Source organism: Ischnura elegans, chromosome 8 (genome assembly GCF_921293095.1).
Source record: "Ischnura elegans chromosome 8, ioIscEleg1.1, whole genome shotgun sequence".
Classification (NCBI taxonomy): Eukaryota; Metazoa; Arthropoda; class Insecta; order Odonata; family Coenagrionidae; genus Ischnura; species Ischnura elegans.
Window position 1 is genome coordinate 17,053,670 of NC_060253.1, and position 144,179 is coordinate 17,197,848.

Consider the following 144,179-nt stretch of genomic DNA (forward strand, 5'->3'; position numbering starts at 1 on the left):
GGGGTCACTCCCCTAAGGCAGTCCGTCTTTTTAAACTACAAAAATGGTCGGTAAGAATATTATGGAAAGCTAAAAAACAAGCTAGCTGCCGTAATCTTTTCAAAAGGTTACAGATCCTTCCTCTTCCTTGTACATATATATATTTATTATGCTGTGATATTAATTAGAGAATTTAAATAAAAGTTGTGCCTTACCATGAATAACGATATTCATGATTATCATACAAGAAGTAGAAATGAGCTCGCAGTGAGGCAACAAAATCTTTCTCTCTTCAGTAGAGGGCCTATCAATATGAGTATTAAAATTTATAATAAATTACCTAAATCAATCAAAGACGAAATCAGACCTGGCCTTTTTAAAGCAAAATTAAAAAAAATATCTTTTAGATCATTGCTACTATTCAATTGATGAATTCTTTGAGGATGCCTCACAGTTAATGTAATATATATATATATGTACTATAATATATTCTGAGTTTCTTTGTACTTTTGATTTGCTTTTTATGTTTTCCTGACGGGTCCTATATATGTATATTCATATCTTTTCTGTGACCAATAAAATATTATTATTATTATTATTATTAAACAAAACTCAGTACAGTGGAACCTCGTTAAAGCGAGTACGGGCTATAGCGACACCCCCGCTATAACGAGAGATGGCCGATGCACCGTCAATTGACCCTATAAGAAGCGTGTTAAAAAATTCGTTTTTACGAGACCCTTTTGGTGTTGGCTCTCGCCATAGCGAGGGTTTCACCGCCGGAAGACTTTCATCAAGACTCCTTAACCTCTGTAATTGCTAGCGATCCGTTAGAAATGAAGTTAATGGAGTGTTCAGTCTCAAATTTATGTGGTAAACTGTCGTTCGATAAATAAGAAGTTAATTTTGGTGAAAATATTGTTGCATTAGCATTCGCGAATGCTTCATCTTCTTTTGTTCCTCGGGCGGCAGAAAGCAGTCGGCAGCATACCCGCACGTCCGTGAGTTGCGTGAATAGAAAGCATTTGATGGCAGTCACCATGGCCAAAAAAACACCAAACACGTCTAAGCGAGAAAATAAAAATAAAGGAGTAATATTAGAGTGTCTAAATTAATTTATCTTCCTATTCCCTCTGCAAAATAAAAAAAAACAAAACCGCCCAAGGAATGCAGACGATGAAGAGTTATAAGGAGCCTTGTTCGGGTGGTTTTGCCTACTCAAATCTGCGGGAACTTCTGAGAAAGGGGCTACGCCTAAGCCTAAAGCGGAGTATTTCAGGGATAGATTGCGAATTGAGAATTTTAAGAGTGCGGAAGGTTGATTATACTAATGCGAAGCACCAAAGCGTTATCTCCCCTCATAATTGCTGGTGATGCCTGCGGTGTAAACCCGAAGTCGTGGAAGAAAGGACTCCGGTCATACGTGCCTTTAGAAGTATTCCCCGCGTCATATAACATAGGCGAAACGGAACTTTTTTACATATAACTCCCCGACAAAACCCTTGCAGTATGAGGTATTTCTTACAATGATGCCTCTAAAGGTAGGTAGTGCGCCTTAGCGATGATGTAGGATGTACGAAGCAATGATACTCAGCGTGAATTGTCCGGATGGACGTATTTATTCTCCGTTGCGGATTTACAAGGGTGAACTATTCGCGTCAGTGGTCGGAGTCGTACTGGCGCTCTCTTTTGTCACGTGGGTAGCCGAGCATCTCCTGGTGGCCGCTGGAAGAACTCACAGAACAACTAACTCTCGTTTGCAGTGCCGTGGTAAACTCGGTGTATTATTTAAAATGCGTCGCGAGCGTAACACTGAAAAAGAAACTTTTTTTTCAACAACGGCAATTTTAATCACATCATTTTTCAAGCTTAGCAAACTTTTTACCGTTGATGATGAAGATATTACATTATCTGATAGAAAAAGTCTTCCAAGGAGGGAACGTTATACAACCTTCGACCGTTTTCGACTGTAGAAACAAATGTAATGCGTTATTTCACTTCACTGCCGCTTAACGTACAGAAACAATAAACATACACCAATGGAAACATTTGAGGCATTAAATAACCGCGATACTGTTTTATCAGTTATTTTTTGAATCTTCTGTGGAAAATACCAAAATAATAGAATGATCACGTAAATGAACAAATTAAGTGCATACAAAAATGGCTTCGTCGGTTGTGCATTGGCATAATGATTGACGAAACAATGCTTTGCATGATTTTTATTCAGTGCGGCGTTTATAAATTGTTTGAATAGTTAGTCGTTGTTTGAGTAAGGAAGTTTAGTGATGGAAAAAAATTGCCTTTCGTTTGGATTTATGCTTACGTTTATCGGATAGATGTTTATCTGTCGCCGCACCACTCTTGTTCCTGTATATCTGTTCGCAACAGGTATATTGGCTATTATTTGCTCCACCTCCGGTAAAGCGACAATTCGCTATAGCGAGTGTTTAGTAGTGCACCGTGGGGTGTCGTTATATCGAGGTTGCACTGTACTATTCCACAAACTTTTATTTTAACAGTGTACTAGTTTCGACGTTTATACCGTCATTATCGAGACTAACAGCAATAGTGTACAACGTCCATACTTATATACCCAACAATAGAGTGAGGAATGGAGGGGGGGGGGAACTAAAAGGGGAGGAGTGGGGGGTTGGGCATTGTTGGTTGAATTGGAGGGTCAAAACACAAAGTATAAAAGCTGGGGGGGGGGGGGGGGGAGGAGCAGATAGAAGGTCAGGTGGTAACGAGGTTAATTGGAAGGGGAGGAAGAGGATTGTCAAGGAAGAAGACAGATTTTAAAATAGTAGATAAAAAATTAGAACATTTGAATACAGTAATATCATTTAAAATTTTGGTGTTACGTGCAAGAGTGCATTTGGTGATTTCTAAAATATCCAGTTTTACACTTTTGTCATGTACATGTAAAATTTTAATATTGAAATCACTGTAGTGGCCGGATTCGGACAGGTGCTTAGAAGAATGGGATTTGGAGTCATTCAAACGAGCACTTCTTTTGTGTTCATCAACACATTCATTGCATGAGTTTTAAATTTGCGGCCCGTTTGACCGACGTACTCACCATTGCACTCGTCACATGTCAGGGCATAGACACCACTTTTTCTTCATCTTTTCTTCACAGTGCATCAAAGTGCACGTAACACCAAAATTTTAAATGATATGACTGTGTTCAAATGTTCTAATTTTTTATCTACTGTTTTAAAATCTGACTTCTTCCTTGACAATCCTCTTCCTCCCCTTCCAATTAACCTCGTTACCACCTGACCTTCTATCTGCCTCCCCCCACCCCCCAGCTTTTATACTTTGTGTTTTGACCTTCCAATTCAACCAACAATGCCCAACTTCTCCCCTTCCCTAGTAGTACCAATAGGATTTTATCTGTATATTTTTAAGATTTCGAAATACATCGGTATACAGATTTGCAAATCTGTATAATATATAGTATAATATACAGATTTACAAAGAGTTATACATATTTAATCCATATAAAATCCATATTATGGCAGCAGATTTAATATGTATAATACCTAGATATTATCTGCGCGGTAGAGGACATTCGCATGTATTTTATACAGATATAATATGTATACAGTGTATACTATGATACATATTAAATCGAGATATAATCCTTTTGGTGCCACTAGGGTTTTAGTACCCCCCTCCTTCCCTCACTCTATTGTTGGGTATATAAGGATGGACGTTGTACGCTATTGCTGTTATAGTCTCGATGATGACGGTATAAACCTCTAAACTAGTACACTGTCAAAATAAAAGTTTGTGGAATAGTACTGAGTTTTGTTTCACCATGAATATTTCATCGTTCCACCAAGTTAATGCCCGAATCAGTTGATTTTATTTTGCTTTGGGTAACTTCCCTTTTGGGTAACCTTGCTGTGATGGAAAGGCTTGCGCATTCCTATGTCCTTTGGAGCTGCACTGGCAGGATTAATTCTCAATTATTTCTGGTAAGGCCGACCATGCCTGATAGGTTGAAGGGTAGGAGCTAGCAAAAAGTTAGTCCTTGTGATGGTGCCTCATGGAAAAAACTCTTGAAACAGAAATGGGAAACCCTACCAAGTGTGCCTTCCCTGATAACATAGAGGGAAATCTAATGAGCCGTGGAAACTCATCTAATGGGGCCCACAAAGGGCAGATGTAGTTCACGGCAGGTAGGTTTGCAAGGTCCTTGAGGTCGTCATCATGTGAAATCCTTATAGAGACTTATCATCATCAGCAGCATCCAAGAAATGAGAAAAGAAGACCAAGAAGATTGTGTGTACCATGTGATTGTGTATGTACTATAATTGTAATTCAATGAGAATTAAAATATTTATCTGAATAAAATGAATACTTTATCATTTTTCATGCACATTTTTGAAATTTTCTCGATTGCTTCAATAGTCTTATTATAATATGTTTCTTTGGAGAGAGTGTCTAATGATTGTATCGCAATGCCAAATACCTGTGTATGAAAAATGAATTGTGAATGAATGTATTCAAATATCGATCACACGTTTTTATAGAATAGTAGAACTTGGCCTAAAGTATACCATATTCTTTGTATCGTTTCTGGAATCATAAGAATCAATTACTGACATTAATTTCATGTTCTATTTGCATGTTCCGCAATGATTCAATATGTGATAATAAATATAGCATTGCTATGCATTTTGCACTAATCACTGCCAAAGGCTGTGTAGCATTCTTAAGATAGAAAACTGGAGCAATGCATGAACATTTTGAATATCTTATCATTCTATAGCTTTCACTGTCAGCTTTTCATATTGAAGCATATTCTGCAAATCATGTTTATAATGGAATGACTTGGATTCCCTTCTGGAATCGCCCAATCGTACCAGGATTTCTGAGAATCCTCGTGATCACTGAAGATTCTTGGTGATTCTATGCAAATTCTTGTGAATAGGAATATGACTTGGTGATCCCTGAGGATTCCTCAGGAGTCCGATAATTCTGTAAGGGTAGTTCTCATGAAATCCAGCGTAAGATTCAAAAGACTTAGGAAAGTTAGAAAGCTGAGAAAATAGAACTTTGAATCTTGGAAAGAGAATATGAGGAGAAAATAGATGGCACTAGCAAAAAATATTACTCAGGACTTGAAGATATGCAAACTTTAAAGGAAGGGTGGGACAATATTAACAATAGAAAAGTGAATGCAGCTAAGAAGTCAATTGGCTATGTTTGCAGTAGAAGGATGAAGAAGCCGTGGATAATGGAGGAAATGATGAATGGAAGATATAAGGGTAAAAGCATGCATAGTCAAATAAGTAATCAGATCTGAACTGAAATTCCCATGAAATGCTTGCGGGTAGTTCATTAAGGTATGTACATGTATTCCCGAGAAAAATATTTATTGCCATTGCATACCTATGTTAGCTACTTTCTAGTAATGATTTTTAAAAATTAATTTAAGTTTCTGAACCGAAAAACAACTTCATACATTCACTATTATCATCCAAAATAGAGGCTGAGTAGTGATATCATCGTATATATTTTTATAATTTTATCTAATTATACGTCACCAATTGATTGTGAAATGAAAATGGTGGTGTTTTGACTGCCGCTATGAACATTTCAGGCAAATATTTGATACAATTTATGCAAACCCTAAGCATGGCTGTATCAAATACCCCCATGACAAAAAATTGAATGAAAGGTCTAGTGTCCAATTTTAGTGAATGTGTATTTTGTTCATGTAATTTTTTCAACCAATAATTTTTGACTCGTGACAGCCATGGGAAAATAGCCCTAGTATTGAATTACTATGTATTAATTTTTACAAGTTCTGAATTTCTGAAAAAGATGTTATGACATAAGTAAGCTACCAATGCTGCATTTTATGAGAAATGAATGATAAACATTATAAACTAAATTTGTAAAAGTAACTTTAATCTGTGATGAATTATCTCATGCTGTACAAGTGCAGTTTCACTTTCCCTGAAATATTACATCCTCCAAGAATCCTTGGAGGGCTGACAAAGCAGATTATGCTACTAATAGGTATGTAACATCCTTGGCACAGCAGGGGGGGAGGGGTTTGGGGGATAAAATCCCCCCAGAGCTCAGAGAATTTTTTTAAGTTTAATCCATCTTCTATATTATTTCTACTGTATAAATACCTTTTTCTCAACTTATACGCAACCAAACTCTACAAATGATGTTCCAAAATGCACAGAATTTATCAGAGAACATGCGACGGCATATCTTACTTCCTAAATATTGCTATTGTTTCCTAAAATTGGTTTTCAAATAATAAAAAAAAACCAAAACCGGTAAATATTCCTCATGTTAACGGCGCACAAACTGATGCATTTGCTCATTTGCAACAATACCTTGCATTCTTTAAATAAATTTTATCAAAATGCGGCTGATTCCACATTCAAGTCTCCTGTTGATACGTAAGTATGAGTCGTCATGTGCGTTTAACAGAGGATAGTGTAATTACATCCAATGTTGTGTTTAAAGAGGTCCTCTGACCTCAATTTGTACATGAACATTCCAATTGAATTTGTACATAAGACCCTGCCTTTTTTTCTACATTTTAAAATTAAAAAAGCGCCTATTCCTCCTTTGGACCTGCATTGAAAAGAGCGGGGGAAGTTCGCTGGGAGCGGGCGCATCACGCTTGTTGTACTTAATTGGATTAATATTACTTACAAAATAATGTAAGGATTAATAAAATATCCCTCAGATAGCCATAAAACTCACTATTTTGAACCATTTATCTTAAAAGTTTTCCGGGGCAGGGCCCCCGCACCTCCCACCATAGTGGGTGAATACCCTCCAGACCTCTCAGTTTTAGTTGCGCCTAACCCCCTTCTAGCCTTAATTCCTAGCTGTGCCCCTGTGTAGCATACCTCATCTTTCTCTTGTGAAGGCCAGTGGAAAGATTTTGCTGGGCCATTGTGATGGTTTCGCTTCCACAGGCAAGCTTGGGCCTTGGGTATTGCTTGGAGAAGGTGAAGTGGACAAAGGAGGCGGAATGGCAAAGTGCTGGTCGTGTTGGGTGAGAAGAGGTATCTATCTTCCAGATTAAATAGGGAGGAGACAAAAGATATGAATTCTATCGCCGAGGAATTTTACTTTGATATCTCTGAAATGCAAATTATTCTGTTAAGCTGAGGAGACGTTAGGTACAGGGTTGATAAAAATCATGATTTTTTTCAAAAAAATCATTTTTGTTGATTTAAATCGGATTTTATTGATTTAAATGAGATTTTTATGATTCTCCATTCATCAAAAATTCAGTTATTTGCAAAACTAACTATTTGGGCAGCATATTGGAGAATGATCGTTTGCAAAAACAATAAGAGGCAACATACTCCAAATTTAATACTACAACATTTAGTCAATCAGGGGAGAGAACTATGGAAATGCCAATGGTATCAAATTAAAAATTACGCCAGCATAATATAAAATTGCCATTGGAAGTATCAAATGTGCTATATTATGCGGTTTTAAAGCATATGAAGTTTAGAAAAATTCTGTAATTCTGTAATAATAGAAGTTAAATCAGAAAACAATTTTTTTCAACGGATACACTAGTATTTTAACCAAAGCCATTTTTTAAAATTTTCATGTTACATGCATTCCTACAGTACCATTTCTATTTAAGAGCCACCATTGTGCTGATAACTGTCGATTCATTATATTAATTAAGAAAGAAAAATCAAAATTATACACGTTTACAGCTTCCTTTTCTTGACTCTTTAAAAATCAAACATCTGATTTAAATCAAAGTGATTTAAATCAATCAACCCTGGTTAGGTATGAATGGATAAAATATTATTGATGCTCATTTTCTGTGGACATAAAAGATCTCCATTTTTTAATATGGGCATTACATTGGCAATATTTTCCAGTCATTAGGTAATTTTGTGTTGCTTGATGGGTTTTCGGGATATTTGCTGCTGGTAGAGGGGAAAAATGAAAAGGAATATTGGGCAAGGGGGGGAGGGGAGGATCCTTTCGCTTGCGCACGAAAGTTGAGGAAAAGGTAAATTGGGATTAATGGAAGTGATTCCCTCAGAAAACTTGGCATCAATAATGCCCATGTTGTAAGTTTCGCCCTTTCATCAGCAGGAATCGGGAGATAAAAGTGGAGGAATTTTAATGAATAAGGATGGGGAGCAGCAAGTTGTACAGGAAGGGAACAAACGGAAAAGGAAAAGAAATACAGAACGGACTTGCTTTGGGACAACCAAATTGGAGTTGAGAACACTTCCAGCCAAGTAGCTGCTACTGGCCGACCTCTCGTGTCTAACACACTGCCCGGAGCTGAGCCTTTGCATAAGCTGCCCAGTTCAATAAAAACAAGACCTATTCGGTGGCCGCTGCTGATTTGTCACACCATAAAGGTGCATAGTTGGGGAGAGAGAAAAGGTGAGACTTAAAATAAAAGTGGGTGGTGAAAAACTTGAGCAGGTTGAGCGGTTCAACTATTTAGGCAGCACGTTAGAGGAAAATGGATACAGTGGTAAGGACATTAGGAAGAGAATTGCATTAGAAAAGGAGGCGTTCATGAACAGGAAGGAGCTTCTGAGAGGATCGTCATGTAAGAGTTTAAAGAAAAGGTTAGTGAAGAGTTTGATCTGGAGTATATTGCTCTATGGTGCGGAAACGTGGACACTGAGGAAAGAAGACGAGAGAAGATTGGAGGCATTTGAGATGTGGATATGGAGAAGAATGGAGAGGATGAAATGGACGGAGAGGAAAAGGAACGACGAAGTGCTGGATATGGTTGGCGAGGAGAGGCAGCTTTTAGATGAGGTACGGAGGAGACAAAATGTATGGATGGAGTGAATCCTTAGCAGTGAGGGGATTTTGAAAACAGTTATAAAAGTAAGAATGTTAGGTAAACGAGGGAGGGGAAGGAAAAGAATAGGATTTTTGGATAGATTGAAAAGGAGTAGGCATTACAGTGAATTGGAAATGGAAGTGCTTGAAGGAAAGGGAGGCTCCCAAATCACTTCTTTAGTACTCCATGGAAACCTACCTTAATCGGTAGAATACTGTAATAATAATACTGTTTTTAACTTATACATTTCTACCAACAGTATGTCATGTGTGTAGTATGGTATGGTATGTAATAGACTCTCGTTAATACGAAAAATGTTGTTGCGAAGTTCTCGTTATTTCTAAGTAAATTGGTGGTCCCGAAGAAAAGGCCTACCCAAACTATAGAGAAAGAAATGTTATTACGGAATTAGGAACCTCAGTCCCGGTCCCGGCGGTTACAAAATGAACGTCATTACGAAGTTTCCTGAATAAGCAATGGCATGTTGGTGGATATAGACTACGCTACATTATCATCATTGTGCTGCATATAAGTTCTCCTTGTGTACTGTCCACAATTATGGTTCTTTCTTCAGCAGGAGACACTTCAGTATGCACGCAAAATCATATAAGCTTAATTCCTGTGTAATCATGGTGACCCTCTGATTACCGCTCGTAAATTGGATGCACAGTTATTCCTCTTCCTATGCACATGCGATTAAAGGTCTTCAAAGCAGAAAATAAACTATGAAAGTGTGTACTTAACTACAAGGTTAAGAGAATACTGCAAACTGATTTTTTAAAGTCATCCCGACAGAATGACAGCCGTATGAACCATTGACAAGGGAAATGGCATGCGGGGTGTATATCATCCCATGGTTCTTCTTTATTAATAAGAATAATTGTTTGTATCAGTTTAATTAGGTGGGCCTATTAAAAAAAGAACATAGGATAACTACATATATCATTTCAAGGAAAGAGAAAAAAAATATTTTCTTTGATGTGTCACTGACACCCCACGCACCATCTAGTGTTGCATTTTGCCACGCGCCCTCTCTTCGGTTAACCCTTTGGTGCCGAATGCCGCACCTGTGCAGCGAGGATTTTCTTCCATATACAACCAATGCCAAACCTGTGAGGCATGAATTTTCCTTCCCTAACCAATGAATGCCTGTGCGGCATAGATCAAAAAAAGTGACCGTGGCGGACACAATAGACCCACGGTTGCGGTCGCCCTTCGAGATCCACCTTAGCGCGAGCCCAGTCCCTTCTTCGGCCGCTCAGTTAGACCCTTTCCTATCCTCTCCACTCGGTCAACTACTGTTATTTGCAGTGTTTTCCAAAAAAATATTTGTTGCTTACTTTTGAAATCCAATGCTATATATAAATGAATTCTCCTTTTTTTTGCTGACCACATCGAAATTTCAAACAAAATTCTAACGTTAATATCAACGGAGTTATAGATCTACTTGTAAATATACTAAAACTGTCTATATCAATTTTAGAACTTTGTTTAAATTTCTGCACGCTCAGAAAAAAACACGAAATTCATTTTGAATGTAAAAAAAATCGATGCGAGCAACAAATATTTGCATATATGTTGCATTTATATTTTAGCCAGTTGACCGCGGACTCGTGCTAGGAAGGGGCTTTTAATCCTTCTAGGGTATAGGACAGAGGCCAAGGAAAGGGATTGGCGCCCCGCTGAGTTGGGTCCAAAAATGGTTAGGGAGGGAACCACAGCCTTCAGTCGATGCGAAAAAGCTTCGTACTGTGGAGTAAAGAAAGCTTTCAAGAGACTCGTATTGAGGAAGAATTTCCCTCAACGAAGGTCCGGCGCGAAAGGGTTAAGAAGCATCCTCCTAGTACATTTGGCTTCCAACATCATCCAAAAAAGGAAACCTTGTTTATTCTATACAAATAAATCACTGATGACAGTACGTGATGGCTACAGCAGCATGCTTTATCTTATTCTACAAACTGAAGCCATCGTTCAGCGGAAAGACTGGGGGTGGGGGTAAGTTACAATATGTATGCAGCATATGCTGATCCTAACTGAATCGCATTGTATTCCAAGGGTGGTTTGACTGATTCCATATTTCATCATTTAAACATTAATTATACCTATGAATAAGATTAATAACCCATTTTATGCTTCCTAGAGAGCTGCAAAAATGGCATTTTCCCTAAATGTCCTGTGCAGTGTTGAGTGTCCTGGGTACTAGAGACTGTGGCTGTGAGTAGACTTCCGAATAACCAGATGGTGTACATACCAGTGCCCATCTTCCCAAGTGCACTCACTTCCAACTCAACAGATATTCTTGAGCAGCAAGAGAGACTAATCTACCTCATTTAACGATAAATTTAAACTTTTCCAAGTCATAGGGAATGACTTAGATTTCATGGGACTGAGGATAGAATCTAATACGGGCTGGTTCAATACTTAAGAAAAATATATGTCACTGTTGGTAAAATGATTAAAGAGATTATATATTCTCACTGTTACAAAACCATTATTTTTACTACTACCTATTGTTTCTAGGGGCCAATGAGGTAGAATACTCACCTAGATTTTTTTAGCATTGCTATTGACATCTAGTAACCTTAAGTAAAAACACAAATATTTATGAAATCATTGACATTTTATTTACATGTACATATTAAAATAACATTCAGAAGTCCACACATACCTTATATATTTCATCAACTTAGAGTGATATATAATAACCTGATTTATTCAATGAGAACTGAGGTCATTTCTCTATTCTCATTGGAAAACTTATGCTAGTGAATTCAACAGAACAGAGACAGTATTTTACAAAATTTCATTAGATATCTATTTAGGCTTTTCATGGTGTTGATATCATATTTAAGGGATAGAATTATATAAATTATTACACACTTAGTGCTGAATAACAAGTGTTCAATCAATGCCAGTTCCATAAAATTTTTATTCTGAATGCAGATAAAATATTTCATAAATGTATGTATATATATTAATATATGTATATATCTCATATACTAAAACTTCTCATTTCTACAAGTTATTGGTCACATTAAATTCGACCATAATGGCATCAATGTTTCTTATATCACACCAAAAGAAACATTACACATAGGTAAATTATACAACAAAATCTATCTTAACCATTTTACACTTTACTTATTGTTCTTCTCATACATGATTATTAACTTTTTATTAAATATATATTGAGAGATAAGCTTGTTTAATTGCATTATTGTGATAAATCATAAAAATTTCTTTTCATACTCTTGGGACCGAAAATTTTTAATGTGTTCAAAAATTTACTGCTTTGACCAGCAGATCTCTTTTATAGCTGACAAATGTAAATAGGAGATAAGTAATACATATAAAGAATATGAGTCACCCATGGCAAACTTTCATTTTTGATACTATTTATTTATCTTTATAGCATTTCACTGCGTGATTTTTCTGATAATGAAAGGAAAGATTTTCAGGGACACAAAAAAGCCCTAATGCAATGGATGGAGGTTGAAAACGTTTCAATGGTGGGGAGAGGCTGGTCCAAAAAATCAGAAATGAGAAAGTGCAATGGGGTCTTTCTTTCTTTGACTTTGACAATGAATTGCAGATTAACTCATTAGCTTAGAAGATGGATGGAAAAGTAATTCACTACTTCAAAAAAATCCCTGCTCAACAGCCATTCACTTTTGCATTAAAGAAAGGAAAAAGAATGAATTTTGTGGACATCATTCCTCATTGAGACTATCGTCAAAGGTCAGCTATTATGAATGAGTATCTAGGGACCATTCCCTGTTATTCGCATTTGTCAATACCTTAATCTATGAGAAATCAGATCTCAGTCTCAGTATCCAATTTGCTGGAAAGGCTGCCGGGTAGAGGAATTCCGCTCATTATCATAGTTCAATGGACAGAATTAGGCTGTAACATAAATCATTTTCTGAAACCTCTTCAGTTGGAAGTTTTGGGAAGCTCATCAGTTATTACTCGAAAAGTAAGATATTGTGCAAATAATGGAAAAGATATGGGCCTTTCAATGCTGTCAACTGCATAAAATTTGACTATAAAATGTATATGATCTGTTATTTTTATTTTCTGTATTCAAGTTATCCAAATTTGAAATTTTCTGCAAAGTTGAATTTCCTTTCCCTGATTCATGCTGTGATGAGACCCACCGTTGGGTCATTGCGTGCACTTCATTCGGTGCGATGTGACCCATGGGAGGGTCACAGTGTGCAGAATGGTCCTGACACCAATCCCATATTTTTTAACCTCTGTTTATATACTCCATTCTGAGCTCATGCCAAGGAATATGAAGTCCTGCAACGCACTGAACGCGTGAGTTTTGCTCGAAATATCATGCTGACGGGTTGTATCCGATCGTAAGTGGTGGTCTAAGTTGCGTATGGTTGGCCATTTAGCATGGTGGCATTCAGTTTGGTGAGAATGTGGGTGGGTCACGATTCTCCCTTGTGGTTTATGAGTTTTGTCCTGGGCAGCATGACCCTTCAGTGAGTCACTCATTACTTCCAGACGCACAACACAGAGGTAACAGTGCATAGTATGGACTCACCAAGTTTTACCCCTATTAACTTCTCATTTTGTGAAATAGCAGCAGCCACAAAATGAAAGATAATACAGTGAAACTCGCTTATAAAGAATGTCATAGGACCATCGTTCTATTTTGTTATTAATGGCATTTCATTATATCCATGATAAAGGATTTTGCCCTATGCATCCCAGGATTGCCAGCTAATATTCCGTAAATCATCTTTATTTACCTAACAGATGCTTAACAATTAACGATCATCCCACCCAGTGGCTTAACTAGGAATATACTTCGGGAGAGGATGCAAGGGGCATGGGGAGGCGACCCCCCCCCCCCCCACAGGAAACCGGGATTCCGGGAAATTAAAAATAAATTAATCATCTCAATGACTCAAATGAATTACTGCCATGATATTAATGAATGATCAGATAATAGTTTGAAATATTTTTAAATTTCTCAAAGGCTTTGGGGGGAGTGGATCTATCCCCTCATCCCCTATCCCTCGCTCAGTTATGCCACTGGTCCCACCCTTTCCAAAAAAACTGCTGTAAAAGGGAGAATTCTTAAGATAAACAGTAGAACTATGAGGTGAAGGCCACAGGTGAGAGCAGCTGATGATAGGCTTGGAATGGTTAAGTGGCGAAGATGGCTGTATTTCTTTATAAAAGGGGAAATAATTCCCCAAGGGTCCAAAGAATAGTTCATAACAGGGAAGATTCCGCATCATCTGAACTCGTTATATGTGGGGAAGTTAAGATTAGTGATCATAAGAAAGTCCAAGGGACCGGGAACTCACCTTGCTATAGGCGGAATTATACTTTGACACCTCCACAGCAGAAACGCTTTACAATCACCCACCGAATGAAATCTGCTCATCTAGCAGACCAACAATATGAACCTGCTCAGCTGGCAGCAGCCGGAGCATAACTGCTCACCTCCAATTCTCCATGCTTCAGAACTGATCGATTATGCTCTGGCTACTACCAGCTGAACGGATTTGTATTGTTGGGCTACTAGATGAGCGGATTTAATTCGATGGGCGATTGTTGAGCATTTTTGCAGTGGAGGTATCGATTTCATACTTGAATGTTATAAGCGAGTTTCTCTACAGTAAATTTGCCGTCACTCAGGGAGGAAGTACGATGTGACCCACCAGTGGGTCATGATGCAGTGAGCATGAAAAGGAAACATTTTGCCAACTTTGTTTGACATTTTGCTAATAGTAAACCAAATGCAAAATGCATTTGTGCTAGTAAAGTGACATACTATTTGTATTCCCATATTCCCCAAAGTTTCCATGGCACTCAAACATTTATATAGGCTAGAGAACCAAAGGACCAGCCAAGCATAAATATTGTTATAAGCAGTTTTCTTGCTCCTCATTGATCATGTTTCTGAATTTCAGGTCATTATTTTAAAAAAGAGGGAAGGATTGAATTACCTGCATTAATTTTGGTCTTTCTCATTAAGTAATATCTTGTAAATGTAATTCAAAAGCATGTGGCTTTATCTGGTATGAAGCACATCTTAAATTCCTTTTTATTACCCTTTGGAACTCACAAGTGACTGTTACTTAAAGATGGCTCAGTTACTGAGAGGCAAATGGCAATTAAAATGATGCCAAAATTCCCTGGATCATTGAAAAATCACCACATTGGTTGAAACTGTGGGATCAATGAATGATGACTAACTAAGATGAATGTATAATACAAAAATACTCAAAAAAGGCACTTTGATATCCTAACTACCAGACACATTTTACTTTCAACATCTCTGAATTATAAACCCATAACATTTCAATAAAAGCTAGTTTGGTGAAAATTGGTGTTTGAGCTAAACTGTTAAGAAATATATTTGCAATTTTCAATCACATTTTTTCCCCTCTGGTAAACTTATGTAGATAAAATGAAGGTTGCAAATTATAGTACTCAGTTGCCAGGGACATATGTTCATCTGTTTTATTCAATGTTAGAGCTATCAATTAAAAGATGCCCTTTATTTATTTCATTTGAGGGTCGTTTGGCTGATTATTACTCGCTGTCCACATTTAATGTGTATTTGATGAAAATGAAATTCATACAATGGAAAAATTTACATGAAAATCATTTGAGCAGTCAATCACCTTAGGATAGATTCCATCAGGTACCACAAATTCTCTAATAGCATGGCACAAAATAAAAAGCTTCTCATAGTTACTTGGATTCACTTGTAAGTATTTATATTTCTTAAAGAACCATTTACTTAACAAGCGCACTTTCTAACATTGATCCCCAAATTTCTCAGCTCAGCAATAACTGAATCACTTTATTAGGCTCATATGTTTAATAAATAAGTGCCTCTTTAAGTGTGCTTTAAGTTTTTTTATCATTTCTTCAGTAGGTAGCGCCATAACTTCACAAGACCAAGACTACATTATGTTTTTCTACACTTCAGTACATGAGTTTTCTCATGAAATCATTCCGTCTAAAAAACTACAATATTTCAGTATTGTCCTCAATATTTACATGCCAAGCGATGATAATAAATCATATTACATATATATCATTTAAAGTAAATATTATTTGTATTATTGACATTGGAAGAAAACAGAATTTCCTAGTCCTTTCATGATTGAACTGAAATCCCTTTAAGATATTGCTACAAAACTGTGCAGACAGTGCTGATATTATTTAACTTTGAATAAATCTTAAGATAGAACTATTCTTGGTGATTTATAAGTATGGCCGAGGCTAAATTATTGTAAAAAATTAATACAGTAGACCCCTGCGTTAAGATGGATTCAGCATACAATCTGACCTGATTCGGTACATGCTTTCTAAAATTTCAAATTTTGGCGATTTTGAATCCATTCACAAAATGTGTCATCAATTATGTGCATGTATACACCATAGTTGCTATGGAAACACATTTATAATATATGTAACTGTATTTACATGCACTGATGCTCTTTAATCCTTGCAGATAAAACAAACAATTGAATTCACTATATGGCGGATTTTCTGGAATGGATTAACATTGTAAAGCAAGGGTCTACTGTAGTTGAATTATCGTATCAACACCAAAATCATATCATATGCATGTAGGACTTTCATTTGCACACACTTTTCCTCCAGGTTTAGCACATTTTAGCTGAATTAAAAGTGTGGGTCAAAACTTAAAGTGACATTCTTTCAACATCCCTGATATGTGCACCTATTGGAATACTCATGCTTGTAAATGGGCATCAAGTAAGAAAAACTACCCTCCTCTCTAAGCTGCATCATGTCACAACATGATGCTCTGCAAGCTATGCATTTTCCTATTGGCAGAATATAATTGGGTGTAAAGAGAGCAGGTAGAATTCGTATGTGGTTAAATTAAAATAGGTACCCATTCTTTTATTTAAAAAGAAAGCCATGGGCACTGACTCAGTCTGTGCCATGGGTATATTGGTGTCCACTGTCTCATTATATTTTCACAAATGAAAATCAATATGTAGCAATATAAGTCAAGGCCACAGTCAGAAATAATTTTCCAAAGGTTAATTCGTGAGGGGGAAAGCATTTTGGGGAGTCTCATTTAGATGGGGTAAACCTAAGATTGTCTGAAACACTGAAGGGGGTTTGGACCCCTTGAACTTCCCCCTAACTCATTATGGCCTTGATATAAGTTACTTGGGCATTAGAAGTCTGGTCTATTCGAATGTCACTGTTGCTGCAGAATTGTTATCTGCAAAAATAAAAATGTAATGGCTGTCAGTATATTTCCAAAATGAAATACATATAGCTAAAATCCTTGTGTCCCATGTATGACTGATCAAAAATAAGATCAGTGCTTAATACATATTGTCTGTGATACTGTCGTATAAAATTCACTCACCGTTATCCATTGCACTGAAAAGCTACCTAGTCAAAACAACAATATATGTTGCTGGGGAAGTTACTTTTATAAAAAAAATATACATTCCATTCAAGGAGAATATATTCCATCATTTGGCATGTAATTGGCGTGATATGATTTGCAAGGGAAGAACAGCTTAAGACCCAAAGGAGTCAAGATTCACAAACTTTACATATCACGAATCTTATGTGTTGTCTGATTTCTAATTTCTCTATATTCATACATGATTTTTAGTGGCCACTTCGACAATGGGCACCGCCATCACTTACTCACTCTTTTCATTAGAGTACGTGGAGGTTTTCACAGTTTTTGAATTTCGAGTCCTCCTTGCCGAAGAGCCAAGTGAAAACTTGCCGTGCTTTCATACTTGCCCTGACCACACCCCTGCTCTTGTACCAGTGCGACCCTCCGCCGTCCCCTGCGCCCTTGTTCTTGAACTGCTCATTCTTGAGGCGTATCTGGCTCAGGATTCCAACTAGTAACTCGTCCACATTGTGATTGATCCCAACGGAAATTTCAATGAACTTGGCACGATACGTGCAGGCAAGGCATTTTCCATCTGTGAATGATCAAAAATGTTTTAGAGACATAGAAAAATAAATTAGAGACACTCACGATTGGGCAGACACATGCCTCCCTCTTGACTATTAGTTTTTTGGGTTCTTATTATACTCATTTACTTATGCTATCATAAATACACAAAGGATAAAGTTTGCCTTGAAAAATGCTTTATTTAGCCAGGATTTGAAACTGGATCTCCCAATCAGGTGCGTTAGCCAGTTACACCACTAAGCCATTTTCTCATAGCAAACTTTGAGATTGTTTCATGCTGTGGTTATGCTATCATCTTGAAATTCTTAAGGTATAAAGAGTAGATCTTTGTTAACAATGCCACAGAGTAGGGATATACAGAGAGGACAAAACGGCTGAAGGCGGTAATCAGCTCATTGCGCATTTCACCATGTTCTAAATAAGGAAACTTGGCTTGAGTTGCTATTTGGTTGCTTTCGTTGCTATCATTTGCGCTTGGCGTGGAGTGTTGTCGCACAAATTTTTTTTAATTCCTCCACTCTTCAATGCTTTCACGTAGTGTGCTAGTGTTTTAAAGAAACGTGGAAAATGAAGGAAGTGGAAAATAAGACGAGAAGAAAAGGTTTTGCTTGGTGTTCAGCCATTAACTGCAAAAACAATGCGGGCATGACGGAAGCAAAGTTCAGTTTCTTCAGTTTCCCTAAAGACCCTGTGAGGTAAGTAATTTCATATTTTTTCTGAGTTACATTGCTGATCGAAGAAACTAAACTTATATTCGAGTATTATTTTGCATTCGAAATGAAATTGTTGAAAAAGTTTAATAAGAACTTGTGGTGTTGGCGCAGGTCCAAGGAATGGGTGATTCGATGTTGTCGGTCGGATTTAGAAAACAAGACTCAGTTATTTACATAATGCCAGATTTGTGCGTGCGATTTGGCGTTCCTTGCTCTACCTTTATTAGTAAAGAAATAATTAGGCTACTTTGATTTTTAAACCCTCTTTTTTTCGGTGGATGGTAAGTCGTTAGCACTATTTGGTTTGAATTTACCGCATAATTTTACTTATTTTCAATATGGCCGCCGTGTGCATTTTTCATTACAGAGAAACCTATGGTACAGCCACCTAATGTCCCCTCTGTATATATCTACTCTGTGACGATGCCCTGTTTATCAAATACAAATAATTTGGAAAAAGAAGTACCCACAGTACAAATATGTCATATGGCTCTATAATTATTAAAGAAACAGTCGTTGTTTTCAGTGGGTTTAAATGAAATACAGCTAGCACAGATTTGGCCTCATCCTTGGAGAAATCTAATATTTTGGAGATAAGCTTATGCTTAATGTTGGTAAATTTACTGAGAAAAAGTGACTGGTCTCACAACTGGGGTAACAAGGAGGTAATTTCATGTTAATTCGGCTTTTAAAAGTCAAAATCTGAAGTGTTATCACATGCAGCCAGACAATTTGAGTGGTGTGCGGGTTGCCTAAACAACCATTATCAATCATTGAAAAACAATAGAATTCCTTAGATAAACTTTCAACACCACATACACAATGCTGAATGTTATGGTCATTATTATATTATTTACAAAATGTGCTTAGTTGCATTGTTTTATTCTCGATAGGTTTTTTCTCCAAAATCAGCCTGAATTTTTGCAAAATTTCGAACTTTAGGTCTCGGGTGGCAGTCGTTAATATACATACTCCGATTTTGAAAAAAATCGAATCTGAGACCCTGATAAGAGCACACAACCTTCGTGCACAGGAAGAAAAAGCCACTTTTTGGCCCACCTTTCCGTGCATGGTAATATTGGTATCATTGGCTACAAATAATTGATAGAATAATTGATGAGAGGGCCTTGCATAAGTCTGCATGGAAACACTTAAATCATGAAGCCATCCATGTCTGTGATGAATAGGTGGTCGGTAGCTATGGTTAATCCTTCAAGGGAAAAGCATTTGAATTTTTCAAGATCTATAGTTTGTAGTTGAATGTTTGCACTGCAGTGTTAATATTTAGGCTGAAGGTGCATACTTGACTTATATTATGATTGAATAATGCTGAAGCCTTTAAGTCTCAGCTTCTTTTAACTGGTACCCACAAAGGCTGTCAGGTTTTTTTTATTATATAATTTTATACAATTGTACAAAAATTGTAATATGAATGAATCAAAGCTAATGCTTTTGCTCACACTTCTAATACCTTGTACCTTCGACTTAATTGATGCAATCAACAGTGTAAACCATTTAACTGCAATCCTCAGCTCTTGAAACAATGAACACGGCTCATAGATTAATTCACAAATTTTGTAAAAGTGCTGGCATTATCCTGAGATTCTTTTCTGAAATCTTTGTTATTCTAAAATAATTTTATATCAATGTATTCTTTTCACTTTGTTTCTCAAACAAAGACTTCTAAATGGAAAAGGACAGAATATTTTCTATAACGATTAAAAATTTTAGAGGATCGTTAGGAATATTAAAATATTTGTGTCATAGAGATTATCTTGAGGACTGGTTTTCACTGTAAAACAGTCGGGTAATCTTTGCATGAAATTATGATATTTTGCATGGCACTCTTATACTTACTCATTTAATGAACTTTTTTGTTGTTTACCTTGAGTTGAAACAGCTCTACTCCGCACTAGGTCTACTTTGTTTCCCACTAGGATGGCAGGGCGTGAGCGTAGAAGATCCCAGTCTTGTAGTCGCTCAAGTTCATCTTCTGCCCTTTGGAAGCTGGCCTTATCAATCACTGAGTACATCACAACAAATGCATCCGGAGGATCCGTGGGGTCTATTTCTGTCTATAGTAATAGAAACATACATTTGTTAAAATATATCTCAATTGAAAAAATCACAATTTTAACATAACTATGATTTGTGCAGCACACACAAATGATTGTAATGACATATGGTGCACTAAAAAGTTCAAAATATAGAGAGAAGAACTCTCTTGCAAAATGAGCTACATACATTAATGGTGAAGCAAACCTGGAAAATGAAAGTATGTTCAAAGGAACAAAGATGGTATTAACGCAGAGGTTCACAATGGGCAAATTTTTTCATAGTACACACTGAACATGGGAATGCAATCATGATCATTGCGATGGCAACTTGGAGGTCAACTAAAGAAGTTTTCATCAGTTGCTGTTACAAATTCGTTAATCTCATGATAGTTTTTATAAATTTTTTATTTCATTAGAGAATTTTTTGGCAATATTAAAAAATTTGAAAAAAATTAGTCCCATGATTTTCTTCTCCCATTAATGGCATTTTTGGTATTAATTTTCAGTCAGTAACTATTATATACACATTTTTATTTTCTTCTACATGATGTAAAAAAAAGTAAATGAAACATCGATGAGCCTCACGAAAACTTCCAGTAAATTAGCTCAGCAAATGTTTGCTATACACTTTATGGCATTTTTTTAATACCAGAAATGGACAAGACTGTAGGCAAAAATCATTTTGAGGTGTTCATTCAGAAGGCATAAACCTAAAAATATATCTTTCAAAAATATCTGAGGAGGTGTTTTAAGAGCTAAACCTTCATATCCATTACGGCCCCAAATGTTTCAAGGCCTTGGAAAATAATGAAATGAATAATTGAGGGCCATGTGGTTTTTTTTAACAATAATGTGTTTCAAAGGAGAGGAAAGATAATATTAAAATAGGTAGATTTTCCTGGTAGATATGTTCAAATTAGTTCAATTGTAGATTTTTTAATGCTAAGAGCCTTCATACCTTGGAATTATTTATATTGATGAACCATAGCTCTGACTCCTCACCATTCAGCATTATAGATACGGACTGTTCAGCGGGCTCATCTGAAACAATTACAAATTAAAAACCGCTATAGTATGGACATATAAAAGATTATTAGTACGCATAAAAATTGCTAAAATCTGATGCGAGGTCATCATGATATTTTTGTTTTATTAATTATCATTGGATGCCTCAGGAAAAAATGATGGAATGACTGAAATAGCAAATACCGTATTTGTCTGAATATAGTCCCCCCTTTTTTCCAAAAATGCCCATTGTAAAAGTAAAGGGGGGATTATATTCAAACCCATTTTTTAAATTTTTTCCTGAAACTCAAGTCTGAAAATTAGGGGGGGGGGCTATATTCAGAGGGGGACTTTATTCGGAGAAATACGGTAACCATAAATGTCTACAAGAGATTTTTAAAGATGTAGTTAGTCCCACATAAGAATTACGTGCATCATATTTGATAAATATTCAAGTATCACTATTTCAATTTTCTGATTGCCAAAATATTTCCATTCCATCTACAATGATTTTAATAAAACAACAATTACATAAAAAGTATGCAACTGTTGCGTTTCTATATATATATTTTGAGGGTGCTACAAAAAGTGGGATACAATTGTATAGTGAGTGAACGACTACTCTTATAGCAAACAAAAGAACACACTCTGAAGTAGGTACTAGGTGCAAACTAGGAGGTGGAACATCCCCCTGTGGAAAATGTGAACATTTTAATCTTTAGAAATCACATTTTATGTTATTTTGCCATTTAAAATTACGCAATTGATGTATAGTGGGGAAGCTGTGTTGCTAAACATACTATGATATAAAATACATTTTACTAATATTATTCTGCTAATTAATACTAATTAATGTAATGTAACCTGTTAATCTGCTAATAATACATTTTAATATTATTCTGCTAAAATTAATTGGTTTGGGAGGTATATGCTACACCACTGGACATGAAACTCATAAGTATTGTTTACCAAATTGGTGAAGTTACAAACTTGCATTGTAACATCAGATGTATGATTACTATACTTCTATTTTCTCTGGAATTTCAGAATTAGTAGTGTCCTCTTTCTCTTTACTGACGTTCGATGTAAAGGGTGGTACGATGGTTAATAGTTACGGATCTGTTAGGTAAATAAAGACGATTTAGGGAATATTAGCCGGCAATCCTGTGATGCAAGTGACAAAATCCTTTATTATGGATATAACGAAAACCCGGTTATAACAAAATTAAACGAAGGTCCCCAGAAATTCGCTATTACGGAATTTTATCTGTGGTTTCATACGATATAAAGTACACAAGGTCAGAGAATAACTTGTTAAAGGCATCACATTCGAAAGTTTGAGCCGGGAGATATTTTGCTGGCTGACGAGACATGGGGTTCCAGGACCATCGGCGCCGAGAGCTTAAAAATAGGCGCATGGGATCGTACGTTGGAATCTAATATCGGGTGAACTACGAGACAAGAGCTTCAAACACAGAAGTAGCCCAGTCGTCCTATCGTGAACCAAAGCATCGCACGCGGGAGCATTAATTTTCTCCGCACTGGGGCCGCAGAATGCATATCGTCGCCTCAATCAATCGAGGCGAACTATTCCTGGACAGCGTGCCAGAAGAAGATGTTCAGAGGGCGTTCGGAACGGAGAGACAGACTCTTATAGCACACGGGAAAGTTCCTCGCGGGAAGTAAAAAAAATCCCTTGTTAACACTTACCATGCTGACATAAGTGCTGTAGATCTGTAACCTAGTGCTTGCCATTTGCAATCTTCTATATCATGTCTACTGTATAGATACCTTTTTCTCAACTTATACGCAACCAAACTCTACAAATGAGGTACCAAAATGCACAGAATTTATCAGAGATCATGCGACGGCATATCTTACTTCCTAAGTATTGCTATTGTTTCCTAAAATTGGTTTTTAAATACTTAAAAAAAACAAAAAAAAACCGTAAATGTTCCTGACGTTAACGGCGCACAAACTGATACATTTGTTCATTTGCAACAATATCTCGCATTCTGTAAATAACTTTTATCAAAATGGGGTTGATTCCACATTCAAGTCTCCTGTTGATACGTAAGTATGAGTCATCATGTGCGTTTAACAGAGGATAGTGTAATTACTTCCAATGTTGTGTTTAAAGAGGTCCTCTGACCTCATCACGCTCGTATTTTAGTGTTATTTCTTAACCTTCCGTCAGGCACAATATTTGAACTGCTGATTTCAAGAGATAATGTGCCTGTTAGAGACACATGCGAAAAACATAGTTAGCTCTTGGTATGGCTAAGTGGTACAACTTAAAAGTTTAAAGCACTATTATCAGTGTAGTATAACACTTCAATGATGTCTTACGTACTATGCATAGATCCCTTAACAGGCCATCATACGGCCCCGAACCGATCCAGCGAGGTTTTTGATGTAACGCGCTCTTTATGCTATTAAGTATTATTACATGTAATGCGTATTTGCATGCGAATTCCATAAGATCAGTATTCTTTATCACACTAAGTCATTTAGATGAGTATGCTTTAATTTGGCTTTATTATGCTAAATAATCCGCCTCTGATCTTACGGCAAAAATGCGAATAGCGGAAATACTGCGTAGAGTGTGTCCAAATAAACAGTTTCCATGAGCGTCAAGGATCTAATAGTGGCGCGGAGAAAAAAAAAACACTCGCGCAGTGTCTGTCAAATCCATTTCGCCCGACGTAAGAGCAACAACCAACATTTGATTCAAGAAATAGGTGTTTGGTATCATTTTAAAGAATGAATTTTGCTTTTTTTATTTGCTTATTTAGAGGTTAGAGTTTGAGGTTTACCACTTTATTAAAAAAATAGCAAACTACGATTTTTCAAAAGATGGATAGCGCCCATGGCAAAAATCGAAGGACTTCACGTGTCATTATATTACGTCGATAGCTTAAAAAGTGTTAAAATAGAGAAAAAATAACTGGAAGAAAAGAATAACTGACGATGGAAGATGAAAGAAAAAATTATCAGTACCATAGCCCAGGCGAAGAAATCATTCTACTAAAAAAACGATCTATCCACAGCGGGATATTCATGAATAGAAGTATGGAAAAAATAATCAGAATCTAAAATTCGGAGTCTACTTCTCAACAGAAGTGAGGCATGGAAATCTCATGGATAAACGCATTCGAAATGTGGTGTTACAGAAGACAGTTGATCATAAAATAGATCGGCCGTGTAAGTAATGAGGAAGTCCTAACAAGAGTCGGATGGAAGAAAAGCCCAGTGAAAACCTTAATAAGAATATGGGAAAACCAAATCGGGCATGGCTTGAGGGAGTATGGCCTGATGAAGACAATCGTCAAGGGGCAAGTGAATGGCAAGGAAAGAAAAGGAAGACCTCGAATAAAATACATGGAGCAGGACAATAAAAAGTTATGGTACTTTTTCACACGATTTATTCAAGACGATCGGTTTCGTCGCAGAGGCGACATCATCAGGAACAGAAATCGTTACATTAACAGTTATTTTGTAGTTGTTTATCTGGTTGCTATTACGCGTTGGTAGGGGAGGGTTGCGTTGGGGTTGGAGCGTTACTCAGCTTCAGGGGAATAGCAACCAGATAAACAACAACAAAATAACTGTTAATATAACGATTTCTGTACCTGAAGATGTCGCCTCTGCGACGAAACCGGTCGTCTTGAATAAATCGTGTGAAAAAGTACCATACCTTTTTATGGTTTACAATGGATTTTCACAAAGTAAAGCCAGAAACAATCGAGTTTACATGGAGCAGGTTATGAAAAAAGAGTTATATGAGTCAAAAGATTAGCTGATAGTATAAATGAGTGGGGAGCTGCACCAAAACAGTCTTATAATTGTTGACCAGTGATGATGATGATAAGAGAGCAAAAAGTATTCATCGGTTGAAAGAAATTTAATACGCGCCTGTAACTCGGCAAAAGTGTTTTACTCGAGAATGTTTATGTAGCCTAACGTTCAGGATGAATTGTATTCTGTTGGGATGTGTCAAATAATACTAACGAGCGTGCTGCGCCCGCTCCCAGCGGGCTTCCCCCGCTCTTTTCAATGCAGGTCCACAGAGGGATAGGCGCGTTTCTAATTTTAAAATGTAGAAAAAAAGGCAGGGTCTTATGTACAAATTTAATTGGAATTTTCATGTACAAATCGAGGTCAGAGGACCTCTTTAAACACAATATTGGAAGTAATTACACTATCCTCTGTTAAACGCACATGATGACTCATACTTACGTATCAACAGGAGACTTGAATGTGGAATCAGCCGCATTTTGATAAAAGTTATTCAAAGAATGCGAGATATTGTTGCAAATGAACAAATGTATCATTTTGTGCGCCGTTAACGTCAGGAATATTTACCGGTTTTTTAAAATTATTTAAAAACCAATTTTAGGAAAGAATAGCAATATTTAGGAAGTAAGATATGCCGTCGCATGTTCTTTGATAAATACTGTGCATTTTGGTACCTCATTTGTAGAGTTTGGTTGCGTATAAGTTGAGAAAAAGGTATCTCTACAGTAGAAATAATATATAAGATTATACTTTCTTTGATTAAAATGCAACTTCAACCTGAAAAGCCATCATTCATGAGTAAAAATAGTTAAATCAAAATGTAACATAAATATTAAGCCTCTCATCGGAGCAAATATAGACCAAACTTTCGCGGAAATCCTCGACAGTTGTCCATCACATTAAGGCAATAAAATATTTGCGAAACTAGAAGTAATATCACAATAACAAACGAATGGTAGTGGCAGTTAAATGGTGGAAACAAATTGGACCTCAATACTTGTGGAATCTGAATTAACACATGGGGTTAAATTTTGAAGACCTTTTACTATCAGGTAACACCAAATTAAATGAAGCTCTCACATCAAAGAAAAATAATTTAAAAATATGAGAAGAACCAGAGAAAAGCACTTATTTTTATCAGTTCTCATTTCTTCCTTTCCCGGCGCCGACTCTATGCTGTTTACTATTCCATTATTCTGCCAAATGCTAGTTTTTGAGAGGCAGGTGCTTAGGAAAATATGTATGGTCCAGTTAAGGACAAATTAAGAGGTGGAGAAAACGACACAATCTGGAACTATAAAATCTTTATGGGGACAATGCGATAGTAGGATTATTAAAAAGCAAGAGTTTGATTTGGATGGAGCAAGTGGAACGTATGAATAAGGAAGCACGTTTTATATTAGCAAATTGTATGGTTCCGGAGGGGAGAAGACCAAAAGGGAGAACGAAGAAAAGGTGGATGGATAACATAATGAAAGATCTGCAATGAATGGAAGCCCGGGAAGATAATTGAAGAGAAGTGTTTGGTCAGAAAAAGAGAAGAGTGGAGAGCCTTTGTTTTGACGTCGCACGGTCCACTGGGAATGATCGCGTAAATCAAACCAACTCTTCCATGAATCCTTCTTGATATATCAAAAGTGAACTTGGTCTTCCGGCGGAGAATTTTCCATTGCTGGCAGTGCTGCGATTGTTACGCACAATTAACCCTTTTCAACCCAGAGCTATTTCTGGGAGAAATATAATTTCAAGATTTCTCGTTTTGAAAACTTAAACATTTAGCACTGAAACATAATTACCGTGGCGGATAAATATTTCGCCATTAAAATTTACACCACAAAATAATACGTAGTTTAGATATTTCCAGATTAGAGCTGAAAATTTCTACATTTTTGATGTTGCCTAGAAAAATTTGTTTATAATGGATTAAGAATTATCTGTGTTTACCCTAGTAGCACCAAAAGGATTATATCTGTATATTTTTAAGATTTCGAAATACATCGGTATACAGATTTGCAAATCTGTATATTGTAAACATTTTATACATGTCTGATGATCCATTGTCCTTGATGTATACCAGAATCTTTAAAATATACAAATAATATCCTTAGGACGTAATCAGGGATCATCAGACATGTATAAGATATATATAATATACAGATTTACGACGAGTTATACATATTTAATCTATATAAAATACATATAATGCCAGCAGATATAATACGTATAATATCTAGATATTATCTTCGTGGTAGAAAACATTTGCATGTATTTTATACAGATATAATATGTATACAGTGTATACTATGATACGTATTAAATCTAGATATTATTAAAAAGCAAGAGATGCTGATTGATGATCCGTTTTACATTTACCACCTAAATGCTTCAATATAAGGCCAATCCACCAAGTTTTTTTAGTTATACAGATCCAGTGTCATCTGCAAAACGCATTCAGATGGTGCTTATTATCTCTGGAGGAAAAACATGAATGCCAATTTTTATCGAAATCTGAGAAGTCAAGGGTCAACCTCAGTCTGAGGTGGGTCCGATGATCCATAAGGAAGTGGCAAAACAGAATTCAGACATATCGGAAATTCTCCTCATTTTGGAGAGAAAATGTTTTGAGCCCATTTTCCGTGAGGAAAGGGATGGAGACGCAGACTTCGTGGGAAACGGGCCGATGGGGAATGAGAAAGTTCCGTGGCAACCGAACCGCATGGGAATTCTTCGATTCTAGGGAAACGGGCAATGGTCCGCTGTGGCTGGGAGTGTTGCGGAGGAAGCTGGTCTGAAAGAAAGAGTTTTTTTTTTAATATCCATATAGACTCTAGCTTCTATGGGGAACTTGAAACAGAAGCGAATCTAAAAGGAAAAAAATCCTTCCCTCGCAGAAGAAAAATGAAAATTTCATAATTCTTTTGCCTGGGAAAAAAGACGTAAATTTGGTAAAAACGTTTAAGGTTCGCCTTTTTAGAAACTCTAGTTCAGGAATGCCTTCACTTCAGAGTTGTTCGACAGTAAAAAGTAACTAGCAGGCTACCCAGAGTTGTACGGGAAGGATAGTATCCAAAGAAGTAGGAAACTTGGAACTTGGAATTCCTATTCACACAGTAGGATTTTTTAGGTGATGGAACAGAGTAGGCATGGTGGCGGTATGTATGTATGAATGTATGTATACGTATACATATTCAGAGGTAAGAAAAGAAAGGGATAGGAACATATAACAGAAAAAGGACGAGGACAACGGTGCTGTGGTAGATGGAAAAAGCCAGAAATCAGAGGGTAAAAATTTAAAATCTGAATTTATTTGAATTGAAAGAAAATTAATTCCCCAGGGCCGTACTCTTTGGTGGGCAGATGGGGGTGAGAAGTTATAATGCTAACAAGGGGAGTAATGAACGAAAACAAGATAAAACACAATTGTAAGAGATTATACAAACGTGAAACTCACTCACGCACCTCGCGGATTTGCTCCAAGGAAAAAATGTCCGCGTAGGACACACGCACTCGCTCACTCAGGTTTGTGAAGCTCTCGCTCACGACAGTGACCCTCTCACACAAAAGAAAAAGACAAAATAATAAAATTAAGAAAAACACGCTCTCACTCACGCACCTCGCGGATTTGCTCCAAGGAACAAATGTCCGCGTAGGACACACGCACTCGCTCACTCAGGTTTGTGAAGCTCTCGCTCACGACAATTCACGACACGACAGCGTCCTTTTCTTAAAAATGTAATTTTGTCTTTTTCTTTTGTGTGAGTGGGTCACTGTCGTGAGCGAGAACTTCACAGACCTGAGTGAGTGAGTGCGTGTGCCCTACGCCATCATTTGTTCCTTGGAGCAAATCCGCGAGGTGCGTGTGTGAGTTTCACGTTTATATAATCTCTTAGTGTTTTTATCTTGTCTTCGTTCATTACTCCCCTTGTTCGCATTATAACTTCTCACCCCCATCTGCCCACCAAAGAGTAAAGGGGGTTTCACACTGTCAAATTCTCGTCAAATTACGTTCGAGACTCGTTGAACAATCTTTATCGAATCTATATGACGTCATGTCAATCGTCATGACTCGTAGCCACCGAGAGACAAGGCCTACGCAAGCGAGCAGAGAAGGTCGGTGACGTCAGGACGAGTGGGGTTACAAATGTTGTTAGGGAGTTGTTGATGGAAGGATAGTGGCATTGTCGAAGTGGTAAACAGAAGTCGCTTCAATGCGTGAGACGTGAAAATAAAACTATAATTTGAAGAAATTAAAGAGGTTTTTAGCAGTGGTTCGTTCTACGGTAGCAGTGGATGTTACTGAAGTTCTACTAAAGTGTAAAAAGTTGTGCAATTAGTATTAACTACCGCAGTGTTTCTGACTGCCGAGGAAATTACAAGACGGGGCCCAAGGTGTCTGTTTTCAATTTCCCGAGCGATCCAGAAGGTTGAGAAAAATCCATTCGTGCCATTATGAGAGAAGAACTTGAGCCAACAAAGAACAATAAGGTACGTATCGTATAATTATAGAGGTATTGATGAAAGTGTGTTCAAAATAATTTTTGGTTTTGTTAAAGATGCCTACTTATTATTTCGATGAAATTGCCGAGTTTAAATTTGAAGGGCATGAATCGATGGATACTTTTAAAGTCTCCTGAGTGATTAAACATTTATTAAACGTTCCTGCCTTAGTTATTGGAAGTCTTTTGGCAATGATTGCAGTGGTGGAAAAGTTATTCATTGTTAAATAGGTAATTCGGCATGTTTAATTTAGTCATGAATCCCATTCGGTGGATCGAAGTATATCATTTAATTCAGATTGATATTGCTTTAAGCTATTACTGAAAGGTTCTTAATATGGTAATAAGTAAAGGTAGCACAGTGAAATTACTCAAGTGCATAAAAGATCTTTGTTTTTATGTCACCGTTTGATGTGAATGAAATATTTTCATGATTTAATATAAATATTTACAATTAATCTTGTGGGTTATAATTAAAGAGATGAGGAGTTGAATAGCGGCATTCACTTACTACTTAAAAAAAATAGAATTTCTTTTAATTTAATTGACAGCAGTCCATGATTTCCTGTACTTGGAAGTGTGTAAATTATTTTAATTTTATTGTTTGGTGGAGTCAAAGAGTGTAAATTTAGTCTAGCTGGCCAAATATTCAAGTAAGTACTTACTTAATTAATTATAAATAAAAGAAGCACGGCCGTGGTATAAAAAATCCAACCGGCTAGAGTAGCATTTATTAATAGCTTTTTTTATTGGAAGGCTTATTGTATTGATCGCAGCGATAGAAAAGTTATTGCTTTCTAGTTAAAAATTTGGGCAATTCGTCAAATTTTATTTATTCATGACTCCTATTTGGTGAATCAATTCTTATTAATTCCTGTAAGCCATAATTCTCGATTATTCATAGTTAAACAAATCTTGTTGTCGGTGATTGTTTTTCGGGTTCATTCCGCGTGGTCTCATATTTTGAGGACGGCAGTTTCGGGCGTGTTCCAGCTCCCGTCTTCGGTTCCAAATGATTGGACATTATCATTGATTATCATTTGTACCCGAAGACGGGAGCTAGAACGCGCCCGAAACTGTCGTCCGCAAAATATGAGTCAATGCTGAATGAACCCGAAAACCAATCACCAAATAACTCACCGCGGAAGCCTCAGTAATAAATATTGTAGTCATTGGTATCCCTATACAGGGGCGGATCCAGGATTTTTTTCTGGAAGGGGCACAAGCAAGGCCGTATCCAGGATTTTGTTCTGGGTGGGGCACAAGGATACCTCGTAATACAAAACGAACGCAATGATAATGGGACCATATTAAAAATCATGCATATTTTTGAGGATCTGGGGGGGGCACGTGCCCCCGTGCCCCCCCCCCCCTGGATCCGCCTATGTCCCTATACACGCCTCAGTTTTCTCAAGGTTAAAAATTAAAGGCATGAGGGGTAGAATAGAAAAATAGAGTAGTCTAAAGAATTGAAAATGCTTTAAAATAAATTAATAGTCATTCAAAATATCATGTAATGGGAAGTAAGGGATTACTTTTTATGTGAGCGTAAATATGTAAAATATTTAATTTGATTGTTGTACTGAGACCTAAATAGTGAATTGCATTACTTTTACAGGTGTGTGTGAAGAGAATTTTGCTCCTCATGGCATAATTCGTGAATTAGGGAAGTATGATGAGAGGACAGCGAGATTACTTTCCGCACCATTGAAATGGTCACGACTTCCTAACTTCCCTATTACCCCATCTACCTGTCTTCTCAGGCAAGCATACGGGAGAGCCCAGGCAAACGAAGAAAGTTGAAGGAATTTTCTGCATTGGAAGAGGCGGTGGAGGAGAGCATTACGGTGAAGGAGACATACGACCGACAGAATATTATTTCAAGCTTAGTGAATCTTGGAGAAAAGTTCAGTTTCTTGATTTGTGAAATGTTTGGACAGTGGTTCATAAGCATGACTGCATACTTGTTCCGAACACATTATCCTCAACCCCATACCTTGAATTTAGCTCTCTGTTGTGGTAAACTAGGCACGCAATGTTAGTGTTAATTTTGAAAAAGTTCCAATTTTAAAACTAGGGAAGTTTAGCTTACGCAAGAATGTTTATAATGTTGGAATCTGAGGTGAGACTTTCTCCCAAATGTTTTGATCTGCCTCTTGTGGTAGATATAGCAGTGACTCCTTAGTCATTGCCTCTGATTACTGAAAATCTGTCATGCCAGACAGTGATCCCTGTTATTACTTTATTGGCGAACACCTGTCCTTGAAATCTGTTAACAAGCCTGACTATTCCACAGATATGTAGATATTTAGTGCAATTCTTCTCTCTCTCTCTATCTCTCAACTTCTGCTTAAAAGTCAAAGTACCAGGGAAATGTGTGCAGCCGCATTTGAGAATGTCCGCTGCGATGTGTACAATTACACTTGAGTTTTGATGATAATAATAAACATGTTAATACGCAACTGTTGACATCCTTATTTATGCATCACCTCCACTCCCCTATGACTTTTATTTTTAAACAGGTCCATGGTATCCAGATAATCAATTTCGGAGAGGAGCTCGTCAAGTAAGTGAGATGTCTAAAGCTACCGGAGTGATATACTAAGAATTTTGGTTAAAGCCTTTGCCAGCTACTTCATTCCGATCAGATTTTAAAACGTATTAATTAACGTCTCGTGGAATAATTTATCATATAATTGGAGAAAACTAATGAGCTGTTGCTTTTCAAAGGATTCCCCGCAGCAAAAATGTGTTACTGAACAAGAAGTTCGAGCATTGCGTTTGCTTACTTTCGGTGGTTTAGTTTGCAATCGTAAATATATAAGGACGTTAAGAGCTGAATAAAGTAAACCTGAAATATTTGTGGTAAATATTTTAACGTTGTAAAGTAAATGCGATAATTAGAAAGAATTATGTTCACTCCAGTTGCGATCGTTCAAGCGAACGACGAGTGGCAATAATCTAACCCTTCTCGTCGTGACGTCACGGCTGGTTGCTCAGGCCTTGTCTCTCGGTGGCTACGCATGACTGCGGACATTTGGTCTTGAAAGCTCTTGAATCACTTCGTTTCCATCAAATTCGTCTTGTCTTGAACGGTTCTAATTTCTATTGAATCTCGAATGGTATTGAAGCGTTTCGACCAATCAGTGAACGATACACTTGCCAACGCGACCTTGGAGATAACTATTGACATCATGGCCGTTTGGGAGAGGAACGCTGTGGAAGCCCTCATTAGTTTTTACGAGGAAAAAAGGTGTTTGTACGAAGTAAGCTCCCCAGATTACCACTTGAAGCAGAAGAGAAGTTCGGCGCTGCAAGACATAGCCACTAATTTGTTGCCTGTAAGTAAAATTATAATTATAATTGTTTTGGTTAACCTTGACCTATACCTACCTCGTGAAGATATTAACTAATGCAATATTTATATAAATATATATTACGTATATATTATATGTGATATCGGAATGCTTCGATAATTGTCGTGATAATATTTTGTACGTTTATTTCCTTAAAATTATAATTTCATTCACAAATATACATTTCTGGAGCTAGGGCTTGTTTCGTTCAAATGGTGTTGGATATGTTTTTATTTAGATAAGTGGTGGTCCCGTAGTGGCCTTTATATTGAGTTTTTTGTAATACGAGGTTTCAATGAATCCTACAAAGAATTATTTTGTGGTTACCGCCGATATGGTCTTTTAAAATATATGTGTACTCGATACTCCCAACAGTTTCGACCTGGTACCACATCGGAGGACGTGAAAACGAAGATAAATGGCCTCCGCACACAATACATGGCTGAAAAAAACAAATTAATCAGGTCGAAGAAGAGTGGAGCAGGAGTGGAAGAGGTTGTAAGGCCAAAATTGTGGTGCTACAACATTTTAAGTTTCCTTGAAAGGCATACGGCACCCAGGAAGAGCGTATCAAACTTGGATCCCGTGGAGCTTAACAAGGTATGCCGATGACACTTGCAAATAAATTCGTCTTTATTACGAATAATTTGTTTTGCTGGAATGTGCATTGTTTGCTTCTGGCATGAAGTAATAACATGAAAAGTCAAATTCAAGGGGCATGTTTGGAACGAGTCTATTGTTTGAGATCGTCCATTGACTCCGTTATTTACGATTGTTGATCATCTATTTTGGTTTACTGTTTACGGAAATTTGTGATCTTACGTTGAGTGCCCACTTTCACGCAGTTACTTCTGCGATATTTATGTTTTAGCTACACTTGAATTCACGAAGGGACTTCTTTGCACTTCTGAACATTACATTAATTTTTTTGTCTGTAGGAAACGCCCATTGAAATACAATCAGGAGAGTTATCAGATGTCACGGCAGAAGAGCAGCATGAAATTGGTACCATCCCAGTCCCCTTACTCAGTGAAGAGTCCACCTCTGCCAGCGCTGACCACTGCAACATCTCCTCAAGAAGCGGGTCATCAAGAGGAGTACCGACCCCCAAGAGGAGAAGGACTGAGGAAGCAGACATAACTACCTTCCTCTCAAAGGCTTCGTCAGCCCTTGAGCAAGGGACACTGCGGAAAAACACAAAATTTGAAAATTTCGGCCTATTTGTAGGGCAAGAAATTGCCGATATTAGTGACGAAAAAAAACAGAAAGCTGCAATGCAGAAAATTTTTGATATAGTAATGAAAGCTAAAGATGATGAGAATGAAAGTTAACTATTTTTGTATGTTTTTTATTTTATAATTTTAATTTACATTTTGTTACATTGAATTTGATTGTAAAATAATTGTTAATTATATAATTTGCTTGGTGGAATCACTGTTGTATGGTCATTTCTTCAACCCTCAATGGCTATTAGTTAAAAAATCTTGAGTATATTGCATGATTTAAGAATTTGTTTCTACTATCATACCAAGTAATCGTATAAAATCAGGTAGTACGTAAGCTATATTAGTTGTTCGATTATTATTATTATTATTCAATTTCTGACAAGTTTGCAAACTAACTTAATTTGAAGAAGTTCTGGAATAAACTTTGGTTTCTGAATCTTAACTTATAGCATTTTAGCCAATAGTCCTTCTATTTCCATGCGATGCAAGGACGCAAATGAGTGCTCTCCTTCTTAACACGATTCATTCCAGCAATTTCCTATTTATTAACCATAGGTAGATAAACCATCATCATAGATTTTTTAATATTGGTTCATTATGGCACAGTAGGCCACTATCACACAAAAAAGTCTTGATTTGGTTCAAATATAAAAAGCTTTATAGCGCAAGAAGGTTGTGAGTCATCAATAAAGCCAATAACACAAATAAAAAGTGGAATAATTTTTCATAGAGCTGCAGAAATATTACAATCTTTACTACCACAAAAATCACCAATAACAAAAGGGGGAATGAAATAGAGGAATTCATTAGCACTACCACAACCTACATGCCATTCCCCAATGGTAGTATTCCATCAGTCACAAAATATTCGCAAAATTCATCCCTAATAGCTCTCGCATCGTTATTGTGCCTATTTCCGCCCTGTCTTACCAATTGACCGTCAAGTATTGGGCCCTCCCTCCACACTCCAGGAATTACCCTTCCATCACTCATCACTCTATCTACCAGACCTTGAGGCAAGTAATTAGCGTCCTTCTTTGATCTCAAAAAGTTGTGTAGTACTATACAGGCTAGTGTCACAATTTCCACTTTTTCAACAGAGAGATTGATACAGTTTAATAGTATTCTGAAGCGGTTTGCTAAAATACCGAAAGCATTCTCTGATGTCCGCCTTGCCCGGCTAAGGCGATAATTAAAATTTCTCTTCTGCAAACTCAGTCCCCTATCTGGATATGGTTTCATTATGTTATGTTGCAGAGGAAAAGCATCATCTGCCACAATCACATGAGGGACACCGAGTACACGGCCAGGCAAAGCTATGTTCGGGGGTATATGCAAAGAATTTTGGCGCAATGCCTCAGCAAGGGTGCTCTCACGAAAAACACCGCCATCACTCACTCTACCATTCACCCCGACATCGATGTATAAAAATTTATATCTGGCATCTACTAATGCTAAGAGCACAATACTGTGTGAGCCTTTATAATTGAAATAGAAAGACCCGTCTGCTCTTGAGGATCTAAAATGTATATGCTTCCCATCAAGAGCACCAATGCAATTGGGAAAATTCCATTTTTCCTGAAATTCCCTAGCTATTTCCTCCCATTCATCAACACTTCTCGGCATCTGAAATGAAAGATAATACATTAAAAATTCAAATCGAGGAATGCTATACTTATGTTCATATTAAATGGAGTATATTGTACAAATTTTATCTAATTAGCTCGTTTCAAACAACTTACCTTCAAGAAATTCTCTTTCAGAACTTCATAAATAGCTCTGCATACTTGAGGTACAAAGAGAGAAATAGTATTGTGAGCAATCCTCGTGGAGTACTGTAGACTTTTGTAAGACTCCCCAGTGGCTAAAAATCTCAGAGTCACCGCCAACCTATGTTTTGCCGAGATACATTCCCGTAAAATTGTGTCTCTTTTAGATATGAGAGGCGACACCAACTCCAGTAACTCTCTAAAATTGTTGTTATCCATCCGGAGGAAGTTGGTGAAAGATTCCGGATCCTCCGTTTCCAATTCCCGGTACAGCAAGCTCATGCTACCAGCGGCATACCTCCGGCTTAGCCATTCTCTTGACCAAAGCCTTCGACGATTTCTCCTCCGACCTTGCAGTACTGCTGCCACCACTCCTACGCAAAATGCCACTCTTGCTATATTTGCGTTGTCATTATCCATCGTCGGACGCAAAACCAGATTTAATAATTGTAATGATGTATCAAATGATGATATCAAAACGTTGTTATGAGTACGGGTTTCTACGCGCTTTATCAGAGAATAGAACGCTATACGTTTTTCCTTTGTCGATCATGTTGACTATCGGTATTCAAGTCAATTCAAGCTTTCTGGAACAGTCTGAAAGAACGTTCAACTCGATTCAATGTGTGTTGAACAATCACTCTTGAAAGACCGTCTCGAATGGTCTTGAATCTTCATTTAGCGTTCAAGACGACTTGTTCAACGTTCCTTGTTCATGACATCTCGAATAGTGTGAAAGAGGCTTAAGGCCCTGGGGAATTAATTTTCTTTCAACTGTTTAACGGCCGTAGTTCGATCAATCACTTATATTTATTTGAATGTTTACGCTTAAGGCGTCGTGTGAATGAATGAACTAGTGTATATAGTGTGTATACATATATCACCCGCAATTGCACAAAGGCGAATGATTTTTTCCCTGTGGAAACTTCGTAGAAATTTTGCAGCTCCAGTCCAGATATGTCTAAAACGTACGCCTGAACGTCGGCAACACTTATGCACACAGAAACATTTATATAGCATGTGCTACAGGATGACAATCAAGGGTCGTAATTCGTTGTCGAAAGAATTCGTTTCACCCCAATGACGTTTTCGTTTCAGAAGGCCAATTTCGGAGATTAATGGCACCCTTAAAAATGGTTGTCGCTCACCACCGGAGGAATTTCGTGGCCATCAATCATAGTCCCGCACTGATTGCTGGATCGTGGACGAACTGACGGCTGGCAGATCTGCTGGCGCATAATGATCGCCTTCTTTGGGGAGAGTGCGAAAATTTTCCCGACTCATCCTCAGCTAATTTTATTTCAACGGATAGAGTCTTAAACATCATTTCCAACGAAAGTGAAACCCCTCCGAATTCCCAAAAGGCGATGGATAGCTCTACATGAATGATGCATGGGTCAACAAACTTTCAAAACGAACCGAGTGGCGCCACTTACACTCGTGGATAAAATTCGACTTTATTGTTATTTAGGGCCGCCTGATTGGGAATAGAAATAACTTTTTTGCTGCTTGTCTTCTAGTATGATGTTTCCCTCATGGAATTTTTGATCGAATTTAATGAAAAAAGAAGGGGAACGAGAAATTTTACGTAATCAGAGTCATCAGTGGTAAAAAATCCTAAGATTGGCTTGACGCAGCACTCCCATCAAATTATCCTGTCTGCTAATATTTTCACATTTGCATATTTCTTCTCTTTCTTGTCCTTCTTTACCCGATTAATATATGTTTTATTCGCGCTCTTCCATTCTCATCCTTGCTATCTCCTTTTCCCTAGACATTGGCGTTCATCATTCAATTAGCCGACGTTTCGAACATATTGTAATTTTCGAACGTTTCGTGATATTCTCCCTCAGAACATAACACATTTTCGTGGGATTGTGGAAAATGCGGACAGTCAGTACGAGCGATGTGAAAAAAATAGAATTACATACATATGATAAGCGATATGAAAAACACATTTGAGCAGTACTAAATTACACGTACCTTAATTAATGAAAAATCGTGGATTAATTTGCCTTTTCACTCCTATGTTACACTTTTAAAATTAATTTTTGCATAGGAATTACGCACCAATGCACTTTCGTATTAAAACATAAAGGGCCGATTGCAATACCAGGTTTAAGATTAGTCCTTACTTAAAAAATAAGACGAAATCGCGGAATTGAATTAACGCAGTTTAGGACTGGTGCGAGTCTGAAAGAAGGAAGTATAATGGACCAAAAGGCAGCCTAGCGGAAGAAGTTATTAAAGAGAATTTTCTTTGTGAAAATTAATACAAAGAGTGACATCACCTTCGCCGGCGCGGTTGCCAAATAAATTCGGCCGTGTCCGCTCTCAAGCAGCCGACATCATTTTGGGTTGGCCCACCTGCACGCCGCCTGGTGGTCGAGAAGTTCGTAATTAATTTAAATCCATCGGTGGAACTTTATGACGCCCGAATGGCTCTTTAACGTAAGTTTATACATTCTCCCGCCAAACTTGTAGCCAAGTTCCCGAGAAACATTTTGGCAACTTCTCCCAGTCATAGCGGCCGCAGGGACGTACCCACAGCTGTTAAAAGGCCTCGTCTATGCTTTCCTAGAAATTATGGTTAATGCATAACTCTACTACCATATGTTAGATAAAAAAAACACGGCGCTCATTTCATTTTAGCTTAAAATACTCGTTAAAGGCAGAAATAATTCTTGGTAACTACAGCCGTACACATAAATGGGAAACTATTTAATGCGAAAAACATCTTTTTTTGGTTGATAACGATGTACTATCAATATTAGTGATGAAAAATATCGGCCGAACTCGATTATCCGAGAAATCGATTTTTATTTGGAATAAAAATCTCGACTTTTTCACAAAAATAGAAATTTGAACAAAAAGGTTTACAAATAGAAAAAATCGAGGGTTCTATTAAAAAATGCTTGTGTGTATCGCGATGTATGGTAGGCAAAACATTCGGTGTCATTAGTTGTCCAGAGCAACCGGCAACAGGGTAAACTCGCGGCCAATCGGAGCGTTAAGCCTGAATCACACGATCATTTTTTTTCGTCGCGAAAGTGATCACTATCGCGATCACTAAGCGAAATGATCGTCGCAGGCAATTGTTTTCCGCATTCGCGATCGCGATGAGGGTTCCCATCGCTATTTTTCATCACTAGTCCGGTCGCTAAAACCGTCACTAAAACCCCATATCAGCCAATCGGAACGCATACCCGTATGGAGCGATTGCAGCGCAACGTTTGTCAATCGTCGGAATGACATAGAAAAACATATTGTAATAATAATGTATATTTTCGTTATGCGGGTCCTATGAAAATGAGCTGTGATATCGGAAATGATGCGAAAAGCGACGGCGGGAGTGACCGTGTGATTCAGAAAAATGATCACTAGAGCGATCGCTTTTCGCGACGGGAAGAGTGATCGCGATAGTGAGTACTTTCGCGACGAAAAAAATGATCGTGTGATTCAGGCTTTAGACTCAATATTTCCGTGGTTTAAAAATGGTGCGATTACGACCTAAACATAAAAAATAATTTCGGTTCATACTGGCTTTTACGAAAATTTCGAGACAATTTTTCTTCACCCTGTATATATACTCAGGAAATTGCCAAAAAAATTATCTTGGATCTTAAGGCAATGCTAGATCAATATGGTAATATAATAGGGTGGTTCCCTATTATTTTTTTATTGCCTAAATCGAAAGATTATTACTTCTGGAGTACGTATTTCACGCTTTTAGATTTTTAAACGACGATATCTATTTTTCGCGATTAAATGAAAAGTGAAAATTTTCAAGCGCGCGAAAACGCGACGGGTAAGTATGAATGCCAGGAAATCTCCCGTGTGACGTCGTTTCTGATTCCCGCTGCCGCAACTGAGGTGACCTTGGGATGAGGCTCTGAGCGCTGATACGACGAGGGTGCTAGCAGGTAGCAGAATACCATGCTAGCTGGTAGCGCTTGGCTTAAATAAGGATTATTAATACCTCATCAAACGAGGAAAACTTTCCAACCTTAGCCAGTTTTAATATGTGATTATTAAGACATGTTTCCCTGAGCTCTGTGTGAGGTAATCTCAGACGATGTAAAACTCCTATCTACTCGTATAGAAACTAGGTCCCTGTGACGTCACGTGGAGTGGCATCGCATGGAAACCAATCTGGCCTTTTTCAAATGGAGTTAAAATTAACCATTACCATTCGTCTAAACCGGTATTTCTAAAACCAAATAATATGAATATTATGAATACACTAATGGTGGGTAACGAATCACTATCAATGCCTTTCGTTTTCTTTCATGAAGGAAATTACCCAATTGGTCACAATCACAGCTAGAATATGAATGTCTTTGGACAGTAAAATAGGTATATGAATGGTGCGAAAAATCCACAGAGAAAAAATCATTCGCTCTGACTAGGATTTGAACCCGGATCCCCCAATTTCCGGTAGAGTGCTTTAGCCAATTAAGCTACGTAGGCCCTGATGTGTCTGGTAAAGTCCTCAAATTTCCAGGAAGAAGAATGACGACTCGGCAGCTGAACTGGCTAAAGCATTCGACTGAAGGTCGGGGAATCCGGGTTCGAATCCTGGTAAAGGCAAATATTTCAAAATTATGATAATAAATACTATAGTCGTGTAGTGTAGAATCGATAGAAGTTTTCTTCTTTAAAGGTGAATATGAAAACTGCGCCTTATGCATTCAACCATCAGTAATGAAAATTTTCACATTTATTTTTAATAGAAAAAGACATGTATATCCCAGAATTCCACACCGGTTAATAAAACTTGCGAAGCGTAGAAAAATCTTCGTGAGGTCAAAATTGACCATAATGCCATCAAGTCTTTAAGGATACTGCTTTTCAAGTCGGTTTGAAACGCTCCTTCAAAGAAATCGAAGCCAAAAATCATCCCTGGGGGAATTAAAAAGGTCTGCCACATTTATGTAACGCAGGATATCTATCTCTTTTCATCCGTTTTCGATTCGAAAATCTCACTCGATGGGGTTTACATCGGATTCATCCCATTTCCAATAATCCCAACGGAGAGGATATCCTCTGCAATCCGGGCTTCGAGAGATTGAATATCGATTAACGGGGTAAGCCTTCACTTTCTGTGGCTACGGCGTAGAGTGCAACTAACTTGTTTTTACTTATGATCTAGATAGTATAAACATAAAAAGATATACCTTTTTGTATACTTCACTACAATGGCAACTTATCCTCGCATTAAACTTTTATTGTCCAATGTATATCGTTCAACTTGATTTGCATTAAGGATCACCATTATTTCTTTGAATTTCGGGTATCTCTTGGAGTTTTCATGATCTACTTTGATGCTTCACGATTTTTAACATGGCAATGAGCAGATGAATCATTGGTAGTTTTATGTATTTCATTGTTTATGGACATGCGGACGCCCTCAACATTCTGTCTTATGTTTATTATGAAGTCTCTTTTGTATTTCTTTCTCGAGAATAGTAATCAATTAATTAGCCAAAATAGGTTGTTTCTCGGAAGATAAATTGCATTATTTAATAATTGTTCAACATTTTACAAATATACTAACATGTACTGTCCTTAATTTTATAATTACTATGTTCAAACTAATATGCACTGTCCTTTATGTAGTTATGATTATGCTTAAATATTAAGTAAATTTTTACCCTCAAATTTTGAATTATTGACCGATCGAGGGTTACATTCAAGAGCCATTTTACATAAAGCTTATTTTTTATATTTTATGCCCAGAGTTACTATTCAGCGTGACGCAAGAATTTACAATTACTATAGACAAATTCGATCGTGGACTCTGTGGAAGTCTGTGAAAATTATTTTAATATTTTTCTTAATCACTTGCTTATATTATTGAGTAAGTTCTCCCTGGAGTTTTGCCAATATTTGAATTGTGTATAGTTTACGTTCCGATAGAATTTTCTACCTCGGAGCTCAGTTTATAATTTATGACTCCTTCAGTCAATTACAATTTTTCACTTCGACTCAGTGAAAGATGCTTTTTTTATTTTTTTCTGACGACGCTGTCAACTATCACGAAATTAGTGATCATTATAACTTTAAAATTCTATCATTGGAGTGAAACAACGTTCATGCGTGGAGGAAAGAGTGGGGAACAGAACTTAAAATGAGCAAATGTGCGGCGGTACATTTCTTACGAAAGTCGTCCGACTTTCCCCATGTTTACATTGTGGGTGATGCCAACATGAAGGCCACAGGCGAAAGGAAGTAACTTGGAGTTACGTTAACCTAGAACCTAACGTGGGGCACATGTAAAACATGTTTGCGGCAGAGAACTGAAGAAGCTAGGATTCGTCAAGCGTATTGTGGGAAGATTTTCGAATGAGAAAGTAAAAGAAAGGTGCCATTTCGAACTCGTCCGACCGCACCTTGAATATCCATCGAGCATATGGGATGCGGCGCAGAAAGACATAATTCTTCAACTGTTGAAGTTTAAGTGCACTGCACACTAACCACACCACGGAGTGGTAGTGAACTAATGAGAGTTGCTTTTTTTGATACTCTTTTGTTTTCTTTTTAGTACCGCATGTACTATTCAAGACGGGGGCAGTCCTTTTTGTGTTTTGAAGCGATGTACTCGTGTTCAGTAGCGAGTCCCTTTTGGGGATTTATTTTGCCTAAACTTTAACATCAACTTAATTAAATACAACCAAGGATGGCAACGTTTCGTTTCGTTTCACTTGCAATCGGCTAAGCCAAAAAATAAAATTCGTCATCGCCGAATAGCGACAAAGCAGGGCTTATTTCTCCGACAGCGGCTTAGTAAGCACGACCTCCGTTCCATTTGCCATAGCGTGGAGTTTTGTCTTCAAAACCTTGGTCGGTAAAACCCACCATGAAGTTTACTCTACTAAGAAGAAGACTTGGTGGTATAATTGCCAGAACGGTAATTGGAAGATCCAGTATCCCGGCTGAGCCAAATATGTTTTCATGGCGAAATTCAACCTTATTTTTATCTTTGCACACGTGTGTAGGTTTATTTAACTTTGCACGCGTGCTCGTGTCTGCTTACAAAGTTACTTTTTTACATGCAGTGTTTTAAGATTTCTAATAGTTATCATAGGATAGAACTAAACTTTTCCTTTAATCCTTACCAGCGATGGTAAATATATTAGGCTCACGCTTTTCCATTTTCGCCTCCTCTCAATTTTCACTCAATAAATCCTCAGCCGATGATAGAGGTATATTATTGAATTCCAGAAAGCGAAATTCGCTCGTTATTTCCCCTGGGATACCATCCAATTTCTTCTCCAAACCACCTCTACATCTTGGAAGGTAGTGGAGTAAAGTGAGAAAATCTATCTGGAGGAAACGCGTCTTATGTCGACCTTCTCGTTATTACTCACTGTCGTCCCCCTGAGAAGAAGTCATATTTCTGACTAATGACATTCACAATAATTGCTCTAAGTGAACGAGGATTGGCCAAACTCATTTGAAGACCATAGCTGAATCATTTCATTTTTTGATCTTATTTAAGCACAATGAATAGTTTTAGCGGTCCTTTCTAGTTTCGGCATTTGGACGGCATCAAGTGCCGCCATACCTACACGTGGTGCCGAGAGGCATTTACCATTAAAATTTGAAGGAATTATTGGTTGTAATGTGTCGTATTGTAGCGATAGAATTAACTAACGTATCACTACTTACTCTTTTTCTTTAACTTATTTATTCTTCCTCTTTATCTTTCGTACAAAAGATTATATCAATCTCCGTGTCCCTTCTTCCTCTCCCCAACATAAACAACCACCCATTCTTGGTTATTTTTCCATGACAACTTGGAAGAGGGTTTTCAACAGCATTTATAACATACACGTCAAGTGTTATAATTTTAGGTAGCCAATTCTTGGTGAAAAAATCGTAGCAGGACATGTAAAACGGCCCCGAATGAGTTGAATAGGATTAGGAGGAGTTAAATAGTTTATAAAGGATGTAAAAGAAAAGAAATACGTCTCTATGAACAGGCTAGTGGATAGGAGAGCGGAATGGAGAGCTGCGTTAAACCAATCTTATGATTGTTAGCCTATGGCGACGATGAGTGTTATAAGGTACTCATGTACGGTGACTTTCTACGTCCTTGCTCTCAAAATTTTTTCAAACACATTCAAGATGTTGAACGAGAGATGTATGAAGTTTTACGAAAACATTTACATTTGTCGCAAAAAACCAGCGTGTCATTATTGATTCGAAGCAAATGCTAGAAGAAATTCTGAATTAATCGATGTAGATTTCTTTGTTTTTACATTCCAATATTTTCTAGAATAAAATATACAACTTTTTAATCTTGTCGAGTGCAGCACAAAAATGATGTATTCTTTTTGTAGTGTTGTCTATACAAGCAGGTGTTAAAAGCAGGGAAAATATCCCCGGATCATATTGGCAAAAGCATTTAAAGTAGATTTACAAATACAATAGAACCAATTGCAACCAAATGCAACACAATCGTTCTTTCGTTACTATTGGTGACCAAATTTGGAAATATCCGTACAAATCACCTTAAGAAATAGAAAAAGAGATCGCATCGAGTTGAGTTTTCTTTAAATCCCCTTTGAATAGGAAGCGATGGGCCAAAAACTTATTAGCTAGAAAAAAGCCGAACTAACCGGATGTAACATCATCGTATTTGACCAGCAGCTTAAAGAATAATTGAAGTGGTAGTATGGGGATGACGGTATCATGTGTCTGGAAATTGTTTTAATCGATGATCATTTAGACAACTGTCTTATCCTGCAAAGAAACTTGTTTCACGGACCATCATTACCAGCTTCTTCATCTTTCTTTTGGTTCAATCGAACTTTTTTCATTATTTTCAGGAGACACACCTCAGATGCCTCCGCTATTGTCTCATCTTATCTTCTCGATGACAGGAGAACAGACACTGTCGACACTTTCTCCTTCGTATAACTTCTCAAAATCGATTATAGAGCAGAAAGAAATGATAGTTCTTGGAAATTTCTTACATAAGATTGGCTTCACTGACGAATACTTCGCGTCAGTTAAGGAACATATGATGGGCTCAATGAGACTTGAATGAGCTGCATATATACAGCAATGCTTTGTGAATATAATTTTGCTGATGTGCCTAAAATACAGTGACTTACACAGAAACTTATTTCATCGCGAGTAGTACAAAAACGCCGTATTTATGGAAAAACTTTTCTCTCCGGACATATTTAAGTCAAAATCTGTACCGTCCATTTCTATTCGCAACATTTATTGGGAATAAACAACTAAAATGATACCACACATTATATGGAGAGCTTAGAAACATATTGGAGTAATGAAGTTGATGGTTGGTGCATTAACTTTGTGGAAATTATACATGATAAAATAAAATAAAGTAACCTAATATAAAATAGAAAAGAATAAAATAAAATAAAATAAAATCACTTTGTAGTTTCCACACAATTTTTAATGTTTTGCGACCTTTTTCGCGGTGTTCTACATCATTTTCAAGTTAGACTGCCATCTCCAAACAAGCCAAAGTTCATTTTATATTGCAACTTTGTGCTACTAAATTGCTCAATGACATTGTGCCTCCCCAATTGTCACCCTTCCTCTGTGTTAACCTCCCCCCCCCCCATCAATACCTCCTAATTTCACACCCGAATCCCAATAGTACGTGACCTTCACCACTCAAACCACCAACCTTCACTCGACCTCCTTTCCTCTCCTTCACCTTGCAGTATAAAAACGAACTTTGACTTGTTTGGAGATGGCAGTCTGGTTTGAAAATGACGTAGAACCAGCCGAAAAAGGTCGCCAAACATTAAAAATTTTGTGGAAAGTACAAAGTGATTTTATTTTATCATATTGGTGACATTAAGAAATCAAATGCTTTCACCAATTAAATAATAATTGGCAAAGAGGTTGGAAGTGAGCTTAGGGCTGCCAGTATATTGTCTGCTTCTGGCGATTATAATTTGTGGAATTTGCCTTAAGGTTGGAGGAAGAGTTCTCGGGTTTTCAGCCGGGTCCAAGGGTTTTTCTGCACCGAAGTTTCGAGGGCGAAGTCTGCCATCGTCTTCATGGTGAATGCCTTAAGGTTTTGAATGAATAACTTAAACTTTTTATTTTTACACAGAATTTTAATTAAATCACGAACATGGGTTCAACAGTAAACATCGTCTTCTGACGTCACGAATATGACGTTAACCGTGGAAACCATGGCCGTGATTTAATAAGAAATCTGTGGAAAACAGAGTTTAAGTTGTTCCGTATATATATAAAGTTTTCTGGCTTCACTTGATGGAAAATAAACCACATCAGCAATGTTCCACAAAACTTAGTGCCAAATAAATCACTTCGTATTATTCCACAAAACTTAACTATTCCAACCCTGGGTTTCAAGTACAATATAATCATTATCAAGGTGACCAAATGGTTCACCCCGAGGCCCTTCTGCACGCTGTATACAGTCGTATACAATCGCATTTTCAGTTATTAATTCAAACATCTCCCAGTATGTGCTGCTAACTGGCGGTCCCAATTGTAACTATGAATTTCATCAGCGTATTTATAGATGGACTATTTTGGACTCGGTTGCCATGGATATCTCAAAATCAACAAAAATTGACTTACTACGATATGTTTTTCAGCCCTCCATATTGCAACCCCGCTGCTTCCTCTCCAAGATGGATGCGTAACTTCAGCATTGAATATTTTACTTTCCCCTCCCATATTCTCCTCCATTTACCCGTTTTCCGCTTCCACGTCAGCAAAGAGGCGAGAATTTTTCATTAATCTGCTGACAACCGGGAACCGCTCCCTCGTCTCCAGAATAGAATTGCAAACGCTACCTCGTGCCATCGCTCATCTGCCTTCCCATCTCATCCGAGGGTAAGAGGGAAAAAGAGTTTTTACGCCGCAAAAGAAGAATAGCATTCTGAAGTGTCCTAGGCATGAGGAGGCTTGTCTTTATTTATGAAATGCATATTGATATTGAAAGGTGAAAATCAGTCAGAAGAGAGCTCAAAGGTATAACGCAGAAGCTGCTATATATACCTACTATAAGGCAGAAGAGTTGAATCTGACAGAAGCAAATACTCCTAGAATGGATGCATTAGAAACGTGGTGAAGAGCGATGAAAATAAAATATGTAATGACGTTACGTAAATTATATCCATAAAAAATATCGAGTGTAGGTTGTCAGTTTGGGTTATTTAAAAATCATTCCTTGCCAATATTTCGGGATTTGATGAATACCATCTTCAGGGCCATATGGAAAGAATCATACACGGGTACAACACCTACATTTCGCAGCTAATTAAACAAAACCAAGTGAATTTTAAGAGATATTGTAATTACGTTAGATTAACTATACGAGTAATAATAAGAAATAATAATTATTTTAGAATTTTTATATGGGTAAATAATTATTGCTAGTTCATTTTTGGAGAAGTCCTCCAATACTTACAGTAAGTGGAATAAATATAATAATAGAGCTACAAAAAGCATTAGCATTAAATCAAGAGGTTGCGAAGGAAGATAGGGTATGCTACACCACTGAAATTTTTATCGCCAGACATCAAACAGTTACTAAAAATACTCATTTTTCCGTTTAAATACTCCGTCAAGGAAATGAAGTTTGCACGAAAAGAAATTTCAATTTTTACCATTACAGCACAGTTTCATGTTGTGTTGGTAAATATTACGAATGGCCACATTTAACAAATGCTGTGCATTATATTTTTTAGTGATTAATTTTAGTGAAAAATCCAATGGGAAACAGTCATATATTTGGTATTTCTTACCTCGGAGCGTGTAGAAAATTAGACGAACTTACCACTGAAACCTGTTTACGTATCTCTAAAGTGATTCAGCGTGGGTAAAAAAATATGCCCGATGAAAATAAACAAAAGAACAAAGAAGCGTTGCGGCATGAGAACAAAGGCATTTTGGCAATTGCGTTGCTAGGTCTCGGGCGGTTTACTATATGGAGGAAGAGCGTCGTTAAAGAGAATTGGAGGAAGCTTCGAGTAAATAAACGGGTGAACTGTAAATAGAATGGGAGGGAAGGTCGCGGTCTCTTCTTAAGAGCTGGAAAAGGGGGCGTGGTCGGTTGCGAGGGGCAACGGCGGAAGTTTTCGGCGCGGATTATTATTTTCGGCTCCCGCCGCATGGCGCGGCGGTAAGTAGTGACTGATAAAAGTGGCCAGGTTCGCTCTGAAGGAAAGGAGCTTGTTTATTTGAAAAGGATCTCCCTTTCTCCTTGGGAGACGGACTTAGAAAAAAAATGGTACGAAGAGAAACGGGTACGAATCACTTGACAAGGGAGATTTTAAAATAAGTCATTCATAACCATTATACGTTTCTTTGTATGTTTAAAGAGGAAAGTCTGCAGGAAGATGTATTTCTGGCCTCAAAAATAGTAAAAATTAGAATTTAAGTACATCAATACACTTCATTATTCTTAATATTACTTAATTAAAAATGTTTAATACGTTTACACCGTGTATCAATCAGTTACCACTAATTGTAATGTCTTCTGAAACTCGAAGCCTATTTTTTTTTAAATATGTGCACCGAAAAGAAGGACTTTAAAATTCGATACCTCAACTCGTATAGTTTAAATTATTTACAAATGCTGCGCGCGGCAGTAAATATGTTTATTCGTCCATTATTAAATGTAGAAGAGTGTAGTGATTTATCTTGTACCAGTTATTTTTACCCCCCGAGAAAACTAATATTTTGCATTCACAGGGAAATGGTGGAATATAACTCACTCCGTCCAACACTTATTACTTCCGGTCATTTCATACGAGTATAACTAATGGTTTCTTAAATCCACTTTAGTCAACATTTTGCTTTGTTTTTAGAGTTTCAAGTATTCTCAGTAAAAATAGATGTATCTTCGTTCCCCAAAATCCTCCCGGGGATTTATAGTATTCCACGAAAGAGCAGCGATACAGACTAGATATTTCATAATGTTCAGGAAACATGATTTAACGAACGTTTTTCATGATAATCCCTTTAACTTTAATTTAAATTACCTGGTCACGTATGAAAGAGCTGACTTTTTGCCAAACTTATACGCAGTTTAGCTTTCTTAAATGGTACAGGCGATTCTTTTCTCGATAAAATTACATTACCATATTTAACTGCATACGTAATCTTTTTAACCGAAGTCCTATGAAGAAACTATGTCCTTACGTCTTAACACACTCTTAAAATACAGAAAATTTTATATCATTTTGCTTATAATTCTCATTAGAAAATTCCTTCCATACTATTTTTTTTAAGAGATTGAATTAAGACTTTCTTAGACAGGGAAGTAGGAAAATAAGTATCCTTTAACAATATTAAAATTTAAAAGAAGGATATGTACACTATGAACACTTGAAATACTAAAATGAGTGATTATGGGTATCGTTTCTCAGCTAGTCATACTTACTCAGTGTCTTTCTTCAGAAACGGAAGATTCTTATATTTAAAAATATTTATTTAGAGAATCTTTAGAAAACATTTTTTTGAGATTCATAAAAAAACCTTGATTTTTGGCTTGGAATTTCAACGCATTTCATCTATATTTATTCTAGCAATAGTAAATGATTATGCATATTTCTATAAATACATGTGTTTTTGTTATACGTACCATTTAATAGCATTAAAATGATGCTTTACATTGTTGAATGCACTGTAGAAATCAAACCACGGTTCGTCCACTAAAGAAACTGATCATTTTTCATCAATGCTGCTCCAAATTAACTTAAACTGATCATTGCAAAATTATTCAAAGCTCTTTCCAATGATAATCCATTCAAACGGAATTCAATCTCCTTTCGTTTTCAATGGACCATCCTTTTCACCATTTACCTCTTGTTAATTCTCAATTCTCTCTCCATCAAGGCAACCCATTATTCCAGTTAAATTTTTTGCTTCGGCACCTGTTGACCCCTTTCACTTTTATCGACGACATTTTTATTATTCTTCCACGTATTTCCACTCTTCAACGAAAACTCCCATTTATTTAATTTAAGACTTTTTCCGAAGATATGGCAATGACCTCAAAATTAATGTGGGGTGAATGGAATTATACGAATAGTGGACGAACTATATGGTTTAAAATTGCGGATCAAAATTATATTTTTAAAATTCGTGTTCCCCACCCTTGAAAAGTTTTCACGTACAATAAAAAGTTTAAACTATTTTCGAAATGATCTCTGCATTTCTTCAGGGTTTTCTTCCGCGTTAGCTTGTTTGTGGACAACAGTTTCGCTGGCTATCCTGCCAGCGTCTTCAGGTCGAAGGCTGTTGGTTTCTGCCTCGCTTATATACACACAGTTGGGTATGGTGCTTGCATCTCGGCAGCGTAAAAGGAAGGATATAGATGACAGGAGCCGAAACTGTTGTCCACAAACAAGCTGACGCGGAAGAAAACCCTGAAGAAATGCAGAGATCAAACCATCGCCGCGGAAACCTACGTTCTATTTTCGAAATATTTCAAATGATAAAGGAAAGGTTTGGTCATAAATTTGGCTGGCTGGCATAACTTTCGATATGAGTTTTGACAAAGATTCTCATTCCGAGTTAACATCGGATATATTTTGATAACTGTCATTGTTACATACGATATTTGAAAGCAATGGTAGATGTTTATATAGTTTATTTCAAATAGTAGTAAATATGTAGTAGTGAGTAAATTCAGTTATGATGACAAATATCGAAATTAAAACCCGTTTTCAAGGTATCTGGGTTATGTACTTGTAATCTACCTCTTTATCGTAGAAACTTATACAAATATATACCCTGCAGAATAATCCTTAATAACAGAATATGGCGAATTATGACCAAAACCTTTTAAGAGGCATCAATACCACGCATTTAATCACCATATATAGAATTTATAATGACATCAAGTTACACCATAAATGGCCTTCCTAGTGGCAGCACGACAATTTAGTTGGCATGAATAGCTGTTCAGTGCAAAAATTCAAACTCGGGCATAAAAAAACAATTCGCTGTGGCCATGTTGAAAATACAATCTATGGTGAAAGCATATCCTCTGATAACTTGTTGGACACACATGAAATATATAGATTTTTTATTTTTAACATCTCTATTTTATTTCATGATTTCGACATGAAAAGTTTCAGATATACCTTTATGAATGGCCGGTAATATTATTTTAGACAGAGTGAATACATACGTCCCGCCATTAGGTGGAATTGCGCATGAGCGTTACAAATCTTACAGCACGCAAAGGTGGACAAAAGCTTAGAAGATAGATAAAGTCAACTATTTGGGCAGCACATTAGAGGAAAACGGATACAGCAGTGATGACATCAGGAATAGTATTGCGTTAGCAAAGAAGGTGCCCAAAAATAGGACAGAGTTTATGAGAGGATCATTAAGTAAGGGTTTAAAAAAATTCTATTGAATTGTCTGATCTGGAGTGTAGCGCTTTGCGGACCGGAAACATGGACACTTAGGAAGGAGCACGAGAGAGGACTGGAGGCATTCAAGATGATAGACTGGAGAGGTTTGAAGAAGGTGAAGTGGACGGAGAGGAGGAGGAACGACAAAGTGCTGAACATGGTGGGAGAGGAGAGGTAGCTTCTAGATGAGATACAGAGGAGACAGAAGGTATTAAAGTATGCAGGATGCTGAAAATAGTGTTAGAGGGTAGATTGTATGGTAAACGAGGGAGAGGAAGGAAGAGAATAGAATTTTTAGATAAAATGAAAGTAAGTGAGCCTTATTGTGAAGAGAAGTTCATTAAGGGAAAGGAGCCTGCCTAAATAATTCTTTAATTCTCCATAGAAACCAACCTCAATCGGTAGAAAGCTTTAATATAATCTTTAATTTAAGTTTTGAGTTTTAAGTCTTCAATAAGATAAAATAATAGTTCAAGAATTCAGAACACCCTATAGGTAGCTGTTTCCTAGCACCTAAAAGTTTTCCCTAGGAGGCATGTGAGTAAACTACTACCGAATAGTTTCCGCGGTTTATCTTGTACCAGTTATTTTTACCCCCCGAGAAAACTAATATTTTGCCTTCACAGGGAAATGGTGGAATATAACTCACTACGTCCAACACTTATTGCTTCCGGTCATTTCATGCAGCCCCGGCTATTCCCAGCGCTCACTTCCGCGTGCTAGTTTTCAAACTTGTCCAGCTAATTTAAACATGCACAACTACGCTATTTATCTGCATAATTCATTTCTTTCAAAGCCAAGTTGCGTCGCTAGTAAAGGCAGTAAAGGCGGTCAGGTAGACGGCGCCTTCAAATTCGATCCACGGTAACTACAAAGATAATTCGGAAAATAACCTCCGAATCACTGTAAAAAACCTACCAGCACAAATTAATGTGCATTTTATTTATTTCATTCTTGACGCTTTAAAAGATGAATTATTTAATGTGTTAACTTTTTGATGCAATGAAATGTGAAAAATTCTATTGTGGAAAAAATAATATAAAAAATATACACGCACTGATGAAATTTCTACTTGAAATTAAAAAAAAAACAAAAAAATGAAAACAACTAAAAAAGTATTAAAATTATCAAAAATACAAAAAATAAAAATGATAACTTATGTATTCTGTTAAATATTTTCTTTATTTTGAATGTGAAAATTTACTCTATTTCTCAATTCCTGTCAAAATTTGTTAATTTTCAGTTTCGGCTAACGCAAACCGATACCTCCACTGCATAGACGTTCAACAATCGCCCACCGAATCAAATCCGCTCATCTAGTATACTATAAGGGCTTTCTAGATGAGCGGATTTGACTCGGTGGGCGATTGTTGAGCGATTGTACAGTGATGGTATCGAAAAGTAACACTACACCCACAACATAGACAAATGCGAACAGTATTAATCAAATTAACTGGCTGGTAAGGTTGAATTTGGCTTTACGGAACAGCTTATACGCGCTCACGCGAGAACGACTAATAATGCGATGTGAAGAGGAAAAAAATCTATTCACCCATCAAAGGTACAACTATCGTCTATTTTTCAACATAGTCTCTCTCATAATTCAAGTACTTGTCGGACCGTTTTACCAATTTACCAGCGATCCTTCGGCATAAAAAGCGGACCCCAGCGATTTAAAGCAATGTGTCAAGAGCGTTTTTAGGCTCCTAATTGTCAGAAAAATGATGTCCCCCAAGCCATTTCTTCATTGCAGTAAACAGATGATGATCAGATTTAGCCAAGTACCGACAGGCTGTAGAGAGGATGTAGAAATAAATCTGCATTTGAATTTGCATAAAACCTTTCTTGATCTTACAGATGTGTGAGCCCATTGGTTAAAATCGCTGTGACACGTTGGTTTAAAACGCAGGCGGCCACTTTTTATGTAGAAGGAATTGTTGAATTGAAAAAAAATACACGACAGGTGCTTGAATAATGGAGGTGACTACGTTGAAAAATGTAGTAGAGTTGTACCTTTTGATACGTAAATAATTGTTTTTCTCCATGCTGGTTTGTTTTTTTACAGCGATTCGTAGGTTACATTCCTAATTGCTCTCAAATATGCAGCCATGGGTCACAAACAATACCAATTAGTACTGAAAAAAATTGAGACCCACATTGTCTTGGCTGGGAAGCGTGGTAGCCGAGTAAGTAGAGCATTTGGCTGATGATCCGAGGTTGAAACTCACGGGTGAAGACTTCGGACACCCCAAACAATTATCCTCGAAGTGCGAGTTTATCCAGGATATGGAGTTGGCCATTCTACTCTGAATGTGTGTAATTCTCACGCCTGTGGTCTAGTCCGAGTTGAACTCTTCCTCACCTTAAAAAACCAACCTCCGGGTTGAATCACAGAGTGAGTGATTTAAAATCGTCTTGGGCATTTCAATTGCCTCTCCGAGTCAGAAATTTTATGGATATTCTGTTAATAGGTTGAAAAAATATTTATAGACGATATCTCTGTGATGGATTCGATATGAAATCTCAAAGGTGAGGCGTTTTCCTAACGATCAGTACGAAATCATTCAGGATTTTTATTAATAAAATTATCTTTGGCTGGCAAAATTTAGAATACCGTAATATGCATGTAAAGCGTAAAAATCGTCCGAAGAACGTCTTCAAACAAGTTGTACATTCTCGCAAGTTTTTCGAATCCCGCAAACTTAAAGAGTGATGTCCTTGAATTCATGCCTGCGCACACAAATATTCGCCTGCAAAATGCGCCCGTAGAATTAGATTGCTGCGCCATCCGGAGGTCATTTTGGGGCGGAGGGCCGACTTTCACGCTGATTGTCTCTGTGGCGAACTGACTACTGAGTTCCTTTCGTTGCGTAGCCTACAATAGGGATGAAGCAATTCGTGCGCACTCCGGAACTGATTGAAATGTGGAAAATTCACGATATTACAATGAGCAGACTCAGCTTTGGCTTCTCGACACATAACAGCTGTCGTTGTCTCTCTGCTCAGAGGCCTAATTGAATCCGACGATGGCCAGTAGTCGAAATGTTTTAGAAATCTTGATGGAAATTAATACGCATTGGACATAATCCACTTCCCTCCACCGTATCCATATGGCTTCAAACTTCCATTCTAAGCACATGAGGCTCTGGAAGAAAACCCACGCTCATCTTTGCTGTCAAACTGTGAAAAATATGTTGTAAAAGCTTGCAATAACTTAATTCACACTATAGTTTATTTTTGAAGCCGGACGAAATGAGAGGAAAAAGACAGGCCCGAAATGAAAATTCAATACGGACGCCAACTGTCAATAAATTACTTGCATGTATCAATTAAGTAAACAGGAAATGACATTTTATAGACTATAATAACTTTCCTTCATCCAAAAACAAGCTTACCCTGGAGATTCATCTTTTTCTATTATGGCCACTCGTAGAAATTTAACAGCACCTCGCTCCCATTTAGTGTAGTCATATGGCTACGTGTCATTCAGAATAAAAGACCGATGTATTACCGAAATGTTTCACTGGATTACTGAAGGCGGCCGTAGGAGTAACGTACCTAAATATCTTCACAATCGCAAAGAGAAAGTTTTCTGGGCGGGAATGGGTTAATAACTTGGACAGACACATGACGCTTTTTATCTGCGTAATCAATTTATCGTGAAGCCTAGTTACGTCGCCAGTGATGGCATGGAGCGCTACAGATGAGTGGCTTTTTCAAATTTGAACCGCGATGGATAGATGCAACCATTGAATGATAAAGTGAAGCTGGCCCTTCGGAGGCTGGGAGCAAATCTGGAGCCGACTGAGGAGAGGCATCGGTGGAGGAAAATTGTTGGCTAGGCCAAAACACACTTTGGATTCCCTAAATTCAAACCTTTGGTTCACGGGATTCGAAAATCTTGTGGGAATGCACATTTTGTTTGTAGGATAAAGTTAGTAAATAAATTCAAGCAAACAAACATATTCGTTTTAACGGGAATTCTAAAAGTAATCGAAACTGTCTAAATATGAAATTATTTTCCCAAAATCTTAGGTGATGGCTACAGTTTTTGTCCGACGCTATACATTGAACGGGCCATAATAATTCTTTTTATAAGTTATTATTATTCTGCAATAACAATTAAGTTTCATTCATTACTCTATGTATGAATTTTTAAAAATATTTTACCTTTCATCAATACAGCAATAAAATGTAGCTACATTAATTCCTCGAAGTTCAATGGTTTACACCAATGTAGCATAACGAAATAGTGATAGATAAAATAAATTTTTATTTATTTCCCTAGAAACTGAAAGTATCACTTAATAAAGTACATTTATGAAACGTTTTACGGGAGTAGATGAAGATTTTATGTTGCCTTTGCTACAATAATGAAAGTCCATACGGTTTGATTGAAGGCAGTAAAATTTTACGCCATATCGTTGCGTGGCGTTTGAATAGCGGTAATAAAATGATACGAATTCAATTTGATGGGGCTATTTGCTTGAATAGCCCCTAGGAAATTTTCTTGGCTTATTTCCGAGGCAAAGTCTAGTGTCTGGCTTTAATTGAGCAATAAATAGCTTGGAGAACATGGGTTGCATTTAAGAAAAAACGCCTTGAATTATGGCCGTCATCGATGGATCTTTGGAATCTTGATGATCGAATTCTAGAAGAAAAATATCATAATTTTCAACAGAAATGCTTTAAGTTCGCAATTTTTTATGACTCTATGACTAAAATCGATACATTTTTGGCGGTTATCGGCAATTTAAAGATATTGGAGCCTCGATAGTGATTTGGTCATCATGAAAAGTAAGGATATTTCATTTTACTTGATGCACTATGTATCGTAAAAAAATGATCAAATAGTCATGCATGCCTCGTAGCTTTTCCAGATTTATATTCTAGGGAATCATATGCGTATCAAGCATAAAAACTTTGGAGAGCAGTGATAGCGGAATGACAGTACGAAATAGATGCGTTTTGGTTTCATCCTCATTGCTGTTGCCCAACAAACGAAGCTAATACTCTTGAAAAAACCTCTTCCTAGCATTTGGATTATTATCATGAACTTGTATTACATTGAAACTTTAGGAAGAATACTGGACTTCTCAATCGGCCACGTATCGAGGCCTGATGAAGACAAACGTCGACGCTACAGTAGATGAGAACGGGAAAGGAAGACCCACGGTGGAATTAATAGAAAAGATAATGACGGATTTCAAAGAGAAGAAATAGTTGGGCGTGAAAATATTAGGCTACAGGGGATTTGAGTTGAGAGATGCGTAAAACCGATTTTTCGATGTTCGATCCAGTCATTACGACTATGATGATCCATTCAACGGGTAGAAAGAAGATCCAGATAAATTTGGAAAGTAAAATAGTTAGAAACCAGCTGAAAACCTATTGAAAAGATTACTCAGATATTAGCAGACTGAAATTTGAGGGGAGATTGGAACAAAAATTACACCGAGAAAATTAAAGCTTGAAGAGGTGCAAGAGTTATGTTAACTAAGATGCCGAGTCGCCAGCAAAGGATGAAGATTTGTGAGGGCTATGGAAGAGATGCATTTTTACATAGAAAATTTAAGAAGAATACTGGACTACGTAATCGGCCATACCTTGAGTCATGAAGGCCTGTTGATAATGATTTGAAAAGGTCGAAACCAGTTGAGTTTTTAATAAAAACTTTGAGGAACACAACAAAGTTTACTTTTTAATCTATCATGAATAGATCAGCAGATTGGAGCTGCGGCTTGCCAATCAAACTTGACTGCTGAAAAATGATCACGATGAGCAAAGTAAATACTAGAAGAATGTCGTTCTCATGGCAACAATTGATTTGATCAGCCGGGTAATATTTTGATTACCCGGGAGATAATCGCATTCAGCACACTTTCGCTCAAGTCTTGCAGGCGAGAATTTGACACGATAACCCACATTCCGCCGGGATTGCGGAGATCTGGTGCTCCCTGTTGCGTGTCGAGCAGCGTGCAACAGGGAGTTTTTATTTTCCTCTCTCGCCGGAGAGAGGACACGCTTCCAGACAAATATCGATTTCCTCCGCTACGGAGCACGACTAAGGGACAGATATCATTTTAAAGGAATGCTTTGGACTCCGTTAACATCTTGGCAGGCAGATCCGTAGCCAAGTATGACAGAAATCGTGATGTGAAAAAAAACTCCCCACATCACGAAGGATCACGCTGGATTTACGGAATCCCAGTCCGAGAATTCTACCGTGAAAGCAGTTGCATAAAAATACGTGACGGTCAACACAACGGCATTTTTTTTAGCAGATGCTCCATATTAAATCCAAAAGAAATGAATAAAAGGGACAAAAGAATGTGGTAATTTTCATGCATTAGTTTTTAAACAACTTATATATGAAACGATATAAACGGTTAATTTTACATCTTATTGTGTTTTATAATTAAGATCGTTGAAAGAAATCAAAGTCTCTCTTTTAACTGATTGTATAGTATTGCTGGCAGTTGATTGCAAATGAAAAAAGGTATGCTTTAAACAACTTATTTTATCTTAATATAATAATGATAAACAAACAATAATAGCATATTTTTATTGCTCCTTAAACATTTAAAATATCATAGACACAGAAGCATGTTGGAGCTTTAGGTGATCCCAGAGGCTTTCGCCTCTTGGTGGGATCACCTTAGGAAAAAAAGTAATACTTCGTGTATTTGTAATACTTTTTCATACTAATTACTTTGTATATGAACTCTTGCGGCTTATGTAATTTATGAAAAAATATTCGGCGACGTTTTAGATATTTATTTTCATTTTCAGGGCTAATTATACGAAAATAAGAGAGTAAGCTCTTGCGTTTATTACACGTCTCATATTTTCCCGTAATAGACTTTGTAAATCTTCGAAAAGTTTTCAAATATGTTTTTTTGTAAATAAATTACCTTAACCTCAAGAGTTATTACTTAAATATCATAAACAAGAGACCAAGAAGAAAAGAAGTATATCAACTTCTTTCATCCATCCGCGTTGAATGGTTGCCTTGAAGTGAATGCGTACTAAATTATTCGCTACGCCCGATAGACTAAAGGTGATCAATCGTCAATGGTCGGACTGTTCCTGGGCTACTTTCGATTACTACTATTACTACCGATTCGATCGATGGATTTTTCTTCCTCAGAGGAAAATCTACCAGGATTGGTAGAATATTAATTGCGTATGCTTGGTCTCGCTTATAGTAGGGCCCGCCCGCCTTTGTGACGGTGCGGGACTCCTCGTCCCCTCCCTTCCTCCCCCGTCTTTCCCCTGGAGGTGTCGTCGGGTTCTCATCGCGGAGATGCCTCCCATCCTTATCCTTCCTCTGTCCTCGCCCTCTCGAGGTGGCACGGGCGTATAAGTCTCGGACTTGGTTCCCGGCCCTCGAGAGCGTATCCTTTGCGGGGCCCGCCCTGGGACCCCCGAATCCACTGTTCCTGGGCTACTATGTATTTAGCGATTTCATCGATGGATTTTTCTTCCTCATAGGAAAACCCACTAAAATCGCTGGCACATTAATTGCGTATGCTTGGTTTCGCTAATAGTAGGGCCCCCTTCGCTTCTATAGCGTTGGGGTGTTTTTCCCTCGTCCCGTCCCTTCCGTCCCTTTCCCTTCCCAGAGGCGTCGACGGGCTCCTATCGCGGCGGCGCCTCTTTCCTTTTTCCTTCCTCTCCTCCCCCTCCCCGGGTGATCGGGCGTATAAGCCACTGGCTTGGTTCCCGGCCCCGGTGCGTTGTATCCTTCGAAGGGTTCGCCCAGAACCCTCATATCCTCTGTTCCTGGGCTACTATCCAACGATTTGATTGATGGATAGTAGCCCAGGAAAATCAATATTTAATAGGAAAATCAACCAAATTCGTTGGCACATTAACGGCTGATGCCAGGTTTCGCCATTTAGTGGGCCCTTTCCGTTTCTATAGCGGTGAGGTGTTCATCCCGTCTCTCCCTTCCAACTCTATCCCTATCTCAGAGGCGTCGTCGGGCTCCTATCGCGGCGGCGGCGCCTCATTCCTTTTTCCTTCCCATCCAAACCCCTCCCCGGGAGCGCGGGCGTATAAGTCTCTGACTTGGTTCCCGGCCCCGGTGCGTTGTAACCCTCAGAGGACCCCCCCCCTTGGGTCCTGATCTCTGTTCCTGGGCTACTACTTAATACTTATTGATTAAAATAATCAAAATATTTTTCGTTCAACTGCTGGTTGGGTTTCCACAACTTACGATATTTAATATCTTTTTTGGCATAAATTATTGTATATTTGGTATACATAAAATAATAATATTTATGAGATAGATAATATTTGCCCACGGGTGACTGCAATTCTTGCAAAAATGTACCTATAGACAAAAGCCATGGGAGTTTGGTTCAAGTAAAGGCTACGGATTAAAGGCCAGAAACAGTTTATTTTGGCCATAAAGCTTCGCGTTTCGCGGTCGTAAACCCGATAACATGTGGTGCTAGCACCATCTTATCCAGAAAAAGAATTTTTACTTTCATGCTTTTTGAGGAAAACTCAAGCGAAAAAAAATTGAAAAAAAATTGAAATAGGGTCCACTTTTAGTCGGTTATTTATTGGAAGAGGGAGGCGCATATTCAGTGTCGGATGAAGGCTGTTAAAATCTTAAGAGCCACTATGAAGCCCCTCTCCCCATCTAATGGCATCCCGTGTAAAAGCGTAGTCGCAGATTTCTTTCGACGAGCTTCTTTTTTGATGAAAATTCTCCTTCCTAAAATTTGGGCAACAAATTAATGAGGAAAAACTAAGATTATGAAGATAAATATAAGGCCCGATAATCAACCACACTTGGGGGAGTCCTAAAATTTAAATTCCAAGAAATAACACTGTTAAATATCATAATGTCACGGTAACCAAAGAAAACAAGCAAGAGGAAGGAATATAATGTAGACTGACGTCACCTCGACCATGCTGGTGGAGATTATCAGAACTTATTGGAAGAAAATACTGACCACAAGAACTTAAGAACATAAAGTGATAATTATACAAATAATTATATTTAAAAATGCATGAAGCGTAACGCAGAGAACAGAAATGATCGGTAAAAAACAGTAAAAACAATTCATTCTAGTGATAGTCATAGAAATGATAAAGAACCAAGTTTGCAATGGCATTGGGGAATTGAGAAAACGGACCCACGATTACGTGGATGCTGGACGACATTGCTTCCACATCAAACTGTAGTATTCTTTCAAACGAGTTTTGGGAAAATTTCCAGTTAAAACAGGACAGAGTGCGTTCTGAAAGTAATAAAATTGAATTTCTTGCATCACACCTATTGGCCGGGATCAAACAACTTGGAGTAGATGGGTTGCACGCTAATCTTTTCCTCGAAACAAGACTCGATGTTCTCCAAGCTGTAGAAGCGGTAGGAATTCATTATTGCAAACATCCCCTCGTCGTCGGTGACACGTGGAAAAAATGGTTTAAGCTTTGTGTTAAACTGAAAAAATCACTCGAAGAGACTTACATAATGATTCGTGAGGCTTACGGGGACTCTGTTTTGTCCTACTCACAAGTTTTGAGGTGTTTAAAGGCTTTTAAGGAGGGACGGGAAGAAGTTCACGCCCAAAAAGGCAAGAATGAGCGAATTAAAAGTGAAATAAGTGTCCGTTACCCTTTTCTACAAAAAAGGAGTGGTCTATAAGGAATAGTGTGGTTTCCTATTATTTTTTTATTGCCTTAATCGAAAGATTATTACTCCTGGAGTACGTATTTCACGCTTTTAGATTTTTAAATGACGATATCTATTTTTCACAATTAAATGAAAAGTGAAAATTTTCAAGCGCGCGAAAACGCGACGGGTAAGTATGAATCCAGGAAAACTCCGCCTGACGTCGTTCTGGTTCCCGCTGTCGCAAGTGAGGTGACCTTGGGGAGAGGCTCTGAGCGCTGATACGACGCAGGATGCTTGCAGGTAGCAGAGTACCATGCTGGCTGGTTGCGCCTGGATCAAATAAGGATTATTAATACCTTATCAAACGAAGAAAACTTTCCGACCTTAGGCAGTTTTAATAAGTGATTATTAATAGATGTTTCCCTGAGCTCTGTGCCTCATGCATGCATTGGTAATCTCAGACGATGTAAAACTCCTATCTACTCGTATAGAAACTAGGTCCCTGTGACGTCACGTGGAGTGGCATCGCATGGGCGCCAATATAGCCTTTTTCAAATGAGGTTAAAATTGACCGTTGCCATTTGTCTTAACTGGGAATTCAAAAACCAAATATTTTGTATATTATGAATACTCTAATGGTGGGTAACGAATCGCAATCAATGCCTTTCGTTTTCTTTGATGAAGGAAACTACCCTATTATTCCTCAAGGACAGACAGTTAAAGCAGCCTATTACATGAACGGCAGGAAAGAAAGGGTCGAAACTCCGAAAAAGGGTCATCCGCACGAGAGAAGACGTCTTCGGTAGTGGACCTGGATACTCCATCTCAACAATGCTCTCCACGGGTTCCTGGCCAACCACACGGTTCAAACGCTGACCCACCCACCTTTAGTCCTTAAGTCACCCCTAGCAGTCTTCTTTCTGTTCCCTGGGATCGTTGCAGCCCTGAAATGAACCCATTTTTTGTCCATAGAAGAGATCTAATCAATCATCCGTGAGGAAGACCTTGCGATAGGTCCCCGAAGAAGCCTTCCAGGGGGCAAACTGGTCATGGCAGAGATGTAGCAAAAAAATGTGTGGAGGATCAAGGACGGTAATTTGAAGAATTTAAAATGTTTGTGCTAATAAGTCCAATAAATTACTTAAAAAAATAATAGTATTACTTTCGGAACGCATCCTGAACATGGGAGTCGGCTATATTTAGAGGGCTGGAACGGGCTTCAACCTAGCTTCAACTGCTCCTTTTCGCGGTGCGTAGAAACCGATATTTCATTGTTGTCAATACACTGTTGGCACCGGGTAAGATTGTTAAATGACACCATTCGAGTACTCGCTCCCTCCCTCCCCCACTTGTCATCTAATTTATTACCGATTTCGGACCATGTCAGTTGTTTGTTTTTTCGAATTCCTGCCTTGATGACGATAAGGGAGTTAAACGTCGAAACGTTGACCTTATATGGCCCTATCCGGTGCCAAACCCAAAGAAAATTTTATAAATATAAATCACCGGGTGAGCCAATCATGTTTTTTTTCGCAGTAAATATATTCTCGAATCGCATCAATTGATAATTTAACTTAAATTAATTGCAATTCCAACTGTAGTTCATTGCAATTCGAAATAGAAACTTGTGACACTGTATACTGCGATATTCTGAAAAACGGCAAAATTATGGCTTCTTTGTAAACAAAATATTGAATGTTTTATTTATTGGAATAGAGTACGATAATTGTACTTGTGCGTGAATGGTACTTGTTTTTTTAAAGTATGAATATGTTTTTCTGCATATATTGCATACTTTTTTGTTTTGATATATTGTTTCCTCTCTATTTCATTTATGCTATCGTAATTAAAATATATTCTTTGTTTAATTATCTGGACCCGTTAGAATTATACAGAATTCATTTGTTGGGATGTACCTATGTAAAATGTAAATGTGAGGAATAAGTTTGCTTCTATTATCATCATATGATGACAAGCCCAAAAACAGACAATGTATACACAGGGGTATGTACAGGGGTATGTACTTATTTCCATAGTTCCCTTGGAAATTATAGTAGTGTTTCACTTGTGTCACAAATGGTGGAGTGAAGTATTTATTACTATCATAATTATTTTAACTCAATAAAACAATCGATTGAATTGAGCCTTGCATATTTACTTTGAATGCCTGTGATTATGTCTCCCTATCCTTAATAAGTGTCAATGACCAATAGTGGCCAACTTCTAAGGGTCAGCTGAATCTGGTTAATCTGTAATGATAGCCCATCCGGCCGGGAATATATTTTTATTTCGGAACTGGGACTGGTGGTAATTCAATTCCAGAGCATTCACAGACGTAGACCAAATCGAATTTTTCTCTGCCAACTCGCCTCGCGTTCCAACCTTTGATATTTCGACGTCTTACCCGGCTTGAAACGTAAAACCTCGCCGCCTCACTGTCGTCGGAGCATCAAACAGGAAAAGGCAAGGGTCTTATTTTGGAGTCTTCGTCTGTGTTCGCAAACGCGATGCCGGCGGAAAGAAAGAAAATCTCTTCCGTTTCACCTTCAAAAGAACATCTGCGAATCGCTGAGCGCGTGGCGCACGTGGTTTTGTACGCACATCCAACAATGGATTTGGACGGTCTGGCGCGATAAAACAAGAGAAAATCGATAATGGGGTTCAAATTAGCGGCGGAAGAAGGAGAAGATGATTGTTAAACAATCCTCGAAATCAAATTCGCTGCGAAACTCACTTTATGGAGCGCGTCGTCCATTTCTTTTTTTTCGGCCCGTTCTCTGACGCGGTCGTCATTAGCCGCACAGAGCGAAGACAAAAGAAAATTTTTCATAAATCCCTTGCAAATAACACGAAAGGTACATGGTATTCATGTGTCATTCATTCAATATCTGTCGGCCTCATATAATATAACACATAACATACGTAACATATAACGTATTTTATATGCCAGCCTTAGTGGCGGGGGGATAGTCTTCACATTCCACAGAAGAGGTCGCTGGTTCGAGCCCCGCTTGTTTAGATTTCTCCCATCCAAGGTATGGTAGTACGTACTCGAATACTTGTTAACATGTTGAAAATCCCGATGTAAAAGGTCAATATGAGCTGTTTTCCATGGAATGGGAATAAATTAATAAAATAAAATATTTAGAATTCCCGTTTTGTAACAGATGAGCAGTTCATAAAGTTCTGCACCCGGTAAGCAGGATAAAACACTAGAAACCAATAGAATTACATTCAATTCCGTACCGGGCTAGCAAGCAATAATTAGCTCAGCATAAGTTTTACGAACAGTTATCAAGAAATTGAAAGAAAACTAGAGCTTTAAAGACTTTCAGAATAAAAATATTTGCTAAATATTGCGCTTCTATCATAATAAAATGAGTTTATGCCCCCTTAGATGTGTGATGCAGACACTTATTTACAATTTGCAGGATCATATCCAAGAAAAAAGGTATTATTGCTGCACAATACTCATTTTCCCGTCTACATAATTACAAATGGGTAAAAAATAGAAATAAATTGCATTGGGTAAAATTGCAACATGTCAATAGTTTTCTCAACATATCTAATACTTAATTATACAGGCAAATTTATAATAATTTATTATACACTTTATTATACCTGTATTCCAGTTGGCATTGAATTCCGCTTTTATGTAGCTCAATAAAAAAAAATCTATGGTAACATTGCAAATGCAAAATATACTTTCACCACTGCTTTATGTCTAAGACACACCAAAATTTACAAGAATAACACATTAGCCAAAAAGAATTATTTTGAGGTATATTGAATGGGCAAGAAAATGTCAAAATTTTAATACCATAAAATTAATTTTAAAGTTGAACTATTGGCATTACCCATTGGGTGAAAAAAGATTATGACGCAAAATAAAAATTTAATTTAATATCTATTCATTAAGAATTCCATTGAATACACGAGGCTATTTATCAAAACCTCGTTTCGCCAAGGCTTTTTACGATTGATTTGCATTTTGACGCTATAGGTAGTACGATTAGATATTGGCGTTCAACCACTACCTTTTCGTGGGAATTCCCATTAATGCATATTTCAGAGTGGCAATTATTCTCGAAGAATCACGTCAATCAAGCTCTCTTTTCGTCGACCATTTCTGATGATGGAGAGAATTATGCAATTGGATTTTGAATTATTTTTAGCCATTACAAGGCTCAAGTTGATCCTTCAACTCTTGCTACCGACAGTGATTATTCATGCCGATTTTGATCTTTTTTTGGCTTGAGAGCGTGGTCCTTGAATTTCAAAAGATCTCTCAGGCAAAATGAAAGTCCTGCAACCATTCTCCTTCCTTTAACAAACAAAATAAGCTTTTTCTCTTCTTTTTTGCGATCGTGACAAGGCATTCATTTGTTTGAATCGTTGACCGGTCCTCCAATTGAGATTCCAATTAAATCATCCCCGAATAGCGTTCATTTCTTTGAAATCATCTCAGACCCCTAGAGGTCTCCTTTAATCGCGTTTATTCGTTTCCATCGAGAACGAATATTTCTTTTAACCTTCATGGGTTGCATTTTTCTTTCTACCTCTTATCCAAATTCATTGTTCTGATTTCTATATTTTTTGGGCACTCAAAATCCTTGGAAAATCCTATCGCACCATTGCGTCACATGTAAAAGGGTCTACGTTTCAAGCAAATGATCTTGTTACTTCTACTGGATCTTTTTGGAAGAAATTAACTATTTACTTGATTGGAATCATCAATATAAATAGCTAAGAAAAATAAGCTTTGCAAACATATTAAAATTGTTTATGAAATAAACGCAGGAATAGAAGGATCAACGACTTTGCTATTTCCATATAGTAATTTATTGACACCGACCATGGTTTCGTTACAGAGTAACATGTTAATCCTTCTATTCCTGCGATTATGGATTTCCACCAAGCTACGCCCGCTGCGATTAATTATGAAATAAAGCCTGGTATGTTCCGAGAAAATCTTCTATTTATCCAGATGTAAAGATGGATTTACAATGTCAATATTTAATTTAATTATGAACTCTTAAGGATTAGGTCAACTATAGGACATTATTAAGACATTATATTAGGATAACTCTATATATTTGCTGACGTTTCGGATTTTTTTTTCATTTTCAAGGCATAAAATATGAAGAGATAGGAGGTAAAAAAATAAAAAATAAAAAAGTAATCACGTATTGAAAAATAATTTTTCATGACAAATAATTTTCAATGAAGCATTTAAAAAGATAGATTTATAATTAAAAATTCAAATTAAGAAACTTTACTTGGCATACTTTTTATCAAGTTGTTAATTTTTTTTACATTGCGATTTTACAATATTATATTTTTTATTTTACACAAATTTTATACGAAAACACTTTTAACATATGATACAATTTTGTGCACTTTTTAACCATGACAATAAAAAATCACACTTTCTATTTTGACAACACTGAAGTTTTAGATGCAGTATGTAATTTATCAAAAAATTACTTAAAGAGACGGTTTGTACATGAAAACTCACAGAGTTTTAATATAAGAACTCAATTAGGTGATTTAAGCTAAATATATTGCTATGTAGTTAATCAAAACTTATGTAAGTAATTATAAAAAAAATAATTATAAATGTGAAATAGCAACTACGAAACAAGATAAATAATTTCATAAATTTATATCACATCAAGTTTCTTGACTTTTTTCTAAAAATGTACTTCTATTTAAAACAATTTTATTTGATATTATTTGCACCGTAAAATTTATTTTTAATACTTTACCACCTTTATATTTATTATGCCTCTCATTTTTTCACACGATTGGTCTTAAAAATGAAAAACCAATTTTCAAAACGACAGAAATATGCTTTTATAAACGACCTATACATCATGAGCTCATATTTAAAAGTAAGGAGTGTTTTAAATCACAGCTTTTTTGCACGCACAATCAACTACCAGCAATAATATTCAACCAATTGAATGCGAGACTCTGATTTCTATCAGCAATCTTAGTTTACAATGAGGCCTAAAATCAATCGTATATATCGTTTCATTTACGTTTCCATTATCGTTATTAATTTTTCATTAAAAATGGAAAACAAATTTCCGAAACGTAGACAAATGCGTTTTTTATGTTGACGTACATACGAAACGTAGAGAAATACTTTTTTTTAAAACAACTCTAACCTCAAGAGTTCATACATAAATATGAAGAAGATGAAAAGAACAAGAAATATTTTGAGTAAGCAACTTTGTATAAGAAACAGCAATCGCTCAACTTTTCATTATTTTGGAAGACGCTTACGAAAACGCATTTTTCTCACACATTACGAAAACGCATTTCACAAAAAAAATCAACCACTACATTTGTTTGGATAGCAAAACTTTCCGTTAAACAACATTATTCCACTAGCTGTTGTGGCAGCGATTCGCAAAAACAGTCCCGGCGTAAATTCAGCCCGAGCGTTTGTATTCACTGGGGCGAGGAGGCATCAGGAAGAGATAGAGTAGGTGCGACCGTACGCCTGAGGTAACTGTAAAACCTTCCGTTCCCCATCCATCAAACCTCCTCAGCGATCTTACGCGTGGGTCCACGCTGCAGCCTCCTAAGCCATTCGGTGAAGATCTTTCCGCGCTTCGCCAAAAGGCCCGTCCGGAATGGCAGGACGGAGGTTGGTGGGTGCTCTGGATGCTCCAACAGATGGCGCGACGTGAGGTAGATGACTGAGGAGGCTGTGAAAAAGCCAAGAAAGGGCGAGGCGAGAAGAAATATGGGCGTGGTTTATGCGAGGAAAGCTAAGAGCCATATGGTGCCCAAGGTCGGAGCGATTTCCACATCGGAGACAGTGGAGCCCCTGCCATGCCAGTCGCAGAGGTAATATCACAAGCAGGGCCTGTGCCGTTACAGTGTCTCACTCTTCGGACCACAAATTGAATATGCAGCAACCATATGACATACGGCGCGGAAAGGATTTATCCGCGAACTTAATAAAATACACAGGAAAGCTGCGAGATTCATCAAAAACTGCAACTGGTGTACAGAAAGAGTTACAAAGATGTTAAACAAATTAGTTTGGGAGTCGCTAGGGACTCGGAGGCTGCGCGCTAGGCTTAGAATGCTTGAGCAATTGAGAATAGAGCCCTTTCAGCGGGACACGGAGAATATCATTTGAAAACCGCATTATATTTCCAGGGCCAACAGAAACAATAAATTAAGAGAGATATTTTTCTGAAAGGATAGGCATGATTATTATTTTTACCCTCGAACGAATAAGAACTTTAATAAATGCCTATAGAAATATCGTTACAGCATTTCATTTCCATTTTTTAACGGCTACTGTCCTAACACCCACCGCCACACGCCTATTGGGGTGGCTTACGGGTATGAAAAGATTTCAAAACACACCCACAGTGCGATAGGCTCCCACTAACGTCAAAGGCACTTAAACGCTTCGTCACTGAAATATTCAGTTGAATGATCGAGTCTCACAAGGTTCCGAACTGGAACCAATTATTTTCTCATCACCATTTCCCATTGTTTTAACAAATACTTCACTTTTGTGGGTATATTTCACAGGATATTCAATTTATATTTCCCGGATAATTTTACTAGAGATTTTTTTTAAGGTAGGAATATTTTTTTCTGATGGTAAGTAATATTTGGCAGAGAAACCAGGGAACAACTTCGTCTTGATACTGCAACAGGCTCTACAGTTTAGAATTTTGGAATTATTGGGTGGAATATTATATTCTTCAGAATCACCAAGTCTTAAACTTGGTCAAATTTAAATAGGTAATTTTAAACATTTTCTTCAAAATAAAGAACATCATATGTAAGGTACGCTGTATGCTCTAATCTATTTTACTCCTTATCGTGGGTATGAATACCCAGGACAGATAGGGTGTTTCAACTACTCAACATTGCTATTGAGCGAAGCAATAAAAGGTGACCTTTACCTTCACGCCCGGCTGAAAATAAAAAAAAATCCATTCCCGCCCAAGTTACCTATATAAAAATGGAAAAGCAGTATAATTTTACGTGCCGATACCACATTCTAGGGGAAAACGAGACAGTGTGCATAATTTACCTCTCCCTAGAGATCAGAAAAATGGTTGTGAAAGCGTCGAGAAATTGAAAACAATTAAAACTTAGTTTCAACTAATCAGTTTTCGTGGAAGACGTAACTTTATAATTCCTGCTGGGTGCCTTATCTTTTGTTCTCTCCTCCGGAATACCTGATCAGGAGGATAGGGATTACCGAGATGGAAAATAGCGTAACAATTTACACCCTTAAATAACCCTTACTTGAAGTACATTTAGAAGCACCCCCTGGATGATGAGGATATGCTGGAGCCACGACACGCTATTTGCATATGAAGTGACACATGTTTTGAGCACAGAGGCACGTCTCTATTGCCCTAAAAGTTTTATGGATTCACAGAAATACTAAAAACCTTGTAACTCAATATGTTTTTAAGAACACAGAGGGAAGTATTTAAGAGCGAAAAATATTTACTCTGGGGAGACATAAAAACGTCCATTTTTTAAGTGAGAGTACTCACATATATTAACGGAGGTAGCTTGAAACACGTTAATTTAAAATTGACGGCTCTAGTCACGGGACAATGGTAGAAATTTGTGCAAAAAGAGAGGAAGTGAAACAGAAAGAAATATCCACTCCGATTTTTATATTATTTTAAATATTTGAGAGAAACAAGGATGAAAATTATTTTTTTCATTATTAAGAGTCAATACGGATACATTATAAGGATTATTTTTTCATTAGTAAGAGTTACGGATCATAATACGACGTAATAACTTTGAAATAAATTGAAACCATAATCAGCGCACGTAAATTAATTTCTTCAAACTTTCGATAAAAAAATGCAATATTTCACCATATTAATCATAAATAATTCCTCTTTAGAAGCATTATATACAAAAAATTAATGTTAATGTGCTATTATTAGTCTCCAGATCATATTTGTACAGATAATATTGAAACGGTAGAACAAAATAAAAGCGAATTATATTTCAGACGACTCCATTTCCTGCCTCACTGACGAAAAATGCGAATTTTACTCCAGTTTAATCTCTCGAGTTTCAAATTGGGTGAAATCTATTTCAATTTATCCCGTCACCCCTTTGCTGCGGCACAATATTTATCTTCCCCTGCGTGCGGGGTGGGAGGGACCCCTCGTGGATAGCCATCCTGAGTCTCCTCCGCCAAATCAGCGAAAGTATACGAGCGAGAGGAATACAAATTAAGGCGCCGAGGTGAAATCATCCGGGCGATGTGATCCTCGGTCACGTAGCTATGGAAACGAGCTACGTGTGGAACGAGACGTCTTCATTTTTTTAAACCAATCTCTTTTTATCGTCCGTGACGACGAAGCCGGTTTACGCCGTCGTTATAGAAACAGGAAAGTTTTAAAAAACAAGCAGAAAAAACAAAGAGAATGGTTATGCATCTCACTTCTTGAATTACCTCAGTGAAATTAATGTAACCCTTAACCGGTGACGTGCGGTCTGAGAGACCGCTGCGTTTCTAAAATTACGAATATTTTCAAAATTAATATTTCAAAATATCTATAATTCTCGTTAGCTTCATATTTTTGCATAACAAGGAAATCCCACTCTTAAAAATTAATGTTCCTTTTATTAAATTTTGTAAATTTGCAATTCAATTCGATTAGCGGCCTGTGAGACCGTACGTCACTTGTATAAGAAAGCATCAAGAAAGGAATAAGCTTGATAAATTTCATAGCTACTTACTACTTAGCCTTCCAACTTTAACATTTAAGGCTTTTTTTAATTTGGCGACATATTGATGCATAAATAGAATAATTATAACTCAAGTGTTTTGGGCATCAGTTTTTTGAGCCTGCTTTAAATCACAATTTTTAATGACAAATTGGTTCGTATTGGGAGTGTAAAAATTTTAATATAAGTTTAAGAATAGTTAAGCATTCAAACAAAAATTAAACAACAATTACAATGGCGTTGCAACATTTTATGAATTTTTGATTTATTGCGGTCTCCAAGACCGCACGTCACTGGTAGTGGAACAAATATTTCACGTCACTGGTTAAGGGTTAAGATAATAAAAAAATATTATCCAGTTAGAGCAGAAAAACAAAACATAGAAGAGTTCTTAGCTGGGAGGCAAAATGGTCCAAAAATTTGAAAGACTTAGATAACCTACATACTTGAAACTAAACAATCCATCAAAACTAGTGGCTTTTTATTCGTTTTCTTTCAAGCCAGTTTGAGTAAAAAACTATGGTTAATGTATGTGAGGTGTTTATTAATTGTTTTAGCGGAAAAACACATTTGGATGTCCTTTTATTTGGTTTCTATATGCGTTAAATTTCCATGAATTCATAGAAAAAAATTGAGGTCCTTTATATAGATGTTAAAGATGGTATAATTTTCAGCATTGGTATCGCAATATTCAATTCGAAGGTTACTTTGAGGAGGTGTAGGTTGAGATCGTCCCAGATTAATCTAAAGGTATATCTTTAGTGATTTTTACCCTTTGTGGAAGTCATGATGGATGTCTGATTTGATACTGGGCGAAATAAAAGCTAAAGGTAAATTTCTGTACCGGTATCTTTAAGATGAGGGAAGAATTTTGGAAGAAATGATCCTCCAGATTTAATGTTGCTGGAAAAGTTTCTCTAAAACCATTTTTCATTCAATGAATTCGCTCCCTGAGTCAAGATTAATATATTTTGTGTCAAGCGAGAAAACTTCCATTCCCATTTAATAAGAGTTTTAGACAATGATGAGAGAGTTCTCTCCTTCAGTTTTCTTACTTTTACAAGAAATTTATGTTCAAATTATCATTTAAATATTTCTTTAGTACTAATTTCTTCCACAATTATGCCAGGAAAAATCAGCTAGTTAAAAAAATGGCCTAAAAACTGTAAACATTGAATAACAAGACAATGTTTTGATTTTGACAGAGTTTTGATTTTTACAAAATTTTCAAATTGACGCCTGATTCTCCACGCTTCACTCCGTAAATTTCGTATAAAGTTGAACACCAAGATGTAAAAAAACACCAGTAATGATACAGAGGGAGAGATTCTTATTATTATCTGAAAATTTTTGACAAGGAGACGGAACTTTTCTCACGCGACACAAAATATATTAACCGTATTAATCTTGACATAGAGTGCGTTCATTCAAAAAATTATTTTTACAGAAAAATTTACACCGAGTTCGAATCTGGAGAAACGAGCACACACATATTTCTCCAAAATTCTTCCCTCATCTTAAAGAAACCGGAAAGGATTTTTAGCGTTGGCTTTTATTTCACCCAACATCAAATAAGACAACCCATCAAGACTTTCACAAAGGACACAAGTCACTTGAGTCATATCTATTTTCTTTTGAAATTTTACTAGCCCCTCTTCCCTTTTCCAAAGAAAATGAAAATATATATAAAAAAAATAAAACGCACATGATCCTCCAGGATTTACTACACCAGTCTCCTCTTTGGCTTCGGGAGTCAAAACTCTTTGAGCTTCCCATATGTAGCGGAAAACGCCATTATCTTGAAATATTTCCGACAAGAGTCTATAATTGTGAAGGGTTGGGGTGAAGAGTTCGTCGACCTCTTCCAAAAGAAAGCGAGTGTTTCCAAAAATAAATTTTATAGCCGAGAATCCGAGCGTCTCTGTCGTGGAATATATTTCGCCGTTTTCCGTCTCGCTAGATCCACTCTTAAGTCGGCCAAAAATATGCTGATTTCCTCCAGTGGATAAGTTTGAAAAAGCGCTTGGCCTCATTTAAGGTGATAGGGAAGGCTATGTAGGAAGCTGATGGATGAACGGGATGACTGCGTGAGCAAATGAACGGAAAATCGGACCTGTGGGATTTTAACATTTTCGCGGCGAATAGAGTTAATAAACTTCTCTCGGGTTTGCTAGCGGGTAAGAAAATCTAAGACAGCCGAATTTTCGGATTCCATCTCGTTACCCATTCTCAAGGCTATAATGGTTCTCGAATATTAAAAAAATTTCATCCGTCAAAATTATAAAAGTTAATTATTAAAATTATCCATTTTGACTTTAAGCTTATTGTTGGAAACGGTATACCCTGAAAATTTCACTAGGATAACATAAGTTTTAGGCGAGTATACAGTAACCTGAAACGTTTGCTGCCTTAGATTTTCTTGCCCACGCGCAAACCCGAAATAAGTTCATTCATCGGAAAATAGAAGTGTTTTCCACGACCTTTATATTCGGGTTTTATTGAGAAGATGCGTTCCTCCCTCTCGATCAGTGCTTTATGGTGACGAATTCCTCGCGCAAGCATCGGGGTAAAATGAATAGAGTATCTTATTTCTGGACACCTTGATTTACATATATTTGGGGTGTTTATAAATGAATATCGGGGTTTTAACGCTTTATAATATTTATTAAATTATACGTATAGTTATAAGTTATATGTCAAATGAAAGAGCAACTCAAATAGTTATGTTTTTTTAGCAACAATGCACATGTGCGTGAATTGTTTCCGCCGCGATCCGCTAGATAGCGGTAGTAGCAAAGATAGTGAACAGAAAGCGTTTTGTGTTTTGCAGTTTTCAAATACTGAATCTGTGGTTATTGTGCAACGTGTGTTGCACAGTAAACCCAGACCCGAACATTATGAGTGTTTACATGTCCACTGAGGTGAAAGGTCGACTCATCACTGAAGACAACATGATATTGAAAATCATCATCGTCATGAAACAATATTTCCATGGTGAAGTTGGCAGGTAATCCGTGGTCTGTAGGCTTTAGAGCCTGTAATAACTGTAAGCGGTAAGGGCGTAGCTGTTAGCGTTTCTTTGAAACTTTCCAAGCAGTCGACACAGGAATTTCTAATTCGCGACTAGCCTTCCGGACTGATTTCTTTGAGCTACGAGTGAACGACTCTCTCACTCGCTCAACAGTCTCTTCGCTAACTCTTGGTCGTCCCGTGCTCTTCCGTTTACAGAGGCAGCCTGTATCTTCAAACTGATGATACCATCTACGGAAGGTATTGTCACTTGGAGGATAACGGCCAAATTTAATGTGGAACGCACGTTGCAGAGATTCAGTCTTTGCAAACTGTAAAACACAAAACGATTAAAAAAACGGGTGTAGGTCGTCATTTTGGGTGATGAAAAATTCATTCTTTACCCTTTTCATTTGGAATTTAACGAGCTCCGTCTACAGGTCTTAGAACTCGTAGCAATAATAATGTACCCCTATAACAAATTCTCAGCCCTGAAGATGGAATTCGTTAAATTCAGGAATCTCCATAGTTTTTTTTTTCGATGGAGTGTGATGCGATCAGCAAAAAGGAATCCATTATGGCGAAATTTAACGCTTTGCTTACGGATGGCGAGAATTCTCGTCATTTTTTCCCAAGCGTTCCGGGTGGTTAACGAAGATTCTCGTCACTTTAGGTGCGTCAACTTAAATAATTTTGAAGCATGCTATAGGTATTTGATATTATGTTGTCAGTTGTTGTTCGTTACTTATTATGAACGGACTTATCGTAAAGTTTGATTAGGTAATGTTTTATTTTAAATATAGGCTTTTTGATCATGTTTAAACCTAAGGCGGTTCGCCCAAATTGACGCATATTTTCTATCTCAAAACCTCTGCTCAGGCACGTTGTTACTTTGCATTTAAATGCTCCTGTAAGCAACGTGTTAAGAAGATTAGACTGATTTTTTATATGAAAAGCATCAAGGCTGGTAGAACACCACACAGTTACAGGTGTATGAGAACTTTTATTTTAAACAAGAAAGAGCACAAGATCGATTTTTGTATCTTAAAAAATATTTATCAAAAACACCTTAGCAAACCTTAACGTCTTAAAATAATGCTCCTTACCTTAACCACATGTTACAAGGTCATTCTCCTAATTTTATTCCTTGAAATTTAGTCAGGCAATTTTTAAATGATTAATTAAATACCTCTCCTTCAGTCAAGACTTTCCTTTCACTAAAGGCACTCTGAGAACTTACAAATAGGCATTGCTATAAATGTTGAATGATAACTGAATGATGTTGAATGATGTTTGCGTTAACGCATTTACACTATACTCTATTGTATAGGGATGGTAACCCTTTAAAACATCTGCCTGATAATCCAATTTAAACTCCTAAAATAAGCTTCGAATAAAAAAAACGTTCTCTGAAGAGAAATATTTGATAAATAAAAAAATACCTGACCGATAAGTTTACAGAAGGACTATTCCTTACACGCTATATTAATTTATAGTGTCCTGGTAAAGCCTCCGGTATACAGTTCACTAGATGATGTTTTTTCAGATTTTTTCCTATCCGTGTGACAATACACTTTTTTCTTCTTGTGCCGTTACGTCCTCTTGAAAAAGGCAAATTAGACCTACGAGTATTCCGGGAAAGAAATCGTTAGGACGGAGTTGCTTTCCAATAAATATTTTTACTCCCTAGCAGCCCCGTATTGAGGCACTAAGGTTCTCACGTCGCGTCATTAAAGCGAGCGTAGGATTAAAAAAAAATATTAAGACCAGTGGCATTACGAAAGGTGAGAGAATATTTTATAAATTCAGATCGAAGCGTGTAATATCAAATATGAATTTTTTCTTCACCAGAATTCGGCATTCATGTCCCGTTTTCCAGTCTGTAGAAGTGTACGCATTTTACGCAAGGTGGAAAATTTAAAATATTCCTTCAGTTATTTTTTTAAAACAGCAAAGGAAGAAATAATTGAATTAGCTTCAAATTCAAGATCTTTCCAGGCAACCGGTTAAAGGAGTAAATCAGTAACAGTAACAGCAGAATCGCGCGGAAACTTTCATTTCGCAAGTGAGTTTTTAGGATTTCAAGGAAGTTTTGCGAATTTTATGTGACGACCATAGCATTAAAATGCTCCTATACAAGGTTCCATTAATACAGATCCTGTTGAAAAGAGAAAATAAACTCAATTTTCCTGGATTTTTTTTGAGACGCAGCTGTTTCCAATTGTTTTCTCCCTTCAAGTTCTCGTTTGTCATTCCACCTCCGAACCGTAATAAAGGGTTTTATTTATTAATAGTTATTACCTAACAGTTCCCTTATTAACAAATATCAGGTCAAAATCACAAAAAACATAGTTTATTGAGTTTTAAAACAGTGGTTATATCATAGAATATGCAGAGCGCTCCTAAAAATAATATTGTAAAATTTAGTATTGATTTGGGGTCCAAACAAGTGAAACATTTTTTCACTGTTAATTCATCCTGAGTGTATATAGCTATTTGATCCGGCAGGCGTGTCTTATCAATAATTTAAGGCTATCATGCTGTTGATGATCGGAAAGACAATTCATTGAAGTTATGAAAGAAATTGTATTAATTGAAAATATAAAAAAATACTCAAAGGTAATATTTCAGGTTTAGAACGTCGTAATGAGTGATAACCCGAATGAATTACCTAAAACAAGATTTTTCTGCATGAACTACTAATATTTTCCGGGATAAATTACTGAAAAATTATGAAGGAGTGGAAAGTTTTGACTTTGACGGGTGAAAGTCATTTAATTAATAGTATTCTCATTCAGTGCACGGTCGGAAGCTTGATTTATGCATGAAATGACTCTCGTCGTCCTGGAGACATTTATCTTCGACGACAAAAGGAGTTCGATGCACACTTCCAGCCACCCATGTAGCACAAGTGGAATTTACTTTTTATGGATGAAAAATAAAAAAATGTTTTCGGAAGTAAAATTTTCCCTCTTCATTAAATATGTTTTGTTCTTATTTTTCAGGTAATATATCATCAATTACATAATCTCTAAAAGCCACAAAATATCATTACTTATATTTAAAAAGTGTTTGTAAGATGAAAAAGGTTACAGAGAGAGTGAAAATGGGTTTATTACACAAGTTTACGTCTTTATCGATCTAAAAATACAAATTAGGTAGTAAATTGTCAGATAATGACCATGTGCTGAGCTTGGCCGTCGCTCAAAACGATATGCCCAGGCCATTTTTGAGGAATAAACTATACAGATCAACATTAGCGGTGAGAACACATGCTAGAAAGAGAATGGAAAAAAATCAGAAAATCTTACAAGCTTCCTGAAAAAGTACATGAAATGAATGGATCCCAGAACTTTTTTCACATAGGTTTATGTAAATTTCAGACTTCAGTTGCACATTATTACACATCACAAAAAGAGAAATTGCAAAATGTCTTCCTGGCAAAGATGACAAATATCTCAATTGATAGGTGTTAATTTCAGCTTTTAAGCAGAAAAATATCTGGCCATGAACAGGGCAGCAAGAGTTTTTTGGGGCTCCGATGAAACATATTGTGGAGTGGGAGGTATGCGTAGGATTAGGGATGATGACAGGTGGATATCATGCATGCTTTTTCTATAATTTGAAAGAGATGTATGCTGATGGAGGTTATGATGTTGGGGCCTAGATATATAAAATACGTAGAAGGATGCTGGCTATCAGAAAATATGCCGTGGTTGTTATTCGCCCAATATCATGGGAAAAATTAGATTGCAGAGGAAGGTCAGCAATCGAGGTATTATATTGTTGCCATTGATATTGTTCTCATTTGATATAGTCTAACGCAATATTCCGTTGAAGGAGAATAAAGGTACTGAGTTTTGATAATAATTGGCATGATTTTTAATAGAGATTCCTAAGTGAGCTTTAGCTAACCAAGAAGCGAAACAGAATCCCCATCTATTTCTCTAGTTTAAAATTCAAGCAAGGAAGTAAAGAAGTATCATTTGTCTATTTAGAGGAAATTAAGCGATTTTTTATTTTTACCAAGGCCTATTTAAAATTTTTTATGACACTGATGTGAGCCGGATATATTTTTATCCCAATTTTAAAAAGCCAAAAACCAAAATGAGGCTAAAAATTTTCAAACCATTTGATTTCTAATAAAATAAATAACATTTTTCGTTTTAAAAAACTTTTTAGTATCAAACACTTTTCCAACAAGATTTTTTGTATTTTCGAAATGATTCTCTGCAAGAATTATCAAATTTTATGTATTTTATAAATCCATTAATATCATCACAATTACCCATGAAACCAAAATTTTCAGCTGCAGTTATTCAGAAGTAAGATGAGTACCTCGTGCTGAAATGTAACCATTCACACTCGATTGTGATATATAATAACACGTAGCCGATGCTCATCTCAATCTGTCGCAATACAAATAAATGGTAGTTAAATTAAAACTATACGCTTAATGGCATTTCATGGTTGAATTTATCGTGTGCACGAGATGAAAGCACTGGACGAAAGACTATTTATGCTGGAATACGACGATAGCGTGCTGATAAAGTTCATCTTAATTATAAAACATATTTTGAAGTGGCTACAGACGATGATGAACAATAATTAGAGATGCGTGAAAATCGCAAATGCGGTAAATGCGACATAGATGCGATGACTGGACTTTTATGATATTTTTACGCAAATTTGCCATTTCGACGGCTAAATTCGTACATTTTGTGCCGAGCGCAGTTTAAATGCTCCGCCGACACTCACCACTTAAAGCATGTGAGCGACTGGTCAGCTGCTAGTTGGCTGGCACTCTATACGCGGCCGCGAACTACAAGTGGGCGCGGGCAAACTACACCTCCGCCACTATCTGTCTTATTCCTTTATTTATTATTCTTCTACAACATAATTATTTAAAATATTCTGTATTTTATCATATAACTGTGTTTCACTACATTTTATCGTCATCTACCTCATTATGAAAATAAAAAAATAGACGCTACAAAATTCGATAAACTGTTATTGAAAGTGCGATAAAATTAAAATGAAAGTGCGATTTTCACGTATCTCTAAATTAATAATGAATGACAGGACACTGGTCTCTTTCACTTATTAAGATGAGCGATGCGAGGACCATTAAAATGATGTCGTGAAGAAGCTACTCTATTAATTCGGCATTCTAACGAGATAATTTCATTTTCATCCAAAGCAACGGAGAGCAACGTGATCTCGTTACTTGCTTCATATCGAGCAGCGATCAAGAAGCAGGCCCACGGTAGTCGTTTAAGTTGGATCAATATCTGAGATATCCTCACTGAAGCCAATTGAATCATAAGATCTGGGCGGAACGGATTATCGAAGGAGAAATTGAATCTTGCGAGGTATCGCGAAAAGGGAGCAAGGAAGTTTTTAAACTCGATTGAATGAACGAAATTACTGTCGACGGAACTTATCAAACTTGATTTTAAAGGAGATAATACCGTCCAAAGTTGTGTGAAAGTATTGGAACCCGTTTCAAACTTTTACCGAAGTAGTTGCGCTTGAAATATGCTTGTTCCTGTGTTTCCCTCTCTTCGTTTCGAGTAAAATGTCAAGGGTTCCTATCGTTTTCCCTTCAATATTTCGCGTGCTAAATATTTATCACTACATTATCATGCCATTCTTTTATTATAGCAGTGACCTATACTTATAACCTTTAACAGCAGTATATCCAAATATCCATTTTGTTAAACGGAGACACTTCGTGCACACAAGATTAAGTAATTTGTTGAATTTATTTCGGATTTCATTAGGTATTTTATGTTCTGCCGACGTTTCGATGGCCGTGTCGTCCATTGTCGAAACGTCGGCAGAGATGGAGAACCTCACCCGGTGGGAAACCCGGAACAACTTCAAAATCATCATACGCCGGAAAACCTCAGATATTTCTATTAAATAATTTCTTCGCTCCTTAAAAATATATACATAATCGGCTGATTTTGTGAATTTAGGTAGTTAGTTGACATAATGTTTGGGTAAACTTTATTTGGCTTGAACGCCTCGAAAAAGAATAGTTCTGCCAATTTCGCAGTTCTCTTATCAAATGGATCTTCATTTTCAGGGATTTGAAAATTTGTGCCCCTTTGCAAAGAACTTGTAAAACTTAGCAGTTAAGCTGAGAAATTGCATGAGTGCGTCTGTTTATTGACACATAGAAAATAAATTATTGACACATAGAAAATAAATTACTTTTTAAATATTGCGTCGGATAAATAACTATGGGTCACTACGGCCTGAAAGATGTATTCAGAAATGAGATACTCAAATAACCGTATTACATCTCCCCACGCTCGTCCACCTTGAATAAATGAATCATTTTGGTTCGCGGGAAGGGGTAGTTTCACCGCTGCAAATGAGTGTTTTATTTCTTATCTCATGGTAGCACTAAAGTAATAAAACGAATATTGGTATTGAATGATAGATACTATCGCAGTGGTTGGTTGTTACGCTGAATGTGTATGCTATTATAAGCAGAATACGCCCTGGACTCACCACCAACAGTAACTTGACAACGAATTTCTCTGAAAATATTTAATGTATGGCTATGAGCTAGGGTATTCGGAACTTTCTAACACAATATCCTCCAATATCGACATTATTGCAACCACTGTTTGAATTTGTCGAGGGAGTTCAAGAGAAGGGGGAGGTAAGTGCAACCACCATGTAAGTAAACCACCAGAGTGACATCTTAAACTGACACCATATTCAGTTGTTAGATAATTAAAATATCTAGCTTGATCATCCCCCCTAAACTTCCTGGGAAATAGAAAATGGTATTTATATCGACGGTTTTCCGACTCAAGTTTCAATTTCACCAGTTTAATGTAGGTATGCAGTTCGCAGTTCTCACGTAAGCGTTTCTTGTCCATGAGTTCTTCTAAAAATAAATATCGATAACCTACTTTTCAGGAGAGTTATTGCATACTCTACTGGGAAAAGGGAAAAATAGAGTCTTTTCGCAACTCCTAAAAAGGAATGACATTAGCCCATTATAACCCAGCGTTATTTCTGGCAGAGCCAAACTTGACGATTTGTCATATAGAAACGGGTACATTTTCAGGTCAATCACAATTATCACATTAGCTTTATATCTGACCAATTCATTTTGCAATATAAAATGACCAGTGGTTCATATCTATCTGTTATACAGCTGAGAATAGGGTGGTTTCCTTATACAAAGAAAACGAAATGCAATGATTGCGATTCCTTACCCACCATTATTGTATTCATAATATACAAATTATTTGGTTTTAGAAATCCCAGTCTAGACGAATGGCAGTGGTCAATTTTAACCTCATTCGAAAAAGGCCAGATTGGCGCCCTTGCGATTCCGCTCCACGTGACGTCACAGGGACCTAGTTTCTATACGAGTAGATAGGAGTTTTATATCGTCTGAGATTACTAATGCATGCATGAGGCACAGAGCTCAGGGAAACATCTCTTAATAATCACACATTAAAAATACGTAAGTTCGGAAATTTTCCTTCGTTTGATAGGGGAATAATAATCCTTATTTAAGGCAAGCGCTACCAGCTAGCAGAGTACTCAGCTACCTACTAGCAGCCTGCGTCGTATCAGCGCTCAAGCCTCGCCCCAAGGTCACTTCACAAGGCGGCAGGGGGAACCAGAAGTACGTCACACGGACTTTTCCCATCATTCCTACTTAGCCGTCGCGTTTCCGCGCGCTTGAAAATTTTCACTTTTCGTTTAATCGTGAAAAATAGATATCGTCATTTAAAAATCTAAAAGTGTGAAATTCGTACTTCAGGAGTAATAATATTTCGATTTAGAAATATAGAAATTTCGATAAGATGGAAATATAGAAATAAAGATATTTCGGCAATAGAAAAATAATAGGAAACCACCCTATTCACAGTGCACACATTTTTAAACGACGGTTCTTCACGTTGCTCAGCAGCAACACTGGGTTAAAAAGGGTTGAAGAGGCCCATAAGATGTCGAATACTATATAAACTCACCCCTGGATTGCCTGTCGTAGGCATTGATGCATTCAGAGGTCATGAACTGGCTGATGAGTGCGGTCTTTCCCACGCCTTGCGTGCCCACCATCGCCACGCGGTACGGGTCGAGGGTTACCGCCGCTGCCGCTGCGGCGCTGCCGTCGGCGCCCTTGCTGTCCAAGCCTTCAACCTTGCCGTCAGCGTCGCCACTGTCGCTCACGGCGCCGTCTTGCTGCCCAGGCGGCAACAGGCTGTTGCTCCGGGACCGGCGTCTTCGGAAAGAGTCGCCGCGGTTCACCACGCCTGCGAAGTGCATGGAAAAGGGTAAATTTGAATGAGGTGAGATCGGAGTAAATGCATGGAAAAATAATGAAATTATAGACCGTCTGAATATTTGATGGGTGTTCAGAAAATAACGGGAATTTAGCAGAAAAGTTTCTCGGGTGTTCCACCGGTTGATGTCGTGCATGTCTCCCGACGTTTCGATCCGCGACTTACTGATCATCCTCAGGGGATCTTCCGAATGAATTCCCTTCGGAAGATCCCCTGAGGATGATCAGCAAGTCGCGGATCGAAACGTCGGGAAACATGCACGACATCAACCGGTGGAAAACCCGAGAAACTTTTCTGCAACTGATACGCCGGGAAAACCTAAGATCATACATAACGGGAATTTTGGTTTAGTGAAAAATTGTTTATTTATTCCTCAACATTAATGTTCTATAAAATAGTCCCCATTAGATCTCACGACCTCATTCATTAATTTCTAACCTGACTCCATTGAATCCACTTTATGTTTGCGGTTTTCGTGAGAGTCCGCATACACTTGGAGAGCTTCGCTGATGGGGTATGGGTAATATCGAGAAAAAGAGGAGGAGCGAACTTAACGTTGCCAAATGTACCTACTTTCTTTCTCACTGAAAACGTGTGAGTTATGGGTGACCACGGGTATTTTGGCCCCGGTGCTGACACAATGTAACTTCTCATTTTGAAGGTATTGGGGATAATCCTTTCACACAAGCCCATGACATTGTCAGCTACCGTGCTGAATGAGGCACCGTCGGTGGAAGGCATACTTAGAGACATACAAGAAGAAAGTGTGAGGATTAGCAACACTGCCCCACGAGCGGATGCACGATGTTAAATTGACGGAGACATGAGAGTGACAGACTAAAGCCACGCCTACTGCTTGCTGATTGGCAAAGGGAAAGTCACGTGTCGAAAATCTTTCTCTCCCCTCACTCCCACTTGCTTGAGTCACAACAACTCTCCCGCAAAGATAAAATGAAATATGTATTGAAATAAGTAAAAACTAACTAACCACACTTTTACCAACCGAGCTCTTTCCCATCTGAATGCAAATTATTAAGGTTATTATCGTCACCTTAAATGCATTGTTATTTATTTAAATGTATTATGTTTGAATGTATTTGTACTTTTTATGTTTGCTGTATTGTGCTACTGTAAACTGGCAAGTAAGCTCTATGTGGGCAATTTACCGAATAAAAAATAATGATGTTTGAATTTTCAAGCGGTGGCCGTGAGCTTAGGTTATTGGCGCCACAAGGAAGTTTGAGGAAGAAAAAAAATGCGGAGAAAACTGACATTTTTATAAGCGTGGTCTTTATAAAGCGTACCAAGCGGGCAACGACATAGCGTATTGTGAAATGGACGGTGCATTGTACTTAATGTACCCCTCTATAGGAAATTGGCCTAGGGCTGTCATTCCACAGGAAATTTCTGACACCGCCAGTATTTTAACCGAAGACACGGGTTAGTATGCCAACACTCAAGCTATCCCATCAAATCGATCTCCACTCATATTGAATTTCAGCATATGCCGAAATTTTCTACATTTTTAATGGGTGACCGGCCACTCGGTAGCCCGATAACGAGACCATATTATAGTCTGCGGGTGAGCTTTCGTGAGAGCCCGGGCACTCTCGGATGGCTTCGCTGATAGGGGAGGGGTAGTACCAAGAGAGAGAGGAGCGAACATAACGTTGCCAAATGTACATAGCCGCCTTACTTTGTCACTGAAAACGTGTGTGTCATAGGTGGCCACAGGTATTTTGGCCGCGGCGCCGAGACAATATACCTAATCATTCGGAAGGCATTGGGGATAATCCTTTCACAGAAGCCCGTGTAAGGCATACTTAGTCACATTCAAAGAAAACGCGTGAGGTTTGGCAACACTGCTCCACGAGCAGATTCACAATGTTCACTAGGCGGAGATCTGAGAGCGACTCATTGAGGCCACGCCTCCTGTTTGCTGATTGGCAAAATCAAAGTCACATGTCGAGAAACTTTCCCTCCCCTCATCTTCACTTGCTTTGGCCACACCAGCTCACCCGCACAGATAAAATGAACAGAGTATAAGTTCCCACTGGCCTATTCCCTTCAATTTTTTCTTTTGTGCGTCATCATCATTAGTCGACAGTCCTTGGGTTGATTTGATGCAGCTCTCTATTCCTCTCTCCTACCGGCTAGCCTTTTCATAACGGCGTAATTCTCCTCTTTTTCATTCATTATGACCTTTATAACCTATATTACGTTCACAAATTTTTATGCTGCATAACGTTTCCTCATTTGGATAATTTCCTGAACCTCAAATTCCAAACTTATTCTCCATTATTTTCTAGGTAGAAAACTTTTTAAACTTGAGATGCAGGTAGATTTTGAGCAGGGGTTAACTCCATATATAAGGAAAATATTTAAGGATGATTGTTTCAGGCTTAATCTGTTGGAATTCTTATTTTTTAGATAAAGTGAAGTAACAGGAATTCCATTACAGCTGGTAAATAAAGGAAAATTTTAAATGCCTAGGTAAAATTACCAGTGAATTTTATTTACATGATATCGTCATTTCCTCACAAAGAAGCTAAAAAGCTACAAAGGAAAACTGCGCGTTTCATCGTTTGTCGTGACAGGATCACTATTATGAACATTTCATTAGTAAACGTTGAAAAATAACTTCGCATTATTTATCTTTATAAAATCAACGTTAGTAAATGGCTACACCCAGTTGGAAAATTATTTATCAAAATCATTAAAATTACGGTTATATTAATCATTGTAAAATTCTTCTTACCATCAATGTTCGAGAAATTTGGAGACTGCGCGCTGGGCTTATATTACTTGAGCAATTGAGAATAGATATCTTTCAGAGTGACACTAAAAACATAATATATGAACCGTACTCTATTTCCGGGTCCAAAAGAAACGATAAATTAAGAGAGATATTTTTCCGAACGGTTAGGTATGGGAATTATTTTTCCCCCGCACAATAAAGAACTCAAATAAATCCAAGATGGAACTTCGTTGTAGTATTTCTTTTTTATTTTCCAACGGCTGATGTCCAAACAGACCCCGCCGACCGTCTATTGAGACCGTAGATTTTCGGGGTGGTATGTAGGTGTCGAGGGAGAAAAGACAAAAAAACGTCAGTTCAAGAGAGTCCGTCCATTTAAAAATTTCTTTGTGGGAATCCCGCAAAAGTCAATTAGGCGACAAATCTCACGAGAAAAGAGGAAGCCACACATTATGGGCCTCGCATTGTGATTCTACCGTCGTGCCACTTCGAAATAGAGCGGTATTAACGTGCCATTATTTTCATGATGTTGAGAAGTAGACACTTACTTCAGCTGCTTGTCCTCAAGTCTTTCTTATTCTCACTGTCTGATACCTCGCCACAAGGTCACCTCACACGACGGCAGCGGGAACCAGAATGACGTCACATGGGCTTTTCCCAGCATTCATACTTAGCCGTCGCATTTTGGCGCACTTGAAAATTTTCGCTTTTCATTTAATCGCGAAAAATAGATATCGTCATTTAAAAATCTAAAAGCGTGAAATATGTACTCCAGCAGAAATGATCTTTCGATTTAGCCTATAAAAAAACAGGAAATGAAGAGTGTTCTCATGGATTTGACATTAGTGCAAAGAAATAATTTTCAAATTATTATTATTTAATTTATGATTAAATTTTAAATATGGGCAGCACATTATAGGAAAATGAATACAGCAGTGAGGAAGTATTGTGTTAGCAAAGAAGGCGTTCACAAGTAGGTATGAGCCTATGAGAGGATCATTATTTAAGAGTTAAAAGAAAAGTCTAGTGAATTGTCTGATCCACAGTGTAGCGCTTTGCGGTACGTAAATATGGGCTCAAAGGAAGGATGACGAGAGAAGACTGGCGGCGTTCGAGATGTGGGGACGGAAAAGAATGGAGAAGGTGTAGTGGACGGAGAGGAGGAGAAACGACGAAGTGCTGGACATGGTGGTCGATGAGAGGCAGCTTCTAGATGAGATGCGAAGGAAGGAGACAGATGGTATTGAGTACGTAGGGGGTATTGAAAACAGTATTACTATTATCATAGCGCTTTGCGGTACGTAAATATGGGCTCAAAGGAAGGATGACGAGAGAAGACTGGCGGCGTTCGAGATGTGGGGACGGAAAAGAATGGAGAAGGTGTAGTGGACGGAGAGGAGGAGAAACGACGAAGTGCTGGACATGGTGGTCGATGAGAGGCAGCTTCTAGATGAGATGCGAAGGAAGGAGACAGATGGTATTGAGTACGTAGGGGGTATTGAAAACAGTATTACTGGGTAGAATGTTGGGTAAACGAGAGAGAGGAAGGCAGAGAATACGATTTTTAGGTAGAATGAAAGGGTGTAGGCCTTACAGTGAAGTTAAGAGAGAAGTCCATAGAGGAAAGGGGATACCGCCAGAATACCTCTTGAATACTCCATAGGAACCTACCTTAATAGGAAGAATACTTTAATATTAATAGTTGAAGTTATTAATAGCAGCGAAAACATCGATTTTAGAGATGAAAACAGTATAATGACTTAATTTGCGAAAAATTGCGATATTTTAAATAGAAGTCTCGGAATTTAAAATTTTTAGTTATTTTATTTTTGCCTCCCTTACAACTTAGAAATAAAAAATAAAGATTGTCTCCTCATTTTAAGGCTCTATCTGCTGCTGTTATTTTCAACTGGTGAACAATCAGAAAGAAAGAACAAACAGTGCATTTTTTATGACAAAGAGTGCATCTGTTATAGTCATCACTTGGGAGAGATACGTCACCCTGAACTATTCTAGTGGTTTTAACTTTTCAAGAAACAGAGGGCAGTATTGATAGCTTGATACTATAAGGCATTTTGAATTCCTATACACTAGATATTTTAGCATTGTTTCACTTTTCATCAAGGAAGAAGTACTTTGCTCTAACTTAAAATTCTAAGGTGGAACCAAATCAATCGATTTATTCGTAAATGACTCAATTATTGCAAAACGTGAAGTCTCCCACACAAAGAGAAAGTTTCATAATGCTTATTTTTTCGAGCTAAATATAGTTACAGCCATAAATTTCACTGTATGCTATTACTGGATAGACAACTTAAAACAGGATTTTGTAAGCTAATCCGATGACTGTAATGAAAATGATTTAACTAAAAATTTTATGCTCCTAAGTATTGAATATAATTTTAAATCTAGTCATCTCTCCCAAAAATATGATCATAATAATACGAGAGAGTCAGTATAATTGGAAAATAGTTTGATTTTGCACAATAATTAAAAGGTCTTTTCCTTGAAGTAACCGTGGTCGTTAATTTCCACATTCCCTTTCCCCAATGTGTGGAGAAGTTCGGACAGCTGGGCCCTAGAATGGACTGCAGCCGCAAACGAGGGCGGAAAGCCAGCTTCACATGTTTAAAAAAGGAGGCAACAGCGCTCGCCGCAAGCCTCGATGAGGCTTTGACTCGCACGCACTCCCTGATGACCACAACAGACGGACCAGAGGCTTCATTTATTTTCCCGTCTTTTGGCTGACAGCCGCCAGGACCGCCAGCATCGCACCGAGTGGGAAGGTAACCACAAGGTGAATCTAGTTCGCTTGAGGTTAGCGCCACTGTTGCCTACGGGTGGAGGCGTAAACAATTGAACGAAGCTGCCCTTGGAGTGAGGATATTTTTAAGTGAGGAGGTTTTGATTATGCACCCCCGTTCCTAATTGGTGATTTCTTTCAATAACGAAAATCATCATCGTTGATCGAAATAAAATCTTTTTAAGACGAAAAAAATTCACAAATTCATGGAAACCTACCTTAATCGGTATAATACTATACTAATAATAATAAGCACGCCAACTTAATCTCTTCACTTTACTTCAATACCCGAGCCATATTTCTTATGCGTGGGATGGTTCGGAAAAATATCCAATCCTTCGTATTTTCACTCGAGTAATGCGTTAAATAGTCAAGTCGATCTATATATAATCCTTTTTAACACCATCAGTTTAGTGTTTTAGGTCAATGAAGACGATATTCCGTTCTTTAAATGACGATTTTCAAGATTATAGTTTTACAAAACTTGAAGAATCGGCCTCAGTTACCGAGCCTCAGGGCCCGCGGCGTGTAGCTCAGCCTTGACGCGCATTTGAAAAATCGCTCTCATTTCCTTCGTCGCAAACGTTTTTTTTTTTCAATATTTCTACTTAGTACTCTTTATAAGTCTCTACTTTATATTGTGGTTAAAATTTTCCGAGTTAGATCGCCTCTCTATGTCTCATAACGCCATCTGAGCTCTCCGCATATTTTGATCTTAAAAAATATTTTGGTCTCCTTTTGATGATAACTCGATTTCTCTTCAGGTGTGCTATTTTGCGGTGGTATTGAGTTCTTAACATTATCTGAACCATTCCACAGTTATTGCTTGAGGGTGAGGCTACGCTCGTTATTTAAATTGATAGTTCCCGAGTAGTAGTGGAATGATTTATCTACCACTGCCTCTAATCACACATTTAGTCGTAAAATATCTATTCTTCAGGTTATTCACGTGGAACGTGTTTATTTATGGACGACCCGTTACGAGTTGCGTATGACAAGTCATTGACGATCTAAAAGAGGAGAAATACGCAAAGACGAAAAGGTTTGCAAATAAAAAACTAAGGGAAGAGTTACTATATCGAGCCAAACTTCCGATTGTTGATTTATGAAGATGAGAAAAAATCTTATAAACGTAGAAACCTCTCATTCTGAATTGTCTTAAATCAACTTAACTGCTAGTTGTGTGCTGTTATGCAGGGTGATAAATAATATGTAACGTTAAAGTTTAACCTCGGATAACTGATCCCAGCAGGATTCAAAATTATCAATGTAACGATCGGAAACGCACTATTTTTAAACTACAGAAACTTTGAGGCAAGCGGTCCGATTGGTCGCGAATTTGCCCTGTTGCCAGATGATCTAGACAAGGGCAAAGGAAAATGCAAGCAAAGCATTCGAAGTCATGGGTTCTTCAGAGCATCTGGCAACAAGGGAAACTCGCGGCCAGTCCGAGAGCTTGGCTCAAAGTTTTTGTAGTTTAAAAAACGGTGAGTTTTCGACCTAAACATCATTGGTAATTTTGGATCTTACTGGCATTCATCTAATCTAATTCTGGCTTCTTAATATAGCGATTTGATCGTTGGATTATTCTTCCTCATAGGGTAATCCTCTAAAATAGCAGTCACAGAAATGGTTTATCCTGGTTTCGCTAGTAGTGGGACCCTCCCGCCTCTGTGACGGCGCGGACTCCCACTTCCCTTCCTTCCCTATCCTGTCCCAGGAGGCGTCGTCGGGCCCGTATCGCGGCGGCGCCTCCTTCCTTTTCCCTACCATGTCCTACCCCTTCTGTGGTGCAGAGGTGATAAGCTAACCGCTTCAGACCTCGGCCCAGGAGAGTAACCCCGCGAGCCCGCCCAAGGGTTTCGTATCCGCTGGCTTTCATCCAACGATTTGATCGATGGATTTTTCTCTTTAATAGGTAAATCCACCAAAATCGTTGGCACATTAATGGCTGATGCCAGGTTTCGCTGGTTAGTGGGCCCTTTTCGCTTCTATAACGGTAAGTTGTTTTACCCCATCCTTCCCTTCCAACACTATCTCTATCCCAGAGGCGTCGTTGGGCTCCTATCGCGCCTCTTTCCTTGTTCCTTCCCATTTAAACCCCTCCCCGGGAGCGCGGGTGTATAAGTCTTTGACTTGGTTCCCGGCCCCGGTGCGTTGTAACCCTCAGAGGACCCACCTTGGTGTCCTGATTCTCTGGCAACAGATATACAGGGCTAAAATTTCGTGACAAAATTTTTCTCCAACCCATATTAGCAAATGACCCGAATTCTGATGAGAGTAGTATCATTTTTTTTACTAAGACTTATTTTTTCCATCTTTAAAATCTTTACGTAGTACATGATGGTTGGCAGGGAACAATTTAATGCGATAACCTTCTTCCGGGTCGTATGAAAATCTCCAAAGGTGGTGAATCTCCTTTGAGCGGAAAAGATCGCCCCAATCTGTCTCATAACGCCATCTTAGCTTTCCGCATATTTTGATCTAAAAATATATTTTGGTCTCCTTTTGATGATAACTCGATTTCTCTCCAGGTGTGCTATTTTGCGGTAGTATTGAGTTCTTCGCTTTCAAAATTCCACATTTCGGTCGCAAATGGTATGCCTGGCAGAAAATCATATCTCACCACCTCATATAGTCTTCGGCCTAAGACGCAATAGTCCATAACAATCAGTGGAATTATACAAACTTGAGGAGTCGGGTTTTTGATTTTGCTAAGATATACTTCGAATAACGGAAGAATTGAGCAGCTAATAGAATGAGTTATTTTAATCCTTAAGTTTTGCAGCGATTAATGGCTACAATTTCCTTAGGATCCATACCAGGTAGAAAACTAAAATGATTGTTGTTGGACTTGATAAGTTGTGGCGATTATTAAGAATCTGATTGAATTAAAATGGAAAAATAAATTATTTTAGCGATAAATGTTTAAACTGTGGCGGTTGTTGAGCGGCTAATTTAATTAAATTAGAAAAATAATTTATTTGAGCGATAAATCTTTAAATATTTACCTCTCGTTGAAAAAACATGTTATTCACTCGGACTATTCAACTCACTATCTCCTTTTACCCAATTCAGCGATGGTTTTTCTGCTATTATTATGGTTGTGGAACCCCATTACCTTCTCTAGTACTTTCTTTCCAAGTTATAACTTTGGTAATTATTCCCTCCTGCAGACAAATATTTCGGCTTTCCACGTGCCGGTGATTAGCTTGTCACTCGCCTCTATCCTTTCCAAACCTACCACGAAATCGCTGCGATTTTTATTGGTTCATTTTTTTTCTGCTAAGAACTATGAATTTAAAGTAAAGATTGTATTTTTATAAGATTATGGAGTTTTCTACCCCATAAAATATATTTAAGGCACTATATCCTAAGGTTTATTGATTGCATGCCATTATTCACCTAGTCGTGCATTTAACAAGGCTATAAACCAGATGCTAAAATAAATAATCGCAATTTTCTACGATTTTTAACTTTATTAAGACTCATCATGATGTAGTAAACTTAAAACCTAAGCCGTAATAAATTTTATAATCGTGGAAATTGGCAAGTATTTATTTCAATATAGAAAAACGAGAGTGATGCGCCCGCTCCCAGCGGGCTTCCCCCGCTCTTTTCAATGCAGGTCCACAGAGGGATAGGCGCGTTTCTAATTTTAAAATGTAGAAAAAAAGGCATGGTCTTATGTACAAATTTAATTGGAATGTTAATGTACAAATTGAGGTCAGAGGACCTCTTCAAACACAACATTGGAAGTAATTACACTATCCTCTTTTAAACGCACATGATGACTCATACTTACGTATCAACAGGAGACTTGAATGTGGAATCAGCCGCATTTTGATAAAAGTTATTTAAAGAATGCGAGATATTGTTGCAAATGAACAAATGTATCAGTTTGTGCGCCGTTAACGTCAGGAACATTTACCGTTTAAAAAAAATAATTATTTAAAAACCAATTTTAGGAAACGATAGCAATATTTAGGAAGTAAGATATGCCGTCGCATGTTCTTTGATAAATTCTGTGCATTTTGGTATCTCATTTGTAGAGTTTGGTTGCGTATAAGTTGAGAAAAAGGTATCTATACCGTAGAAATAATATAGAAAATTCCACTCCACCACGCTTGCATCTTCGGATTTTACTCGGAATCAGATGTTTTACCTCCGCTGCTAACTGAAAAAAATTGGTAGTTACGGAAGTTGTCGCACGTTGTCATGGCCAACAGAGAACCATTCATTTCTTGGCCTACCCTTCCCACGCCTGTCTCTCAGCGGTAGAGCTGTGAACTACAACCAAGTTTTCGGTCCCAGGAGGTATCTTCACAGTAAAACAAGAGAAGAGAAGTTTGTTGGGAGAGGAGGGTTGCTGCAACGGAGTGTAAGGAAGAACGACTTTGCTCGAAGACAATTTCACGTTAAAGGTGAGCGAGTCTCCCTTTTACGAACAAAAAAGTTTCGGTAAAACGAGGGTAGGGGAATAAAATATCAAAACTGAATGAGAGTTACCAGCGTGGATGTTATAAGATGAATCGGGGAAGGATAAACACTGCTAAATTCAATTAATAAAAAAACAAAATTCGCCTCCTACCTCACTCCGAGTGGGTGACAAACTTATGAAATCGTGTCAGGCTTGTCGTGGTGGAAATGCGATTTATCCATGATAAAATATAAACAACAAATGATGATTTCCACACTTTAATACGTAACTCCACTGCCGACCATGTCTTCGACACTCAATGACATTCATAGGCGGATCAAGAATAGGGTCAAGGGGGAGGGGCTAAGATTACGATTCTATCTAGTGGAAATGGAATACCGAAAGGGGGGTGCTATAGCCCCTCCTACCACCTCTCTGAATCTATCTCTGGATAGTAACATACCAAAAGTATGTAAAATAGGCCCTAAGGTTAGAGCTAATTTGTATTTCAATTCGGTAAAGAAGGTAAATATGTAGGAAAATATAACAACAATTTGTGCAAAGTGTTAACCCCCAAATACTTCGATTTTACCTAGTGTGTGTTTCGACCCTATGGGGGTGGGGGACTTTAACTCCCTTACCCCCCCTAGATCCGCCACTGATGACATTTCTTGTAAATGATATTGTGTATTAATAACTTTTATATTTATAACTACTTATGCCACTCCTTACAGTAATGAATTAATTACAACTTATTCCTGAAATAAGTACGTATTATAAGTAAACTCATATAATTTTTGAAAAAAATTAGGTGTAAAGCCTTTTTTGATATTTATTTATACGTATTTTGAAAAAAATTCGATGCAAATTTAGTAGAAAATAGGCAGTGGCTACCAGATTCCGTGGGGAGCCGATGAAAAGAATAGACCAGCTCCCTTACAAACATGACTACTGCAAGAGGCACGAATGTAGTTTGAGGAGAAGCTTATGGTAGAAAGGTCATTTATGATTCACGGGATATAAAAAATAATGTGTCGTCTTCAGAGAAAGCAAAAAAGTGGATGGAAAACTCACAAAGAAGCAACAGGCTCTTGAGGAAGATTAGATAAAGAGAGATTTGTGAGCGAGCAAAGGACTGGAAGCAAAGTAACAAGATACCTTCAAACAAGCAGCAGATGCACATTTCGTCGGATTTGGAGGCAATGCTTGATACAAAAGAAATTTAGGGAGGAGAACTCTAACATTGAATGCAATTGAACAGATAAATAAAAGAATAGAAAAAGCCTATAACGAAGAGAAGGGGAAAGATAATCTGATACATTTGTTTAAATGTTTGTTTACGTAAATCGCTGTTAAAAAGCGCAGGCAAAAAACGCAAGGAAAAGAAAAAAATGAAATTGAAAGCACGAAGAAAAAAGATGTGATGGTGGAAATAATTAATAGAAAAAGATGATAAGGCAACAATTTCATTCTTTCCACATCTATCACATGGTAAAAAATCGATAGACACATAGTTTGTCTTTCATAAATAGAAAGGAGGGTGTACCTGCCTGCTAAATATTTAATGTTAAGAATATTATTCACGCGATATTCACGTATTCATCCCTGTTTCATACTTTTAATAATTGCAAATCTCTGCAGTTTACTCGGAATGTGACGGCCCACGTATTTTGAGGTACACTTGATAGTTTAATTTTGATACTTATATTTAACCTTATTAACAAGAAACTTGTAATAGCTTGACTTTTGGAAAATTACGCTCAACCTTTTTTGATTCTGTGCTTTCCTCAACTGTCTTTTATTTCAAGTTCCCGCGGTTAACTTTCGACCCATATCCTTAAATTGATCGTCCTTTGACGAATGGATAAAGTTTTTAATAGGCAATTAGCCCAGTCTGAAAGGGATCGTCTTTAGGGTTGCCTTTGAAAACGCGCAGGGTCTTTAAGGGTTTTTTAGCGGACGGGAGAAAATTTACGAATCGGTTGGACAAGTTTTTTTTGTTTGAGTGCCCCACGCTTAAACGGCGATAAAAAACTCACACATCAGCCGACGCAGAAATACCTTTTGACCTTTCCTTCCATGTTCTACTTTCCATTTTTGTTGCCCCGCCGAATGACCTTGGAACTGAGTCTGGAGGTCGAAAATTTAGAGGGGAAAAATTACATATTGATGTACAGAATAAGGCCATGATCGAGAATATTCAAGGAGCTTATGCGTATAAAACGAAAATTCCTAAGAGTAAAAGGGCAAAAGTTACGGATAAAATGATCAGAAAGCCAGTTATTGCGGCGTTTCTCCCAAATGAATGCCTTTTAAATTGGAAATGAATTTATCTTAAATAAAATGTTCCCATGTATAGATAAATGCAACATATTTACTTCTTTATTATGTGCATGAATACGGAATTATTTCCCCGCTACTGAGGAAAAAGCCTATTCGAGGGAACAGACAGAAACTATATGAATGGCTTCGATTTTTTTTGTAATTTATGTTTCTCTCTTTCAAATTTATATCGTAAAATATTCATTCCCTGCAGGAAAGGTTTAGCCAGAGAGTCTATTTATGTATGTCCAGGGGAAAATGTTAGCGATTACTAGGCAGCGTGCAGCAATCATACTATGCTCAAATTAATTGTATTCACGATCGGATACCAGAAAAAATTTCAAAAGTACATTCCAGAAAGATGTAGGGGTCGTAAAAGGATCAAAACGCCATTCTCATAAGAGAGGCATTGGGATCGATGCAAAGCGTTATTTATTTATTTCATTGAATACTTACAATTGAGATATCGAATTGTAAATTTAACCACTACAAGTATGAAAGAACGAAGTGTCTTATGTCTTCGTTCGATCATCGTCTACGATAATATTTTACTTAATAAAAACGGTATCAATGATAAAATTACCCTTTCTTCTGTAATACCAGCAATAGTTTAAGCCTGAATCACACGATCATTTTTTTTCATCGCGAAACTGATAACTATCGCGATCACTAGAGTGATCACTCGCAAAATGATCGTCGCCGCAATTGTTTTTCGTGATCGCGATGAGGATTCCCGTCGCTATTTTTCATCATTCGTCCGGTCGCTTTTTCCGTCGCTAAAACCGTCCCTAAAACCCCATATCAGCCAATCAGAACGCATGACCGTATGGTGTGATTGCAGCGCAGCGTTTGACAATTGTGGGAACGACATAGATAAACAAACACGCTATATATTTTCGTGATGACAACGAGCCATGACAACGAGCTGTGATATCGGAAATGATGCGAAAAGCGACGGCGGGAGTGACCGTGTGATTCAGAAAAATGATAACTCGAGCGATCACTTTTCGCGACGGGAAAAGTGATCGCGATAGTTACATGTTGTTTACTACCGATAAACAATGGTATGAGTCTATCTTTCGTCAGAGAAACTGATATTGATAGATTGTACATAGATTGATGCTAATATATAGACTTAGGCAATTAATTGTATATTCAAGATTATAGAAGAGAAATTACATTGAAATTAACATTGCGGAAAAAAGTTTATCACGCGAAGAACACCTACACAACCTTAACTACTGAAATTTATACTGTATGCACCATTGATATATGCATTTTTACTCTAAGAAAGAGGACAACTCAGATAATTCTAATAGAAAATGCTCGAATGCTAAAAAATCCTCTTTTCGCACGCTTTCCTCATGTTTAATGCACATCCATTAAGTAAATCGTATAAAAACATGCATTATGTAAGCCTTTTATTTCACACTTAAGGATTCGACATATTATCCCCACTCTGGATATAAAATCGTTACTAGAGATTCGTGAAAATCGCACTTTCATTTTTATTTTATCGCACTTTCAATAAAAGCTTATCGCATTTTGTAGCGTCTATTTTTTATTTTCTTAATGAGTTAGATGACGATAAAATGTAGTGAAACACAGTTACACGACAAAATACAGAATATTTTAATAATTATGTTGTAGAACCATAATAAAGTAAGGAATAAGACATATAGTGGCGGAGGTGTAGCTTGCCCGCGCCCACTTAGAGCCACGTAGAGTCCCAGCCAACTAGCAGCTGGCCAGTCGCTCACATGCTTTAAGCGGTGAGTGTCGGCGGAGCATTTAAACTGCGCTTCCCACAAAATGTACGAATTTTGCTGTCGAAAAGGCAAATTTGCGTAAAAATATCTTAATAGTCCAGTCATCGCATCTAATTCGCAGTTATCGCATTTGCGATTTTCACTCATCTCTAATCATTACCAATGGCTAGATTAATCCAACCACGGCAGCGGATGGCGGTTGAAATTGAAATATTGACATAAAGAGGCGAAGGATATCAAGAAAGAGTGAGAGGAGGTTATTTTCTTCTTCTTCCCTGGGCTGAGGATTGATGGACCCAAGGCCGTTAATCTTCCCCGAGGGTGCAGTGTCTGTCTGCCAATCGGTGCTCAAGACAACCCCGAAGAAGAAAGTTGTCCGTGGATTGCGGGAAAGAGTAAGTGAGAAAGTTAAATCGAAAGGGAAAAAGTGGGAGGTCGACTTCTCCAAAACTGCCGGCTGACCAGAAGACGGAAAAGAGGCAGCCTTGAGAAAAAACGGAGTTTTTCATGGGTAGGGAAGTTAACCGCTCCTAAACACGTTAGCCCTAGCTGGAATTCGTTTATTCAAGCAAAGATTTGCGCAAATAAAATTTCTGAGCATTTTGTTTTAGAAATTATTTCCGTTATGAAAGTTAGGAGTTGGACTTGCTTCACTATTTTATTCAAATTTTCCTTTTTAACCACAATACTCGGCACACCAAAGCTGATTATTATTCGTTGAGCTTCCTTTTCCAAGACAATTAACAAGCCTTGTAGGTCACGAAATCTATGATCGCAAAGATTAAGAAATGTTACCAAGCAACAGGTGAAATTCATAAAGCGAATTTTAGCTCTCTTTTCGAGTTGCAAATAGCGTCAAACGGACGTGAGAAATTAGTACCTGTAGTACAGATATCGAGTAAGGATAATGAGAAAGAAAAGTAGGTCCCGTGATAACAACCATATCAAAGCATAATTGTCATTATACAAGGAAGACAACCGTTGTTACTCATCAAGTATTGAAAATTGAGTTGCGTCAATGAAGTGATAGTGAAGCAAATGACAATTTCGAAGAGCTTGTTCAGCTTCAGGAAGATTCGAAGATAAATACCTCATTGTGGCATCTGCGAGACATTTCATCTCATTTTAACTTAGAAACATACCCGAATTATATTAAACACTTGACTTTGGCGATACAACGAAAAATCCGATTAATTATGGACTACACAGCTTTAGACACTCCTCAAGAATAAGAAATCATGAAGATAACTTCATTTGCTGAGATGAAATTTGCATTTTATCTCCTGATATTTAACAGAATCACTCCTAATATTTGACAGAATGGCAAAAACATTTAACAACCAAATCAAATAAAGTTGTCCAAGAAAATTGCAAGTAGGCTTAAGTTTCACAAGACACTTTATTGCACCTATGCTGATGTCTTGAATTATAAGTTTAATAACGGAGTTATCCGATGAAGGTTTATCGCCGGCTTGCCTAAGATTATTTTCCAGCACAAAACACTGCCACTGACGTATGCATTTTGCTCTAGAGAGCTGCTAAAATACTTGATTTGCTCCACTGGTCTGGTTTTTCTCCATCTAATTTTATCTTGAGCCTCTTAATCCTTGTCCACAATGATTTATGAAACACATAACTTTGGTTTAACGGCAACATTCAGGGGAGTACATATGGGGAATGGGCCTGAAGGGGATTTCCATTTTTTTTTAAATCCAAATGAAATTCCGGCGTTTCCATAGAGACAACAGGTACACACTGAGCAACCCTCGGAGGCCATTGTTGAACACTATCAAGCCATTGGAGGATGGAGATAGGCGCCAACCAATTGAAAGAGCCCACAGCTGTGATAGAAGTATAAATAGAGGCCACAGTCGTATGTTCCCTTTTATAAATTGCAACATTCAAAAATCCTGTCAATAATTTAGTTTTTAAGTTTCATTTTCACTCAAACAACACTATTGACGACAACAGGACATATGCGCAAGTCATTTTTTGTGCGTTTGTTATCTGACTGGTTGAGGTGAGATTAGCTCACGGGTACAGTTTCTATGTTCGCGTCTTCGGCGCTGACATTGAGTGAAGAGTTGTAAATATAATCTATATTTCGCCCAAAATTATCTTAATAATTTATTTATGACGGGCGCATGAAAGTATATATAAACTGAAATAATATATTGATGCTCAGGCGATGAAAATTTCTAAAACTGACGATTTGCAATTTTTACTTCATCATGTACTGTAAACATTTTCAGCGACTTAAGCCTTGTTGGTTCTAAACTATGACGATGTAACATGTGCTTATGTTACTGACTGTTGAATTATAATGTATATTAATTATAAATTCTGACATTGCAGAACTTCAAACGAGCTTCACAGCAAGACCGGATACACCGGCGAAGCAAGGACACCGAGATAACAGCGAATGACATCAACGCGAGCACATAATCATCATCAAAACTCATAATCGATTACACGGCGGTCTACGCGGAGTTTAGCCAGTTTTCCTCACGGACGAATGCCGGACCAATAGCCATTCCGGAGGAAAAGACTTCCAGATTTTTTTATTTTTCCATATCGGCTACACGCTCGCAAACTATGTATAAATAATAACAAATTGTGACGTCCTGAAGAGGAAATATTTTCTTATAGCTGGAACCTTACTGTACATATATAAATACCCCACCCATAAATATAACCCACCATAATATGTAAATAAGCATGTAAAACTGCAGTATGGAAATAAACCTCTTTAAAAATTCAATTGAGGGGTTGAGAAGCCAAGGGGTACAAGTCATTTTATTCTCAACAGAGTTAGGTAAAGTTAATTGTTTGAGGAAATACACAAAAACTTGGTTGCCAAGGGATACGAGTGAGAGTCTGTTCTGTGCTAACATCGAGTGGAAAATCAAATGTACTACCAGGCGTTTAATTGATTTCGTTTGTTTTCTTCACCTCATAACTGTGCCTAACTCTGTTTAGAAAAAAGAAATCACTTGTACCCCTTTGCTTCTCACCCACTTAATTTTGCAATGGCATCATTCCCTGCTGACGAGGAGGTTGGACACTCTCATCTGATTGTAATCCCGAGAAAATTGTATTGTCTATTCCCCGGAAAAAGCACCAGATCTTTCTCCGCAGAAGGGATTGTCTTCCGGCGTCGGAAGAACCGAGAGGAGATGCTGTTGACAGGACAGGGCGCGCTTGGAGATGACAGGAGCGAAGATGTTGAGCGAGGCTGGGGAGGGTTTGAGTTTGAGGAGAAACTTTGAGAGCAAGTGTGGAGGCGGTGTGGAAGAGTAGGGGCTTCAGGAGGGAGTCCATCCCCTACCACCCACGAAGGAGCGCTCCTGTACCCAACAATAGGGGAGGAGTCCACTCAAACCTAATATAGCAATTTATGAGAAGTATATTCAGGAGTTCTTCTCGGTCTCTACACCAGGTTAATTTAGTGGTATTGACCGACGTTTCGGAAAACGACTTGTCGTCCATATTCAAGGCGTGTCATTGTCTGAATCTCCAAATTCACCCTGCTCCATTTGGACATTCAGAGGGTGTCGAGTGTCACCCATTGAGAATAGAAGACAAGTCGTTTTCCGAAACGTCGGCCAATACGACTGAATTAACCTGGTGTAGAGGCCGAGACGAATGATCAGGCGTTGATTAGCCAGTAAGCGAGGGGGCTTCAGGCTCTTGTGGATGCGTTATACGAGCGTTGAGAGGAATATGGGATGAGGATTAATCACAAGAAAACTAAGGTTATGCGGTTTTGTAAAGCATCACGAGCGAGGAATGTGAGACTCAAGATAAAGGTGGGTGGTGAAAAACTTGAGCAGGTTGAGCAGTTCAACTATTTAGGCAGTGCGTTAGAGGAAAACGGATACAGTAGTAAGGATATTAGGAAGAGAATTGCATTAGCAAAGGAGGCGTTCATGAACAGGAAGGAGCTTCTGAGAGGATCGTTATGTAAGAGTTTAAGAAAAATGTTAGTGAAGAGTTTGATCTGGAGTGTAGCTCTCTACGGTGCGGAAACGTTGACACTGAGGAAAGAAGACGAGAGAAGATTGGAGGCATTCGAGATGTGGGTGTGGCGAAGAATGGAGAAGGTTAAGTGGACGGAGAGGAGGAGGAACGACGAAGCAAGTTAGGCAACCGAGGTGTCATTCCACTATACGGAATTTTTGTGGACTGTGTCGGACATTAAGTTGAATGATTTTTTTCTCTGTGGAATTTTTTCACAATTTGTGCATTGCATGTGACTCCGTAGAGTTTATACCGTAGATAATTCTGGCATACTTAAATTAATCAAAAAAATACCATAAAAAATAATTCAAAATTAATTACGTAAATTACAAATCAATTAGCACACCGCTCAAATTCATTCGCACAGACATTTCTTACTCAATTTCTTGTATAAGGACCTCCTGATAGGTGAGGAGAGGCAACTTTTAGATGAGATACGGAGGAGACAGAAGGTATGGATGGAGCGAGTACTTAGCGGGGATGGGATGTTGAAAACAATGTTAGAGGGTAGAATGTTAGGGAAACGAGGGAGGGGAAGGAAAAGAATAGGATAGAAAGAAGGAAAGAATAGATTGAAAGAGAGTAGGCCTTACAGTGAATTGAAGAGGGAAGTGCATGATGTAAGGGGAGGCTCCCGGAATTCTTCTTAAGCACTCCATGGAAACCTACCTTAATCGGTAGAATACGTTTATAATAATAGAGCCTGAGAAGAATACCTGAATGTGAATTAAAACCGATTGTTATTTAAAGAATATTGAAATAAATAATTGCATTTTTCCACGATTATAAAATATATTGTGGCCTAAACTTCAACGTTACTACATCGTCTTCAAGATGCAAAAGGAGAGTACTCGTAGTTCAATTTACACAATTTTCAAGATAAGTATATAAACGTGGATTGTCGGACATCCTGCACAAAGAAATGTACTCCCTTGAATTTGCTCACATTTAATTCTAGTCACCTATCTTTATTCTCTCTCAAGTGCAATGAGAAGGTTTTTGGGTTCACGTGGTTGGTTTTTTCCTTTTAATTTGTCATGGTAGCCCAAAGCCGACTACTTTTGCTAAATTTAATCTAAAGATTGAACGATTTTGGAGATAATATTCAGCATATACTGGATTGAGCGCCTTGCTGTTTATTATTTTTCTTGCCGTGATGAAATTATGGCCTGTATCTTTTTGACGTCTACTACACGTGAACATTCGCGCGTATTCAAAGATCGTTCTTGAAAAAATTCTGCGTAGATGAATTGAATGAAATATTTCATAAGAAATGACTGCAAAATCTCTCTCCCTCTGTGTCAGTATATGGCCCAAAACCTTTTCAAGGGACGAGAGAATTTTTATAGAATGAAAACCACTCGTTTCAAGATTCCACGTCGGAGGGGACAATATAGATTTCCCTGTTTGCCATTCTTCCTTCTCGACTCAGAAGACAGACAACCTACGGAATTGGATGTTTAATGGCCGAAGCGCTGGATGCATTGGGGTCAATCGGAAATCGGGCTTTAATTGGAACAAAGGAAAATTGGAACCTATAGAGGACGTCCATGGTGACAATTTGAGTCATCTGGACGCGGACGCAGAAGGAAGAAATTGATTGAAAGGCACTCTCTGAGACTCTAATTTCGGCGCGAAGCGAACATGTGACGAGTGAACTCCAATAAGCCTAAACCTCAATCTTGAATTCAATATGGCTACCCCACATTAGTCATTACCATTCATCCTCCATTTCAGCAAATATTTTGGCAATAAATCTTGTAAAACTTTAAGAACACCGCGGAAATTATAGAGAGAAAAAATCATTCCCTTTGACCAGATCGAGCACTTTATCAAGTTAGGCTACCGAGGTGTCATTCCACTTTACGGAATTTTTGTGGACTGTGTCGGACATTAAGGCGAATGATTTTTTTCTCTGTGGAATTTTTTCACAATTTGCGCATTGCATATGACTCCGTAGAGTTTATACCGTAGTTAATTCCGGCTAATTAGCTACCTAGCGTAGCTAATTTTGACTAAATTAAACAAAAAATACCAGCAAAAATAATTCAAAATTAATTACGTAAATTACAAATCAATTAGCACACCGCTCAGATTCATTTGCACAGACATTTCTCACTCAATTTCTTATATAAGGACTTCCTGATACCTTCGATGTTGTTCTGTTTAATGTACTTGTAACTATCCTTCAGCTGACTTATACTTTGCCTCATGGTCATACCAAGAACAACGGGAGGCAACTTTGAAAAGGTTATAACATAAAAAAATATTAATTCCACTTACTGTAAGTAGTAAAAATTGGCCAATTTGGCACAGTTTACTTAGTAATATAGCATCCTGCATCACAAAAAATTGAAAGGAACCTTGTGTAACAAGGCACTGGAGTTAAAATTGAGGAAGGGATTGGTGAAATGCTATGCGTGGAGTGTGTTTATATATGGATGTGAGACTTGGACGATGGGGAAGAGACACAAGGACAGGATTGGGGCGTTTGAGATGTGGGTTTGGAGGAAGATGGAGGGAATACAGTGGACGGATCGAGTTAGGAATGAGCAAGTGTAAAAGAGGATAGATGAGAAAAGAACGTTGATGGACTAAAGAAGGGTACTGGGACTGGCTGGGACATTTGATGAGAGGGAATGGAATTTTAAAAGTTGCTTTTGAGGGAACGGTGGAAGGGATCAGAAGAAGGGGAAGGCTGAAGTTTATCGACAACGTAAAAATTGGAAGATATGGAGACTTCAAGGAGATAGCCGGAGACAGCATTGGTGCGGGGGACCTGCCGACGAGCAGAACGCCACAAGATGATGATAACTGTAAGTGCTGCAGGATTCATCTAAATATGAAGTCGCGATAATGATGCATCCTCATACCGAATTCTAAGCCCTGATGGAATTCATTAAATTCGTAAATGTTGGCAAAGTATGATTTTCTAATAACCACACTGACGATATAGACTCGAAATGTTGAATTGATTATGTGATACCTAATAGTAATAAGTGTGAGGAAATTGTTAATCATTCAAGAAAATAAAAAACACTAAGGTAACCATCATATATTTCCTAAAATATAGTCTAAATCTACAAAATACCCTGCGAGCCACCTCCAGAGTGTTTGGCAGGGGGTGATCAAGTATTATGATAAACAAGATAATATGGTATTCCAGAAACACGTTTTTCTGAGGAGTTTTATGGGGAAATTTTGGAGTAGGCAGTGCTAAGTTAAATTGTAAGTATTCAGTTTAAATGAATAAAACGTCCAATATTTCGTCATACACGATTAGTAGCATTTGATAAAGTTTTTTTTTTACCAATCTTCCATCAGATAAGACCCGCGATAAAATCCCTTAAAAGTAATAACAAAAGTGTACTTCGCGCAAGTGTACTAATTACCGACGTAAATTTGTGGCCAGAAAATTGAAATTTTATCCTTATTGAATACGAATCCTTCTCTATACCTTTGAAGTTCATCAGTCCACATAATTAATCCACCGTAATCTTTTTTCCCTCAGTCTTTTCCACTATCCTCACCCTTGTTACTTAAGTTCTGGTTCCAATCTATGCGCCCATTCATTCGGCCCTCTTTCAATTTTTTTTATTAACTCGCTTTCTTCTCATTTGATGTCCTTTTTATTCCGACCCGACTTTCTCTTTGTGGAACCTTCGACCAAGATTATCAATTATTGAAGACTCAGAGTTAGGTTGAAATCTTATTTTACCCTCATCATACCTATTTTAATACTGATTCCACCGTTGTGTTAGAGGGTCTGCTACTATTCTATTCCACTTGAAACAATATGGTCATCATCGTAATCATCTGCAGCTCTATAGGCCTTGGCTGTCTCTGTTGCGTATATGGCTTTATTCAGTTCTTCCTATTCTTGTCTTCTCCCTCCATCTGGTAACTCCCATTGCCTTCAAATCATCCTCCACAATCTGTAGCCATCTATTCCATGGTCTACCTCTTCTTCCAACCACTTCCATCTCGCTATTAAGTACTAGCTTGGGCATTCTATAATTTTCCATCCTTTATCCACGGCCCAACCATGCCAGCCGAAGTGCCTTAGCAAATGTAACTATTTCCGTACGAACACATAGCCAATAGGGTAGTTTCCGTCATCAAAGAAAACGAAAGGCATTGATTGCGATTCGTTACCCACCATTAGTGTATTCATAATATCCAAATTATTTCGTTTTAGAAAAACCGGTTTAGACGAATGGCAATAGTCCATTTTATCCTCATTTGAAAACGGTCAGATTGGCGCCCACGCGATGCCACTCCACGTGACGTCACAGGGACCTAGTTTCTATAAATTTTTCTTTCAGATTTTGTAAGGGTTTCTTCCTCTGCGCGTCTGAAATTACCAATGCATGCATGAGGCGCAGAGCTCAGGGAAACATGTCTTAATAATCAATTATTAAAACTGGCTAAGGTTGGAAAGTTTTCTTCGTTTGATAAGGTATTAATAATCCCTATTTAAGCCAAGCGCTACCAGCTAGTAGGGTACTCAGCTACCCGCTAGCAGCCTGCGTCGTATCAGCGCTAAGCCTCGCCTCAAGGCCACCTCACAGGGCGGCAGCGGGAACCAGAAATATGTCGTACGGAGAGATTTCCCGGCATTCATACTTAAGCGTCGCGTTTTCGCGCGCTTGAAAATTTTCACTTTTCATTTAATCGTGAAAAATAGATATTGTTATTTAAAAATTTAAATGCATGAAATACGTACTCCAGGAATAATAATCTTTCGATTTAGGCAATAAAAAATAATAGGAAACCACCCTATTCTTACCAGAGTCCGAGGTTAACATTACAACACCATCGGTAATTCTACAGTCCGGAGTGTGCCTTGATTTCCTCTGTCATATGTATCAATTCATTTTCTTCTTCTTGTTTTCTCCCTCCATCTTGTAACTCTCATAGCCTTAAAATCATCCTCCACTTCCTGTAGCCATCTATTCCATGGTATACCTCTTCTTCTGATACCTTCAATCTTGCTATTAAGTATTAGCTTGGGTATTCTATGATTTTCCATCGTTTCTACTTGGCCCAACCATGCCAGCCATAGTGACTTGGCAAATGTACCTACATCCTTCCCTTCTAGAATTTTATTTATTTCCATATTCATTTCAATTCTTGATTTATCTCTTGGGCGATAGATTCTCCTTGTGATTTTTCTTTCAGGTTTTGTAAGGGTTTCTTCCTCTGACTTGATAATATCCATGTATCAGCTCCATAAATTACTACTGGTTTAATAAGATTTATGAAGATAAGAATTATAAAATCAGATGTAAAATTTTGAAATATTTGGACTAATATACTCCTAAGAACACTACCGTTTGACATTCTCTGGTTTTGATTAAATTTCTTCAAGAGAATTTGCTCAATTGCAAATATTTAATTGGCAACTGCAGTTCAATAGGTAAAGACCGAGAAAGAAATTTGGTCTCAGAAGTTTTGGAAAATGGGTCGATAACGAATTTACTAAAATACTGTGTCAGCCATTTGCATTGCGAATAACATGTCTGAAAAGGAATGTCACCGTTGTCATTTGGGAGAATTTCTTTGTTTCGGTAATTTTAATAATACTTTATATATATCAATCATACCTTGACGGACTCAACGCCATGCTTGAATCATTTGTATCAGGAGTTACCAAGAAAAAGTTAGGAAAAATAACAAACTTCGCTTTCCACAATTTAAATTTTAACTGTCGACGATAGAAAGGCAAGTTATAGGAAGCAAGGCGTGCTATTTTCCCCAAGTTTAAATGGAATTCTACACTATTTATATTCTAGTTGAGGCCTCCACAAGTCAGTGCATTTATAGAGTATATTTATTTTATCTAAATGCTTTTGGTTTTTTCATAATGATGCGCAGACTTGAAATAAAACGTAAACAAATTAAGTTGGAAAGCAAAGCTTATTATTTTGCCTATCTTAAAGTGGAATTTTTCGATGTTAAGGCGTCAAAAAATTAGTGAATTTATCAAGTATGTTTATTAATTTTAATGTTTCAAGTTTTGATATATTGTTGCGCATACTTGAAATAAAGTCTTCAATAATTCAATTTCTTTAGACACTCCAATCCCTTTTCTAGGCACTTACGGCGACAATGCTTCAGCTCTAGCCACAAGTTCTTGCGGCGGTTTGCAGGGTAGTTAGTGGATGCAATTTCTCCTCATCCCAACCCCCCTGAACACAGTCCCGTCCTCAAACCCATTATCTACTCCCGAGGAAACCTAATTAATGTCGGCGCCACTCAGTGCATGGCGAACAGCAGGCATTCTCGGCTCCGCAAAGTGCGATGCCCGAAGGATTAAGCTCGCTGGCGGCTACCCTCTTGAAGAGGGGGGGACCTTGAACCCACCCAATTTTTTCTAAGGGGGGGAAGTGGTGGTATTTACGTCCCCCAGGAGTCGAGAGGCATTTACCGAAGGGAAGTGAACGAAGAGGATTGGGAGAACCAAACCGCAGTGAGGATGAGTGAACCAAGTGGCTGACTACGTGCAGAATAACTTGGAGGCATGGTGATGTAAAATGCATTTCCTCAAAATATGTCATTTAAAGGGTGGAGAACAATTATCTCACGAAATGTTAGCCCTGGATAGTTGATGCCTGCAGGAACTTGATGTTTAGGTAGGGAACGCACCATTTTTAAACTATAGGAACTTTGAGTCGAGCGCTCCGATTGGCCGGGAGTTTACCCTGTTGCCAGATTCTCTGGACAACTCATGAGTTCAAATAATTTGACTGCAGGAGAATGCAATGTATTCAAAGTATCCGGCAACAGGGCAAACTCGTTGCCAATCGGAGCGCTTGGCACAAAGTTTCTGTAGCTAAAAAAGGGTGTGTTTTCGACCTTAGCATCAATAGCAATTTCGACAGGTGTAATTTTTAATATTTGAGATGCAGGCAAGTATTGAATAGCATCTTTTCATTTATAAAGGGTGGAAAAATTGTGCCGCGAAATTTTAACCATGGGTAACTGAGTAGAAACAAGAATTACTAATGAGTTTGAGGTCGAAAATGCACCACTTTAAATAAACAGGAACTTTGAGCCAAGTGCATGTTGCCAGATGCTCTGGAAAAATTTTGACTCGGCAACACGGCAAACTCACGGCCACTCGCAGCGCTTTACTTAACCCATTAGTGCATAAAGTTATTTTTGTCGAATATTCATTTAGAAAGTAATTATTCTGCCTAATAAGGTTCATTTTCACTTATTTCTGCAATTTTTAAATTTTTGAAATCAATAGAGTAAATAATACAGCCCTTCCGATATATCGGACGGTCAGTTTTCAGTGTTGATTACAGATTAAAAATAGTATGGAAAAACTTGATGATATAGAAAATAAGAAGATCAACCATTGGAAGAAAACTGAGATAAAAGTTATCAACGTATTGAGCAAAATAGTACAATAAAAAATAATTTACTTACCGCGTGCGGGTGACTGGAAATTCTTTCAATGTCATGACTCACATAAATGCTTCTCAAGTCAATAAATTCTAGGAGTCAAATAAAATATTAGCAGGGCGGTGAAGACATACTTGCATTTGAACTTAATATAGTATCAAAATGTAGCGCAATTCAACTGGAGCCCAGAAAAAATAATGAGTGTCCGATATATCAGACACTATGCACTAATGGGTTAAAGTTTCTGTAGCTCAGGAATGGTGCGTTTTCGACCTTAACATCATTGGTAATTTTGGTTTCTATTGGAATCAGCTATCCAGGATTAAAATTTCGTGACACAATTTTTCTTCACTCTTTTTTTTTTTAACTTTAATGTCCAATCGCACAACTACTATCGGTGAAATAAAGGTAGAATGTTGAACTTTAACCATTTGTATAAAATCCCACCGAAGCTCTATAGCGTCGTGACATCGTATCGCTTTACTCATTGTTTATTTGAATACAACAATAAATCATTAAACATTGTTTAAACGAAAATGTTTAGCTTCCATGGTCGAAAGAGTGAAGAAACAAACGCGAATAACTGAGAACGGCTAGACGTTCATCATCTTCATTTCGTCACGGGAAAATATTCGAATCGTGCATTTTATTGTATTTTTTATATGGAGAACGACGTCTTCGCATCACAAATGACTTTTCAAAATTAAAATTTTACCAATTTTAATTTAAAAAAGTTATTTATGACGACGATACGACGATATAAAGACGAGTTTTTGACAAGTTAACAGTCGCATGTGCATCGCTCGTCGCTTTATTAATGGGGAAAAATAAATCTCCCTATCCATGAGTTCGGCATATTACCATATCCTAAGATAACTTATCCAAGTGGGACTCGAATCCGCGAACTCCAATTTGGCTGGCGAGGACTTCACCCCGCCGCCACCGAACCCGTGAGAGTTAAGTAAAGAAATAAATAAATCAACTAATACGAATACCAAGTGAAATTTAAACCAAATAGCCCGACGTAAAAAGCACCCTAATGAACCGCAATTACATCAACCAAGAATCGAGGAAGACTTCGAAGGCACAGTCCATTAACTCTCGAGGAAGACTTCGATGGCACAGTCCATTCACTCTCATTGATAAGGCACCCGTCTGCACGCGTGCTTCTCTTGATAATTTTTTCCTCCACGCGTCATTCGTAATTTCCTACTTCGCCATTCACTCGTCAAGATTAGATATCAAATTCAATTCGTGGCGTGCTATCGCACTGACCATTCCCTTGCCTTCATAGTTCCTCTGCCTCCGCTACTATACTGCCATCCCCGTCCAAATCAGGTTTTTATCTCTCCTTCATTTATCACCATCTCTATAGCGACCGAAAGCAATAACCTAGAGTAAGGATTAACAGAGGGTGAGAAGCTAGCACCCTCTTCGTTAGACAGGAATGCTCACCATTCTCTGATCTACATCCATTCCTATTTGCGTAGATCCAAAATTATCCAAATATTTAGGCAAGTACTTTTTAACTACCAATTCCACCAACGAATAAGCATTATCTATAGATGGGTTGCTGTATTTTTGAATTCTAATTGCGTCTCAGCTGGTTGAAATTGTGAATGTATAATAACTTATAAATAAAATATTCAATTATTTAGGCAAACGATCTTCAACTACCTATACCAGCAACTACGAGGCAATATACAGAGAAAGGCCTAGCTATTTTTTTAAACTTTTGTTGCGTCTCAGACGGTTGAAATTGTGAATTTGTAAAATAGCACGTACAAAATATCCAATTCTTTGGGCCAAAACTTTTTAACTACCTATTCTACCAACTATGAGGCATTGTTTAGAGATGATATTGCTATTTTTAAATCTCTAACTGTGCCTCAGACAGTGGAAATTGTTATTATGTAAAATCTTATTTATACCTGTGCATAATGTTTCGTATTAATTGTTCATTTTATGCATGGAATGTAGTGGAACTTTCGGAACGAGTTAATGAGACAAAACGCTGACTACGTCAACAACTTAGATTAAGGATGAAATTAGAAGGTGGGTAGAGAGCACCCTCTTCCATAAATACGTTTACCCATCACTAGAGACACGTGAAAATCGCACTTTCATTTTTATTTTATCGCACTTTCAATAACAGTTTATCGCATTTTGTAGCGTCTATTTTTTATTTTCATAATGAGATAAAATATTACGATGAAATGTAGTGAAAAAATTATATGACAAAATACAGAATATTTTAAATAATTACGTTGTGGAACAATAATAAATTAAGGAATAAGACGTATAGTGGCGGAGTTGTAGCTTTCCCGCGCCCACTTGTAGTTCGCGGCCACGTGGAGTCCCAGCCAACTAGCAGCTGGCCAGTCGCTCATACGCTATAAGCGGTGAGTACCGACGCGACGGAGCATTTAAACAGCGCTCGGCACAAAATGTGCGAATTTTGCCGTCGAAAAGGCAAATTTGCGTAAAAATATCAAAAAAGTCCAGTCATCGTATCTATGTCGCATTCATTTGCGCACATCGCATCTATATCGCAAATATCGCATTTGCGATTTTCACGCAATTCTACCCATCATATATATAACGTGAAGTTGAAAATTCACACATCAATTTGCTCGGAAGAAAACTTGCGCACATTTAAAAATGAAATGCGATATACAAAAATATTTTTACTTCACTCACCAATGGAAGGTTATTGAGCTTCCACTGAATATTTTTTTCCCTGAACCCATTTATGCGCAGCAAAAGGGACTCGGTAGGAAATTAGTGATTAAAAAATTATAATGACACCATGTAAATTATCCATTAACACTGATACATGTATTTATTTTTTGAGGGAATTAATTTTATTTTAAGAAACTTCTTGCATTTGATAATATTTTTATAGAACCATAGGATTGAAACAAATACAATTTCATAAAATAATTAGTATAATAGTAATTTAGGATCAAATATCGACTTTATAGTAGACCGTTACTCCAACATTGTAACTTCGCCGCGCTCACGTCTATCTTATTTCCTCGCATTAATTAGTTTTCCTTTTCCGATTCAGTGGATAGCGTCAAAAAAACATCATACAGATATCTACATCTACATAATACCCCGATAGCCGGCTAAAAGACGTGTGGCAGGGGGTGTTAGGACACCAGCCGTTTACAACTGAAAAAAAAATGAAGTGCTCCAACGAGGTTGGGACTAGCGTTTATTAAAGTCCTTTATGGTTCGGGGAAAAAACGAATTCCCATATCTATCCGTTAGGCAAAACATCTCTCGTAATTTATCGCTTCTATCGGACCTGGAAATATAGTGTGGCTCTTATATTATGTTCACTGTGTCGCTCTTAAAGATATCCATTCTCAATTGTTAAAGCAATCTAAGCCTAGCGCGCAGCCTCCGAGTCTCCAACGCCTATGCTAAGAATATGCTAAGAATGGAACAGATACACACGTATATACCAAATAACGAACAAATTCTTACTATCCATCAAAGAAGCTTTCATTTAACAACTTTAAAATATTTTAGTCGATGAGAAGTAGTGAGCCCGAAGCGCCGGATTGAAGCCTGGACATGGCGCATTACCGCAAGGCTGGATTTAAGGGATTGTACTGTATATTTGTATAAATCTCAACATCACGTTGCTACGCAAAGCAAATGAAATGAATGGTACTTTGGCGACGGAAAATCTTAGCTTAGAAAAATGAGGGAAAGCGAACATATAAAGAAGACTACCTATTGAAATCGAATCACTTTTGCAAGAAGATTAATTTTTCTTCAATGTTAGGTAGGTTCACGTATTCATTCATCTACGTTTTTAACGACATTCGCTAACTTTCATTCTTTTGTTTCTAGAAAATCCGGTCGATAGACCGGTGTATTTCTACGGTAAAAGGCACTTCTGTGCAAGCTTCTGCGATACGAAGAGTAATGCGGTTAAGATTTACGGTATAGAGATAATTATTTCGGATCAAGGTGGAAAAAGTATATACTTCCTGGCGTTGATATATTTCAAGATCAAGCCTGACTCTGCATTCTATTTCAGCTAAGGCTTGCGGCAGAAAAGGGAAAGATGTACCTGTTCCCTTTTTTACGTCAAATAAAAAAATACTTCATTCTTTAAAAAATTTAAATTTGTTTTTTTTTTGCCCACGAAATAAATTCAATAAATATCAAAACGAACATTTTTTTGTCACTGGAACGTTTTATTTCCATTCGTTTCGCTATTGATCCTCTGTCATTACTGCATATTGCTGAGGATACAACTGACTGGCAAAAAAAGAGGCCATAAAACTGACCAGGGGTCATGCGTCTGGGAGAACATCGAACGCTTTGATAGCGGAGCTATGGAGAGGGACGGGTCCATAAAACCGGAAGCCGTAAAAGTGTTATACGTATATATATAACGGAGGGTGCATCCCCTTATGATGTTCGGTCGTTTCTCTCTCCACGGTCCTTCAGCATCATCTCACCCTGAACTCTTTTTCCTTCCATTGTATGCGATAAAAACAGAGAAAAAGAGGAACGCGTCTCGCGACCAATTTCAACATCATTATAGGAGGCACCGTGAGTTTTCATTATGCACCGTTAGAACTACATTGCATTGGTCTTAACCGAGGCCCGTATCCGGTAGCCCTCAGCATTAGTTGCGACTGAGCGGTCATTCCGACAGTTTTTGAATTTCAAATAGTCTCCCGCTCCTTGACGACAGTTCAAAATTGTTGATGTTTCGTGACTTTTAATGAATAATTATGTCCTCCGACCACACGCCAAATTTTTTTCATCATCAGCTGCATGAATTTTTGAAATAATTGCTGATTGAATAATAATTGACTTTATTTGCATGTACAAACTTGGCCCTTCTAAGCCATATGGCTTGTCAAAAGGTTCCAGTTATTCAATACAACATGCGGCACATTGAGAGCATAGCATTTATATTACAAGTTTCAACTTCAACTTTAGGGGATTTTGAACAAAACTATGGTAATTTAATATATTTTGTGCATTTCAGATTAAAATAAAGAAATTACAAGTTTACAATATTCACTTATTAACCAATCTTTCACTTTTATTTATATGATAAACCTAATAGCACTAGAACGGTCGTTTTTATCGGTATTATTAATGTTCTGCTTATCATCTGCGCACTTTAATATTTTTTTCCTAGCATTATCAGCAGCAGTCACGTCGGCAGGTTGAATTCACAAGAGCGTAAGTTTTTTTTAATGTCATGCCACCAAAATATGCCAGTGTTGCTATTGCCTCATTTTTACTGTTTAATGGCCAGATTAATTTATTGTTCAGACGGTTAATATGATTGGCGTCCATGTCATGGAGTTTCATCTGGGGAAAATGAAAAATAACTCTGAAAAAAAAGATCACTGTTATCAAAATCAGCTAATGTTATTACCCATGATAAATATTTGTACGTTCGATGAGCTGAACAATGGAAGGAACAGACCCGCTACTTTGACGGGTAACCTATAATTAATCATATTGCCTGGAATTTTTCATATTGTCTTCATTTGTTCAGATTTTTATTTTTTGATACCTATTCTGTTATAAAACACCATTTAATATTTTCACGTAGAAATGAAGTTATACCACCTGTCTAACCTAAAGGACCAAATCCCGTCATAATGAGGGGTTAAGCTTTTCCATTTTATTTGTGGTCGTAACGCGTGTTTTATTCAGGAAATGACTACACTATATTATAAGTCTGATCATTTTGATGTTTAATTTCCACATTAATACAATTGAAATTCCTCATAACATTTTGAATGGAAATAAGCATCATATCTGCCGTTCCATGTGGCGTATGGTATGCATATAGCTGGGGCGATGTTACTGCTGTCAATTTTAAAATTTTCATTGTGCAAGGATTCGTAAAAAATACTCAGTTGCGTTGATAAATAAAGGAAAAGGTTTTACTCAATGAAATTATTATTTAATTTTAGCATAATCGAAGGAATATTTAAGTTAATTACTATCCATCAAAATTACGGGTTATTGCAATTCTTCGTAGCCATGCAACCCCGCTCCTTCTAATGTTTCAACCACCGTCTGAACGAACGTTGGTTCCCAAAATATCAGTAGTTCGTAACGCTGCCACTTAACCGTAGTCATCGCTGCTGTCGCAGTCCTAACCGGAATGAGGAAGTACAAAGAGAAGAACGATACGATCGTTTCGAGACACTGAGAACGAAAATGGATAAGGGAAGAAACTTTTGCGTTGTGGAGGTGATTTCAAGAAAGACGAGTGAGGTTATTCGTAACGTAATGTCTTTGCCGCTGGTCTTTTAAGGCCGTTTTATACGGGGCACGGAATTGCGCAGGTTAGAGCTGTATTAATTTCTAAAATGGCGTTGAATGGAATTGCGCGAATGCATGAACGAAATTAGAACAGGGGCTATTTTGCCGTCTCGCATCCACGCATTCTCGCATGTGTTCTAGCAATTCACCGCTTTACACGGTGCAATTTTGATTGCGCCTTCGCACGTACTTCAGATTGCGCAATTCCGTGTACCGTGTAAACTGGCCTTAATATTCGTACGGGTTTCAAAATTTCGGTACACGGGGGCAGCACTGAGTTTCAACAGTTATGTGAATGCACGTTGGTTGTCACCGAAGTACTGACCTAGCCCAGACTCTATAATAGGCTGGACTCAAGCCTGTTTTTTGCGGTTTATCGGCCAAATTTGTTTATTATTCAGACGGTTCATTATAACTTATAAATTTTCTTAATAAGTCATTCATCCTACTTAAGAGAGATAATTTAGCATGAAATATACCAGTTCTTAATGGTTGATGATATAACTACGTAAAACTCAAAAATAATTGTAAAAATTGAAGTGTCATTTTGGGCCAATCAGGGCCGTTTCCGGCCTCAGTTGCCGTTAGTTTGTAGTCTTGTAAAATTTAGAGTGCTTTTGCACATGCTCACTAGAAGCCTGTCTTTCTAATTTTTCTCCTTCACTAACACTGGAAAGGTTACACTGGTCCCCTTACACTTGTATCGTCATTTTCCCCTTATTACGCACTCAGCGTAAATTCATCGCCGCCGAAGAGGTGGTATATATACACACCAGAGGCTGGACTGATTTCGGGTATATAAGCCCGTCAAAATTGAGAGGATGGATGACATTATCTGGCCAATTGTTACTGATATCTCATTTTTCACGAAGGAAAGTTTTTAATTTCGATCTGTACTGTTATTAAATCATTCCTTTTCACAGTGAAATCATTAATGCTTACAACAGTCGTGTTGAAATAAGATTACATTAAAGAAATTTAAAAAGACTGGTGTTTAAAACGTTGCAAGCGCATATGACGTCAAATAATTGCCTAGCGTTGAGGAAATAGCCGACAATTAGTACCGTTTGAGATGTTTTGCTGAATAAAAAGAATAGTGAGATTTGGGGCTCGTGGAAAAAAAATTAAGGCTAGCGGGTGGGTAAGGGTGGAGGACAATCCGTTCCAATTGAGTGAATTTGTCGCCGTTCCAGTCTGTTCTCTTCGGCCTTACGAGGAAAGCTTGGCGATCACAAATGGAATCGGACTGTCCTGCTACTAAAGAAGCGAGAGAAAAATAAAATAGCAAGAGAGTGGAATTGTATTTTCCGCTCGCCCGTGAAGAAATAATAAGAAAATGGAATGGCAGAAACCTAAGAATGCTATTCGTTTTTGAGCGCAACAATAATAAAATAACTTGAAAAATATCTTCGGAAATGCGATTTTATTGAGTGGCTTCTGGTAACTCTAATCATTTCGAACATTCATGGTGGAACAAAAACACAGTACTATTCCACAAAATTTCTATTTAGAGACAGCTTAAATAAATTTTGTGGAATAGTACTGTGTTTTTGTTTCATCATGAATATTTCATCGTTCCACCAAGTAACGCCCAAATCAGTTGATTTTATTTCGAACATAGTGGTACGCCTGATACATACATATTAGGGTGGGCCGAAAAAAGGATTTTTTTTGCTGATCAAATTTTCCCTGTGCGGTAAAGTTGCGAAATGATATCAGGATCTCGCAACACAAATTTTTTTTCAAATCGGGTAATATTAACCACTGCCGCCCGTGCTCTAAAGTTTATAATTTTGCGAAAAATCAGGCTGATTTCAGAATCAAACGGTTATGAAGACTAATTGTATGCAAGTATGGGTTAATGAATATCATTAAAGAGTGGATACATGTTTATAGTGTACAAAATTGAAATTTGAAGTTGATTTGTCAAAATCTATGGCTCAAACAATGTCTACGAACAAACAACAAAATTAGAGTATAGACCACCCGCACAACACAACGCATTTTTGCTTACGTAGAGCATCGTTTTAAAATTCGATTTTGGGGGCTGATTTGCAGATAAAATAATATTTATTGCGATTGAATTTCATGCTTTAGTAAATAAGTCATCATATGGTAATAAATAATCCCACAAAGAGTAATAATAAGGTAAATTATTTTAAATTAACATCAATCATAATTACGAGTAACGTACCTGTGGAGCTACTTTCAACAAGAAATTCAGCCAAGGCTGAGAAAGAGCGGAACCTGAACACCAAGCATTTCACCAACCTGCTCTCTGCTAGTTTCGTGATGAAACTACCCAGAACTCACCATGAGGAAGTGGCTACCATGGACTTCCATCCGTGTTCCCCCAACCACCCTTCCAAAGGATTACGAGAGGATTGACTGATTGATTAAGACGGTTTTCTCAATATGTGGCTCAGAAATTATGGTTTAAGACGGTTTTCTCAGTCCGTGTAGAAGGGAATACACCAGCGTGATAAAATCGGCTTTTTGTAATAGACCCACTAGTAGAAGATCTCCATGGGCAACACCAAGACTGAGTTGGGGAGACCATGTGCTGAAGGATGTTATGAGACGGAGCAGAAAAAATGTAAATGACGGAATGCAGAGATGAGTGGAGGCGGGTCGTTGGAGAGGCCGAAAAACATCTTGGATTTATATGAGCACAGGAGTGATTAAGTAATTTAAATTGACACGGACTTAGTAGTGAATTTAAGTTTGCGCTTAATGATAACACAATTGACCATATATCTACACTTTGATTAATTACCAATGGTTAATTTTACTGCCGATTTTAATACCAGGTGAAAGATGTAATCCTATTTTTCTGTCTTTTGTTCCGTTTCTTACTCCTAAACACTAACTTGGGTTTATATGGCCACAGAAGAAAAGAGTAAGAAAGTAAGTTTAGTTTCTTGCCTAAAACAATCTCTTTCTATATCAGCAAAACTTTGAAAACGTCAGACGTCACTAGTCAGAGGAGCGATAGAAATTCAAGGAGGAGACAAGTACAATCTTCTATATTATTTCTACTGTATAGATACCTTTTTCTCAACTTATACGCAACCAAACTCTACCAATGAGGTACCTAAACGCACAGAATTTATCAGAGAACATGCGACGCTATATCTTACTTCCTAAATATTGCTATTGTTTCCTAAAATTGGTTTTTAAATAATAAAAAAACAAAAAACAAAAAAACTAAAGCTGGTAAATATTCCTGACATAAACGGCGCACAAACTGATACATTTGTTCATTTGCAACAATATCTCGCATTCTTTAAATAACTTTTATCGAAATGCGGCTGATTCCACATTCAAGTCTCCTGTTGATATGTAAGTATGAGTCATCATGTGCGTTTAACAGAGAATTGTGTAATTACTTCCAATGTTGTGTTTAAAGAGATCCTCTGACCTCAATTTTACATGAAAATTCCAATTAAATTGGTACATAAGACCCTGCCTGGTTTTCTACATTTTAAAATTAGAAACGCTCCTATCCCTCTGTGGACCTGCATTGAAAATAGCGAGGGAAGCCCGCTGGGAGCGGGCGCAGCACGCTCGTACTATTTAAACAGGGACACCGTGATCATGGCAAGCCACGCGCTAAAACCCGTAATCCCAAGAAACAACATCCAAGTCAACCCGTTGACTCCTCTGCCCAATTGCTTATCCTCCTTCCCCTACCAACTTCTTCTTCAAGAAGAAAATACCCGTGTTTTTTTATGCCTACGGACTACTACAGTCCAAAAATCAATTGTTGTTGCTTCAAAGCTGCGGAACAATTTCCCGGAACAGGTAAAGGACAGTGCATCTATGGAAATATTTAAGAGAAAGATTTTCAAACAGTTACATTTCTGTGACCCAATAATGCTCATCATGTAATTCATTTATCATTTATTGTTGTTGTTAATGTTCATTGTAATGTAAGATGAAAGAACTCAGCCCTCTTTACATTGATGATCGAAAACGTGGTTTGCATAAAGTTTAATTTCGAAGCTTTTTTAAAATATATCATAATAATTAAAAAAATCAATGTATTTATTATGAAGAGAACTTTTGGAAACAATTTTTTCAATTTTTCTATCATAGAACAGTCAGTCAGAATCATTCCGTCAAAATTTAGGTAAAATTTGTCAATACTAACTTTTTAACGCCATAAATTTTTATGAAGGAAACGAGACTCACTAATAAAATGTTACTTGTGAGTTGAATACTTAAATAAACTACTTGCAGTATAAATTTTAGCACTGCGAATGAACTAATTTTTTATTCTAGAGCTTGTCAAACAATGCCGAAAGCCTTTTAACGTCGATTTCGCAGGTCAATATCTAAAAAGGGACTGCATGAAAACAAGTGAAAATTTTGCAGAATGTTCTTTATACACATATAAATATCTCACAAAAATATGACTGATACGGAACTACATTGAGTGTAGTGGAGCAGTGAATTTCAATATAAATGCAACCACTTTACATGCACCTGCAGTGCAAACAAGGGCTCGTGCAGTGCAAGTTAGCTTACAGGAGCTTGATTAAATAATTACTTAAATAATAAGTTTTGTTTAAACCAATAAAATTACATTTATAATGAAAATTTATTAAAAATATAAATATTTTGCATCGTCTGCACCGTGACCGCCATCTGTTGTAACCATAACGCACTTGCGGGAGTAAGGTGCAGTACAAAATGGTAACATTACTTTATTTTGTTGGTTGTTGATAACGGTTAATTGTCAACTTGTAGGGAACCAATAATAAAAAAATCACACATGAAGTTCTGTACACAGCTTTAGTCAGATCAAACTGTGAGTACTGATCTGTAGTATGATCTCCTTATTATGTCTCTCATATTAATGCCTTAGAGTCCACCAAAGGAAGTTTGTTCGAATGGTTTCGATAAAGTTTCGACTATTCGATAAGGACTATAGCTATTCTGCTATCTTGCCTTTGTTTAATCTTCCATCCACGTTTAAGTGGAGACAGTGCTCTGATGTTATTTTCCTGTATAAGCTGTTGAATAACCTAGTTGATTCCCCTGTCCTACTAAGAGAAATATTCATGAAAGTCCCTTTTTGCTTTGAAAAATTACTCCACTAGATGTTACACTATTTTTGACAATAGCGATCACTCACGCAACTACACCTACTTTCCTTCATTACAGCAAATAATGCGTGATGGCAATTTATGTCTCAAAGTGGACCTATTTTTTGATTCTTTACCTTCTATAATGATGTACGTGAAAGGAATACCAGATAAGATGTTACCTAATGCTAAATTAACTATTACAATATGTATATGATTGTCTCTGTTATGATATTTTATGGCATTTTATAAAGAATTTTTGCTTTGTAATTGGGTCTCGGACCGTTTATTAACAAAATATGAAATATGAAAAAACACACAAGACGTGCGTGTATGTACAGGAAGCATTCATTCCGAAACGAATCGTCCGATATGCGAGGCGCATTGATTTCTGCACTCCGTGTCGATTCGCCCGATCCCGAACATCCGCAGCGTCAAGACAGACATTCCAATTAAGGAGCGCATCCGAAGTTCTTAATGACCCTATTTGTCAGACGTACAGCCCATTCGAGGAGCGCTTTGGAATTTCAATGAGCTGGAGGAGACGGGAGCAAGGAAAACACTCATAAATTCGTGCCATAACACCCGAACTTCAGATTCTTTGTTTTATTTTTCGTATTGCCTTTCATTCATGAACTTTAATGGGAAATTTATCCGTAGGAGTGTGGTTTGTAAGTCTCGGATCGTGAAATTGTGCTACCAAAAGTCGATGACTCTGAAAACATCTGATCTGAAAACATCCAAAAACTACCAAAATTCGATGAATATGATAACTTAAAATCTCTAAAAAAATATTTATCTAACATGTATCTCGTATTCAATGCCAGGAATATTTTTTATAGATAATCAAATGCAAGAAGTAAGTGATAAAACAACGAGACCAATCATGGGTGAGGTAATCAATGGTATTATTAAAATGGTTTCACTAAAATAAGTTTAAAATAATATAATGCCTGTAAATAAGTAAGGGAAAGCAAAATAGATAGAACTTAATTACAGCTGAGAGATTTGAAATAGAAAATTGGATTTGAATTTACTTTAGGAGTAATGAGAGTTAAATCATTCTAAATCGTCTAACGATATTTCAACTCTTCCCGTCATAGCAATCTTACCCAACGCCTTCTTGTCACTGAAATCCATAGAAACATGCACTAGTGTCTTGACCGACGTCAACAACTCCGTTTCCATAGGAATCAGTCTTATCAATCTCCACAGAAAACATCCCGCTAGCACCCAATGAAGTCGCAAAGATTGCCTTCGGCCAATCGCAAACTGAAACTGCATATTTTATCATCCACTCCTCAGTGGACAACTTTGGAATTATCATGCAGCATACGTTCCATTTAATCCTCTATGAAACAAAAACTAAGCATCATCAATGTTTGAAGTTCATGATTTTAGAGTGATGTTGCGTTTAAATTTTCACAACATGAATAAATCGCACAAAGAAATGATTCCGTAAGAATCAAAAGCTTTAAGAACGAATAGATTACATGAGGTGTTAAAACCAGGAATGGCAGATGAAACGAAACGAAAATGTTTCGTTTCGATCCGAAGGGAAAGGAATATACGAGGCGTAGGTTTAGTTTCGTTCCCGCACGAAATTAAAATCACCAAGGAGTTTAGTATCGATCCGGGACGAAACTTTACTCCCGGGAACGAAACTAAATTAATCGAAACTCCGCTCCTCATAGCTAAGTTTCGATCCCCGAAATTGAGTGGAGGGGGATTCGAGGGAATAGTTTCGACCCATTACGTTTGATTAGTGAGGTTAAAGCATTGAGCTTAAAAATCGAATGGTCAGTTTGCGTTCACCGTTCTCCTGTTTGTGGTAAAAATATGAGTGTCCCTTGCATCTAATGGCGGTAAGCAGAATTTTTACTGCATTCAAACATAATTAGTATTCGGTGTGTGGGTCGAAACTAAACTGTTAGAAGGTGAAGCAAGAGGTGTCTCCGGTGCGAAACATTATCTAAGTTTCGTTTCGTCCCAGAGTTTTAGTTTGGTTTTGGCCCAAAGTACAGTGTGTCCCAAAAAGAATGACCCGATTTTAACTTGTAAATATATTGAAACAAATGTCACTAGGCAAGCGAAACAGCGCCAGATGTAATCGGCATTGTTTAGAGTGTTAGAAAAATCCGCTGAATGTCACTACGAGCGCTGATATGGAGCGTGCAACCCTTAGACCATTGGTTGGGTCTAACAATAAGGTGCAGTCAGTCTCGCTGAAGATGACGTACAGGACCGCGAGAACAGGCTTTACACTCTTGGCCTCCTAGGTCCCCTGACATAACACCATGCGATTTTTTTCCTTTTGGGAAATGTTAAACAGCGTGTTTACGTTCCTCCCCTACCTCGTGACATTGATGAACAAAAAACATGAATATCAGCTGCTGTAGCTTCAGTGACAGAAGACACCTTACACTCAGTTTGGGATGAATTCAGCTATCGGCTAGATGTCGTCCGCGCAGCCAATGGAGGACATATTGAACATTTATGATGGTTTTTTTTAATGAACTTTTGTCTTTTGTGAGTAATTAAGTATACAATATGTTGATGTTAAGTCCTTCTTGCTAATAAAAAATCTGATTTAAAATCGGGTCATTCTTTTAGGGACACACTGTATTTATGACTCCGATTTCGTTTCGACCCTGAGTTTACGTTCCCGGGTTTCGTTCCATTTCTGCGTTTCGCTCCCGGGAACGAAACTATTGAAACTTTACTGGTTCTGACTTTCGTTTTCAGTTTCGATTGGCATCCTTGGTTAAAACCAAAAAGATAAACGTGTCCTACGTTGGAAACGGTGCCAATCCAGTTTCTGAGTTATCAGAATAACCAGTCGTAATGAAACTATTCAAACTTAAGTGCTTGAAGAAATAACTTTATGGCAAGAAAAACGAAACTACTGGGGTTGGATAGTAAATATTTGGTTACCACCTTCGGTACGAATTCCTGTTTTAATCTAAAATTAGGTATCGTTAAAAAGAAGCAAGAAATGTACGAATTTTAGCATCATTATGGGACTCCATTCTAACGATTATTTATTTTAGATTTTCATTCTATAGGCATATATTTTTGATTGTATAGTATAATTCATGAGTTTTTGAAATTTTTTTTTTTAAACATTAAGGTCATAAATCGCATTGAAGTTTCATGAGCAAGACATGAAAAAGAAACAAAAAAGGATTATTAAGTTGTTTGTTCAACAATCTAGATGTCGTGTTTTTAGAAAAATATGCACGGGCTCCTTAAAAATGTATTTTGTTTCAATTTGAAGTACATAACTGTATTGTATTTGAGTATAATGTGCAACTCCATACCAACACCACAAGTATAAGCATATTAATATTATAATTATAGGGTTGTAGCCAATAGCTTAAGTTGCAATAAATTACCTTTATGTATCAATGTTATATCCCTTATGCACATAAAAATGGTACAATTTTTTTGCCAAACTTCAATAAACTCTGATGTAACTTTATGATTTCATGCTCACAAAAATATTACTTCTCTGCAGGCGGTGTAGTGCTCTTTTGCAGGGATTGATAGCTACGATGGGCTATAACTCTACGAAACAAACTGAATTCAGAACTAGCATACCCAACGATCAAATTTGAAAAATACAGCTGGCGACCGCTGTTTTGGCAAAGTGAACGCATTTCCAATACCAGTTAGCTCCCAAGATTTAACTCGTGATTTTAAAAACAACGCTAAATGCGTAAGTTATTTCAACGCAATGAAAGAACGTTTTATGTTTAGCGTAGTAAAACATTGAATATATGATCTCGTTAGGGACAATTGCACGTAAATTCAACTATTTATCAATGTTAGCTAAATTAAGCGATAGGCATACCCTTCGATGAAATAGACGTGCAAAAGAGACTTATAATCAAACATTCAAGAATTAAAAAAAAACAAGACAGTCGTGGGACTGTCGTTGGAAGTGAAAAATTTTTATTTTAAAAAATTTGGACGTTGATTGATGTTAAAAAATGTACGAGACTGACCTACAAGACCTTATGCTACTAACTGGATTAGGAATATTAACTCGGAAAAGCCAAGTTACTTCCCGAAATTCAAGAAAATATTTTTTTAATAAATATTGCTATGAGCAAAATCGACTAAATATTGTCAACACTAAACGTAGCGATCCTTTCTGCTTCAGAATATATTTTCATGCATGAGGAACGAGAAAATTCAAAACTCTTTCCCTCTTTATTATCCCTCTCTTTCGTTAACAGCGAGGCGGTGACGATTTTGAGGTGACGGTCACGCGAGCTCAGAGTTTTTTTTTACCAATCTGAAAAAAAGTGCCTAATAAGAATTTTCACTCAAAAAAACTTTTCTCCAATTGTTTCCTTTTTTACATTTCCTCAATATATAATTAATATTTCACATTTATAAATTAATATTATGGCACAATATTCGAATAAGCTACTCAAATTGACGTATAAAAAGAAAGTGAGTTATATTGTACGAGCCATTACTTTTCTTGTATCGAGTACTCTCGTGCACGAGTATGGACTTGTGACGGTGATGCGAGTCTAATGGTTTGTACCCCTCCACAAGTACTGTGTATATAGGGAGCATACTGTGTACATGCAGAATATACACAATTATACATATATGTAGTAGCGATGACGGTGACGGTGACGCGAGTCCGATGTCTTTTACCCATCTACTAAAGTGCTCAACGCGACATAATAGAAGTTTTCACTTTTACACATCCACAAAAGGTGAGGGTGCCGGTGATGCGAGTCAATGGTTTGTACCCTTCCACAAATACTGTATATATAGCAAGTATACTGTGTATATATAGAATATACATAATTATATGTATATGTAGTTCAAACTTATATACTTCACGACCCCTTATTATGTATATATATTTTTTTTTATATCACGAGATGTGGGTCAAACCCACATCTCGTGATATAAAAAAAATATATATGTATATGTAGTAGCGATGACGGTGACGCTGACGGTTACGCGAGTCCAATGTCTTTTACCCATCTACAAAAATGCTCAACGCGCCATAAGGAGTTTTCACATAAAAAACAATTTTTTAATCAACGGACGGATTTAATGGTATTTAAACTCTGCACATACGATGTAATTTTCCTAATGCATCGATTGTACATGCAGCTCATATTAAGCCACGAAAATAATCGTCCTTTCTATCGAAGCACCAACTGGGTATCAAGGTTATACCTATTTGTTCTAATGGTGATCTGCGGATGTTTGATTCAATAACCGTCATTTATGTAAAAATTATGAATAATTAGGTAGATAAATTATTATGGATTAATCCACTTGGAGCTAAGGTGCACAAAAGGATAGAATAACTTTCTTAGTATACAAAATTGATGAAGGATAAATGAGAAGGAAGAAATAAGATAATTAAGGTGTTTACTTAGGAGTAGGCGCTACTGATTAATTGAAATGAAACAAAAATTACAATGCCCATCGAATTTTTTTATAAGATGTTAATAGATACAAGAACAATAGCCGGTAAGATTATAGCCCATTGGGATATTTATCATGCTACAACCATCTTCCTGTAATTTGTTTTGTTCAGTATGTTGAAACACTAGAAGATCTTGAGCAACAATGAAACGATTCAGGTTTTACGGGGATATTCACATGAATGAGGCGATGTATTCGGGACATTTTTTAAGCCGGACTGATTGAATAGACATGGACACGCATCGCTCTGAATGCGGATGGCACTACTCTCCATGCGACGATTTAATCATTATTAAAACGAGACGCTGAAACAGCAGTGCATTTTATTTATGCTGAAATTTTAACGCACCCCCACAAAACGGCTTCCAACAACGTCGTTAAAGAAGGAAGCATATCCCGCTTTAAATTCCCGCAAACATTGTTTTGAAAACCCAATCTTCACGGGTGCGCAAAATGGTTGGCTATAATTCTTCACCATAACAAGGCATGTTATTTGCACACCTGACCAGGTAATTCATTTTCGTCAACGTTATTTCAAGATCTCTTTTTATGCTGGTTCATACTACTGAGTTTGCTACAGGGCCGCAGTATCCTCATATAAAAAAACCCAGAACCTATTGTAAGATTTCATGAATCCATGATGAGAATAACTAGTGGTCTTAAATTGGATTCATTATTGGGAGTATAATATAATTTTTCACCGAGAATAGCAACAAATATTACTTTTAGGGGGAGAAACAATGTGATTCCCATTAAATTCCCGTTTTAATTGTAATATTGCCCTGAATTTCATCACAATTAACCCACAAATAGAACCTTCATGGAAATTTTTATTACGTCGGTATCACTTAAGGTAAAATGCTAAATTACTCGGAAACGTGTACACTTAGGAATGAAGAAGAGAAAAATGAAGAAGGTGAAGTATAGGGAGAGGAAGTGTAACGATGAAGTTCTGGACATGGTAAGTTAGGAGAGGCAGCTTCTATATGAGATACGGAGGAGACAGAAGTTGTGGACGGAAAGATTACTTGAAACGCTGATTACTGGGTTGGAATTAAATTGTTTTACCCACAATTAGGGATAGAATGAAATAAGAAGATGCCTGAATGATATTTTGAGGAGAGATAAGGGGCTAGACCAATCTTTTTTGGGTGGAATGTTCAATATATCACCTTAATTTAAATATTATTAGGGTGATACATAAAAATTAATTGTTATTACCTTCAAAAGTCAACCGTTCGGACACATGGCGATGAGTCATTATTGATTACGGACCATGTGGATCTAATATAAACTATTTATTACGCACATTTCTACAAAATTCACAGTAAGGAATACATTATTAAGAATGTATATCACTTTGAGTGAAAATTTACATCATGAAACAAAATTTCAGGCTTCAAGTAACAACTCAGTTTCAACTGATTCCGCTAGCGAAGAGACAGAAAATTTAAGCACATAAAAACCATAGTTTGACTGGACTCTATAACTTCACATTTTCTCCTGTCCGCTCGTTGAACTTTAAAAAAAATAAATGGTTTAATGACAATTCGTGTTTCTGCGCCATTAATCCGTGAAAACTGGTGTGTTTACTGGTATCCAATTAATTCACCAAATTACGTACCCGACTGTGTAATCAGAGAGAGGATGTTATTGAGCAATTGCAACACCGCTGATGTGAGAGTTAATTGCAGGGGTAGAGATCGGGTGATATGATTTGCATTTTATCACGTTTACGATAAAAAATGCGCGATTCTTTTATTTAGAGAGAGACATTTGAAAATAATTACGAAAAAAACCTGTTTTAACTAAGATTACTTAGATAAAAAATGACGGATTCTACTGCATCTTTCGGTTTGAGTCATGAGACGGGTAACAATTATAGAATGCGGTAAAATCCATAAAAATAAAAATTTTTGCTGTCTGTGAATATTTTCAGCTGAAAGGCCTAGACTAAATTTTGTTTCCCTCATTAGTAGTAAATTAATCAGGGAAGGATTGAAACTTATATATTAGGTGCGTGAACAACGGTTAACCTGAAATGGTCAGGGGATAGCATTTTTCTCATTTCAATACGGAGAGAGAGCCGAAATAACATCAATGGTTTGAGAAGTCATTCAATACCAAGGATATAAATATAAAGAAAACACTAGCCTAATTTTTACTTGCCTAACATTTATTACTTGCTCACACGGTATAGCGCATAAACTGCAGTTTGAGTGTACTATGAGAAATTTGTCCTCCATTCAAGTTAATAATTTATTGTACACAATATTTTGAGTTTTACCCATAAACCGTTGCCCTGACTTTGTGGCTTTCACTCACATGTGACTTAGTATGGGGTGAGCTCTACCCTCACCTAGTCTAACCAGCCTCAGGTTTGAATCATTGCGTAATTGAGACTGATTGTACTACAGTTCTAACGGGAAATGAAGATGATGATCACGACTCACGAAACGGCTTTTCATCGAGGCCAGTGATTTCATTAATATTTCACGTAAATATAGATAAATAGAAAATGGAAAAGAATGTTATCGCAACAATTTAATCCATCAAACGTTACACCACATGGCTTAAAATGATGATTAATGCATCGATAGGACTATAAAACGCATCCCTATTTCTTCAGGATCTATGTTATGCATCGACATACCAGGAACAGCCGGAAAGTAACGCCGAGGACTAGTACCTACCTTACAAAACAAACAGCAAATAAAAAAATAAAAGAAAGCAAAGAAAAGTGCAGCGACTCAAAAGGCATAATGTTTTTTTTTCGACTTTTTGTTGTCGATCACACAGCCAGCACTAGCGACTGTCCCACGAGGACGGATTCAATGTCCTACAGTGCGCAGTCGACCGTGATGGCAACAGTTCGTCAAGTCCGTCCTTGCGACCAAGTTGCGAGGAGTGAAATATCACGCGCTTCAACTACTTCCTCCGTTGGAATATAAGGTCCGCGAACTGAGTCTTGCTCGGCGAAACACGTAAAAGAAAATAAAACAGCTGCATGCACCTGCAAAAAAATGCAAAGCGAAGTAGCTTCACGAACGCATAAAATCGCTTCAGGCTTCACTAGATGAAAATGCGATATATCCATGATAAAACATAGACTACAAAGGTAATTCCACACCTTCACCTTGAAAATGGAATAGAATGTTCCAACCATGGTCGGTAGTGGAGTATTATATTAAAGTGTGGATATAACCATTTTTAGTTTATATTATTTTCAGGGGTGCTGACTTACTAAAAATATTGGCCCAAACCGGGGATCTTGCCCCGGGAAATTTTATAAGCAGTGAGTTTTAAGTTTTTTAAGAATTTTACAGGAGTCATATGATCAACATTAGAACCCTGATAACTAGTATCTCGATATCTGGACACTCCGGGGAAAATCAACAAGCCTGGAAAATGTTTTCCTCACACCCATAACGAATTTTTAAGGGGGCGCGGGCCCCCTCAGGCCAAATGTAGTCGGCGCCGCTGATTATTGTATCATGGATATATCTTGTTTCCACTACGTCAAGCCTGAGATGATTTAATGGATTCTTCGTTCTATTATGAACGATTTTGCTTGTCCGTGTATTTTTTCCGTTTCGCTCGGTTTTTGTTCTTAATGAAAGGAATACCAATATTGCATTTCAGGATCCTCAAGTTCGAGTACAAAGAATGTCGAAACCATGGTCGGCAGTGGATTCGGGGGTCCCAGGGCAGGCCCCGCAAAGGATGCGCTCTCGAGGGCCGGGAACCAAGTTCCGAGACGCCCGTGCCACTTCGAGAGGGGGAGGACAGAGGAAGGATAAGGATGGGAGGCATCGCCGCGATGAGAGCCCGACGACACCTCCAGAGGAAGGATAGGAAAGGAAGGGAGGGGACGAGGAATCCCGCACCGTCACAGAGGCGGGCGGGTCCTACTACTAACGAAACCAAGCTTACGCAATTAATGTTCTAACAATCTTGGAGGACCATTCTATGAGGAAGAAGGATCCAACGATCAAATCGTTAGATAACATGGTCGGCAGTGCAGCTTCATATTATAGTGTGGAAATTACCATTCGCAGTTTCTATTTTATCAAGGAGGTAGGTGCTAAGGAAAGGAGATACGCGATTTAGAGCATGGTGTGTACGGTTGTAAATAACCAACTTCGTATTGTTTTTTTTGTCGGTTCTCTTCCTAAAACAATACATCGATGTCTAAGTTGTAACAACACGTGTCTCAAAATTTGGCCGGTTTGAAACAGGAAACTTAGACAAAGTGCAATGACATTAAAAGAATAAAATTCAAGCAAAAAAAACAACTCTTTGTTTGCAAATGTATGCTGCTTTTTCACTTTTATGAATTTTTGGTTATTAATGTCAGTCTACAATTAAAAATGTAAACCATTTATTTTGATCTCCTGAAAGGTTGATATTTTTGAGATTGGTGTTGTTAGAACTTAGCCATCGATATAAATGTTTTTAATCAATATACAAATCATTTGAGGTTTACCTCTCAATATTGAAGTTAGTAGTTTGATTTTCTATTTGTTAATAACATCTCTTTAAACTCGAGAAAAATCACACATTGTCCAGGGCCAATATTTTTAACACAAGCGAATGTTCTGCATCATTAAATCTAGCAATTTTTATAGTTCAAAGTGAGGCTGTGGATATGTTAATATGCAAAAACCTATCGACATAAACACAAAATATTACTTATATATGTACTAAATTGATCACTTATATGTTACTTATCATATTGATAATAAAAATATATAATTCTATAAAATATATTATGCTATTACAAAAATTGATCACTTTATGATTAGTTGAATTAAATGCATAAATTTTTGAACAATCATTGACAAACATTCCAGCTCCTGACCCGGCGGCAGTCAGGAGAACTTTTCACCAAGAAAAATTTTCTACGAAAGTTACTCCTCGTAATTAAGTTGTAATACATACTTAAATCAACTTCTTCCAATGGCTCCACAGGCTAGACTATTTCATCTAAGGCATCGCTTATCACAATTATTAAACTTAGTTACTTTGGTAGGTCATCATAACACGGAAAGAGCATTAATTTCGTCTAATGTATACCAAAGAGGGAGAATCATGTACTTTCCTGGCAAGAAATGAGGCCACCAACTTCAAGAGAAGCATAGGATTCGGAATTACATCTAACACGGGTGAATCTTCATACCTGAAACGAAAGGAAGATGAATATAAGATTTTGCGTTTATAAAATGCATTAAAAATAAAATGTTCAACTTCTACATTTGAGATCGAATCATGATAACATGACAATAAAATGTATATGGCCAACCAAAAACCGAATGGCCAATCGAAACAACTGTGATTAAATTTATATAAGCTAGATTTATAATACATCTTCATCTATACTTATCAGTCAATTATTTTCAGCCATTGGGGATAAAATTAGAAAAACAAATTGCCCAACCATATCTAGTATCCGCTTCTCAGAGTAAAATGAGTGGGTGTTCTTGTGTTCTTTTTGTACCCTCAAACCGTTGCTTTGCTGTTGTTAAACTATAACGACAAAAAACTAAAGCTAGGAAATATAATATTTTTGAAGGCCGCACTTCAAATATACAAACCGCATACTAACCGACAAAGGGTTTTTCTGGTGATAGGAACTGATTGTTATCACTAATAAGTATATTGAAAAAGTGAATTATATATCTACTGCCAAAGATACAATAAATAAAACCATTGAGGAATGAATACAATTTTAAAAATTTCTAATGATCATTAAATACAAAAGTCCTTCCATAAATTTTGCGGAATTTAGTAGAAAACTCAAAAACAAATAAAAAATAAAAATATATAAATAGCAAACGTGTGGAGCTAAATATATTTTTGAAGCTCTAAAAATATTGAGAAATTTAATTTCATTGCATCTGAACTGCTCAAAAGCTTTCGCATATGTTGCTATAAAACAATTGCTTCTATTGATGACATATGCTGGTACTAAAAATAATAAAGGTTTGCGTTTAATTTATGAGCAATGAAAAGACAATAAAAAGGTATATAATTTTAATGGGAAGCATTTCCCTCCTTTGTTTCCGTACTGTTTTCGTTATGCGGAGTATTTAATTTTAGTTTAGGGATTTATCATGAAATGGAATGCCATCGACAATTTATGTATTTCCCAGATGAATGAGTATGAGAAAAAATAATTTTCCATTTAGTTTATGAATTTTTATAGCACAAACACAAATTTTACGGTACCCATAAATGAATATGAAAAATTATCTTTTTTTCAGTTTGCCATTAAATACACTAGTAATTTTTTTAAGAGCTTAGATAAGCAGATGTATTTTCATCCACTGAAATGGTCCTATTCTTATAGCATATATTTTCGTTCTCGCTAGTTTTCATTCATCACTTTATCTTGAACTCTCAATCTGAAAACTGAAACTCTCTCTTGAACAACACTCAGCCCATGAAATTACTATCTTGCAATGTTATTGCCTCATAGAACGTTATTATGAAACAATTATTTACAATCCACTTACATTTAAACTCTTATAGAAACAATTTTTAAAGCCATTAACTCATCTTGCCTCCGCTGTGAAGTTTTCATCAATCTTTCCCGCGCGTGGACGTCGTGAAATGATTGAAATTCCTCCGTCGTAAAATAGAAAATCCCTTTCCTAGCCGCTAGTAGCAAGTCCTCCATCATTTAATGGTGCCTCCGAGAGGGAATATATTTTATATAACGTGTAGGAAACCGGAAAGGACGTTGTGAGGTGCGATAGGCTGTAACAAGGAAGGGAAGGATGAGTCAAATGGGGAACCTCGGTCGAACGCGGATTATTCTCTGACGACCATTTCCGCATCCCATTAAACTTTAACAGCCGTCCATTATTTTAACGTCGGAGGAAAACCACGGAGGAGACCTCTATTCAACTCCAAAAATATTCCCTCGCCACCTGCGAACCTATATATACATATACATCATCTCCTGCAACCTTTAATATCTCCCCTCAGACGGAAGGTGAAGTAATGACCTTCAAGAAATGAGTTCCCCAGTGCGTGTTTTGCTGTCTATTGCTAAAAAAATTGTTGAGGGTTAAGATGTTTGGAATTTAAGAGAGGGACATTACGTAACCCACGCGGAGATTTCGAATACTGTTTTATGACGGAGGAAAAGATTGAAGGAAGATGGCGGGTATGGGACGTATATCTTTATGTAAAAGTTATTTGCAGCTAAAAAGGTATGGTGTTTTTCACATTAAAAGCCCTAGTAGCCTGCCCACCCTATCACTCTCGTATTAATCGGATAATATAAATTCAAAGTGAAGTTGCTGAAACGCCTTTTTTGTAAATGGTGCCGTAGAATAAGACGATAAAAGTTAATATCAACATTAATGACTTAAACATGTATTTTCGGTTTTCGGATGAGTATTCAGTCAACAGAAGATTTTTATCGCCTTCTCTATTTGTATTTCCAGGTTACGTCTAAGATAGTGCTTAATAGTGCCTGAAAAATGGGTTAAAAAAGGAAAGTAAAATACAAAATACATCCTAGAGATGTAGCAAAATGAACCTTTCCATTTACAAAGTTTAAGGAGATTCTGAATTTTTTTACTCAAGTCTTCTAAAATTGTTGTTAATTGTACAGTAGTTTTTGACGTTCAAATGGGCGACTAAAGTAAAATTCAGCTTTATTGAATGTGTATAGATAACAAAAATATAAGGTAATGGCTATTTTTTTAATCTCTTACAGAGATGCGACAAAAAATCTTAGTATGCTGATTTTATAAGAGTTTACTTAGCTAATTAAAAATGAGATCCGTCATTTAACTTCTTAAAAATTTATAATCAAATGAAAAATGCACGATTGATGTATTTAAATGGTGTGCCTGGTTACGTCTTTTAAACTGAACTTATAACAATATGCTAGACTAATATAGCTACTTTCAAATGTCTGTCTCTATGCAATCCATACAGAGAGAACCCATAATCCATTTTTCTAAAATATGTACTATAAATTATTAATTTAGAATTATTTATTGACGTATGAAATGTATACTGTAAAATTTATTAAAGTAGTAATATTCAGAGTGAAATTGTATTGTGTTTGCATTACAATGCATAAAAAATGACCAAAAGTAAATTTCACATGTGAGTTTACTAAGGACCAGTTTTTTTAAATTTAAAATGAAGAAATTTCGCCCAGTCACGTCTCAAACCAACAATTTTTTTCTAGTCCAAAAAAGAGTAATTGTAAAAAGGGTAAGTAATTGCAAGGGTTTCTTTGGTTTGGTTGAATATTTTCTTAGAAACAGATCCATTATTAAAATTAATCATGTTTTACACGGCTAATTAAGATTTTATTTTCATTATGCCTTGTAAAGCGTGAAAAACGCTATTTTTACGTACTCAGATTTGGAGATGGATTTACATAGACTTAAGTGGTTCTTTTTCATCTATAAGCTTTTCAAAAATAATATTTATCTACTCCATTCTGTTTTACTTCCATTTTATGTAGTTTCCTCTCGTTTGTCATTACTTGAATGTTCTTTAATTAAAATGATTCCTTCTTCTTGTTTTTCTTCGAGTTGGCGCACACGAAACACATGCAACACACAACACGTTTGTGTAAAAGTTGTTGCAGTTGTTCAGAAAATTTAATAAAGATCCTTATGTCCATAATTGTAATTTGAGGAAGTTTTCCATCTATAACTAAGATATGTAATTATAACTTTCCGAAAATGTTGTTTATCTCAACTTGTGTGATAAAAGTAAGGATGAGGTTTATAGCTGTACCTGAGAAACAGAAATGAGTATAGGTTAGCGAGAAATTAAATTATTTTCCAGGAAGATTACCTGTTTTTCATTTTGAATATCTTCATGAAAAATATTCTTAGCTAATTTGAGCTGTTTATCAAACCCTTTGCCTATTAATAGAAACTAAGCTAGGATGAAATGAGCTTTTAAACAGGCCCTAGAGGAAGATAGGACCCAAAATATCAAACAAGTAATGACTCCTTGCAAGGGAAATAATTTGTAGTACATGGAGTTATTCGCTTTGATGATATAACGTAATTCATGAAGTTATGTAGCCGAGGATTGCAAAGGTAACCCTTCCTTCTAGTTGGTTCCATACATAATTTTGCATATTTTCTTCGTCAGTTATCAAGTTACGATGCAATCGGTGGAAAAGTTATTGCAAGAGGGTATTTATAAAGACTGTAAACACATTCATGAAGAACCTAGAGAGGTAGAAGTTTTGAATGCCTTATTTTCACGGCAAAATGTTTTTGAGACAATTGTGAAAACTAACCCATGAAATATTGTTTGAGAAAATGATTGAAAACACAGAAAAATATAGTAATACGAGCGTGATACGCCCGCTCCCAGCGGGCATCCCCCGCTCTTTTCAATGCAGGTCCACAGAGGGATAGGCGCTTTTTTAATTTTAAAATGTAGAAAAAAGGTAGGGTCTCATGTACAAATTTAATTGGAATGTTCATGTACAAATTGAGGTCAGAGGACCTCTTTAAACACAACATTGGAAGTAATTACACTATCCTCTGTTAATACTTGTTTAGCGTTTTCCTTAATATTTACAAAAATATTTTGAAAAGATCTTACCCTAGAGAATGCTGCATAAAGTTGGCCATGAGAGAATACAGGGTCAGGCAGGAATAAGCCAGCTCTTTGCAAAGTCTGACCCTGAGCCTTGCATAGTCATCGCATAGGAAACTTTAATGGGAAATTGTCTGCGAGTCAAATTAAAAGGCATGGTGGGATTCGACGGCGTTAACTGTATTCTTGGGATGAGGACAATCTAGCCGGAATCGAATATTGTTTTTTTTAATCGATTTTTTTTAGTTTTTTAAAACCAATTTTAGGAAACAATAGTAATATTTAGGAAGTAAGATATGCAGTCGCATGTTCTCTGATAAATTCTGTGCATTTTGGTACCTCATTTGTAGATTTTGGTTTCGTATAAGTTGAGGAAAAGGTATCCATACAGTAGAAATAATATAGAGGGTACACGATGCTCACTTCATTTATTCAGATATACAATATAAATTATCCCAGCCCTAAGCGGGATCAACGAATAAAATAAAATCTGTTTTCATTAATCTGAGTACCATGTCCTTGTCTCTAATATTCTGTTAAATTACCTTAATGCCCATGAGTGCTGAGCGAAAAACCATGGACCGAAAGTTTGACTTAGATAAAAAAAATCTAGAGCACACTCTAAGTCTAGCTAGGCCACTCACAATTTTACCGTCCGGGTCAAGTTAAATTTTCAAATGCTCAGAGTGCTCGTATCCCTCCAATCTGCTCAGTTTGACAGCGATTCTAGTTTTTTTCCTCATTCGTTGAGTGGACAGATTTGTTTTTACAAACGATGCCCTAGCAGAAGTCCTGAGATTATATTTTGCTAAATAAAATAGTAGCCTCTGATAAAAAAAATACGCTATTACATAATATATTCTATCATAATACCAAAGCTTTTCCGTAGGTACTCAAAAACAGTAGCACCATAGTACGAAGAGCCGTCAAAAACCACTTAAGTACGCTTTTACAATTTTTTTCTGTGACTTTGAAATCCGTAAATCTACAAAATATTGATATGAATATTTTTGATATAAAATTGTTTAATGTTACTCAGTTCTTAGTGGTACGTTTCTGAAGAGTTTTGCCCATTTAAAGTCATTTTTATGCCAACGTAATTAAGACGGAGTAATAATTTAATAATAATGAAAACGAACTTATCGTGGTAGAACTCGAGAGTTTATTATGTCTATGTTTAATTTATAAGAGTATTACTCCTTAGCGAAAGAGAAGCGGTGGCAAAACAACTATGGTAATGCATAAGAGAATGGTAAAAACACGATTATAAAATTTCTCGTGGCAGATTTAACATAGATGATAAGAAGAATTTAGTTAACCTTTGTTACAATAACCAAAATTTAATCGATTGATGAGAAAAATTTCCTAACGGGGAGTAACTAGTTACTGATGTTGATTATATAATAATCAATAGTGAAATGTTAGTTTTCTATCGGTGAACGGTTTATAAAAAAATTCTTGACGGTGATCCCATGAAACCTTCTGTGAACTTTTTATTGCAGCCAAAGCCATTCCGAATCCGTTGATGATCTCTATCCAAACAGAAAACATCGAGGCAAAAGTGGCTCGTACCCTACAAATATCGATGACCTTCCTGTTTTTTTACCACTCAATCGACCTTCGATAGAAAGGTACCCTTCAACACGGTGGACGAACTTTACGGGCAAGAGATCAAGTCAATCCGCGGATGAAACTTCCGCAGCGACGAACTTTGAGAAAAAAATGACTTAATCCGAAAGAACGAAAAAAAAGGAAAGGAATAACTAATAAAAATAAAAGTACGGAGGGGATTCTTTGCATTTCTTTCAAAATAGGATAGGATAGTGCCTCAAATTCCGTATATCGTCAACAAATACTATTTGTTATTTTATTTCGCGTGTCTTCTATTTTTTTAACGCAAGCGTTCCCGATCCGAACTCATTGAATCCTACTCAGCGAGAATCCGTAGGAAATGGCCACCGATTTCAGCGCGGAGGGTAAAATTGAACTGGGGGCCATCAAAGACAGGAGTCCCTCTTGCGGCAAACGGCCGAATCGAAAAGTCCAATCGCTTGAATGGTAATTGCGTGCGGTGGAGCGTAGGGGTGGTTTCCAAGGAAATCAGGAACGCGCCGGGGATGTGATAGGGACAGCGGTAGGGACCCAAACCATGGCAAAGAAGAAGGCAACCCGAGCCATACTAAGACTAAAACGAAACCATCCAGCACGTTAATTACTTGAAAATCTTGCTAAAACTCTTTCCATCTACATTCACGATATACGCCACTGCAAACTCAAAGCTGTGAAATGATTTGCCCAAGCAGTGCTTCACTGGAAATATTCAAGAGAAAGACCATCTAACACTTACTTTCCAGTGAACCATGAATGCTGACAGAGTCAGTTGACGCGTTGAAATAAGAAAGGTAGTTAGTCACAAAATGTGAATTTTACATGAGACAAAAGAAAGATGTTTGCCAATATTGCGAAGCTAATATTAGCGTACAAACTCCGTCAACCTTAGCAACTGATATATTGTACTAAATGACTTTCTACCCCATCCATGCCATTGGAATGTCCATGTACTACCTTCTCAATGCGTAAACGAAATTTCGATTTCTTCTGATTTAAAACTTTTCCCATGTCAGAAATTTAATTTATACTGACTGAGTTACTTGATTTAATTGTTTATTGATATGTCTATTGCTTATTTTAATTTGGGTGAATGTATTCAGATATTTTTTCATGTTGTTATATGTTTTTATATGTTTCATGTTGTTCATGAAAACGAAAACAATTAAAATCATTAAAAATATAAGTAAAAAAGTTGATTGATATATACTGCAAAAATATGGTTTCACGATGTGAAAAATTACTGTTTTTCTGATTCCTGTAAAATTTGTTAATTTTAAGTTTCTGCTAACATAAAAATAGCACTACACTCAAAACATAGACAAATGCGTAAAAAAATTAATTAGATTTTAACTGGGTGGTTAGGGTGAACATGGTTTACCGGAACTGCTATCCTACGGCGCTACAAATAATGTGAAGAACTGCAGCTGTTTGTGTTATTACTATCGATGAATTTTCGGAATGCGAACTCGTCAACAATCGATCTTATGCAGAATAGCTCACGTGAGATTTCATTTCCATAGGATAAAACAGGGAGTTCCGGCTTTAATATTGCTATGAAAAAAATAGCTTTACACGGATTTCCTGATTCACTGCATTGTATTCGGAGAAGCAGTGCTGTAGTTTACCGTATTTTACGTATCGATCCCCTTCTCGTGAGCCTTCTCCCCGCTTTTGCCCGCCACCAATAATCTCCTTTCCACCACACCTCATACACAACGTCTCGTCGACAGGGCTTCCAAATGTGTGTGGATGAGCGATAAGTCACTCATACCCTCACCGATTCAGAAGAGCTCTCCACACCCACCAGATGACGGAGTTTGAAGGATGCAAGACAGGGCCTGGAGGTCAGGACGCGACCCAGGCAAGAGGAAATATATACGTATTTTTTCCCAGAATTCGCAGCAGGTTTCGCCCGAATAGTCTCTTTGTATTTGACCCAATGCTTCCCTCACTCAGTTCGCCATCTTATATAGAACGCCACAGGGATGGTGCACGCAACAATGAGTTCTTGATTCGTCCCTTTGTTAACCCGAACACGTCAGTCCCTGCGAAACAATGGGCTGTTTCCACAACAATTGATTGGCGAGCTTTGCCCGACAATGAATGAAAAACAAAAAATGGCAATGATTGATCGATTTCAGCAAACATTTTTCCCGACACTATAGGTAGATACTCTAAATATTTTTAAGTTAATCATATTTTTTGGAAATGGTGAATTGGGTAATCCAGTAACTAGGTGAGTGATGCCGAGCTTAAAGGTCATTGGAATCGCATTCATTTAAGAATGAAGGTAAGTGGAATAGAATCAGGTGACCATTAAAACAGCCACTTTGGTAGGAAATGTCGGGGTGATTCAATCGTGAATTCATTTAAGCTATCATAGCCCAATGTTGTATCTAAGTAACATCAAAAATGTATATATTTTCAACTCTATTCAGGAATGATTTAAACTACATGTTCTTTTTTGCTGTAAAGCAGGGATGGCAAGTGAAATGAAAAGAAAATATTTCGTTTAGACCCGAAGGGAAGCGAATATACGCGGCCTAGGTTTAGTTTCTTTCCTGCACGAAATTAAAATCACCAAGGAGTTTAGTTTCCACCCGGTACAAAACTTTACTCTCAGGATTGAAACTAAATTAATCGAAACTCCGCTGCTCACAGTTAAGTTTCGATCCCAGAAGTTGAGTGGAGGGGTAAAAGAAGGAATAGTTTCGACCCATTAAGTTTGACATACGTTCAGTGAGGTTAAAACACCGAGCTTGAAAATCTAATGGCCAGTTCGTGTTCACTGTTCTCCTGTTAGTGGTAACAATATGAGTGCCCCATGCATCTAATGGCGGTATGTCGAACCTCTACTCCATTCAACCACACTTCGTGCTCGATTTGTGTGTCGAAACTAAACTTTTCGAAGGTAAAGCACGTGGTCCCTCCGGTGCGAAACATTATCTACGTTTCGTTTCGTCCCAGAGTTTTAGTGTACTTTCGACTCGAAGTAGTTATGACTCCGATTTCGTTTCGACCCCGAGTTTAGTCCTCGGGTTTAATACCATTCCGTTTCTTTCATACGTTTCGCTCCCGGGAACGATACTATTGAAACTTTACTGGTTACGACTTTCGTTTAGTTTCTTTTGCCATCCCTGCTGTAAAGTTTAATGGTGAAATTCGTAGCTGCCGCAATTATTATGATTGAGTAGAAAATGGCCACATTTTTAAAATGAGATGTCATGAAATATAATTTGTCCCAAAATCACCTCTGGGTTAGAAAGGGTTAAACCGTATTTTTTTTTAGGTCTATACGATTTTTTTTGGAAATATCTCTCAATTTATTCCAAATAAATGCATATTCGTTTATGATTTCTATGGATATGACCAATGCTTGCACGAAATTTCAAGCGCATTATTTTTGGTGTGCATGCATGTGTAGGTCGCGCGAGATTTTTTTTAAAAATTGGCATTCTTTTTAACTAAGATTAAAATAGAAAAATGAAACAAAATCTTAAGGAAATCAATACTGTAAAATTAAATTCAATATCTGAAATATTTAATTGTATAACATCACAATATCTGATCGGTTATCTGGATTTGTGCACTCAGAATTGTTTTTTTTTTAAATTTGAATCCTTTGAAATTGAATGCATATTTGATGATCAACTACAGAAAGATACTTTGTGAAACTGAAATACGCAATAAATCCACAAAGTACAGCTAATTTTTAAGGAAATGTATTTGTATTTTTTTGGCCGTAGTCTGTTTCAAATGCCTCTATAAAACATGACAGAGGTTTGTAATGAAAATTGACTTTCGATGGGCCAAAATGCAGGTAAAACATCTTCAAAGGTCACATTCTTTTATCAGATTTTCTGCTGCCTATGTACGAAACACATCCCTTCCATTCACGAGAAAACGCAATGCTGAACTTCGAGAATGCAGGCTGGCATTTTAATGGTACCTGGAGGCATTGGATTGACCTTTAAAGGCCATTATAAAAAAAGAAACATCCAATCGTTGGCCGCGGGCAACGGAAAAGTAATGTTTCTGCCATGCTATATTTGCAGGTCATTATTTGTTAATTCGTGCGTTGTATGTAGAAAAATATTAGAGCAATTTATTCAATAAATTTGGACGACACATGACAAGGAAATGCATCTCGACGAAGTAATGCTATTTATCTACTTTTAAAGAGAAATTATTACCATTGCTATTAAATTTGCTCTACAAGGTACTTATAAGAGCGTGATTTACCCCAATAACATACATTATTGAGGATAGGTTCAATCGCTTGGCCGACCTATGATTATAAGCATCATTTTACATCTGTTATATTCCTTACAAAAACCATTTGGATCCATTTTGGTCAAATAAACACCCAACCACTAACGAGACAGTAACTGATGTTTACTTAAATTCATTATCGTATGATGCAACAATAAGCACACGGGTGGTACAAAGGTATATTAAAAATTTGCAAGGTTAATTTTTAAAATACATTATTTCATTTTCTATTTAAATCTTTGTTTAAACGTTTTAACACTTAAAACGTCTCCTAAGGGCCACACATGCAATGTATACCAAAATTGATCCGCGTGAATTTTTGAGCAAGAATTGGGTCATTTTAAGGACTTTAGATAAGACTCACATTAATTTTGAATACACTTAGACATATTTCAAAAAAATGCATGTAGACATCGACGAATGCAGTTTAACTGAATTCCATATTGATTTACCCAGATTATTCGTTCTATTGCGTTTTAGTTAACACTCGCCCCTGATTATGTTTCACTTTCCATTTTCTTTAAATCAAAGCGGTTACGATGACATTTACCCTAGGAGTCACACACCGATTATATAGGATTTTTTCAAACCACGCTTAATTTATTTATCCATTTCACGATTGTGAATTTAAGTAAAACTTTTCTGCCTCGTAAGAGATTGGGTATTTGTTTCAATAGTTTGAGGTTGTCTCTTGAGGTTTAATGTCCTGCATGGAGTAAAAATTGAGCAATGCTAGATTATTCTAGCCTGTTATTTTTGTAATGGGCCGTATGTTCTAGTTTTTATTCCTCTACGAGTGTAAGAACTATCACAAGAGGAGCAAGAAATTTGCCAAAGAACTAAACCACATTCATCACATCGCTTCTGTTAACGGCTACGATGGGTATCTAATTGAGAGGATATTGCAGAATTCACGCAGGAAAAAAGCCATTAAAGAAATCACAGACCTTAAGCAGACCTCAAACACAAAGAAGTGGGTGAAGCTACCATACGTAGGTAAAGAGTCATACAAAGTTTCCAAGTGCTTCCCGAGAGACCGTTTTGAATTCTGTTTTTATTCCCTAGTGACGCTTAAAAAATTATTTGACAAATCATTAGATAAATTGGACCCTCTTTTAAGATCCGGCATTTATGTAATCAGCTGCGACTCATGTGATTCAACATATGTAGGTCAAACTGGTCGGAATTTCAAAGTGAGGACAGCAGAGCACAAAAGATGCTTTGATAAGAAAGACACCAAATCCCAGCTAGCCACTCACCTTATCAACGAGAACCATTCATGCAGTTTCCAACCTAAAATACTGGCCTTCGAAGGAAAAGGACGTCGGCTCGACGCACTCGAGCAATGGGAGATCACCAGGAGGAGAAAACGCAAGGAAAATCTTTTGAATGACATTGAGTTCCTGAGTCATTCCCCGCTGTTAGCCCTCCCCCCTCTCAAACCTTCAACCGAACCCCAAATCCTTACGTATCCCAACCACCTCCCCACCCCCTTCCCCCATCCTTTACCCCCCAACCCCCCCCCTCTCCCACTTCCACCGACTCATAACTATACCCCTCCCATTTTCATGATCGTATATGTATATGACTTCTTGACGAAAATATGGTATTTTGTACCTGATGATAGCGAAGTAAGGTCGCTGAAACTCGTCGTACCAAATAAAATTACTGTGGACATGCACTAAGTTTGCTCTTCATTTATCATTTTATAATGGGCCGTATGTTCTAGTTTTTATTCCTCTACGAGTGTATGAACTATCACAAGAGGAGCAAGAAATTTGATAACTGCCGTTTTATTGCATGCGTCAATTTTGTCTTTTGTATTCCCTTATCAGTGTTTAAATTTAATGCTTCTGTTGCTAAATGCAATTTTGGCGTTGACTGTTTAAAATACATTTTCTAGGCCATTGGTTAATTCTGGGTGGAAAGGATGTTTAATTTATTCTCATTAAATCGAATCCGGTTCGAATTCTCATTAAGTTTCTTTACTTTATTTTTTACACGTTTATGTTTTTCTTTTTAAAGTCAAAGGTGAGTCTTATCAGGTGAAATCGAGGTAAAGGAAGAGGTGTTGGTTATTTTTTTCTGCCTTGAAAAAGTAAATTTCCCTTCCACTTTGGAAATAAACTACTGAAATCACAGAAAATTATGTATTTCGTATTCATTTGCGTTAAAAATGACAAAAATGTAACCGAAATTACTTAAATATATGAATGGAAAAGAATTTAATTTAATTCTAAATATATTTTCAAAATGAGCCTAAACAATATTAGCAAGAATGAGAGCAACATTTGCAAATAAATACTGTTCGCCTCTGACATTTCTGTGATTTCTTCCAAAAATCTATTAATTGGCATTCATCTCCGACTATTTTTTAAACGAGATCAGTATTTAAAAAAATCTAAAAGCCTACAATTTAAAATCTACAAGAGCCAAGAACAAAAAATCTAAAAAATTTACAAGAGCCAAGTTAAGGATACTCATGAACAATGTAGCCCTTTAAATTCGGGGTGATATGAAAAAAAAAGTAAATGGAGAAAAGACATAAATATCATCCATGTTTTAAATGGTCGTCTAACTTATCCTAAAAATTATGCAATTTTGCAGGATTTCAGTGCCAAACATTAATTTATCCAGTTCCAATGAATAAAAGAGAATCAACAGAGGAAGAGAGAAAATCAACATTGAACGTTTTGGAAGGCCCGATGCTTTAATGGAAATTCCTCGTGGTGGATGGAACGCAATTAATTAAACACAAACTGATATCCGCCAAATCTTGATCGTCCCTTTCATTCATTTCTCTCTTCGCCGATCAATGATAACAAAAGTAGATTCTTACGCGACTTTGTATTTCAAAATGAATACCTACATTTTCTGGAGATTTAAACGATGCTTGGATATTTAATTTTTATCTCCTAAGAGGACCCTTTACACTGAAATGCGTGTACAAAAACATTCATTTTAATCCAGAAAATGATTTTAGGAGTAACACACGGACTCGGACGAAGAAAAGCTTCAACAAAATGGTTTACGCCTTGGGTTGATTAAAGTGACATCATTGCACTGATCATTCCAGCATCGAGAGAGTAGGAACAATATACAATACATATTGTTCCACTAAAACTATTTCAATGGAACGATAAATAATATTAAATTATTCAAACTATTTGAACTTTGTCTTTGAATTTCTATTTACAAAAGTCAAATCGCTACATATCACCAGGGATTACGATGCAGATTAGTCAATGGCATGGATCTTTCCGACATAATATTTTTCGAGTAGTTTGTATTCACATTAATAGTGTCAATATAATCCAGTGAATCATACTCTATATCAATCCGAAAGCGTGCTTATATAGGCGAACTTAAAGCTTAACTCTGGCTAAAGTAAGAGCGAAAGAATTGCACACATACAGGGAAAATGAAATGGTATCATTTCCTTTGTATTTTGCCCTCAAGGACTTTTGTTTGTGATTTTTCCACCGCGGCTAAACAGGGTCTCTTCGAGCTAAATTGGGAAGTATTCTACCTCGCTTCTTCATCAAAGGTTTTGTTTTATCAATAATATACAGGCAAATTTTAACAAATATTCATCTCTATATTCAGACATTTACAAGAAAAGGAAAGATATGACAGAAATTCACCGTAAAAAATGGGATTTTACCCTGTTGACCTCAAACGATTATGCGTTAGCGAAATGAAAAAAATATGATCCCTTGATAGGAAAGAATGAATCCTCTAAATTATGTTATGGTGGTTAAATTTTTAAGTTAAACATTTTAATCAAAGAAATATTGGACTCTGAAAACCAATTAGAATTGCTTTGAGAAAAATAAAGTTTATTTTTCCATAGTCCATAAAGTTTGATTAACGAGCAATATGTTTCCCAGGTTATTTATAATTATTTACAGCCTAATTATTAAATACTTCAGCTGATATATTTTGACAATATTTGAACAAAATGATAGCATTTTCAGGAACATAGCAACACAATCATTCATAAGA

The 144,179-nt window shown here is 37.2% G+C and overlaps 1 protein-coding gene and 1 long non-coding RNA gene across 2 annotated transcripts; one reads left to right on the forward strand and one right to left on the reverse strand.

The window, feature by feature from the left end:
* Positions 1-11,416: 11,416 nt before the first annotated feature.
* On the reverse strand, positions 11,417-82,278 carry LOC124163345 (GTP-binding protein GEM). The gene is made up of 4 exons (XM_046540189.1): positions 81,998-82,278; positions 21,506-21,588; positions 20,376-20,565; positions 11,417-17,784 (listed from the first exon to the last, which is right to left on the reverse strand). Exons 1-4 carry the CDS (start codon positions 82,086-82,088, stop codon positions 17,507-17,509), a joined length of 642 nt encoding a protein of 213 aa, XP_046396145.1. The 5' UTR covers positions 82,089-82,278; the 3' UTR covers positions 11,417-17,506.
* Positions 33,729-34,450, forward strand: LOC124163346. Its single transcript, XR_006865754.1, has 2 exons — positions 33,729-33,802; positions 34,141-34,450. It is a non-coding gene; the product is annotated as an uncharacterized LOC124163346 (long non-coding RNA).
* Positions 82,279-144,179: the final 61,901 nt, after the last annotated feature.

Bases quoted from the DNA above. Each gene is read 5' to 3' on its own strand.
- LOC124163345 (XM_046540189.1), bottom strand. From the start codon at position 82,088: ATGGTGGGCACGCAAGGCGTGGGAAAGACCGCACTCATCAGCCAGTTC. The intron at 21,589-81,997 runs GTGAGTTTATAT...TAATTGTTTCAG, and splicing joins CTACGACAGGCAATCCAGGG to ATGAGCCCGCTGAACAGTCC. The intron at 20,566-21,505 runs GTATGAAGGCTC...CTATTACTATAG, and splicing joins TCAATATAAATAATTCCAAG to ACAGAAATAGACCCCACGGA.